This window comes from Bufo bufo, chromosome 8 (genome assembly GCF_905171765.1).
Source record: "Bufo bufo chromosome 8, aBufBuf1.1, whole genome shotgun sequence".
In the NCBI taxonomy this organism is placed as follows: Eukaryota; Metazoa; Chordata; class Amphibia; order Anura; family Bufonidae; genus Bufo; species Bufo bufo.
Genome location: NC_053396.1, coordinates 189,674,017 through 189,818,195, shown reverse-complemented (window position 1 = coordinate 189,818,195; position 144,179 = coordinate 189,674,017). Strand labels below are relative to the sequence as shown.

The 144,179-nt window shown below is 47.3% G+C and overlaps 2 protein-coding genes across 6 annotated transcripts; one reads left to right on the top strand and one right to left on the bottom strand.

Moving 5' to 3' along the window:
- Positions 1-29,222: 29,222 nt before the first annotated feature.
- Positions 29,223-93,415, top strand: BICRA (BRD4 interacting chromatin remodeling complex associated protein). Of its 5 annotated transcripts, none has more exons than XM_040405007.1 (16): positions 29,265-29,399; positions 34,304-34,520; positions 64,497-64,542; positions 66,825-66,867; positions 68,195-68,260; positions 69,702-71,585; positions 72,185-72,493; positions 76,365-77,039; positions 77,488-77,788; positions 79,755-79,864; positions 80,888-81,013; positions 83,676-83,737; positions 86,159-86,307; positions 86,400-86,494; positions 89,914-90,016; positions 90,723-93,415. In XM_040405007.1, exons 2-16 carry the CDS (start codon positions 34,496-34,498, stop codon positions 91,922-91,924), a joined length of 5,196 nt encoding a protein of 1,731 aa, XP_040260941.1. In that variant the 5' UTR covers positions 29,265-29,399; positions 34,304-34,495; the 3' UTR covers positions 91,925-93,415. The 5 variants fall into 5 exon arrangements, with proteins under 5 accessions (XP_040260944.1, XP_040260943.1, XP_040260941.1 ...); XM_040405006.1 differs by having other exon boundaries at positions 77,485-77,788; XM_040405010.1 differs by lacking the exon at positions 34,304-34,520 and having other exon boundaries at positions 29,223-29,399.
- Positions 93,416-93,424: 9 nt separating this feature from the next.
- Positions 93,425-124,327, bottom strand: LOC120977198 (calpain-2 catalytic subunit-like). The gene is made up of 20 exons (XM_040405011.1): positions 124,100-124,327; positions 120,458-120,527; positions 119,863-119,981; positions 119,167-119,300; positions 118,374-118,542; positions 117,104-117,187; positions 116,931-117,016; positions 112,773-112,847; positions 112,064-112,224; positions 105,806-105,960; positions 105,263-105,274; positions 104,660-104,868; positions 104,531-104,573; positions 104,286-104,406; positions 101,697-101,761; positions 101,011-101,079; positions 98,967-99,045; positions 97,168-97,284; positions 95,593-95,651; positions 93,425-93,694 (listed from the first exon to the last, which is right to left on the bottom strand). The coding sequence occupies exons 1-20, from the start codon at positions 124,325-124,327 to the stop codon at positions 93,668-93,670; spliced, it is 2,082 nt and encodes a 693-aa protein (XP_040260945.1). The 3' UTR covers positions 93,425-93,667.
- Between the last annotated feature and the right edge of the window lie 19,852 nt (positions 124,328-144,179).

The window sequence follows — 144,179 nt, the reverse complement described above, 5'->3', positions numbered from 1 at the left end:
AGAAGAAGGACAAGTGGATAACTATCCGGATCAAAAAGATCCAAAGAGACAATCGCTGGGGAATAATCAGCCCCCAGAGGGTGTCTCAAACTACTTGGGGAAAGTGCGGGCCTACTGCAGGCCCTGGCAGACAGCAGAAAACAGAGGTGATAATAGCCATGCCTACTGCCAAGGGGGCGCTAAATCAAAAACAGCAACAAGGAATCTCAGTAGTGGTGGAGCATGAGTCTCAAGCGGAACCACAGGTCCGGTCTCAGGAACCTAAGTTCGTAGCAACTTGGGATCTGCCAGCACGAATTGAAGAGCGGCGTCTTCTCCGTCCAGTGGGGGTCGGTAAAGCTGTCGTCGGCGATCTGGCGGAAGCTGACAGGAACAGGCGAGTCGGACCTTGCTGGGTCGGTGTAGGTTGTAGCACAGAGGGCCAGGGACCCAGCTCGACCATTGGGAGATCCAGGAGGCGGAGGAACTCAGAAAGGTCCGCGGGTTTGCGGAGCGTCGCGGCTTGGCCTTTGGGACCCGCATAGAGAGCAAAGGGATAGCCCCACCGGTAGGGGATGCCTCCTTCCCTGAGAAGATCCAGGAGGGGTCGCAGGGCAGCTCTCTGGGCCAGGGTGTGGCGGGAGAGATCTTGAAGGAGCTGGAGGGGAGCACCATCAAATGATAAAGGCGAGGACTGCCTGGCCCTGTTCAGAATCTGTTCTTTGACCACATAAAAGTGGATTCTGCAGATGACATCCCTTGGGTTGGAGCCATCCGGGCCAGGGGGTCTAAGGGCCCTATGCGCCCAATCGATCTCGATGTGGGAGCCCGGCGGTCGACCAAGGAGTCTATTAAACAGTCCAGTGATGGTACTTAAAAGGTCAGACGCCTTTACAGATTCCGACAGGCCGCGTATTCGTATGTTGTACGGCGGTTACGGTTTTCAATGTCGTCCAAGTGCTGATGTAGAGTATATAGCTGGGTCTCATGGGACTGGATCGTGTCCCGAAGGGCTGAGACCGTAGTCACCAGAGATGTGTGGTCTTGGGCGACAGAGTCAATTCTGGAGTCCAGGACAGCCATTTCAGAGCGGACTTGTGAGAATTCGCGCTTGCATTCCTGCAATATGTTAGTGGCAAAACTGGACAAGTCTGCTTTGGTAGAAAGGGAGCACATGAGAGTGCGCAAATCGGCCATCGTTGGCGGCCTGGTGCCGTCAATAAACAGGTCGGCTGAAGCAGATGGGGCCCCTGAACAGGGAGAAGGATGTGCAAGGCCCGGGTTTTTGGGAGAAACCCCTGACAAGGGCTGATGGTGTCCATCCCAGGAAGATCCAGTGGACCAGTGCGGGGAGGCAGCCATGGAGGGCCCAGGGGAGCGTGATAGGGGCCGGAAGGGGTCCTGAGCAGAATGAGGGTCTTCAATGAGGTGGGGCTCCGCAGGAGGGGGCTGCGCACCAACAGAAGAGGTCAAGGGGTCCCCTAGGGGATTAGGGGCGACCCCACCGCTAGATGGCCAGAAGGGGGAGGCAAGGGGTCTCAGCGGGCATATCTGCCGGGTGGGTGAGTCCCCAGTGTCAAATCCCCCGTTGTGGAAGTCCTGTGGGGGGCCCCCGTGACTGACCTGCTGGATGGGTGTCATCAGTGCCACGTCCGCGGCAGGAGCTGGTGTGCACTTATCAGAGGTGCGCTCCAGAGGGCCCGATGGCGGCGGGGAGCACGGCGGCATGGATGCCGGGCAGGCCCGATCTCGAGCATGCTGGTCGGCCACGTCAGGTGAGGAGGAGAGCTGAGGGGGCACCGAGGAGGAGCAGTGCCGAAAGAGCTGTGCAGCTTGGATCTCCTGGGAGGCCGGGCGGTGAGTGGGTGAGCGCGCGGCCTGAGCACCGGCGCCATGTTGCGATCCGGCATGTGGGCCGGGTAGGTCGGAGCCCGGGAAAGAGACGTGCCGGGCGAAAAGCTGGGGCAGGTCTCCTTGAGAGGCAGCAAGGGGAGCCGATGGACGGGCTCTACCCTTCTTAAGCTTTTTCCCCATCTTGGAAGGCTTGATGTTGGCGGATTCTGCCAGGGATGCAGAGGAGCTCACAGAGAGCGCGTCCTCACTCGGTCATGGCTTGCCACGCCCCTTGACACTTCATACCTGATGTTTTAAAGCACGTTATTCCAAACAATTTAGGAATGTTAGGTGATTTATGCCCTTTATGGATTAAAACCCGACTTTGCGTCAACTACGTAATTTTCCATGGGAGTTTTGTCATGGATCCCCCTCCGGCATGCCACAGTCCAGGTGTTAGTCCCCTTGAAACAACTTTTCCATCACTATTGTGGCCAAAAAGAGTCCCTGTGGGTTTTAAAATTCGCCTGCCTATTGAAGTCTATTCGCCTGCCTATTGAAGCCCATTCGTGAACATTTGCGGAAATTCGCGTTCGCGAACGGAAAATCTTATGTTCGCGACATCTCTAGTGAGAATATGAATGGATGTCAAAAAAACTACGGTCACCGTCCGAAACCACAGCAAACTCAGAAACTGCTACCAGTCTTCCATAACCCTTCCGGCTGGTAAGAAGCTATGGCTACACCAGAGCCTGCCACAAAGCAGAATAGACTTGGCTGCTGGGGACCCAGGTTACGTCTGCAGAGTAAGGTAGCAGAAAACTGGTAGGCGCTTGATAGAAGCAGACCTACCAGAATGGTCGGAGTGAAAGAGTAGTAGACAAGCAGGATCAGAGCCAGGAGAGATGAATAGGCCCATACAGCAGACGAGGGATTAATCCAGAAACAAGCCACAGTCAAAATACCTGAAAATCAGTAAATGACAAATCAGCTAATGAGTTGTCAATTCAGAAAACAAGCCACAGTCAGAATACCTGGAGTTTAGCTGCAGTACTGAGTTGCAGACCTAAATCCCTCGGATTGGATGCTGAGCCAGGAACCTGACTGTCTCGGCTTCCAGCCTGATAGGTCAACCAGCTGGTCAGCATAGCAACCCTCCCAGCAAAGCCATGCACGGTATCTTGGCTGGGTAAACTCCTGACAATGAAATTTTACTCTGCCAAATTCTGCTCTCTTAAGTGTCCAGGGGGCGGAGCTTCTCTGTATTGAGCTGCTTCACAGCCCCTCCCCTCTGCTCTGATTGCCAACTATAGTGGTCTCCTACTTGGATCCTGTGCTGACACTCAGGAGAGGTGAAGCAGCTCAATGAAGAGAGCACTTCCCAGTGCAGCGCCACCTCCCTGGCATTTAAGAGAGTAGAATTTAGCAGAGTAAAACCTCATATTCTCACTACTTGAGAAAAGCTCCACAAAAGCTATATGTGTCCTGCTCTCCCCAGACACTACCTAGTGCTGTCATCAGTTTAGCATGGTCATAACTGCAAATTCCCGTTAAAGGGATATTCTCATCTCAACAAGGTGGCCTGGACTATGCAGTTTTCCAACAACTGCAGGACGCTGCATCCAGACGGGACAGAGTCAATAGGACCGGCTGTAGAGGTAGGTGCCAGAGGTGGAAATCACATGTATCAGCTATACAAGCCATAAATGTGTGTAATGAGAATACTCCTTTAAAGGGGTTGTGCCCCAAATAACTGATGGCTGTGGATCCGACTGCTGGGACCCCCCTAGTGATCATGAGAATGAGAGGTCTGCAACTGCTGCTGAACTGCTCCATGAGAACGCAGCTGTGCTACATCCAGCGCTTCATTCACTTCTATGGGACTTGCGAGTACAGCGCTCCTAGAAGTCCCATAGAAGTCAATGGAGTGGAGTGCGTTCTCATGGGTCAGTTCGGTGGAACTTGCGGACCCTTGTTCTTGTGATCTGGGGGGTCCCAGAATTTGGGACTTTTATTATTATTTATTTATTTTTACTTTTCCTAGTGAAATAGGTGCCGGAAGTTCAGGCACCTATCGCACTTCGCAGTCCGTACTCCTGCACACCTTTGTGGCCGCACTGAGCGCAGTACAGGCCGGGGCATCGCTGCTCTACCTGCACCAGCACTGCTCTTCTCAAGCCTGGCGTGTGTCTGGCCGGCTCCCTGGTGAAATCTATAGCATTTGAGGCTGTAGAAGAGCGGGCACAGGCAGAGTAGCGATGTGCTATGTTAGTGCCTGCCTTGCGCCAGCGAAGCTAGTGCGGCTCACACATCGGTCTATGGGAGTACGGACTGCAAAGTGCGATAAAAGTCTAAGTTTCAGGAAAAATTAAAAAAAATTATAATACAGTTGCAAGAAAAAGTATGTTATCCCTTTGAAATGATATGGATTTCTGAACAAATTAGTCATAAAATGTGATCTGATCTTCATCTAAGTCACAACAATAGACAATCACAGTCTGCTTAAACTAATAACACACAAAGAATTACATGTTACCATGTTTTTATTGAACACACCATGTAAACATTCACAGTGCAGGTGGAAAAAGTATGTGAACCCCTAGACTAATGACATCTCCAAGAGCTAATTGGAGTGAGGTGTCAGCCAACTGGAGTCCAATCAATGAGATGAGATTGGAGGTGTTGGTTACAGCTGCCCTGCCCTATAAAAAACACACACCGGTTCTAGGTTTGCTTTTCACAAGAAGCATTGCCTGATGTGAATGATGCCTCGCACAAAAGAGCTCTCAGAAGACCTACGATTAAGAATTGTTGACTTGCATAAAGCTGGAAAGGGTTATAAAAGTATCTCCAAAAGCCTTGCTGTTCATCAGTCTACGGTAAGACAAATTGTGTATAAATGGAGAAAGTTCAGCACTGCTGCTACTCTCCCTAGGAGTGGCCGTCCTGTAAAGATGGCTGCAAGAGCACAGAGCAGACTGCTCAATTAGGTGAAGAAGAATCCTAGAGTGTCAGCTAAAGACTTACAAAAGTCTCTGGCATATGCTAACATCCCTGTTAGCGAATCTACGATACGTAAAACACTAAACAAGAATGGATTTCATGGGAGGATACCACAGAGGAAGCCACTGCTGTCCCAAAAAAAACATTGCTGCACGTTTACAGTTTGCACAAGAGCACCTGGATGTTCCACAGCAGTACTGGCAAAATATTCTGTGGACAGATGAAACCAAAGTTGAGTTGTTTGGAAGAAACGCACAACACTATGTGTGGAGAAAAAGAGGCACAGCACACCAACATCAAAACCTCATCCCAACTGTGAAGTATGGTGGTGGGGGCATCATGGTTTGGGGCTGCTTTGCTGCGTCAGGGCCTGGACTGATTGCTATTATCGAAGGAAAAATGAATTCCCAAGTTTATCAAGACATTTTGCAGGAGAACTTAAGGCCATCTGTCCAACAGCTGAAGCTCAACAGAAGATGGGTGTTGCAACAGGACAACGACCCAAAGCATAGAAGTAAATCAACAACAGAATGGCTTAAACAGAAGAAAATACACCTTCTGGAGTGGCCCAGTCAGAGTCCTGACCTCAACCCGATTGAGATGCTGTGGCATGACCTCAAGAAAGCGATTCACACCAGACATCCCAAGAATATTGCTGAACTGAAACAGTTCTGTAAAGAGGAATGGTCAAGAATTACTCCTGACCGTTGTGCATGTCTAATCTGCAACTACAGGAAACGTTTGGTTGAAGTTATTGCTGCCAAAGGAGGTTCAACCAGTTATTAATTCCAAGGGTTCACATACTTTTTCCACCCGCACTGTGAATGTTTACATGGTGTGTTCAATAAAAACATGGTAACATTTAATTATTTGTGTGTTATTAGTTTAATCAGACTGTGATTGTCTATTGTTGTCACTTAGATGAAGATCCGATCACATTTTCTTAAAAATTTGTGCAGAAATCCATATCATTCCAAAGGGTTCACATACTTTTTCTTGCAACTGTATAAGCATATTACAAAAATCATTTCTCTCACATTTAGAATAGATTTTAATAAAGTGCATTTGAAGATTTAGGTACACTTTAAATAATAAAATTTAAATCTGGCTGCCTACAACCACCAGAAGGGGGCACACACCAAAAGCGGGGACTTACTGCATACACCAGAATAGGGCACCCACTGCACACACCAGAAGGGAGCACTCACTGCATACACATGAAGGGGGCACTCACTGCATACACGAGAATAGGGCACCCACTGCACACACCAGAATAGGGCACCCACTGCATACACCAGAAGAAGGGCACTCACTGCATACACCAGAATAGGGCACCCACTGCACACACCAGAAGGGAGCACTCACTGCACACACCAGGAGGGGGCACTCACTGCACACACCAGAAGGGGGCACTCACTGCACACACCAGAAGGGGGCACTCACTGCATACACCAGAATAGGGCAGCCACTGCACACACCAGAAGGGAGCACCCACTGCACACACCAGAAGGGAGCACTCACTGCATACACCAGAAGGGGGCACTCACTGCATACACCAGAATAGGGCACCCACTGCACATGCCAGAAGGGAGCACTCACTGCACACACCAGAATAGGGGAACTCGCTGCATACACCAGAAGAGAGAACCCACTGCACACACCAGAATAGGGCACCTACTGCACACACCAGAAGGGGGCACTCACCGCATACACAAGAAGAAGGGCACTCACTGCATACACCAGAATAGGGCACCCACTGCACACACCAGAAGGGAGCACTCACTGCACACACCAGAAGGGGGCACTCACTGCATACACCAGAATAGGGCACCCACTGCACACACCAGAAGGGAGCACTCACTGCACACACCAGAAGGGGGCACTCACTGCATACACCAGAATAGGGTACCCACTGCACACACCAGAAGGGGGCACTCACTGCATACACCAGAAGGGGGCACTCACTGCATACACGAGAATAGGGCACCCACTGCACACACCAGAAGGGGGCACTCACTGCATACACCAGAAGAAGGACACTCACTGCATACACCAGAATAGGGCACCCACTGCACACACCAGAAGGGAGCACTCACTGCACACACCAGGAGGGGGCACTCACTGCACACACCAGAAGGGACACTCACTGCACACACCAGAAGGGGGCACTCACTGCATACACCAGAATAGGGCACCCATTGCACACACCAGAAGGGAGCACCCACTGCACACACCAGAAGGGGGCACTCGCTGCATGCACCAGAATAGGGCACCCACTGCACATGCCAGAAGGGAGCACTCACTGCACACACCAGAATGGGGGAACTCGCTGCATACACCAGAAGAGGGCACCCACTGCACACACCAGAAGGGAGCACACACCAGAAGGGGGCACTCACTGCACACACCAGAAGGGGGCACTCACTGCATACACCAGAATAGGGCACCCACTGCACTTGCCAGAAGGGAGCACTCACTGAGACACCAGAATGGGGGAACTCGCTGCATACACCAGAAGAGGGCACCCTCTGCACACACCAGAATAGGGCACCTACTGCACACACCAGAAGGGAGCACTCACTGCATACACCAGAAGAAGGGCACTCACTGCATACACCAGAATAGGGCACCCACTGCACACACCAGAAGGGAGCACTCACTGCACACACCAGGAGGGGACACTCACTGCACACACCAGAAGGGGGCACTCACTGCATACATCAGAAGAGGGCACCCACTGCACACACCAGAAGGGAGCACCCACTGCACACACCAGAAGGGAGCACCCACTGCACACACCAGAAGGGAGCACTCACTGCACACATCAGAAGGGGGCACTCACTGCACACACCAGAAGGGGGCACTCACTGCATACACCAGAATAGGGCACCCACTGCACACACCAGAAGGGAGCACCCACTGCACACACCAGAAGGGAGCACCCACTGCACACACCAGAAGGGAGCACTCACTGCACACATCAGAAGAGGGCACTCACTGCACACACCAGAAGGGGGCACTCACTGCATACACCAGAATAGGGCACCCACTGCACACACCAGAAGGGAGCACTCACTGCACACACCAGAAGGGGGCACTCACTGCATACACATGAAGGGGGCACTCACTGCATACACCAGAATAGGGTACCCACTGCACACACCAGAAGGGGACACTCACTGCACACACCAGAAGGGGGCACTCACTGCATACACGAGAATAGGGCACCCACTGCACACACCAGAATAGGGCACCCACTGCACACACCAGAAGGGGGCACTCACTGCATACACCAGAAGAAGGGCACTCACTGCATACACCAGAATAGGGCACCCACTGCACACACCAGAATAGGGCACCCACTGCACACACCAGAAGGGGGCACTCACTGCATACACCAGAAGAAGGGCACTCACTGCATACACCAGAATAGGGCACCCACTGCACACACCAGAAGGGAGCACTCACTGCACACACCAGGAGGGGGCACTCACTGCACACACCAGAAGGGACACTCACTGCACACACCAGAAGGGGGCACTCACTGCATACACCAGAAGAGGGCACCCACTACACACACCAGAAGGGGGCACTCAGTGCATACACCAGAATAGGGCACCCATTGCACACACACCAGAAGGGAGCACCCACTGCACACACCAGAAGGGGGCACTCACTGCATACACCAGAATAGGGCACCCACTGCACATGCCAGAAGGGAGCACTCACTGCACACACCAGAATGGGGGAACTCGCTGCATACACCAGAAGAGGGCACCCTCTGCACACACCAGAATAGGGCACCTACTGCACACACCAGAAGGGGGCACTCATTGCATACACCAGAAGAAGGGCACTCACTGCATACACCAGAAGAAGGGCACCCACTGCACACACCAGAAGGGAGCACTCACTGCACACACCAGAAGGGAGCACTCACTGCACACACCAGAAAGGAGCACTCACTGCACACACCAGAAGGGAGCACTCACTGCACACACCAGAAGGGAGCACCCACTGCACACACCAGAAGGGGGCACTCACTGCATACACCAGAATAGGGCACCCACTGCACACACCAGAAGGGAGCACTCACTGCACACACCAGAAGGGGGCACTCACTGCATACACATGAAGGGGGCACTCACTGCATACACCAGAATAGGGTACCAACTGCACACACCAGAAGGGAGCACACACCAGAAGGGGGCACTCACTACATACACCAGAAGGGGGCACTCACTGCATACACGAGAATAGGGCACCCACTGCACACACCAGAATAGGGCACCCACTGCACACACCAGAAGGGGGCACTCACTGCATACACCAGAAGAAGGGCACTCACTGCATACACCAGAATAGGGCACCCACTGCACACACCAGAAGGGAGCACTCACTGCACACACCAGAAGGGAGCACTCACTGCACACACCAGAAGGGAGCACTCACTGCACACACCAGGAGGGGGCACTCACTGCACACACCAGAAGGGACACTCACTGCACACACCAGAAGGGGGCACTCACTGGATACACCAGAAGAGGGCACACACCAGAAGGGGGCACTCACTGCATACACCAGAATAGGGCACCCATTGCACACACCAGAAGGGAGCACCCACTGCACACACCAGAAGGGGGCACTCACTGCATACACCAGAATAGGGCACCCACAGCACACACCAGAAGGGGGCACTCACTGCATACACCAGAATAGGGCACCTACTGCACACACCAGAAGGGAGCACACACCAGAAGGGGGCACTCACTGCATACACAAGAAGAAGGGCACTCACTGCATACACCAGAATAGGGCCCCCACTGCACACACCAGAAGGGAGCTCTCACTACACACACCAGAAGGGGGCACTCACTGCATACACCAGAAGAGGGCACCCACTGCACACACCAGAAGGGGGCACTCACTGCATACACCAGAATAGGGCACCCACTGCACACACCAGAAGGGAGCACCCACTGCACACACCAGAAGGGAGCACTCACTGCACACACCAGAAGGGGGCACTCACTGCATACACCAGGAGGGGGCACTCACTGCACATACCAGAAGGGGGCACACACTGCATACACCAGAAGAGGGCGCCCACTGCACACACCAGAAGGGGGCACTCACTGCATACACCAGAATAGAGCACCCACTGCACACACCAGAATAGGGCACTCACTGCATACACCAGAAAGGGGCACTCACTGCATACACCAGAAGGGGGCACTCACTGCATACACCAGAATAGGGCACCTACTGCACACACCAGAAGGGAGCACACACCAGAAGGGGGCACTCACTGCATACACAAGAAGAAGGGCACTCACTGCATACACCAGAATAGGGCCCCCACTGCACACACCAGAAGGGAGCTCTCACTACACACACCAGAAGGGGGCACTCACTGCATACACCAGAAGAGGGCACCCACTGCACACACCAGAAGGGGGCACTCACTGCATACACCAGAATAGGGCACCCACTGCACACACCAGAAGGGAGCACCCACTGCACACACCAGAAGGGAGCACTCACTGCACACACCAGAAGGGGGCACTCACTGCATACACCAGGAGGGGGCACTCACTGCACATACCAGAAGGGGGCACACACTGCATACACCAGAAGAGGGCGCCCACTGCACACACCAGAAGGGGGCACTCACTGCATACACCAGAATAGAGCACCCACTGCACACACCAGAATAGGGCACTCACTGCATACACCAGAAGGGGGCACTCACTGCATACACCAGAAGGGGGCACTCACTGCATACACCAGAATAGGGCACCCACTGTACACACCAGAATAGGGCACCCACTGCACACACCAGAAGGGAGCATACACCAGAAAAAGGGCACTCACTGCATACACCAGAATAGGGCACCCACTGCACACACCAGAAGGGGGCACTCACTGCATACACCAGAAGAGGGCACCCACTACACACACCAGAAGGGGGCACTCAGTGCATACACCAGAATAGGGCACCCATTGCACACACACCAGAAGGGAGCACCCACTGCACACACCAGAAGGGGGCACTCACTGCATACACCAGAATAGGGCACCCACTGCACATGCCAGAAGGGAGCACTCACTGCACACACCAGAATGGGGGAACTCGCTGCATACACCAGAAGAGGGCACCCTCTGCACACACCAGAATAGGGCACCTACTGCACACACCAGAAGGGGGCACTCATTGCATACACCAGAAGAAGGGCACTCACTGCATACACCAGAAGAAGGGCACCCACTGCACACACCAGAAGGGAGCACTCACTGCACACACCAGAAGGGAGCACTCACTGCACACACCAGAAGGGAGCACTCACTGCACACACCAGAAGGGAGCACTCACTGCACACACCAGAAGGGAGCACCCACTGCACACACCAGAAGGGGGCACTCACTGCATACACCAGAATAGGGCACCCACTGCACACACCAGAAGGGAGCACTCACTGCACACACCAGAAGGGGGCACTCACTGCATACACATGAAGGGGGCACTCACTGCATACACCAGAATAGGGTACCAACTGCACACACCAGAAGGGAGCACACACCAGAAGGGGGCACTCACTACATACACCAGAAGGGGGCACTCACTGCATACACGAGAATAGGGCACCCACTGCACACACCAGAATAGGGCACCCACTGCACACACCAGAAGGGGGCACTCACTGCATACACCAGAAGAAGGGCACTCACTGCATACACCAGAATAGGGCACCCACTGCACACACACCAGAAGGGAGCACTCACTGCACACACCAGAAGGGAGCAATCACTGCACACACCAGAAGGGAGCACTCACTGCACACACCAGGAGGGGGCACTCACTGCACACACCAGAAGGGACACTCACTGCACACACCAGAAGGGGGCACTCACTGGATACACCAGAAGAGGGCACACACCAGAAGGGGGCACTCACTGCATACACCAGAATAGGGCACCCATTGCACACACCAGAAGGGAGCACCCACTGCACACACCAGAAGGGGGCACTCACTGCATACACAAGAAGAAGGGCACTCACTGCATACACCAGAATAGGGCCCCCACTGCACACACCAGAAGGGAGCTCTCACTACACACACCAGAAGGGGGCACTCACTGCATACACCAGAAGAGGGCACCCACTGCACACACCAGAAGGGGGCACTCACTGCATACACCAGAATAGGGCACCCACTGCACACACCAGAAGGGAGCACCCACTGCACACACCAGAAGGGAGCACTCACTGCACACACCAGAAGGGGGCACTCACTGCATACACCAGGAGGGGGCACTCACTGCACATACCAGAAGGGGGCACACACTGCATACACCAGAAGAGGGCGCCCACTGCACACACCAGAAGGGGGCACTCACTGCATACACCAGAATAGAGCACCCACTGCACACACCAGAATAGGGCACTCACTGCATACACCAGAAGGGGGCACTCACTGCATACACCAGAAGGGGGCACTCACTGCATACACCAGAATAGGGCACCTACTGCACACACCAGAAGGGAGCACACACCAGAAGGGGGCACTCACTGCATACACAAGAAGAAGGGCACTCACTGCATACACCAGAATAGGGCCCCCACTGCACACCCCAGAAGGGAGCTCTCACTACACACACCAGAAGGGGGCACTCACTGCATACACCAGAAGAGGGCACCCACTGCACACATCAGAAGGGGGCACTCACTGCATACACCAGAATAGGGCACCCACTGCACACACCAGAAGGGAGCACCCACTGCACACACCAGAAGGGAGCACTCACTGCACACACCAGAAGGGGGCACTCACTGCATACACCAGGAGGGGGCACTCACTGCACATACCAGAAGGGGGCACACACTGCATACACCAGAAGAGGGCGCCCACTGCACACACCAGAAAGGGGCACTCACTGCATACACCAGAATAGAGCACCCACTGCACACACCAGAATAGGGCACTCACTGCATACACCAGAAGGGGGCACTCACTGCATACACCAGAAGGGGGCACTCACTGCATACACCAGAAGGGGGCACTCACTGCATACACCAGAATAGGGCACCCACTGTACACACCAGAATAGGGCACCCACTGCACACACCAGAAGGGAGCATACACCAGAAAAAGGGCACTCACTGCATACACCAGAATAGGGCCCCCACTGCACACACCAGAAGGGAGCTCTCACTACACACACCAGAAGGGGGCACTCACTGCATACACCAGAAGAGGGCACCCACTGCACACACCAGAAGGGGGCACTCACTGCATACACCAGAATAGGGCACCCACTGCACACACCAGAAGGGAGCACCCACTGCACACACCAGAAGGGAGCACTCACTGCACACACCAGAAGGGGGCACTCACTGCATACACCAGGAGGGGGCACTCACTGCACATACCAGAAGGGGGCACACACTGCATACACCAGAAGAGGGCGCCCACTGCACACACCAGAAGGGGGCACTCACTGCATACACCAGAATAGAGCACCCACTGCACACACCAGAATAGGGCACTCACTGCATACACCAGAAGGGGGCACTCACTGCATACACCAGAAGGGGGCACTCACTGCATACACCAGAATAGGGCACCTACTGCACACACCAGAAGGGAGCACACACCAGAAGGGGGCACTCACTGCATACACAAGAAGAAGGGCACTCACTGCATACACCAGAATAGGGCCCCCACTGCACACACCAGAAGGGAGCTCTCACTACACACACCAGAAGGGGGCACTCACTGCATACACCAGAAGAGGGCACCCACTGCACACATCAGAAGGGGGCACTCACTGCATACACCAGAATAGGGCACCCACTGCACACACCAGAAGGGAGCACCCACTGCACACACCAGAAGGGAGCACTCACTGCATACACCAGGAGGGGGCACTCACTGCACATACCAGAAGGGGGCACACACTGCATACACCAGAAGAGGGCGCCCACTGCACACACCAGAAGGGGGCACTCACTGCATACACCAGAATAGAGCACCCACTGCACACACCAGAATAGGGCACTCACTGCATACACCAGAAGGGGGCACTCACTGCATACACCAGAAGGGGGCACTCACTGCATACACCAGAAGGGGGCACTCAGTGCATACACCAGAATAGGGCACCCACTGTACACACCAGAATAGGGCACCCACTGCACACACCAGAAGGGAGCATACACCAGAAAAAGGGCACTCACTGCATACACCAGAATAGGGCACCCACTGAACACACCAGAAGGGAGCACTCACTGCATACACCAGAAGAAGGGCACTCACTGCATACACCAGAATAGGGCACCCACCAGAAGGGAGCACTCACTGCACACACCAGAAGGGGGCACTCACTGCATACACCAGAAAAGGGCACCCACTGCACACACCAGAAGGGGGCACTCACTGCATACACCAGAATAGGGCACCCACTGCACACACCAGAAGGGAGCACTCACTGCACACACCAGAAGGGGTCACTCACTGCACACACCAGAAGGGGGCACTCACTGCATACACCAGAATAGGGAACCCACTGCACATGCCAGAAGGGAGCACTCACTGCACACACCAGAAGGGGGCACTCACTGCACACACCAGAAGGGGGCACTCACTGCACACACCAGAAGGGAGCACTCACTGCACACACCAGAAGGGGGCACTCACTGCATACACCAGAAAAGGGCACCCACTGCACACACCAGAAGGGGGCACTCACTGCATACACCAGAATAGGGCACCCACTGCACACACCAGAAGGGAGCACTCACTGCACACACCAGAAGGGGTCACTCACTGCACACACCAGAAGGGGGCACTCACTGCATACACCAGAATAGGGAACCCACTGCACACGCCAGAACGGAGCACTCACTGCACATATCAGAAGGGAGCACTCACTGCATACACCAGAAGAGGGCACCCACCAGAAGGGGGCACTCACTGCATACACTATATGTACTGTATATCATATTGCCAGTTGCTGCTTTTCTGCTTGTAGCTCACACTTAGGGCTCATGCACACGGACGTATGTATTTTGTGGTCTGCAAAAAACAGATCCGCAAAAAATATGGATGATGTCCGTGTGCATTCTGTATTTTGCGGAATGGAACAGCTTTGTCATAATAGAACAGTACTATCCTTGTCCGTAATGCGGATAATAATAGGACATGTTCTATTATTTTGCGGAACGGACATACGGAATTGGAATGAACACAGAGTAACTTCCGTTTTTTTTGCAGCCCATTGAAATTAATGGTTCCGCATAATGTCCGCTAAGAAAAATGGAACAGACACGGAAAGAAAATACGTTTGTGTGCATGAGCCCATAGATTTTGATACTTCTGAATTAGGGCTCATGCACACGAACGTATTTTCTTTCTGTGTCCGTTCCGTTTTTTATGCGGAACCATTCATTTCAATGGGTCCGCAAAAAAAAGGAAGTTACATCGTGTGCATTCCGTTTCTGTATGTCCGTATTTCCGTCCCGCAAAAAAATTAGAACATGTCCTATTATAGTCAGCATTACGGACAAGGATAGGACTGTTCTATTAGGGGCAAGCTGTTCCGTTCCACAAAATACGGAATGCCTGCGGACGTCATCCGTATTTTTTGCGGATCCGGTTTTTGCGGACCGCAGAATACATATGGTCGTGTGCATGAGCCCTTATGCTAAAGTGGTTTTCCCAAAAACCAGCATCCATCACCTATCCATAGGATTAGCGTAAGATAAGTAGGGCTCCCAGCAATGGATACACAGGTCGGCTACTAACCTGCCCTAGGAGATAAGCGGTGTCAGAGATACCAGCCAACCACTTATCCTTACTGAAATAAAAAAAATAAAAAAACTCTCCCTCAGTGAATCCAAACGTAAGGACTGGAAGTCTCCGGCCAACAGTCATCTCCAGTCTGAGGAGCGTAAAGTGGATAAAAGGGTCTCTCGAGGCTTTTAAGGCATAAAACTTAAGTAAAGTATGAACAGTCAGTCACTGGCGCGCGTCTCCACATCTAAGAGCCACTTATTTCTCTGCTTTCTTTCTAGTTAATCTCCCGTCAGATTCAATAGTCCTGGACTGCACACAGACCTGAGGACGCCCTCTCTGCTCATTGTAATATTGTCGACGGTGAAACACGGGCGTATGACGGCTGTTCTTTTAATGGCCGTTTTCAGAACCATTGGAGTCTATGGGGTTTTTCACGTATTCATGTGACCGTTTTTTTTTATTGACCAGTGAATAACAACATGTCCTATTTTTGGCCGTTTTGGGCGTCAGACAGACCCATTGGAGTTTCACATTTGCATGTGCCGATCTGGCAGGCTTTTCCGGCCGGGACCAGCCTGCCAGATCCCGCATTGCCGGATGCAACCAGAATGCCATCCAGCCCTATTAACTATAATGGGGTCCGGTGGTGATCCGGTCGCGATCCAGCAAATATACCAGCGTTTTTTGTCCAGCCGATTCCCAGCATTCGATGTCAGAAAAGGCTGCCGGCAGTGTTAAACAAGCATCAGTTCCTATGGAGCCCTGCCACACAAACACACCGACTCCCTCGATCCTCACCGGAGGGAGCCGGACCATGACAGGGAGAGCGTGCTCCCGTTTTTTTATCCTCAAATGTGACCACGGCATCTGAAGGGTTAAAAGTCGCCAGTCACTCGTCGCAAACATTATCCCCGGGTACCTGTTTCAGTTTTTTTCTGTTTTCAGAGTTGTTTAATTTTTTATTTTTTTGCCCCATTGAAGGGAATGGTTCTGCATATGAGCCGCAAAAAAAAAAAAGGAGTGGACACAGAAAACAAATATGTTCGTGTGCAGAGCCCTATCACTGTCTTCAGGACGGTGAGAAAGTTCAATACTATGTTGAGGGAGGCAGTAATTTGTGTTGCATTATGGTATTTGGTTCTGCTGGGGCAGTATATTGTGCTGCACTGTGGTATTTGGTTCTGCTGGGGCAGTATATTGTGCTGCACTGTGGTATTTGGTTCTGCTGGGGCGGTATATTGTGCTGTACTGTGGTATTTGGTTCTGCTGGGGCAGTATATTGTTCTACACTGTGGTATTTGGTTCTGCTGGGGCAGTATATTGTGCTGCACTGTGGCATTTGGTTCTGCTGGGGCAGTATATTGTGCTGCACTGTGGTATTTGGTTCTGCTGGGGCAGTATATTGTGCTGCACTGTGGTATCTGGTTCTGCTGGGGCAGTATATTGTGCTGCTCTGTGGTATTTGGTTCTGCTGGGGCAGTATATTGTGCAGCACTTTGGTATTTGGCTCTGCTGGGGCAGTATATTGTCTTACACTGTGGTATTTGGCTCTGCTGGGGCGGTATATTATGCTGCACTGTGGTATTTGGTTCTCCTGGGGCAGTATATTGTGCTGCACTGTGGTATTTGGCTCTGCTGGGGCGGTATATTGTGCTGCACTGTGGTATTTGATTCTGCTGGGGCAGTATATTGTGCTGCACTGTGGTATTTGGTTCTGCTGGGGCGGTATATTGTGCTGCACTGTGGTATTTGGTTCTGCTGGGGCGGTATATTGTGCTGCACTGTGGTATTTGGCTCTGCTGGGGCGGTATATTGTGCTGCACTGTGGTATTTGGTTCTGCTGGGGCAGTATATTGTGCTGCACTGTGGTATAAGATTCTGCTGGGGCAGTATATTGTGCTGCACTGTGGTATTTGGCTCTGCTGGGCGGTATATTGTGCTGCACTGTGGTATTTGGTTCTGCTGGGGCGGTATATTGTGCTGCACTGTGGTATTTGATTCTGCTGGGGCAGTATATTGTGCTGTACTGTGGTATTTGGTTCTGCTGGGGCAGTATATTGTGCTGCTCTGTGGTATCTGGTTCTGCTGGGGCGGTATATTATGCTGCACTGTGGTATTTAGTTCTGCTGGGACAGTATTTTGAGCTGCACTGTGGTATTTGATTCTGCTGGGGCAGTATATTGTGCTGCACTGTGGTATTTGGTTCTGCTGGGGCAGTATATTGTGCTGCACTGTGGTATTTGATTCTGCTGGGGCAGTATATTGTGCTGTACTGTGGTATTTGGTTCTGCTGGGGCGGTATATTGTGCTTTACTGTGGTATTTGGTTCTGCTGAGGCAGTATTTTGAGCTGCACTGTGGTATTTGATTCTGCTGGGGCAGTATATTGTGCTGCACTGTGGTATTTGGTTCTGCTGGGGCAGTATATTGTGCTGCACCGTGGTATTTGGTTCTGCAGCGGTGGTATATTGTCTTATACTGTGGTATTTGGTTCTGCTGGGGCGGTATATTGTGCTGTACTGTGGTATTTGGTTCTGCTGGGGCGGTATATTGTGCTGCTCTGTGGTATTTGGCTCTGCTGGGGCAGTATTTTGAGCTGCACTGTGGTATTTGATTCTGCTGGGGCAGTATTTTGTGCTGTGCTGTGGTATTTGGCTCTGCTGGGGCAGTATATTGTCTTACATTGTGGTATTTGGTTCTGCTGGGGCGGTATATTGTGCTGTGCTGTGCTGTGGTATTTGGCTCTGCTGGGGCGGTATATTGTCTTATACTGTGGTATTTGGTTCTGCTGGGGCGGTATATTGTGCTGCTCTGTGGTATTTGGTTCTGCTGGGGCAGTATATTGTCTTACACTGTGGTATTTGGCTCTGCTGGGGCAGTAGTTTGAGCTGCACTGTGGTATTTGATTCTGCTGGGGCAGTATTTTGTGCTGTGCTGTGGTATTTGGTTCTGCTGGGGCAGTATTTTGTGTTGCACTGTGGTATTTGGTTCTGCAGCGGTGGTATATTGTGCTGCACTGTGGTATTTGGTTCTGCTGGGGCAGTATTTTGTGCTGCACTGTGGTATTTGGTTCTGCTGGGGCAGTATTTTGTGCTGCACTGTGGTATAAGATTCTGCTGGGGCAGTATTTTGTGCTGCACTGTGGTATTTGGTTCTGCTGGGGCAGTATATTGTGCTGCACTGTGGTATTTGGTTCTGCTGGGGCAGTATTTTGTGCTGTACTGTGGTATTTGGTTCTGCTGGGGCAGTATATTGTGCTGCACTGTGGTATTTGGTTCGGCTGGGGCAGTATATTGTGCTGCACTGTGGTATTTGGTTCGGCTGGGGCAGTATATTGTGCTGCACTGTGGTATTTGGTTCGGCTGGGGCAGTATATTGTGCTGTACTGTGGTATTTGGTTCGGCTGGGGCAGTATATTGTGCTGTACTGTGGTATTTGGTTCGGCTGGGGCAGTATATTGTGCTGTACTGTGGTATTTGGTTCTGCTGGGGCAGTATTTTGTGCTGTACTGTGGTATTTGGTTCTGCTGGGGCAGTATATTGTGCTGCACTGTGGTATTTGGTTCTGCTGGGGCAGTATATTGTGCTGCACTGTGGTATTTGGTTCTGCTGGGGCAGTATATTGTGCTGCACTGTGGTATTTGGTTCGGCTGGGGCAGTATATTGTGCTGTACTGTGGTATTTGGTTCGGCTGGGGCAGTATATTGTGCTGCACTGTGGTATTTGGTTCTGCTGGGGCAGTATTTTGTGCTGTACTGTGGTATTTGGTTCTGCTGGGGCAGTATATTGTGCTGCACTGTGGTATTTGGTTCTGCTGGGGCAGTATATTGTGCTGCACTGTGGTATTTGGTTCGGCTGGGGCAGTATATTGTGCTGCACTGTGGTATTTGGTTCGGCTGGGGCAGTATATTGTGCTGTACTGTGGTATTTGGTTCGGCTGGGGCAGTATATTGTGCTGTACTGTGGTATTTGGTTCGGCTGGGGCAGTATATTGTGCTGTACTGTGGTATTTGGTTCTGCTGGGGCGGTATATTGTGCTGCACTGTGGTATTTGGTTCTGCTGGGGCAGTATATTGTCTTACACTGTGGTATTTGGTTCTGCTGGGGCAGTATATTGTCTTACACTGTGGTATTTGGTTCTGCTGGGCCAGTATATTGTGCTGCACTGTGGTATTTGGTTCTGCTGGGGCAGTATATTGTCTTACACTGTGGTATTTGATTCTGCTGGGGCAGTATTTTGTGCTGTGCTGTGGTATTTGGCTCTGCTGGGGCAGTATATTGTCTTACATTGTGGTATTTGGTTCTGCTGGGGCGGTATATTGTGCTGTGCTGTGGTATTTGGCTCTGCTGGGGCGGTATATTGTCTTATACTGTGGTATTTGGTTCTGCTGGGGCGGTATATTGTGCTGCTCTGTGGTATTTGGTTCTGCTGGGGCAGTATATTGTCTTACACTGTGGTATTTGGCTCTGCTGGGGCAGTAGTTTGAGCTGCACTGTGGTATTTGATTCTGCTGGGGCAGTATTTTGTGCTGTGCTGTGGTATTTGGTTCTGCTGGGGCAGTATTTTGTGTTGCACTGTGGTATTTGGTTCTGCAGCGGTGGTATATTGTGCTGCACTGTGGTATTTGGTTCTGCTGGGGCAGTATATTGTGCTGCACTGTGGTATTTGGTTCTGCTGGGGCAGTATATTGTGCTGCACTGTGGTATTTGGTTCTGCTGGGGCAGTATTTTGTGCTGTACTGTGGTATTTGGTTCTGCTGGGGCAGTATATTGTGCTGCACTGTGGTATTTGGTTCGGCTGGGGCAGTATATTGTGCTGCACTGTGGTATTTGGTTCGGCTGGGGCAGTATATTGTGCTGCACTGTGGTATTTGGTTCGGCTGGGGCAGTATATTGTGCTGTACTGTGGTATTTGGTTCGGCTGGGGCAGTATATTGTGCTGTACTGTGGTATTTGGTTCGGCTGGGGCAGTATATTGTGCTGTACTGTGGTATTTGGTTCTGCTGGGGCAGTATTTTGTGCTGTACTGTGGTATTTGGTTCTGCTGGGGCAGTATATTGTGCTGCACTGTGGTATTTGGTTCTGCTGGGGCAGTATATTGTGCTGCACTGTGGTATTTGGTTCTGCTGGGGCATTATATTGTGCTGCACTGTGGTATTTGGTTCGGCTGGGGCAGTATATTGTGCTGTACTGTGGTATTTGGTTCTGCTGGGGCAGTATATTGTGCTGCACTGTGGTATTTGGTTCTGCTGGGGCAGTATTTTGTGCTGTACTGTGGTATTTGGTTCTGCTGGGGCAGTATATTGTGCTGCACTGTGGTATTTGGTTCGGCTGGGGCGGTATATTGTGCTGCACTGTGGTATTTGGTTCGGCTGGGGCAGTATATTGTGCTGTACTGTGGTATTTGGTTCTGCTGGGGCAGTATATTGTGCTGCACTGTGGTATTTGGTTCGGCTGGGGCAGTATATTGTGCTGTACTGTGGTATTTGGTTCTGCTGGGGCAGTATATTGTGCTGCACTGTGGTATTTGGTTCTGCTGGGGCAGTATATTGTGCTGCACTGTGGTATTTGGTTCGGCTGGGGCAGTATTTTGTGCTGTACTGTGGTATTTGGTTCTGCTGGGGCAGTATATTGTGCTGCACTGTGGTATTTGGTTCTGCTGGGGCAGTATATTGTGCTGCACTGTGGTATTTGGTTCGGCTGGGGCAGTATATTGTGCTGTACTGTGGTATTTGGTTCGGCTGGGGCAGTATATTGTGCTGTACTGTGGTATTTGGTTCTGCTGGGGCGGTATATTGTCTTACACTGTGGTATTTGGTTCTGCTGGGGTGGTACAGTCCTGATCAAAAGTTTAAGACCACTTGAAAAATGGCAAAAAATCATATTTAGCATGGTTGGATCTTAACAAGGTTCCAAGTAGAGCTTCAACATGCAACAAGAAGAAATGGGAGTGAGATAAAACAGTATTTGAGCATTTAATTAATTGAAAATAACGATTAAACTGAAACAGGCTGTTTTTTAGCTGATCCAAAGTTTAGGACCACATGCCTTTAAAAGGCCAAATCTGTGCAAAGATGTGGCTTCATTGTCATTTTCTGTCAGGTAGTCACACGTTGTGATGGCAAAGGCAAAAAAACTCTCCCTTTTTTGAACGTGGTCGGGTTGTTGAACTGCATAAGCAGGGTCTCTCACAGCGCGCCATCGCTCCTGGGGTAGGACGCAGTAAGACAGTCATTTGGAATTTCTTAAATGATCCTGAGGGTTATGGAACAAAAAAGTCAAGTGGAAGACCCAAAAAAATTTCCTCAGCACTGAGCCGGAGGATCCAATTGGCTGTCCGTCAAGACACTGGACGATCCTCGACCCAAATTAAGGCCCTTACTGGTGCTGACTGCAGCCCCATAACCATCAGACGGCATCTGAGACTGAAGGGCTTCAAAAACAAAAAACGTCTTCAAAGACCTCGACTCCTTGAACGCCACAGAACTGCTCGTTTGGACTTTGCAAGAGAGCACCAAACATGGGACATTCAGGTGGAAGAAAGTTTTATTCTCTGATGAGAAAAAATTTACCCTTGATGGTCCTGATGGTTTCCAACGTTATTGGCATGACAAGCAGATCCCACCTGAGATGTTTTCTACGCGCCACAGTGGAGGTGGCGCCATAATGGTCTGGGGTGCTTTTTCCTTCAGTGGAACAATGGAGCTTCAGGAAGTGCAGGGGCGTCAAACGGCCGCTGGCTATGTCCAGATGTTGCAGAGAGCATTCCTCATGACTGAGGGCCCTCGTCTGTGTGGTAATGACTGGGTTTTTCAACAGGACAACCCTACAGTACACAATGCCCGCAGGACAAGGGACTTCTTCCAGGAGAATACCATCACTCTTTTGGCCCATCCTGCATGTTCCCCTGATCTAAATCCAATTGAGAACCTTTGGGGATGGATGGCAAGGGAAGTTTACAAAAATGGACAACAGTTCCAGACAGTAGATGGCCTTCGTGCGGCCGTCTTCACCACTTGGAGAAATGTTCCCACTCACCTCATGGAAATGCTTGCATCAAGCATGCTGAAACAATAACGGCGGAGCTACTCATTACTGAGTTCATGTTTGGGAGTTGGATTTCTGTTTTGGGGGGGTTTAGTTTTTTTTTGGAGGTGTGGTCCTAAACTTTTGATCAGCTGAAAAACAGCCTGTTTCAGTTTATTCGTTATTTTCTTTAAATTGAATGCTCAAAAAATGTTTTGTCTCACTCCCATTTCTTCTTGTTGCATGTTGAAGCTCTACTTGGAACCTTGTTAAGATCCAGCCATGCTAAATAGGATTTTTTGCCATTTTTCAAGTGGTCTTAAACTTTTGATCAGGACTGTACATTGTGCTGCACTGTGGTATTTGGTTCTGCTGGGGCAGTATATTGTCTTACACTGTGGTATTTGGTTCTGCTGGGGCGGTATTTTGTGCTGCACTGTGGTATTTGGTTCTGCAGGGGCGGTATATTGTGCTGCCCTGTGGTATTTGGTTCTGCTGGGGCAGTATATTGTGCTGCACTGGGACATCTGGTTCTGCAGGGGCGGTATATTGTGCTGCACTGTGGTATTTGGTTCTGCTGGGGCAGTATATTGTGCTGCACTGTATTTGGTTCTGCAGGGGCAGTATATTGTGCTGCACTGTGGTATTTGGTTCTGCTGGGGCAGTATATTGTGCTGCACTGTGGTATTTGGTTCTGCAGGGGCAGTATATTGTGCTGCACTGTGGTATTTGGTTCTGCTGGGGCAGTATATTGTGCTGCACTGTGGTATTTGGTTCTGCTGGGGCGGTATTTTGTTCTGCACTGTGGTGGCTGGCGCCGCCTAGTTCTGTGGTCCCTGCCTACTTGTTTTATCCCGTCTATAACATGGGGCCATTTTTTTTTTTTTTTTCCAGGGAAGCTTTAAGTTCCCCGTCCGCCCCTCGTCTGGATTGCATACGGATTGCAGGTGTTTTTTTCATGCGTCTGAAGAAAAACAGAAGAACTCACATGGGCGAGTTTTCCCTCCGGATGCGATGAGTGTTGTGAACACACAGCCTCCGGACTGAATCCCGACCCGTCACTACATTGGGTCTGTGCACATGATCTTCACATATCATCTTTGCTTTCAGGAAAAATCGCAGCGTCTTCTATATTGTGCGTTTTTCCCGCAGCTCTGGCTCCATAGAAGTGAATGGGGCTTGCGTGAAAAACGGAAGATGTCCGGATGCGATGCATTTTTTACTGACGGCTGCTGGGAGATGTGGATTGTTATTCTTCAGTTCTTCTTCACGCACGTGAAAAATGCAATCCGGACAGAAAAAAAACGGAAACACTGAACACAATTACAGAAAAATGGATTGAACGTGCGCGGGAAGACATCGGATCCTGACACAATCCGTATCGTTCCTGTGACAGACGCCACGTGGATTGTGCCACAATTCCACAGCGGAATTTCCGAGGCGAAATCCGCAGCGTGGGTCGATTCTCGCTTCTGATTTCCTGTCTGGATGAGATTTGTTCTGGTCGGGGTCTCCACTCTCAATCAAATAACAAGTTTCCCCGGAATCACTGAAGCCGTAAATCACACGACGGATTTTCTACACGGTTTTGGCACGTTTTATTTTTTTTCAGCTTCCCAATCATTTCAATGGTAGGATCGGCGCAGATTCCGCTCCAGGGTGGACAATGCTGCTTCTTTTTTTCACGCTATTTTTTCAGTCTTTTTGAGGCATTTTTGGCGCGGATTCCGCACAGATAACACGTGAAAGACAGCACCAAAAAACATTGTGTGAATGGGCCCCTACAGTATCCTTGTGGACCTCGTTATAGTCAATGGGACTGGCGCTTCCGTTTTTCTGTTCCTGTACCGGAAGCGACTGTGGTCTCTTCAAACAGCTGATCGGCGGGGGCCCCGGGTGTCAGAGACCCCCACCGATCAGTCACTTGCCCTGATAGGTCATCAATAGGACATTATAACTGATGACCTAACCTCTGGTCTGATCGGTGGGGGTCCAACACTGGGTCGGCACCTCTCACAGCTTTTCCTAGGCCAGTGGCGTCACGTTCATCGGTCACATGACCTTGGATCGGCTCAGCCGCACAGAAGCGAATAAGGCGAAGCGCGATACCAAGCACGGCCACTGTACGATGGATGGCGCTGCGCTTGGCGAGCACGGAGAAGGCTGTGGCGCCCACAGAAGAGACAATGCCTTCTCAAACAGCTGATCGGCGGGGGTCTTGGGTGTCCGACCCCCACAGTTCAGGTACCGAGGACAGATCATCAGTTAGAAAGTCTTGGAAAAGGGCGGCAGACACCTTTGGGGACTACGTTTGACACCTAAAGCAATGCCGTCTCTCTGGGATCTGCCGTCACTTTCTTCGTTGGGGGTCTGAACGCAGGGACCCCCAGAAGTGATGGCATAGACTGAGTATTTGGGCTCCTCAGCAGATGACCCCCTATAATATGAGGGCAGACTATGTGAAGACCTGCACATGATGCAGGCTTATCCTAAAATGACCCTCACAGTGGCCCCGTCAGCTGAGAGCTCGCACCCACAGCCGCACAGAGCGACTTTTATAGAGCTGCGCCCGTCCCCTCTCTGTCACCGAGAGGACGCCGTGCCGTTCAAATCTGACCAATGGCCGCTTACAAACAAACCCTCCGCCCCTCCCCCTTGATTAATTATTACGCACGGCGGTCAATCACTTTCAACACGCCCAATCGGTCAGCGGGACGGCCCGCTAAAGCCCGCCCATTTCTCCAGCGCCTCAGCCAATCACAGAAGGTTGTTGACTCTCTGGCAGAACCAGTTTATAATGGCTTCAGCTAGGACCCCGGCTGTAGGTGGCTCGGTCACTGCCTGCGCAGAAAGCTGGGAGGCTGAAGACCGCGGTGTGGTGTACTACGAGGAAGCCGAGGCACTGGAGGCTGGCGGGGTGTCTTGTGTATGCACGCTGTGTCTAGTGTATGGCGACACACAGAGTAGTAGTAGTAGTAGTAGTGAGGTTATGTGCCTTAAAAAAAAATTGCAAATAAAGTTTTGTTTTTTCTCATTACAATGACTGCTTGAATAGCAATTCCCTAACTGTAACATTATGGCTGGCGTTGCGGATAAAGCTATATTCCAAAGTTCAGGGGTCAGCAACCTCCAGCCATTGTGAAACTACAACTCCCAGCGTGCTCAATTCATTTCTGTGGGAGTTCCAAGAACAGCCGAGCCACTGTGCTTGCTGGGAGTTGTAGTTTGTACCGCAATAAGCAACACCACAAAAAGGGACAGGGGCATTGATAGAAGGGGCACCTGGGCCTGGTTTTTGGGACACCCCCTTCCCTATCCATGCCATTAACCCCCGCTGTCCTGTACCAGTGTGGATGAATAACGTGCTTCCCAAATAGTCACTAATCCTATAGCCATCTTCGTGTTTGTGGCGAATCTAGGGTGCACGTCATATATGCCTAGAAAATCTCGCCACGTACACGTCGCCGTGCTCCTGGACTCTATAAGGGCCTGTTCACAGCGGATTTTGGCGTTGTCTCGTCTGCCGCGGTAGAAATCGCCACAGTTTCTGCTGTGGTTGTTCACTTTGGACTCCGCGGATCTGCTTGCGTCTTAGCGCCACTGAAAAGAGCCAAACTGCAATCAGACACTTGCGACTCCAAACAAGTCTGCATACCGCGCCACGTGGTCGCGGCTTTACACTGCCTACCCGCGAACTACAGCGTGGCCTTCCGTTGAAAACAGCGGGAGGCGGACAAAATTTAGCCGTGTGAAGGGTATTTCAGCCAAAAAGGCCACCTGTCCATCAGATAGACGATACATGTTAGGAAAGCTGTACTCATTCAGCTGACACCGTGCTGTCCACATGCATCCTGGCTCAGCCGAGCATGCATGTGTTTTCGATGGGGAGAAGAAATCAGTTGTTACCAGACACCACTGGAGGCTTTGAGAACAAAAGATCGGGCATGTTGAAACTGAATGCTAATGTGGTATTCAGTGGACCCAGGGGCGGGCCTAGCCCCTCGGAGCACCGCTGCTCCTCCCCCTCCCCTTGCGTGACAGGGCCAAGCATCCTCACTCACTGCCTGCCTGTCCCTCCAATCCTGCTTATGCGCTGGCAAATCTTAAGTCGGCGCATGCGCAGTTAGGATTCCAGCATCAGGGAAAGCAGGGCGGTATGTACTTTGCTTGAAGTCTTAGGCTGGGTTCACACGGGCGTTGCGGGAAAATGTGCGGGTGCGTTGCGGGAACACCCGGGATTTTTCCGCGCGAGTGCAAAACATTGTAATGCGTTTTGCACTCGCGTGAGAAAAATCGCGCATGTTTGGTACCCAAACCCGAACTTGGGATCGGTGTTCTGTAGATTGTATTATTTCCCCTTATAACATGGTTATAAGGGAAAATAATAGCATTCTGATTACAGAATGCATAGTAAACTAGCGCTGGAGGGGTTAAAAAAAAAATACAAAAATTTAACTCACCTTAGTCCACTTGATCGCGGCCCGGCATCTCCTTCTGTCTCCTTTGCTGAACAGGACCTGTGGTGAGCATTAATTACAGGTAAAGGACCTTTGGTGACGTCACTCCGGTCATCACATGATCCATCACCATGGATCATGTGATGGATCCTGTGATGACCGGAGTGACGTCACCAAAGGTCCTTTACCTGTAATGAATGCTCACCACAGGTCCTGTTCAGCAAAGGAGACAGAAGGAGATGCCGGGCCGCGATCAAGTGGACTAAGGTGAGTTAAATTATTATTATTTTTTTAACCCCTCCAGCGCTAGTTTACTATGCATTCTGTATTCAGAATGCTATTATTTTCCTTTATAACCATGTTATAGGGGTAAATAATAATGATCGGGTCTCCATCCCGATCGTCTCCTAGCAACCGTGCGTGAAAATCGCACCGCATCCGCACTTGCTTGCGATTTTCACGCAACCCCATTCACTTCTATGGGGCCTGCGTTGCGTGAAAAACGCAGAATATAGAGCATGCTGCGATTTTCACGCAACGCACAAGTGATGCGTGAAAATCACCGCTCATGTGAACAGCCCCATAGAAATGAATGGGTCGGTATTCAGTGCGGGTGCAATACGTTCACCTACCGCATTGCACCCGCGCGGAAATCTCGCCCGTGTGAACGCAGCCTTACCTGGTCATGTGTGGGATTACAGGGCCAGGCTGGAAATCAGTGAGGATGCCTGGTCGTGTCACTCAAGGGGAGGGGGGAAGAGGGGGTTTATATTTTCAGATGTCCCATAGAAATTAATGGAGAGCACACTGCGCAAGCACCGCCTCCGCTTCATTCAATTCTGTGGGACTGCCGGAGAAAGCCGAACCCAGCGCTCGGCTATTTTCAGAACACCCATAGAAATGAATGGAAGGCGTCCACGCATGCGCGATCGCTCATTTTGGGGGGGGGGGGGGTTCCCTTTCTGGAGATAGGAACGGGATTCAGCAGAGGCTGCGAGTGTCGGAGCCCCACCGATATGATATTTGACGGCCTATCCTGAGGATAAGGGCTCATGCACACGTCCGTAGGTGTTTTGCGGTATGCAAATCGCTGATCCGGGCTGAGTGCATGCCGCCATTTTTTTTTTTAACGTTTCTTAAAATTGCCTATCCTTGTCTAGAACGTGGATGGGAATAGGACATGTTCTATCTTCTATGCAGGGTCCTGGATCGGACATACCGCGTGCTTGAGGCCTAAGCCATATCAAAATACCAGAGGACTACTTTAAAGGGGGTCTTTCAACTTTTTTGTACTGATGACCTATCCTCGGGATAAGTCCTCGGTATCAGATCAACAACCCAGGACCCCCCCCCCCCCCTCCCCGGACGATCAGCTGTTTGAGGACAAGGCAGCGCTCCGGTGAGGGCCACAGCCTCCTTACAAAGCACAGCGCCATCCTTTGGATAATGGCCGTGTTTGGTATCGCAGCTCAGGCCCACCCCTGTGACGTCACTGGACGCAGCGCTCAGTGGAGTTCCGTGGTCTCCTCAAACAGCGACCCCCTCCGCCGATCAGATATTGATGACCTCTCCTGAGGATACATCATCAACGTCAGAATCTTGGAGAACTGTCAGGGATCAGCCACTTCAGCTGTTGTGAAACTACAACTCGTCTAGGAAGTGAACGGAGCATGCTAGGAGTTGTAGTTTTCACAATGGCTGGAGCGCCAGAGGTCACTGACCCTGAAACATGGGGACGTTCAGTTGGCCTGCTGAGGATACCCATCAGTGCTCCAAAAACTTAGCAGAGAGTGCAGGGTGGAGCAGACTTTACTGTAGGAGGCCAGACTCTCCACCTCTCTATGGAGGGAAGAAACCCATATGTAAGCTATTTGCTGCCGGCCTGATTTGCATGCAGATGTAAGCAGCCAGTGCCCAGTGTGAGGGCTGAGTTCCTCCCAGACCCTCCTATTTGGGTGGGTTCCATTGTTTTGGAGGAGGGGAGAGGAGGGAGGAGACTCCTAAGTGGGAAGTGGAGGGAGGGAAAAAAATAAAAAATAACCCTCTACGACCAAAAAAAAAATTTTTTTTATTCCCTTGAAAAAATGGCGAGCAGTTAATTTTGGCCCCCCTTTTTTTTGGCCCCACTGTGGCCTGTGGCGCGAGGGCCGTGGCGGCCCGGGGGACCGAGTTGTGGCCGCCGCCGCTGCGCCTTCCAGTCAGGCTTCTCTCTAGCCCTCTATGTGTCTAGGCCACTTGGGTCCTGCATTGAGAGCCCGTGCTGGGATGACTTGGAGACCCCGGGCCGACTGCTGCTCAAACACCGCGGTGAGTTTGTTACAATTGTAGCAATTTCTCTTTAAATCTCTATAACTCTGCCCTCACCTGCACCCTGAGCGGGAGCAGCCGGGGATGGGGAAAGAGGGGGAGCACCCAGCCCCCCTCAACACCCAGCACCACCACCACCCCCTCCCTGCATCTCACCCCCCTCTCTCGCTCTCCCTCTCTCCTCTTCTCCCTGTCACGTCTGCAGGATGGAATAGGGGGCTTCTCATGCAACCCAGTGGGTGCTGCCGGGAGGGTGGCGGGGATGGCTCACCCGCCCTGCTGATCTCCTGCACCCTTGGCTGTGGCCTGGTGATCTGGGAGCCGGGGGGTGAAGGCAGGGCACCCACATCAGCCCCGACTATAGGAGGAGGAGGAGGGGGGTCTGCACTGTCAGTGCTGGTCTGTGGCACTGCACCCCTAGATAGAGGGTATTGGGAAGGGACACCCCTCCATATATACATGCAAGGCCTCCCATACCGACTGCATTCATATAGAGGGAATTGGGGACCCCCCCATATACATGAGCCAGGTGCCGCTAAGTAGGAACTCATTTCTCAAGGTTGGAAGAGAGGAGCCCCCTTTAATTTGCACAATGTCGCAAAATGCCATTATCATGGAGATGGTTGCATGTAATGTTTTTGCATTGTGTCTATAAGAAGATGCGGCGGTTGGGAGTCTCCCTAAAACTCCAATCTCCTAGAATATACCAGTCTGCAGTGCGTATAGATTTTGGAGGGAATTGGGGAACCCCCCGTATTTATGGGCAAGGCTTGGCCTACTGAGAGCTGGCGCTAAGCTTAGGAATTCATTTGTTAGATTGGAAGAGGGGAGCCCCTTTAATTTTCACAGCGTCGCAGTCAATTGCAGCAGGCCATTTTATAATGGAGATGCCGGTTGCATTTAATGTTTTGCATTGGGGGTTGGGAGTCCCCCTTAAATTCAGATCTCCTACAGTAGCGACTTTAGAGGCCCTTCTGGTATGTGCAGTTCTCCAGTCCATACAGGAATCCCATGTACCGGAGTTTGTAGAAGTGCTCTACGCGTTGTCAGTGCTTTTTGTATTAAAGTCGGGGCCCTTCCAACAGAAAAGGAGAATGTGTGTGTATAGATGGATATAGAGAGCGAATTGTGTATATGATGGATGCTCTCTGCTCCCTTATCCATGAGGCGCCGCCTATGTAAATTCCTCTGGTGTACCCACATGTAGGTGCATCCGAAACCAAAATAAAAGCAGAATACAGCTATGCCTTGATATATAGTTGTAGCTGAAGGGTTTCCCTTTAAACTGTTATTAGAATACCAGCACCCATGAGCTTTGTCATAAAAAGGGTCACTGCCTGCCTATGACATGTATGTGATATTAAAGGTTTGGAGCGTCCCTTTGAAACACCCTCACATGCCAATGACTTTGTGTGGGTCAGTGTATGGCGGAGTCGCATAGTACAGCATCTGATGTCTCCTAGGTTTGGGGTTCCTCTTTAGCTTGTCGTCGTGTTGTACAAAGGTCTACCGCTATAACCTGTACCGGTCGCGGGGATGACGTCAACCAGTTGTGTGATTTATTAGGGTTCCTCCCGGCACCTGAGAAGAGAATGTCGGGGTGGAAGGGTTGCATTGAATAACATGTGCAGTGATTTGGGGAGGGGGGGGGTTCCCTTTAATGTGTTATACTGAGGCTGCATTCTGCCAGTTGTCCTTTTGCCTTTCACACAGATGCAGGAGAATTTATTGCACACGCTTCAAGGATTTTATTTTTATATTCGGTATGGTGAATATCAGGATGCGGTTGTGTATAGTGATTTTCAATATATTTTATATAGTGCCCCCATATTCTACAGAGATTGTCACCGTTCACATGAGACCCCGTCCCCATCAAGAGCTCACATTCTACCCATGAGTGGCATCTGAAATCCCCAGGGGAACCCATCCAAAGATTATAAGCCTTTATCATAATCTTTTATTTTTACTGGCCAGGAGTAGACATGCTCAAAAAAGTCAGGTGCCCATAGCAGGTCTCTCTAAGCCCGTTCGCTTCCCGGCCCCGGAATTTGTCCGCCCCACTTGTAAGATTGTATTATGAACACCTTTGGACGTACACATTAGATCACTATTTGCAGAATCCACTGACTTCATTGGGACCGGGACCAGCTGACCATTTAAAGGGGTTGTCCTGTGTCAGGCAGCACATGTGATCCTCCTGCAGTAAAGAATGGATCGTTACAGATCCCTCGCAGTTACTTCTGTTCTCCCGGCAGGGCTCTGTTTATGACTATATGTGACCACTGCAGCCATTCACTTTCCTCTTCAGTGCACTACTGAGGCCAGTAATTGGCTGCAGCGGTCCCATGTTGTCGCCATGATGTCATTCCTGCTGTCGGGTAAACAGAGCCCTGCCGGGAGCTGTCGGGTGAATCGCGCGTTGTCAGGTTTCCTCCTGAACCCGGACGAGACTCTTCCCCCAATGGCAGATTTCAAGGCAGAGAAGAATCGGGCAGTTGGATTTCAAGATGTCCTCTCCTTTAATTCTTAGGGAGATAAGCCGATGCCTGAGTTGCCTAGTCTCCATCTTGTGAACATATGCATGCTCAGCCAAGCAGAGGGCGTATAAGCAGAATAGGATCCAGGAGAGAGAAAGTGTGGCCCCTTTAAGATATTGGACACATTTTTCGAGAAAACCGGACATCGGGATAAGCAGATCCTATGCTGCCGCTTCAGTTCTCATGGCAGGGTTCTATTTACTTGGCTGCAGCAGTGAGTGGTGACGTCACATTGACAACACATGATTACTGGCCTCAGCAGTACATCAGAGGCCAGTGATTGCCTGCAGCAGACATGTGTTGTCAACCTGACATCACTGCTGCAGTCAGCTTGGAGAATCTGAGCAGCAGCGTGTTGTTTGCCGGGTAAGTAATCAGACAACCCGAAATGCCATGCTGAAAATGCCATGTACCACAGGCCAAGCTAGTAGGTAAGGAGTCAAACATGGCCCTGGCACGTAACTTTTTGGGCTGTTTTGCATTGTTTTCTTTATAACTTAGACTTGGCCAAACGTGAAAATAGTTTGTTAGGCTCCTGGATTGGTTAGCATTGGGGTTGCGTTGTCCATCCTCTGATGGGATAGTTTCCAGCCAAAAACTTTAAAAACTGTGGACGCTCGTTCCCAATAATCTGGCCATCTAAATGTGCCGCCCATTACCTGATGAACGAGCAAAACGCTCGTTTATCAGGTGATCCTGTCGTTGGTTCAGGCACCACCAATCATTGTTTCTGGGCAGCAGATCGTGCGGTCTAAACAGCGATCTGCTGCCCAGAAACAATGATTCTGTATGAGGACAAGGGATCACAATAGCGATCCTTCGTCCTCATACTGTGGAGGAGATTGCTGCACGTAAATGCAACAATCTCCTCCACTGAACGAGCAGCCGACTGTCGGGAAGGAACGCTTCCTTCCCAACAGTCGGTCACTCCATCAGCCTGTCTAAACCCGCCTTTAGTGTCTGGGCTGCTATACACGCAATCTTGGTGCAGTGAGTAAATGCCTGTGTGTCTGTACAACACTCTGTGCCAAGAATGCTCCACCTGCAACGGCCAGCTGTTGTAAAACTACAACTCCCACCATGCCCTGCTGTAGGCTGTCCAGTCATGCTGGGAGTTGTAGTTTTGCAACAGCTGGAGGGCCGCAGGTTGGGCATCCCTGATACCAATCCACACTGGCACCTTAGTACAATGTTCAGGGCCCTTTACACATGCCTCGAATCCGCCAGATAATCGCTGATAAGTGTTCTTAGGAATGCTCGTTAGCGATGATCTGGCGGTGTAAAGGGGCCGCCAATTACCCGATGAACGAGCGAAACGCTTATTCGTCAGTTAATATGCTCGGCACTTAAGTTGTCGTTTGCCGGCAGAAGATCATGGCGTCTAAACGGCATCTGCTGCCGGCAAACAGAGTCTAAATGGGGACAAGCAAATGGCATTAGTGATCACTTCTCCCCATACTGTGGAGGAGATTGCTGCATGTAATAGCAGCGGTCTCCTCCGCTAACGAGCAGACGCTTGCCTCCTGCTGCTGAATTGTCCCGTCTAAAGGGACCTTTAGTAAATGACCTTATTTACGCAGTCAGTGATTTCCATCCGTGATTGTGAGCAAAAACCAGGTGCAGGTCAGAAAGACGGAGCAGGTGCGGAACTTTCCCTTATATCTATCTCTGTGGAGGCTCTTCTCCTGGTTTTGGTTCACAATCACTGATGGAAATCACTGATCAAACACGTGCCGAGCAGCAGCAGATTGTCAGGAAGGAAGCGTTACTTCCCAACAGTGGAGGTGAAGCGCTGCATTTACTTGCAGCGATCACCTCCACAGTATGAGGACTCGCAGTGGCCATTTCGGTAGCTCGTCCTCATACAGCTGCATTGTCTTAACGGCGATCTGCTGCCCAGAAGCGATAATTGACATGCCTGCAGGAACGACCGAATCGGCGGCATCTTTAAACGGGCAGATTGTTCGTTCACTTGAAGCATAAGAATCGGCAGCATCCCCCGTGTGGGCTGCGAAAATGCCGCAGTTTTACCGTATTTTTCATTCAGTGCAAGGAGAGAAACCAGAGGCTCAATCTGTACCAGAATCCGCAATAATTTCATTATGGATTTTGGTGAAGATTTTCATGTGAATTTACTCCGCGTGAGCTCTTCATATTTTGGTCTAGAGGTGGCCTGTGGCCGCCCCGCATGTAGTTTTGAGTGCATTGTGGATACTACTGCGTTGATTCAGTAAAAATCTGTTATTAGGGGGCACTTCAATTGAAAGGGTTTGTCCAGTTTTGTAAAAAGAAAAAAAAAATACTTTGTATCTAATTCCAGACATCGGGGGGCCTTTGGAGTAATCCATACTCACCTCTTCCCCACAGTTGTGCTCCGGCTTCCTGTTCACCGAACATCCGCTGCCCTCATCTTTGGACTTTCTGCTCGGACGGGGACAAGTGCATCTCTGCAGCCAGTGATTGACCTCAGCGGCGACATGTCCCCAAGTGGCACATCACTGGCACGTTGGCTGCGGCGCATGTGACAAACGGGGTCACGTAAAAGACAGCCCGGGACCCATGGAGCCTGAACGGAGAGGATCGTGTAAGTATGGATTTCTCCACAGGTCCCCCGACAGCCCCTTTAAGGTAATGAAAAAGTCCCGGCAGTATTAAAAGAGCAACCACAGCCACCAAAAGAAAACCAGCAAGTCTTGAGTACCTTTGCGGTGGCACTACAGAGCCTACATCGGGTATACGTTTCATAGTAACCATCCTATGTCTTTCCTGTGGCGGTCGTTATGGCGACTTTCTGTACTCGGTGATCTTCGGTAAAATGGAATTATTCATATTGCTTAATGCAGGCAAAAAGTAAAGAAATATCTCGCAACGTTTCCAACTGTATTGGCGAATCTTTGCATATCTTCAGCATGGTATTTGCTACCATTCACACATAGCGGATTTTGGTGGATTTTCGTATCGGCAGCATGTCAGGCATGGGTTTCTCCCTGTTCAATGTATCAGGTGAAAGTCGCGGTGGAAATGCTCCTAATGGCAGCAAAATATTAGAAAATTCACACCGATTTTTTTAATTTTTTTTAACCTATGAACTAATGAAGGAACAAGGGTGACATGTAGGGATGGCGTGCCCGTTCTATGAAGTCAGCTGAGCTCTGCTTAGTCGGCAAAGGAAAAGGGGTTGCTTGCGGGTCGCTGTGCTCTCTCGGTTCTCTGGCTTTTAGAAAATGTATTGTGCTGGTACGGGCGCTCAGGAAAATCTTAAAATCAAGGCGAACGTTTCTGTTCACGATCACTGCTCTGCCACGGAATAGTAATACCATGAAATTAGGACTATACCAGCCCCTCTTCATCAGATTGGTACCTATCAAGGCATCTATGGTTTTTCATGAGATCGATGGGTGTCGCCATCAAAATGGGCGTACCGCCTTGTGGTTGTGTACATTGTGTATTGTGCGGTAGATGCTGCGGTCACACGTACCTGACGCAAACCCTGCACAGTTGTCAAATTCCATTTCCCCTCTCTTGTTTATTTTAAACTGAAGTCTTAGGTTAAGGCCACATTCACACGAACGTATTTTGTTTCCGTGTCCGTTCAGTTTTTGTTTTGTTTTTAGGGTAGAATGCAGACCCATTTATTTTAATGGGTCTGCATCCGTATGTCCGTTCTGGTGCCCCGCAGAAAAATGTTTTGCTGACAAGGATACGGTCTTGTGAATGTAGCCTAAGGCGGGTTATTTTTATTTTTTTATGTTTTTTGGTGTATTTTTTGGCTTCCAATTTTTGCAGTATTTTTTGTTTTTATTTTTGTAGGCAAAAAAACTAAAACCCCGCCAGCTCCAGATATTACAATGAGATCTATGGGAAAAATTAAAGGGGTTGTTCAGCTCTGGCAGCCTTTTGGTTATCCAACCCCCACCCCCTGTCGGTCATTCAGATGGAAGCATACTTACCTGCCCCTAGCCAACGTGTTCCACCGCTGCCGTCTCAGGGTTCTGGTCCCCGCTTATCAATTTCTGGAGTGACCCAGTGACTATGCCGCTTGGGGCACATGTCACCGATGCAGCCACTCATTGGCTGCAGCGGCCACGTGACGCCCGTCAAACAGGAAGTTAATCAGTGGGGACCAGAGCCTGGTGGCGGGGTAAAGGAGCCAGAACTCAGTGATGGGGAGCAGGTAAAAAATGCTTCCCCCCCCCCCCCCCAGGAGAGTCTGGCCAAAAGGCCTCCCAAGGTGGACCACTCCTTTAAGCTTGTCATACAGGCTATGTGCGGTCTCGCCGACCCCCTCAAAAACATGTGTTCTTGCATCAGCCAGACGTACTGCCACTGGAAAAGGGGGGCGATAGGGGTTTGTCCTGCACATTGACACCATCCAATCAGTGCTGCCAGCGTCACTGTGCAGGGACATGTCCCCAACTGGGAGGCAGTGCTGCAGTTTGCGGTTTAAGCGGCTACTGTACAAAGAGGGGACGTGTCTCAGATGGACACCACCTGAAGCCGCTGCGGCTGTCCGCTTGGAGTTTAGCTCCGTTTGGTTGAGCTAAGCTGTGAGCGGATCCGTGGCATTCAGAGTAAACTGCGTCTGAATCCACCATGTGAACATACCCTTAGGCTCCATTCACACGTCCGTGGTGTGTTGCGGATCCTCAACACACCCGCCCGGCACCCCTATAGAAATGCCTATTCTTGTCCGCAAGCTGCGGACAAGAATAGGACATGTTCTATCTTTTGTGGACCTGAAGATCGGGTCCGCGCTCCGCAAATGCGGATGCTGACAGCACACTGTGTGCTATCCGCATCCATTCCTTCCCCATAGAAAAAAAAAATGGGTCCGCACCCGTTCCACCAAATTGCGGAACGGATGCAGACCTATTTGTCGGACGTGTGAATGGAGCCTTAAGCGTGTACACAAAGAAAGCTGCTGATGTACATGGTAAATGTATCCATAGGGTTACAGTAGCCAGACCAGTTTGATGTATATGTCCCAGCATATACTATGTTACACACCATTGGCAGATCCTTACTGTGTGAACACCGAGCCTGTGCCTCCTTTATATGTAATATGTCGGAATTATAGACTCCATATCATCGTGTTCATGTGTGTTGTAAAGTTTTGGGTAATAGAGCAGTTGCCCGCGGTAACCAATCAGATGACAGCTTTCATCTTTGCTGAGCAGATTTAAAGATGAAAGGAGTTCTCTGATTGGTTGCCTCTGTTTGTGTCTGTCCTGTGTTGTAGGCCCAGAGCGTCGCTGAGTGAATCGTAACGACCGCTCAGATTTCTGCCTTTACTAGTTCCATGTCATATGGATTCAGAAATGGCATATTCCCCTGGTTACTGATACACCACCACATAACAGCGCAATCACATGTACCGTTTTTGTTGCGGACGTTGGCGCACAGATGCTAGTAGGTCTTAATAACCCCATCACAGAGAGCGTGATTTCCGTGCAGGTTTACGTGACCTTTGTTTTGTATAAACCACAACAAACTCCATCCCTGTGGTTTTTATTTTTCTGCTTTTGTTGTGGTATATTTTTTTTTTCCTCCATGACTTTAATTAGAGAAAACCGTGGCGTAAGAAAACAGCGCGTAGCATCATGAGATCTCGGTTTATACATAGAATTTAGCTATACAAACATTATCTAGCACCGTTTTTTAACCACTTCAAGACCGGGCCATTTAAATCCTTTACTGAGCAGCCGCATTTTTTAAAATGTATTTTCCCTTCTCCTGTTATGTAAAGAATTGTGCCTTTTTTTTTTTTTTCTGGTGACACCTGGGGCTTAATTTTTGTGATTTTAGTATTTTTTATGTTTTTATTTTATTTTGGTTCCATTTTTCTTCCTAAAAGCATAACTTGCAACTAAAATAAATAAATTTTAAATTTAGGGTCTGGCTACACTGCCAAATGTTGCATGCAATTTTGTGTAATGATAAGACAATGCTGCGACTGCGGCAAAAAAGCTATCCAAGTCGGATTTTTATTTTTGCAGCGTCGCATTGCAAAACCATTGACGCTCATTACAAGAAAAAGGTTGCATGACTTTTCTGCGACATGCAGCTGTAGCCTTTGGGACTGTACAGCTTCACTGGAGAGCTGGTCTGGGTCTGCTAAGACTTATTAGCTCATGCAGATACTCTGTATGCAGAGCCTTGCTGTCACTGATGGCGGGCTCCAGCGGCTGCATGCTAACTCTGCATGGACGTTCATAAAGGTCCTTGCAGAGACGAGTGCCGATTACCTGGACGCATATAGTCAAGCCTGTGCTAAAACTGTGTGGAACCATATTTTCCCCTCTGAGGTAAAAGTCAGTCAGGAAATGGTTCCTGGCGGCTCTGCGATGGTGGCTGTGTTGGTTTCACTCAGCTTTCTATAGCTGCCCATACACCTACTATAGCTGTCGGCCGAACGAGACCCCTCCAATACACATCTTACCGAAATTAGCGGAGTTGGACAACATGCATCTTGTGTGTATGGCCAACTTAAGTAATGGCTGAATAAAAATTTTCGCAAAAATAACCAGTTACTGTTTTTTTCTTTATTTTTTTTTTGTTGAGTCATCAGCTTATTCTCGGACTGCAATGTGATATACTCAAAGAAAGCAACATCTGTGTAGCATTTGGTGAACCGTGGTCCTCCTAGTGAGGGCTTCACAGCTTCCAAGGACTAGTCGGTGAATGTGCCAAGGAGTTTGCCACCATGCCAATATTTTTTTTTTTTTTTTTGTGTTCTGCTAAAGTTCACTCTGTTGAATAAAGTCAAAGTGGCTGCTGGATCGGTGTAACTGGCTTCTTAGGTCTATGGTATTTTTCAGCTCTGGCGTTGTGATTGAAACCTGTGGTTCAACTTTAAAGGGGGTGTCTATGATGTTTAAATTCCAAGAATAGGAAATTTTGCAATGGAGCGCGCGCACAGACTGCATCTATATAAAACGGATCCGGCCGTGTGAATGTAGCCTTAAAGTTCTTGAACCTATAACATTTGTTCCTTGTGGTTCTGTGTTATTCCAGGACATAGGTGACCTGTATTGACTTGTTTTAGTCCCGATCTATATGTAGTGTCTGCACCGGCAAAGTCTGCGCTAGTGGAACGTGAATTGCGGTACGCACTCCTGCTCAGAATGGTGCGCAGGTCGGTATATTTCAGGATTATAGGGACGGACGATGTAGGCCGGTGGTCGCTGTGTGTGTTTTCTGCATGTTCTTAGTACGTGCGTCTCCAGGAAACGCTCGCTGAGAGTAGCACCTTCAGGATCGACCGAGAGATAATCAAATCCACTTGTAATTTTATCGCTGCTGTTACACATGGATGGATCTATTACTAGAGATGGGCAGAGCGATTTGCTGGTTGTCAGATACGAAGCCGCCACACTGACTGCGGGAAATCAGTTTGTCCATGAATAATAGCTGCAAAAGGTTGGAAATCGGTTTCCTCACCCCTAGGCTACATATAAGGGTAATGGTAGAACCAGCATGCCTATGGTTTCCACTTGGTGACTTTAGCTACCAACCAGCGTCTTGTTTCTGGTGATTGTGCTTGCCTTCCCCTTTGATCTGCGTGGCTTGCCCCCTCCTCGCCATTCTGAACATGCCAGTCAGTGTCTACATACTTGTCCGTCGCATGGCAAAGCTGCCAGTGTTACTGTTTCCAGTAATGAACGCCCCCCATGGTCTCCACAGTATAGAGCTGTATAAAGCGTACGTGGTGCTCCAATACAGCCATATAGACTTGTATTGTCCAGTTTGGAGGGCGCCTTCTCGTGCGTTTCGGGCCAGGGTTGTCACGAGTGAGTAGACCCTAATAGGATTTATGAAAGGGGGTTGTCTATTGCAGACAGCCGATCCTCAATGGAGGTTCTCAAACCTGTGTCTATCTGAAGAGAGCTGCACGGACGAATTCATTCTGTATAGGTGCACCGTGCACGCGGCCATTATCACTGAGAATCGCATAAGGGCTCATGCCCATGAACGTAAGGGCTCCGTGCCTGTGCTGCGGACCGCAAAGTGTGGTCTGCAATGCACGGGCACCCGCATGCGGATCGCGGACCCATTCACTTAAATGGGATCCGCATCCGACGGTCCGCACCGCAAAAAAGTAATGCATGCACTACTTTTTTTGCAGTACGGAGGCACGACCAGAAACACCACGGAAGCACTCTGTAGTGCTTCCGTGGGGGTCCAATCCGTGCTTCCGCACCGCATCTCCGGGTTTGCGGACCCATTCAAGTGAATGGGTCCACATCTGTGATGCGGAATGCACACGGCTTATGACCCATGTATTGCGGAACCGCCGTATACGGTCCGCTGCATGGGCACGGAGCCCTTGCGTTCGTGGACATCAGCCCTAAGACTGAAACAGTCCCATTAGTGGCTTCAAGCACCTGTTCCCAGCTTTTCTAACCCAGTTTTTCTATAATCAGGCATTCCCCTTTTTAAAGGGCATTTGTCAACAGGATCCACCTTATTAAACCAGGCATACGGACTGGTCGGGTTTATCCTGCTGATCAAAAGGATACCTATCTTGTGAAAATCAGTTGGGGCGTTCTGTCAATAAACTACCTTTAATTCTTTATGCAAGTGAGGCCTTCTGCTCACCCAGGGGTGGGGCCTAGACTCTCAGCTCTCCAGTGCTGGCCACACCCCTCAGAGACATGTCTTATTTGCATAAAGAATTAAAGTCTGTTTATTTCTGGAACGCTACTACTGATACTCACAAGACAGGTATCATTTTTATCAGCAGGATCAATCCTTCCTGGTTTAATAGACTTGATCCTGATGAGTTGTTTTGTTTTTTAGAAATTAGTTCTGTAAATGTTTTTGGATGGCAAAGGTTGAAGTTTGTCAATATATCCTCCATGGCTTGGTAGAATTGTCAACCCCATGCGTTTCATAGTAGTAGGCTGCTACATAGTTACTGCGTTGTATCTGCTTGCCAGGGTGGCAGGCAACTGCCTTTTTTTTTTTTTTTTTTTTTTCTCCTTGCAGGAAAATGCCAGCCTAGTTCATTCCTACCCTTCCTGCATATTTCCATCAGTCTGTTTCTCAAGGGACTAAGAGCCATATGTGAGACTGAAACTCATTAGGATCGTCAGCCCGTTGCCCAGCGCTGGTGTCGGCGGCGGAAAATCTCCTTGTTATATTATATTATATTGTAGGCGTCTGTGTTCTTGGCTATGCGGTCCAGTCACTGCCATCCATAACTATCCATCCACAGCGGAGGAGGATTGGTCATGGCTGGGCGTTGGGTGACATCTTGCCGGTGATTGGTCAGGAGGCTTGTGGGTAGCGCACTGTAGAAGGTAGCCTGTATGCCGGTTACCCAGCCCTCTGGTTGTGGCGGGTAGATTGTACCGCCTGCTGCACTACCTTCCTGCCTAGAAATATTACACTGTGGACGTTCAGCACAAGCATTTCCTGTCTGATGGTTGTCCGTCCCAGCCAGGAAAATAGGACCGAGCTGAGACGGCCGTCTTTACAGAATAGAAAACCCTGTAACGGGAGCAAATATATGTGCAATTTTTTTATAAACTTTTTTTATTTTAATTTTATTGTCATTATACACTACGCTACCAGGAAACCACCAACAAGCAGGGTAGCTGCTGCTGACAGATCCTATTATGGCTTTGGTTCAACTCTGACCAGTGTGAATACACACACAGCAATTAAAGTATTAGTACCTAAAGCGTTAATTGGATAGAAACGGATCCAAAGGGTCGGCCAATAGCAGCCTGTTGACTGTTTCCAATGACCTACTGGATATTTTCTGAGCGTCGCTGAGAAAAATAACTGAGAAATGAGTAGGACAAAAAGGCAATGATCTATTGAAAAGATGCTAGATTTATCAGAGTAATTAAGGGGTTGTCTGATGTGGACAGCCCCTTTTCACATTGACTCTTCTGATGCTGCAGTTTTTGTCCGGCTGCCTCTCGGCATGTTTGCCGTGCTGCGGTCGGACCACCGGCCCGACCCCATTATAGTGAATGGGGCCGAAGCGGACTCCCAGCGGCATACATGGGCTAGCGTTAGTACAGATACGACAGGCTGCTCCCCTGCCGGACCCCGCTAGCTCAAGTGTGAAAGTAGCCTAAAACGCCGGACTTAATAAATGTGCCCCTTTGGGGGGGGGGGGTTTCTTTTGTGTGCAGATTTCACACTTTTCAATAAAAAGGGTGAGATCTGCATCAAACGTGCACCAAAAATGCAAGAAATTGTGTAGATTTATTGGATTTATGTGCTTTTTTTCATTTTTTTTTGTGCAAATTTCTTGCACACATCTGCACCGTTTGCAGCCAACCCTGGCTATACACATGTGGCAGATTTGCTACAAAAATTTCTGCAACTGACAAATCTGTTCCGTTTATCTGAAAGGGGTCATTTTTTCGGCACGTGGGGACTTATTTTTCAGCACTGAGTTTGGTGTGTATTCCGTGCCCAAATCTGTGTGAAAGGGGGCTAATCCGTGTACTGATCCGCAGCAGAAATCAAAGACCTTTTTTTATTTTTTATTTATATATTTTTTGTATAAAAATCAGCTTAGATTTGTCCTCAATGCCGGATTGAATTAGAATACGGTCATTGAGGACGGCGAAAAATCGTTCAGGGCATCATATGATTGAGACGAAAAGGCCCTCCATGCACAATAAAATGCAGCTGCCCCTTCAACTGCTTGATGAAACGGCGCTACTCTCAACTAGGACTGTGTAGGAACTGCTCCCCCGTGGCTTTCCCCCCCCCATTCACTTGAATAGGGCTTTGTCACCATTCACACCACCAGGCCTGGTGAAGAGTGTGACTGAAGAGTGGCTATGCCCCTTTTATTCTTGGGTTTGTCCGAGCTGCCAGAGGTGAAACCACCCAATCACAGACTTGTGTATGCTTATTCGTTGTTTCCTTTGACAAGCAGCAGAATTGTGATTGCAGCTCTGGGCTGTGACAGGTGATGAGAAATGTATTTACGCAGTACTCAACATTTCACGCAGGTAATATGTATGTAGAATAAAAATGGTGTTCAAAGGTGAACATGGGAGGTGGAGGCGTTAGGCCCCGTACTGTTGTCAGAGTGCAGCAGTATGGCTGCGTACAGTGCAGCGTACACTGGAGGAGAGGGTAATGTGCTGAGCTCACCACAATATAACCAGGAAGTGGACCGCAGCGTCTGTCAGTAAGCCGCGTTCTTGGGCCGTCCTGATGAAGGTCGGCTTCCTGTACTCTTAATAGTCTAAGGCGGCAGCACTGTGTAAGCAGGGGTATACTACCAGATGCCAGGGCGCCTATTATTATTATTATATTTTTTTTTTTGGTAATGTGAATAGTCATTTTATTCACTAGGAAATGGCGATGACATCGGAGGCGCTTTTGTGCCTCATCCCTCAGAAGCTGCTATTCAGTCTGGGGGCTTGTGGTGTTGTGCGATCGCTTCTGTAGGGATCCCTCCCGTAAAACTGATCCCCGTGGGTTTGACACTCGGCGTGCACAGCTTAGGTTTTCCCCGCAGCGTTACGCGGTGGTCCATTGTCCTCGATGGTGTCCGTACCTCCTCCCATTGTGTCTATTTTCGGTCCTGCAGGGATGACAGCTGCTCTGGACGCAGCTGACCGCTTTACTAAATGACAAAGGGCGTTCCTAGGAAAGGTTACAGCAAGGCGATCGCCGCTCGTTTGTGGACCATTAACGCAAGCTGATGATTGCCTGAGCGAAAGTTCGCCGCTGAAATCGTTCATGCAGCCGTTTGCGTTATTGTCAGCAGCACATCCTCTTGTTTTATGTCCTATAAAAGCGAGCATTTTTTGACCACATTAAAAATCCAATAGGCCGACAAACGAGGGGATCGGGGGATGTTCACGCATAGCAGTGATGGGGCAACTGAATGTTACTTCAGGATCATCAGCCCATGTAGAGCTGCATATACACGTGTCCATGCTTAAATCCGTGAAAAGGTGGTCAGTGATGCCTTCATAAAGATGTCCGTGTGTCCGTTTTTGGCTGTCCGTGTGTCATCCGTGTTTCACTGACACTGCACAGCTGAAAAATAATTTTCAAAGCATCTCTTCCTAATGATCCGTGAAACAGATGGCATCCGTGGTTTTCATGGACCCATAGACTATAATGGGGGTGATGGATCCGTGAACACGGACAAAGTAAAGCAAACTTCTGTGCTAAAAAAACAAAAACAGACCCACGGACCATGCTAAAACACGGATGTCTGAATACACACATTTGAAATGAATAGGGACGTGTGCTGTCTGTGGAACACTGACGTGTGAATGAGGCTTAAAGCTGCATTCGCGTGGCCATATGCGGTTTTTGTGACTGCCACATTTTCCGCACCGACCACGGCTTATGTGAGCCTGCCTCTCTGCATCATATTTATGGTGCTGTGAGTTCCAGCCCAACCGCAGGTCTACTGGCCCGTACTCGCAGCATCATGCAGACCCACAGTCAGGCTGTTGGTCACAGATCAATATGAGCGCAGCTCCTGAGCCGCGGTCCAGTTTTTCCATGAGGAAAAGCCGCAGCGTAATCCAGTGCCAGCAAAGTGAAGAAATGTAATAAATCTCATATACGCTTTGCTTTTTTTTTGGGTGCGGATATTGACCTGCTGTACTGATTTTCAAAATCGGCAGCGTGTCAATTGTGTGATTCCGCACCCTCTGTACAGTGGTTTTCCCCATAGACTACAGAAAATCCGCGACACACCAAAACTGCAATTAAAAGTATGCATTTGTGTGCGTTTTTTAATTTTTTTTATGTGGCATTGGTGCTGATTTTCTGCATATAAATCTGCATCGTGCACAGTTATCCTATAAGGGTAGGTTTTTTTTTGGAGGAGGTTTTGAGATATTTTCCTGCAGGTTTTTACTTCTCCTTTCTGCTGGATTCACTTCTGGTTTTGGCAAAAAAAAACCTGCAGAAAAATCTCATGAACTGAACCTTTTTTGCAAATAGGAAATTGTAAAACACCCTGCAAACACTGCGTTTTTTTGGGGGGTTTTTTGTAGCAATGTTTTAAGACATTCTTTGCATTTTTGCCCATTTTTTGCATAGAAAAATTCTGAAAAATTATGGGTTTCCAACAATGTGAATTCCACCCCCTCCCCCCGTGGGTAGGATTATTGGAGTAGTACCTGCAGTGTAAATCATGGTGGTTGACACTAATCATGGGTACGTTGTACACCCAGCAGTTGGTGCCTGCTTTGGTTACTACTTAGCAGTGAGTTATTTGTTGTTAATGGCCGCCTCCAGTGTATATCAGTTCTAACTTCTCTGTAATTGGCACTCGTGTCCCAGGTTGCCGGTTTGTCAGGGTGTGGTGAGGCTGCTACTTTCTAGCTTGTTGGCACACATCTCGTTAAGGCCGACCACGCGTCTGGTGATTGTATCAGGCGCACTCTGCGGCCTTTACCGTATCGCTTCCATTTTCTGTAATAACCCACAATTCTGTCTGAGATCCAGTCGGGTGTAATCTGGGCAGTGCAGTCCCATCGGATGCTTTCGTCTCATAGCGTTGGATACTTGTGCCTCCAGTACCCACAGCATACTCTGTGATAATGCTATATCTCCTGTACTGTCATGTACTCTTTACTGGCTGTGCTATGTGTGCAGTGTACTCTGTGCTCGTCATCCTATGCTGCCAGTCACTGTAATTTACTATGTGAGATGGATGCAGGGCCAGGGACTGCGGCGTGCCCTGCGCTGTGGAAGCAGGGACTGCGGCGTGCCCTGCGCTGTGGAAGCAGGGACTGCGGCGTGCCCTGCGCTGTGGAAGCAGGGACTGCGGCGTGCCCTGCGCTGTGGAAGCAGGGACTGCGGCGTGCCCTGCGCTGTGGAAGCAGGGACTGCGGCGTGCCCTGCGCTGTGGAAGCAGGGACTGCGGCGTGCCCTGCGCTGTGGAAGCAGGGACTGCGGCCACTGATCTTTTGAAAGGTTCCCTCCGATCCCTCCTGTATAGTGTTGAGCGAACTTCTGTTTTAAGTTCGGCGTCTAAAGTTCGGCTTCCGGTTAGCGGAGAATCCCAATATGGATTCCGAATTCCGTTGTGGTCCGTGGTAGCGGAATCAATAATGGCCAATTATTGATTCCGCTACCACGGACCACAACGGAATTCGGAATCCATATCGGGATTCTCCGCTAACCGGAAGCCGAACTTTAGACGCCGAACTTAAAACAGAAGTTCGCTCTACACTACTCCTGTATACAGAGGAGACATCTGGTCACTCTGGTGTCGTCTTACTGTGTGCACTCTGTTCAGTGACAGCTGCAGTCTGTGCTCTCTGCTACATGTAGTTTTGTCCTTTTTAAATGCAAAAGCCACAAGCAGCAGCCCCTCTACCATGAGTGAAGCACCGATAAACCCGGCATAGTTAGAAGAGCCGCCTGCTCGCCCTGGAGGTCTCCCCTTTATTACGTAGTCTCCCGGACATCCCAGGAGAGCGGAACTTATGTCCTAAATCTGTTTTTCACATCAGATCAGTCACGCTGACAACCGCAGAGTGTCTGACGCTGACCACAGTCTACCGCTAGCGACCGGTTATTACTTCCCTACCGAATGGCGATTAACGAGTTGAACGCGGCTAATCTGTTATCTCCCATGTCATCTCTGATTGCACCCTTTAATAACAGACTAACCTGCTTTATCAACCTCAGCCGACGTAGCACAGCTGAGTTTGTCACTTGGCACAGCTCTCCATGTGTTTCCTGCCATCATGGTTAAGTGCACCTACTGTATTATCTTAAGGGTGGTCCAGACATGTTCTATGTTTTTGCAGAGCAGATATATGGATGCAGAAAGCGCACAGATTGTTCTGTATGTGTGCCGTCTGCGTTTTATTTTTTTGACCCATTGTCTTCAATAGGTCCATGGTCTGTATTTTTTGCGGACATAGTCTATCTTTGTGCAGAACGGACATATGGGTGTGGATACCACATGGATCATTTGTAGGCTTTCAGCATCCGTATGTCCATTCAGCAAAAAGGGAGACTGTCTGCAAACACGCACACTGCACACAGACCACATCCGAATTTTGCAGATCCGAGGACTGCAAAACCGATGCAGTCGTGTGCATGAGGCCTACAAGAAAAAAAATCCTCACTGGTAACAGTATTTCTTCTGTCACTGAATGGAAGCCAACAACTGACACAAGTCTAATCCTTCTCACAGCTGAGTGTTTGGTGCCGTTGTGTCCAGCCTTGGCCACGTTTTCATTATGCGGTAACACAAGGTTATAAAGCCCCTTACCGTAGTGTGACCTCCGGACGGTAATGTAGTAGGCCGCCACTTTCTTGCGTTTATGGTGCTGTAACCCTAGTTCCTGTCATCTGTTGCCAGCAGAGAGCGAGTTATGTCAGAGGACTGCGGTGGTAGGTCCTGGAGACCCTCCCTAACAGATGAAGGGCGGTTAGTGCCTACAGGTCCCACAGTGTTAGGTCAGATATGTGGGCTTTTGTTTTTCCCGGTTTAGACTCTCACTGAGATGGTGATGAAGGCAGGAGATCCCTTCCTTTTAGGAACTGCAAGCACTTGGCCATAGACGAACCTTAGAGAATCTCCCGAATTGAAACTGTGACCAGTGAAGGGCCACGAGCTCACTCGTTCAGTGCTTAAGGGGCATCTGTCAGCAGATTTGTACCTAGGACACTGGCCGACCTGTTAGGCTACTTTTGACATCAGCGCTTTCCCTTTCCGCTATTGAGATCAGTCATAGGATCTCAATAGTGGGGGGGGGGGGGGGGCGCTTCCGTTTTGTCGATGGGGTCAAAACTGAACTGAATGCATGGTGCCATATGAGCATAGATTGCATCTAAAACTTAACCTAAATTAATGAGAACTAACCGGAATATGGGGCAAAATGGCCGCGGTCCTTTATTAAAGGTTAATTTTCCAAACTTCCACCATAAATAATCAATTTAATAAATTAATAAAGAACCGTTAAACCATCAGTGAAACCACAATTGTCCCCCCCATCAAAGCTTGGTGACTAAACCCCTCCTTTAACGTCTTCTTCCTCGTCAAAGGTTAAGTGACGGACCGGCTCCGGACCCGCTGACCGCCTCTATAAATAGTTCACATTCTCGCCACTGGGACACAACTGGCCAGTCAGGGGAGGGGCAGAATACAGGTGCCCCAGTGACAGGTAGGCAACCAACCACCAATCAGGATCCTTCAATGTTTTACCTCAGATTAGCTGTAAAATAAAATGACAGAAAGAAAAGCACAGAAAGAGGAAAACTGTGACAGAACAATCACACCCATCATGCTCAATGTCACCATGGTGCCACCATATGCCTTTGTGCCCACTAACATTCTGTTCCGTTTTGGTTGCGTCCCCATCGCGGACAGAATAACGCCGCAAGTAGCTCCGCAAGACAGGTGTAAATCAGTGGGGATGGAACCGTTTTCTCTGACACAATAGAAAACGGATCCGTCCCCCTATGACTCAGTGGTGTTCATGACGGATCCGTCATGGCTAGTTTAACGATAATACAACCGGATCCGTTCATAAAGGTTGCAGACGGTTGTATTATCATGACGGAAGCGTTTTTGCTGATCCTTGACGTATCCAGCAAAAACGCGGGGGTGAAAGTATCCTGGCCTGTTACGTGTGCGTTCGGCAGCTGAAGGCATCTGTGTTGGTCCCATGTTCATATGTGCCGCATTGCTGAGAAAAAAGGGCTGCTGCTGTTACTCCTAGCGGCTCTGATCTCTCTGCAACTTTTTAAATTTATTTTATGCACTTATATAGCGCTACTATATTCCGCAGCTCTTTACAGACATTAGCATCAAGCTGTCCCTAATGGGGCTCACAGTCTAAGTGACTTGTCCGTTTTCTGGAACTTCTTGGAATGAGGTCTAACAGAACGCGCAGAAGACAGATCTGCTCTGTGAAGTTCAGTTCCCAGGGCTCCCACTGTATGTGAGCGGAGTGCGGCCTCACAAACTATGTACCAGGCCAGACGGCATTCCTGTCCTGAACCTCACACCCCCTCCCAGCCTCCGGCACGCTGCAGCCTCCCTCGTTAACCCCTTCCATGCTGGGTTCTGGCGTATATCACTGGCTGGCAACCCTGTGCCTCCTCAGCTGTTGTGAAACTACTACTCCCAGCATGCCCCGACATTCTGCGCCCCCTCCCGGGGGGTCGCACGTTGCCAGTCGCACAGTCCCTGTTGGTTTAGAAGTCCAACCAAACATTTAGTGAGTCACAGCCTGTGCTCCGAGGAGCTGATGCCTCATCGTCACTGTGAAGTACAGGTGATAACCGAAGGCCTGGGGCACAAGTTCCAGTTTCCATATCTTAAGTAAATACTCCGGCCGCTTCCGGGGCGCCTGGTACGGGAATGGTTCTCTCCTAGGTGTTGTATATGGAAACCTGCGCAGCGATGCATCACCCCTGGAGCTTCATGTTAAGTGAGGTGCCAATACTTTTTTTGCATCTCCCTCTTAGATCCGGTCTGGTCCTTACTTCGTTTTTCCCAGCATATTGCTAAAAATTAAAGCCGAGCTTGCTTGGTTTTAAAGCTTTTTTTTTTGCTTTTTTTTTAAACCACACTGTCTGAATACGGCCCTGGAGTTGTGATGCCTCCCCCTGAGGGTATGGCCACATGTTTACAAAAGATAGGATACTACTTTCGTTTTCTGAATACACTCCTGGTTTTGTCTCCAGAACGTGTGGCCGTACCCTCAGGGTAAGGGTAGGTTCACAAAGTGTTTTTTGGTGCAGGTTTTGAGGCAGATTTTCTTGCGGGTTTTTCAGCCAAAGCCAGAAGTGGATTAGAAAAGAAAGGGAAATGACAAGGAAGGACTTCTACTTCTCCTTCCTTGAGGATCCAATTTTAGCTTTGGCTGAAAAATCTGCAGGGAAATCTATTTTTCACTGCAGCTGCATCTCCTTCCTCCCCCTCTGTCCACTACTTACTATATTGTGCAAAAGTACGGTCTTTTTAAAAAAAAAATTAAAAAAAATTTTTCAGTTTCTGGACATGGCGGTTTTGCTGCTGTTTTGGCAATTCCTGGTAAAAATAAAAATTGCTGCGTGTGAGTAAACCATTACAGCGAGCAGAAAGTGTTAAAGTTCAAGTAGGTGCCACCTTCCCCTAATAGGATATATTACAAATAACAATTATGGCACCTATTAGAATAGCGCCCACTACAGTCCTATTTGGTGGCCTTTGCTATATGGAAAATGGAGAGGGATCACCTGACAAACTACACTGCTCCTATTAAGGCCCCTTTCACACGGCCACTATGCTCCCGTGGCCGTATTGCAGGCCGCATACGGCGGTTCTGCAATACACGGAGCACCGGCCGTGTGCATTCCGCATCACTGGAGATGTGGTATGGAACGGAGCTCCACGAAAGCACTACGGAGTGCTTCCGTGGGGTTCCAATCCGTGCTTCCGTTCCGCAAAAAAATAGAACTTGTTCTATCTGGATCCGCCCCGGGCTGCCTCACGGACATTGCCAGTGCGTTGGGGACCACAAATTGTGGTCCCCAATGAACGGAACCCCAAAAGCCGTGTGAAAGAGGCCTAAAGCGATTGAGTAGTCTGCTGTGGGCAGGGGTACACCTAGCCTTTTTGCTGCCTGAGGTGAAAACTGAAACTGCGCCCCCTTCCAATGCCAATTTCTTAACCTAACCCCTTTGCCACAATGAAATCACTCATTGCCCATGGCCCTTCCGCTGACCCCCTTTAGGCTAGGTCTACAAACGACAATTTTTATAATGGCAGTCTATGGTGTCGCAGTGCGACATGCGACATGCTGCGACAGTTGCAGAAAATCCATTCGTGATGGATTTTTCTGCGACTGTCGCAGTCGCAGCATGTCGCAGTGCGACACCATAGACTGCCATTTTAAAAATTGTTGCGCGACATTGGTCTGACAAATGTTGCGCGACAAATGTTGCAGTGTAGTTGTGCCTTATTTGTCGTGCGACTTATTGTCGTGCGACAAATGTCGCCGTGTAGACCTAGCCTTAGCCCCTAGCTGGTGCTGCCTGAGGCGATCACAGCCAATCACTGGGCTCAGCTGTGTACAGCTGTGATTGGCTGCAGCGGTATACAGGACATCACTGCTGCAGCCACAACAATGCGTCAGTGGCTCAAGCCCAGGGAAGAGCTAGGAGCAGGAGATGAGTTATTATATTAGTTTACAGGCCTCACAATAGTGTGATAAAATCTCATCTCCGACAACCCTTTAAAGAGTCCCTTTGCTCTATTTTTTTGCCGTCAAAATTAAAAAAAATATTTTTTTTTTGTCTGGCTTCTTACGATCTTTTTAGGGACTTTTATCCAGTTTTCCTAGGGCCCTGAACTGCAGCTCTACCTAGTTATTAAGTGAAATGGAAGCTGATAAAGTAAGATTTGCCGTTTTCCCTCTTGTATATGTTGGCAGGCTGGTGTGATATACTAGTAGACCCGCCACTCGTGGATCCTCTCCCTTTGCAGCTGTTTGTCAGTCTGGTTTTATTAGGTCAGGTTGTGATGGACGCAGCAGGGATCGCTTCCCTGGACTGAGAAAGCGGAGGAGATTAAAACCATGTTGTTTTTTTTTCCTTTCCCTATGTTAAAGCAGATTATAGAACTTCTGTTGCTTATGTAACAACTATAAGATTTCTTCTCCCACCCATGCAATGCTCTGCAGCCTGTCAGGAGTATATGGCCGCCTGCATTGCCCTAATTGCTTTGTATGTTCACATTGATGTTTAGGTTTCTGCTGCTCAATAGCGTAGCAGCCATTACGGACATATGCCGCAAAGTGGACCCCTGGTATCCATGCATTAAAGGCGCCCATTGAATGACTTCTAATTTCAGACTCCTGTATTGCACCAGTGCGTCTAAATTTGCACCTAGCCTTTAATAATAAAAAAAATAAAAGTCTGCCAGTTGGCATCTGCAGTTCCTAAACAGCCTTCTGTGTCTCCTTGGTTACAGACTACATAAAAACATGTGTTTAGTTTGATCCTCCTTTTATGTGTTTGGTCCCATGCACACGACCATATTTTTGGTCTATATCCGATCCTCATTTTTTTGCGGATCTCACTCAGACCCAATCACTTCCATGGATCCAAAAAGTAACGGACAGAACATGGATGTCATCCGTGTGCTGCCCGCCACCGTTTGGCCTGGCCACAAGTTTCAGAACCTGTCCTATTCTTGTCGATTTTGTGGACAAGAATAGGCTTTTTTTTACAGTGAGTCCTGTGAAAATTGCGGGCTGCATCCGTTTTTTGCAGATCTGCACCTTGGGGACATTAAAACGGTGTGGTCGTGTGCAGGAGGCCTCAGTCTGTTCCATCTTCACCCGTTTTTGCTGTTTGTAGAATTTTCAGGAGAGTAGCAGGATCAGACTACACACTGGATTTGTTTGTAGTCTGTAACCATGGAAACACGGGCCTCCACAGGAGTTGCATATGTCAGAAGTGTATTTCTTATTTAGTTATAACTAAATTATTTTAGACCAAAAAAATTGCTTGCAAATTTTTACATATCCTTTTAACCCCTGAACAAAGGATGTTGCTATGCTTATCACATACTTATGAAGGGGTATTCCGGCTGGTTAAAGTTATGCCCTATCCACATGAGGATATTATTGGATTGGTTATGGCCCTACAGCTGAGACCCACACTGACCACAAGAATGGGGTACCTCCTGCAGCCCCCCTGAAAAGAACAGAGCGGACAGGCGAACATGCGGGCAGCCATTCCATTAATTTCTATGGGAGTTCCAGAGATAGGTGAGCGGCGAGCACTGTACTTCGCTATCTCCGGAAATTCCATAGAAATAGAGCGCCTGTGCACATGTTCAACCGGCCGCTCCAGTCATTTCAGGGGAGCTGCAGGTGGTACGAGGCCCCCGTTCTCGTGATCGGTGTGGGTCCCCACGGTAGGATCTAATAGTTATCACCTATCATGTGGATAGGAAATAACTTTAACCATCTAGAATACCCCTTTAAGTCTTGTGAACCGTTTCCCTTTGACTTTCTTATTCTAGAAATAAAACAGAAAGCGAGTTCTGGTTATATATGATTAGGCCTATCAAGAAAACAGAGCTGTCATACTGTTGTCACAATTCTACACCTACTATTATACTAGCAGATACCATCTTCCCCTCACAGCAGCAAACCGACAGATTACCTATCTGTGTAAGGAGGTCTTATCATTTGTGTTGACTGCTACTGATGGACAATATTATGTATGTAAATTATAATGGCATGTCACTGCGGAAATGTAGTAGACTAGTCTAAAATCATTATTATTATATTTTTTTTAATGTTGAGTTTCAGAAAGCCAGTTGCTGGTGAAAGTGTTCATTTTAATGTTGGAAAGTATATCTACAGGCTTCACTCAGACATGTGAGCAGGTTAGGCCTCGTTCACAATCCTCTACTTCACCTCCAGATCTCCCTTGACTGCAGTGGGGTCCGGCGGTGATCCGGCCGATATCTGCCATACATTCCGGGTTGTGGCCGGACAAAAACCATTGTGTGCAATGGGGTTTTTGTCCGACTGACAGCCAGCATTTGTGGATCACAGAAACGAAGATGTAAACTAGGCCTTAGGCCTGTGATGGCTAACCTCTGGGACTCCAGCTGTGGTGAAGCTACGTCTCCCAGGATGTACGCTTGCTTGGCTGTACTCAGAACTCCATAGAAATGAATGGAGAATACTGGGAGTTGTAGTTTCACCACAGCTGCAGTGCCAGAGGTTAGCCATCACAGCTCCGCGGATCCGCAAAAAACGGAAGCCGCCTGTGTGCCTTCCGCAATTTGCGGAACGGGCGACCTATTGTAGACATGCCTATTCTTGTCTTGAAAACGGACAAGAATTTTTTTTTTTGCAGGGCCACGGAACAGAGCAGCGGATGCGGACAGCACACTGAGTGCTGTCCGCTTCTTTTGCGGCCCCATTAAAGTGAATGTGTCCGCATCCAAACTGCGGCTCGGATGCGGACCCGAGCAACGGTCGTGTGCATGAGGCCTTAGGCTATGTTTTTATTTATTTTTATTATTGAATGGAGCTAGACCATGGTCCGCCTTGGCTTCCAGCAGAATTATGTGCAGACACCATCCCAAGAAAGGACATGTCCCTTTAAACTGCCAAAATTCCAGAGGCAAAAGACACTGGGGCACATTATTTCCAAAGACTGCATTTTCATGCCGGTCTTTGCTTCCACTTGCGCTGCCGGAATAGAGGCCTAGTTCATGATGAGGCATAGGTTCTGCCAACAGGCGTACATGTCCGTAAGTTTGTCAGTGCCTGGTTTTCAGCGCGGCCCCTAGACACGTGCCTGCTCTCTGTCCCCCCCCCCCCCCCCAAACTGTCAAACTTTTCAACAAACTTTTCTAAAAGGAGACTTATAACTATTTTTACAACTAATATAGTTGAAAGTGCACACATTTAGACAAGGTTTTTTTTTTTTTTTTTTCTTATAATTTGAGCTTCCATCACAAATATGAATATTTGAAGAAAAAAAAGGGGGGGGCAGATTAACTACTCAGGGGCTTGGGGCAATGTCTCAATTTGATGACGTCTCTGACGGGAATTCATATTCCTGGTTCTAGTCAGTAGTGCGTGGGAGAGATGTGGCTGGATATAGATAAGCATCCCATTCATTTCTGCCAGCTCTTAATTACCCCCCCCCCCCCCCCCTTTCCCAATCCAGTGCCACCAGTTCTGTAATCTCGCCACCATGGGAGAGAATGGGAATCCTCTGCATCGCTCTCCAGCCTTGGACTTTGCCTAGGGCAGTGATATCTACAGGAGCGGCCATGGCTCCTGCATATAACGTGCAGGGAAGTGTTCTCCTCTCCCAAAAGTTATGGGACTACTCCCCCCCCCTCCTTTATAGTTTGCAGCTTGCATGATGGCCGCTGTGAGGGGAAGGAATCTGTGTCTGGGCTCTTCAAAGAGGAGGAGGGGAATGTGTTTTCTGTTTGTTTCTGAGAGTTGGCTCTGACTGTTTAACTCTTTCGGTGCCATGGGGCCGGAGGCTGTCAGCTGTGTGCACCGCGGGATACCGCTGCTGGGGATCTGTATTGTGTAATGGAGGTAGTGTGAGGTCTCCGCCGTGCACTCTATAGGTGTCTACTTCCGTGAGCTTTTTCCTATACACAGTTTTCTCTTCCAGTAATACAGATGTAGCAGCGGTGAGTTTCTCATCTACGTGTTGTCGTTGGGTTCATATAGAACCGTAGGTCAGCGTACTGCATTATCGTAACTCAAAGGACGTTTTCATGCAGAGTGTTTCGTGACGTTCTTGTGGGCTGTTTTTTTTTTTTTTTTTGCACCCATCAGTGCACCAGACCAAAAAAAAAAATACCTAGTACCCATTGGCTCCTGAACTGAAAAATTTAGGAGCCAAATTAAATTTTGTCGCCAAATCAAATCAAAATTTTGGTATCGTGACAACGCTACGCCGATCAGATCGGCGTAGGGTTGTTTTGATACCAAAATTTGGATTCGCTTTCGTCACCATAAAAAAGTATTGCGATACTCAATAGCACGCGAAAAAACAAACAAAAAAAACACACCAAAAAAAGCCGTGTGCAACTTTCGTCCCATAATAGAACAGTCCTATCCTATTTTTTGGGGTGACAAGATGACAAAAAAATGGCGAATCGCATGGTTTTTATTTATTTCTGTTACGGCGCTCACCGCATAGAACATATTTTTTAATAATTTATTAGTTTGTACTTTTCGGACGCAGCGCTATGTAATATGTTTATTTATGGTTTATATATTTTATATGTAAAATTGGGAAAGGGGGGATTTAAACTTAATATTTTAGGGTACTTTCACACTAGCGTTATTCTTTTCCAGCATAGAGTTCCGTCCTAGGGGCTCAATACCGGAAAATAACTTATCAGGCATATCCCCATGCATTCTGAATGGAGAGTAATCCATTCAGGATGCATCAGTTCAGTCGTTTTGACTGATCAGGCAAAAGAGAAAACCGCAGCATGCTACGGTTTTATCTCCGGCGAAAAAAACCTGAAGACTTGCCTGAATGCCGGATCTGGCATTTTTCCCCATAGGAATGTACACTGCTCAAAAAAATAAAGGGAACACAAAAATAACACATCCTAGATCTGAGTTAATTAAATATTCTTCTAAAATACTTTGTTCTTTACATAGTTGAATGTGCTGACAAGAAAATCACACAAAAATTAAAAAATGGAAATCTAATTTTTCAACCCATGGAGGTCTGGATTTGGAGTCACACTCAAAATTAAAGTGGAAAAACACACTACAGGCTGATCCAACTTTGATGTAATGTCCTTAAAACAAGTCAAAATGAGGCTCAGTAGTGTGTGTGGCCTCCACGTGCCTGTATGACCTCTTTACAACGCCTGTGCATGCTCCTGATGAGGTGGCGGACGGTCTCCTGAGGGATCTCCTCCCAGACCTGGACTAAAGCATCTGCCAACTCCTGGACAGTCTGTGGTGCAACGTGACGTTGGTGGATAGAGCGAGACATGATGTCCCAGATGTGCTCAATTGGATTCAGGTCTGGGGAACGGGCGGGCCAGTCCATAGCATCAATGCCTTCGTCTTGCAGGAACTGCTGACACACTCCAGCCACATGAGGTCTAGCATTGTATTGCATTAGGAGGAACCCAGGGCCAACCGCACCAGCATATGGTCTCACAAGGGGTCTGAGGATCTCATCTCGGTACCTAATGACAGTCAGGCTTCCTCTGGCGAGCACATGGAAGGCTGTGCGGCCCTCCAAAGAAATGCCACCCCACACCATTACTGACCCAATGCCAAACCGGTCATGCTTGAGGATGTTGCAGGCAGCAGAACGTTCTCCACGGCGTCTCCAGACTCTGTCACATGTGCTCAGTGTGAACCTGCTTTCATCTGTGAAGAGCACAGGGCGCCAGTGGCAAATTTTGCTTATCTTGGTGTTCTCTGGCAAATGCCAAACGTCCTGCACGGTGTTGGGCTGTAAGCACAACCCCCACCTGTGGACGTCGGGCCCTCATGGAGTCTGTTTCTGACCGTTTGAGCAGACATATGCACATTTGTGGCCTGCTGGAGGTCATTTTGCAGGGCTCTGGCAGTGCTCCTCCTGTTCCTCCTTGCACAAAGGCGGAGGTAGCGGTCCTGCTGCTGGGTTGTTGCCCTCCTACGGCCTCCTCCACGTCTCCTGATGTACTGGCCTGTCTCCTGGTAGCGCCTCCATGCTCTGGACACTACGTTGACAGACACAGCAAACCTTCTTGCCACAGCTTGCATTGATGTGCCATCCTGGATAAGCTGCACTACCTGAGCCACTTGTGTGGGTTGTAGACTCCGTCTCATGCTACACTAGAGTGAAAGCACCGTCAGCATTCAAAAGTGACCAAAACATCAGCCAGGAAGCATAGGAACTAAGAAGTGGTCTGTGGTAACCACCTGCAGAACCACTCCTTTATTGGGGGTGTCTTGCTAATTGCCTATAATTTCCACCTGTTGTCTATCCCATTTGCACAACAGCATGTGAAATTGATTGTCACTCAGTGTTGCTTCCTAAGTGGACAGTTTGATTTCACCGAAGTGTGATTGACTTGGAGTTACATTGTGTTGTTTAAGTGTTCCCTTTATTTTTTTGAGCAGTGTATTAGTGCCGGCACTCAAAATACCGAAATGCCGGATCCGTCCTTCCGGTCTGCGCATGCGCAGACCGGTAAAAATGTGTAATAAGATACAAGACGGATCCGTCTGTCCGCATGACAAGTGGAGACGGATTCATTCTTGCAATGCATTTGTGAGATGGATCCGAATCAGGATTGCTTTCAGTCACATCCAGATCAGCGGATATGGCGGGCAGTTCTGTCGTCGGACCTGCCCGCCGAATCACACTGCCTCAAGTGTGAAAGTAGCCTTAGTGTTTTTTGTATTTTTTTGTTTTTACTTACTATTAGCCCCCTTAGGGGCTGGAACCTTTGTCCTATTCACCCTTAGGCCCTTTTCACACGGGCGAGATGTGAACGCATTGCACCCGCACTGAATCTGGACCCATTCATTTATATGGGGCTGTGCACATAAGCGGTGATTTTCACGCATCACTTGTGTGTTGCGTGAAAATCGCAGCAAGCTCTATATTGTGCGTTTTTCACGCAACGCAGGCCCCATAGAAGTGAATGGGGCTGCGTGAAAATCTCAAGTATCTGCAAGCAAGTGCGGATGCGGTGCGATTTTCACGCATGGTTGCTAGGATGGAAGTCTATTCACTGTGTTCTTTTCCCTTATAACATGGTTATAAGGGAAAATAATAGTATTCTTTTTAATACAGAATGCTTAGTAGAAGGTCAATTGAGGGTAAAAAAATAAAATAAAATTAACTCGCCTCCTCCAATTGATCCCGTAGCTGCCGACTCCTGTTCTTTCTTCAGGACCTGTCAAAGGACCTGTGGTGACATCACTGTACTCATCACATGGTACATCACATGATCCATCACCATGGTAATGGACCATGTGATGAGCTCAGTGACATCACCACAGGTCCTGAAGAAAGAACAGGAGACCGACAGCTACGCGATCAATTGGAGGAGGTGAGTTCATTATTTTTTTATTTTTTTTAACCCTCATTGGCACTGCGCCACCAATGTTTATTATACTGGGGTGTTGTGGGCGGGGGGTGCGCACAGCGCCACCAATGAAGATAGCTGACCTGTTAATACAAATACAGGAGTCGGGTGCTGGAATCAAATAGCCGGCACCCGACCTCTATGACAGGGAGCTGCGATCCACTGCAGTTAACCCCTCAGGTACCGCAGCTCCCTGTCATAGGGGTCGGGTGCCGGCTATTTGATTCCAGCACCCGCCTCCTGTATTTGTATTAACAGGTCAGTTATCTTCATTGGTGGCGTAGTACGCCCCCCCCCCCCCCCGCCCCTCCTCCTCCTGTCTCTCTCCTTATTGGCGGCGGCAGCACAGGGGGGAGGGAGAGACTCCTCCTCCTCTGCGCTGCTGAGAAGAACATCGGCGGTGGGGCAGAGAACTATCATCTCCTGTGCCTCGCCGCTGTATTCAACTGCAGAGCTGCGGCGGTGGGTCTAGTCGCAAATGGCGACAAGACTAAAAAGTCTTGTCGCCATTTGTAAATTCTAAGTAGCATTGGCGACCATTTTGGTCGCCATCTGGAGCCCTGCCTATGGTAACATGGGCGCTTTTTTTTGTGTGTTTTTAGTTTTTTAAATGTACACGGGCATCTCAAGGCTACCTGCACACGGTGTGGATTTGTATGCAGAAAATCCAGATGAAAGGAGCATCAAAAATATGTTAAAAACCAGACCTAAATCTGCACAATTTATCATGTTTTTTGTGCATTTTCTGTGCATTTTTTTGTGTACATTTTCTGTTTCTTTTAACAAACCCATTGAAGTTTGTGGGTAAAAATCTCTCTACATAAAGTACGGAATCGCACAAATCCACACAGCAGGTCAGTCTCTGTGCATACAAAATATACGACGTGTACAAGAGATTTGGCGAATCTCATTCACTTAGCTGGTACGGTATTACGCTGCTGTTTTTCTGCACGAAAACCGCATGTTAATCCACAAGGTGTGCGGTTACCATTAGGGCCCTTTCATATGAGCCAGTTTTCCATCTGCATGCAAGGTGTGCAGTGAACGCATAGCATCCAGACTGAATCCTGACCCATTAATTTCAAATTTTCAAAGTTTTTCTCGCATCATCTCTGCGTTCATGAGAAATCGCAGCTTCTTCTAGATTGTGTGAAAAATGGAAGACGTCTGGGGTTGCAGGAAATGTAGATTGTTCTTTTCTTCACTCGCGTGGATTTTAATTTTTCTTTAATGTTTTTATCCCAGAAACGGGGTCGATAACTTATTCAAAATTCAAACAATCATCACTTGTACAAATGTGTCGATAAGCATTAAACGTACCTTGCATAGTTGGGCAGTGCTGTGGCTCAGTGGTTAGCATTTGAGACCTGAGTTTATAATCAGGACTGGGCCTTTAATTGTTGTTTTTTTTTTTTTTTAGCACATGTGGCTTCGAAAACCGTTTCGTGTTTAAATTATTTTTTTCATCTTTTTTTGGTGATACAGGGGACTTTATGCCATTTTTTTTACTATAGTATTTATAGTTATTTTGCTAGACACGAGAAAATGTAAAAGAAAAAAAGGGCAAATAGGTGGTTTTTAATTTTTTTTTTTTTTGTTTTTATAGCACAAAGTGCAACAAAAATGGTACATTTTTAAAATGGGTTCCCTTTTTCATTCTGTTACCTTTGATATAGGGCACAGTTTACAGTGGACGGAGGCAGGGCTACAGATTTTGTTGTGGGCTAGTGGATGCGTGATCACGTACGATTTGGGGGACATTTTAATATTTAACACTTTTCGATGTTTATTGGTTTTTCCCTCCGTTACAGGGGGATATGCACTCCTGACATGTACTGCGGAACTGATGATATAGGTCTGCTAAGACCCAGCAGCTCGTGCACATACCCAGCACCCAGCGATCATAAGATTGCTGGGACAGGAGGAGAAAGCAACATTGGCTTTGCCCTCTCTATACACAGTGCCCTTTGAGTACCATGTACATAGGCAAAAAAAAAGTTTCCTGCTTTTTTATAGGGAGCCTGTTGTTACTTACACCGGACTCCCCACCTTGCATGCAAATAATGTCTTGGACGAGATGAACGAAGGATGTATAAAGTGTAGGGTAATTCAGCGATGGGTTAAAGGTACCTTTATGATGGCGCAAGGAGAAGAAACAGATGATGGCGCAAGGCGGGAGGGCTGATGGCACTGGTTGGAGAGTGGACCTGATGGTAGCAGGGCCGGATTAAGAGCATCATGGGCCCGGTGCAGAAGATTTTAATGGGCCTTTTTATAGAAAATGAAAACGCAACGCAGAGCATCTTTTTATAGCACAAATAAAGTGTGACTTTACGCAAAATTACACATGTGAAAATACGCATGCATAAAGTTTGAAGTGTGAACGGGTCTGCGTAATCCCATTCAAGTCTATTGGACTAAAGTTCATGTGTAATTTTGAAGCAGATTTACGCACTGGTTTGCGTGTGAAAAATCTGCTGTGTGAACTTAGCCTAAGTGTACATCTCTGGCCACAGTTTAAATATACAGCCATCTATATAGATGGCTGCATTATGTATAGCCACCCCCCAAGGAGTTAACTAGTGCTGCTGGATATGTCATTCAGGAGCATGAAAAAGCTATTCACGTCTAGCTTTTCACATGCTCCTGAATGGCATATGTGTTTATAAAAGCTAATCTATTATAAGCAGATCTGCCATTGAGGAGCTTGGAAAAGATAGGTAGGCAAGAAATAGTCACCTAGCTTTTCCATGCTCCTGAATGGCATATCTGCTTATATGCATACATGTTTATAATAGCCAAGCCATTATATGCAGATCTGCCATTCAGGAGCATGGAAAAGCTAGGTGAGAAACAGTCACCTAGCTTTTCCATGCTCCTGAATGGCAGATCTGCCTTTAGGCATATCTGTTTATAATAGCTGATCTATTACAGTATAAGCAGATATGCCATTCAGGAGCATGGAAAACTTAGGTGAGTCCTATAGGCTTGATCTATTATAAGCAGATATACCACTCAGGAGCATTGAAGAGCTAGGTGACTATTTCTCACTTAGCTTTTCCATGCTCCTGAATGGCATATCTGTTTATAATAGATCAGGCTCAGCTATTATAAAGATATATATGCCTATAAGCAGATATGCAATTCAGGAGCATGGAAAAGCTAGGTGAAAAAAATCATCACCCAGCTTTTCCATGCTCCTGAATGACATGTCTAAATTATACAGTAGGTGAGGTGAGCCAATGCTGATTTACTTACCACCTATGAGTTGTTTTCTGGGCAGTATACTGAAGGCTGCTGAACGCGACGCACCGCTGGCAGCACCCCTGACTCCACGCAGGAAGAATTTTGAACTTCCCGCGCGCAGCAGCCGTCACGGTCTTTCACTTTACGGCATGGCCTAGGCCCCAGGGGAGGAGTCTGACGTGACGACGCAGCGTGGCGTGCACAGCTGACCTGTCACCTGACCTGATTTGTCAGCTGTCACTGTCCTGGTGAGTTCTGTAAAGGGCCGGACTGGGAGATTTCTCCTTGCGCGCCGGCCCTGTCATCGTCTGACAGTCGGCACGGTTCGGTCCTACTAAAGGGTTGCGGGGCGGCCGCCAGGCAACCTCAGCGAGGCGGCCTATGCGGGCCTAGCTCCGGTTGGCCTATGCAGGCTGCTGGGCCTATTTTCATGCAGGGGCCTGGAGCTGCAGCTCCATCCGCCCCTACGTTAATCCGGCCCTGGATGGTAGTGGGGAGAGCTGATGGCAGTGGGGGATAGTGGAGCTGATGCCACTGGGGGGGGGGAGGGACTGATGCACTTGGGCTGATCACACAGTGGGGAACGAAGGGTGTTGGGGACTAATGGCAGGGGGTCTTATGAGTTTTTATAAAGGAAAACTGTCTAGTAATTAATTTTTTTCTTATTAGATTACTCGATTAATCATAAAAAATAATCGATGGAATACTCGATTACTAAAATAATCGGTTACTGCAGCCCTAGGTGTAATACAGCCCTATGAATGCTCAATTGAATGTGCTGCCGATCACCCCAAAAATGAGCTATAACGCACTGTAGTGGAAATCGGTTCTCCTACTGAGCTTGTAATGTGTTTATACTCTGGAGCCAATCAGAAGAGGTAGAGCTCCAGTGGGAGGGAGCAGCTGCCCCAATCATGAGGCGGGGGTGTGTCTTAGACTACCTCAGACTCCCTGTAGACACTGTATTCACAGATCACAGCTCTGCTTTAATGGAGCCGAGCTAAAAAGCAGTCAAGAAGCAAGGTCTGAGTAAAATAAGTGACAGGAAATCATCCCATATAGGTAGCAGCTTAGATTTTATCTTTCAGGTTCTGACTGGACAGTTGCTTGAAATTTGACAAGGTTTAAATCTGCATGAAGTCTTCATGTTGTCTTTGAGTCTTCTGGTTTAATCCCTCAGCCTTGATCGTGCGGCCTCCTTCTAGCGTGCAGCGCTCTGTGTACGCTGTGTATAATGCAGGCCATTGTCCCGGCTGACAGGCAGCAGTCTGGCTCCTGCGGGGTCTCTCCTTTGTTCGCCATGCTGGAGTACAGCTGTAGTGCACATTGCACAGCACAAAACTCTCTCTTCCGGGCCTGTAACCGAAACCTCCTTGGCCACTGTCCAGCCATGGCCGCCGGCCAAATCTCTCATCTTCCAGTACAAAGTCACCCCTCACCTTGCAGCTCCCGGACATTAATTGGCCTGCGCCTTCTGATGTCACCACCGGCTGTCCGCGGGAATGCTTGGCAAGAAGTGAAAATCGTTCTGTGATAACGCAGGCCTTAAGCGAGGAGTGTCTGCTGCGTGGTGACGGCTGGCAGCGCTGGCACTTTGACGTTTGTCTTGTCATTCATTTGGCGATGTGTGCCTCCATTGCTGTGCCCGTCATTCACAGAGATGCCGATTATGAGATGGGTATTTCCATGCAACAATTTAAACTTAATTTTTTATTTTTACGGGATTTCCTAGAGTTTACACGCTGCTATAGTGGGACACATTAAAAAGGGAGTCTGTCATCACATCCCCCTCAATCAAACCATCAGATGCTGTTGGTCCCATCACAATTGGTGGCCACAATGTGGAGAAATGGGCATATTTAGAATTTGAAAATTAGACCCTTGGTGCAACAAGGGGAGTGTCGTTGCACCCAGAGGCTCTGCTCACTCGCTTCTACCACTTTGACAGGCAGGGAAGACGTTCTCATGCCTGGCCCCAAAGTCTCTCGCCTGCATGTTTGACTATGCGATCAGTACAGTACAGAAGAACACTGGTCCATGGGTTCTATACTGCGCATGCGCCTTCAATCTTCTCTACTGTACTGTCCCTGTGCTGATTGCATCGTCAAGCACGCAGGCATAAGACTTCAGGTCCATGCGTGATTACATCTGCACAGCTTGGCCCTGTCAGTCAAAGTGGTGGAGGCATGGACTTAGAAGCAAGTGAGTGGAGCCTCTGGTGCAACAAGGGTGATGCCGTTGCACCCAAAGGGCTAATTTGCTTATTATAAAAAAGCTGATTTCTCCATGTTGCGGCAGTGAATGAAAAAGATATGCTAGTTTATGTTGGCACGAAGTGTCGACCAACAAGAGGGTGAACACGCAGGATCCATTAATTTGTAGCTCCCTAAATATGTATATTCTAACTTAATAGAGGGAGAGGGTTACAAGGAGGATCTCTTCCTCGGAGGACTTGTCCTGTCCTACATTAGACAGTTAACCCATTTATTTTAATGGGTACTGTGTCATGCTTCATTTCTCCTGTGGTGGCGCTGCAGAGAAATTGAACACTTGCTGCCTGGTTTGCCCACTCATCGCAGGGGATCTCGGCAGGAGGACACTTTGTGATCCGCTTATGGTCAAGTAGGAATGGAGAACCCCCCCTTAAAGGAGTGACCTATTTAACACTATGACCTCCTAGATGTTTGCCTGACTCTGAATGTTGGTTGCGTTTACTTACGGGTCTTTATCTGTTTTTTGCAGTTGACATGGACGATGAAGATGGCCGATGTTTGCTAGATGTAATTTGGTGAGTAGTTCTCAATGGCCTGCGGGTCTCATCAAGGACATTAAAAAAATCTTGAATATCGTCCTTCTAACTTCAGTGAAAAATTGAAATGTTATATTTTTTATTTATTTTTGGGAGGTTGGCCCATCTCATACGTTGGAGGCATATCGCTATGATATGCCCCCAATGTCTTATAGATGCGGGTCCCTAGAACGGAGCCCGCAAAGTGAAGGATTGCAGACTGCTGCGCATGAGCGGCCGCCCTCCATTTATTCTTATGGAGCGCCGAAAATAACAGAGCAGCGTGCTTGGCTATTTTCGGGAGTCCCATAGAAATGAGTAGGAATCGTACAGTGCGAGCGGGGCCCGCCACTCCGTCCACTTCTGTGGGGCCCGCCACTCCGTCCACTTCTGTGGGGCTGACTGAAATAGCCGAGCAGTTTCCTAGAAGTAAATGGAGGGCGGCCGCGCTTGTGCAGTCTGCTCTCCTTCACTTTGCAGGCTCCGTTCCAGAGATAGCTGTTGGTCCCAGAGGTGGGACCCCCACTTATCATACGTTGGGGGGGCAAAGGCTAGTGATATGCCCCCCAATGTATGAGATGGACCAAGTACTGGCTCTATAGATGTGGTTGACGTCTCCAACAATCTATGGCACTAAAGAGCACAGGTGTCTCAAGCAGCACTAGTTGCATGATGGGTAGTTTAGCTCGCTCGCCTTGTGGCCTTACGTAGATAGTTGGATCGTTGCTTTATTATTCCGCCTGCTAATGCCGCGCTGTGTCGCCTGATCTGCTCCTCTGTATGAGATGGGCGACTTGGATTCCATCCCTTCCACGAGCGGAAAGTTTATTTTCATTAAATTTTTTAAAGGAATATTCCCATTGTAAACTTTTATGCTTTAAATAACTATATGGAGGGAAACGTCCCATGCGAAGCGGTATGTTATACAGACCTGCTAAAAGCCCCGCTCCCGCTGTCTGTAGTGCTTAGAAATGGTTCCCTGATTCTCTTGAAGGATCACACACAAGGACTATGAAAGTGCCACCATTTTTTCAGGTCTAATTATGTTTTTTTTCCTTTTTTCAAAATATCTGCTTGGTGTCAGTGAATAGAAATTCGTGCTTTGCATCCAGCAGCTGAAACCTGTTATGATCATGTCCAAATGACAAAGATCAGCAACCGGGGCTTTGAAATGTTTAACACATCCTTATGGACCTAATCGGGAGAGGTTTTTGCCCTGTAATGGCAGTACAGATGGTTTCTGTCTGCTGACGGCAAGCAGAGATGTTGAAATTGGTAACGAATTGCGTCTATTATTTAATCATTTATGTCAGTCTCCTGCCCAGTGTATGACCCGCATACAGCGAGGAAGAGGGCTGCTGGCAGATGACTCTTTAAAGAGTTTGTGTCACCCCTCCTGACATGTCTGTTTTAGTCACAACTTGCATCCCTTCCCATGTAATAACAATCTATTCTCATGACTATGTTGTGCTGTTCCTTTATTATTCCTTCTAGAAGTTATGAGCAAATTGCTAGCAGTTTGCCATGAAGATCCAGTTGGGGGTGTCCCGACACAGTTTGAAACTATCCAATCAGTGCTTCCATTGTCAAACTGTGCAGGGTCATGCCCCCAACTGGTAACGCCCTTCTGGACCTTCATTGCAAACTGCTAGGAATCTATTCATAACTTCTAGCAGGAATAATAAAGTAATGGGACAACATAGCGTCATAAGAATAGATGCTCCACAGTTGGTATTACACCGGGAATGCAAGTAGTTACTAAAATAGACATGTGAGGAGAGGGGACGGGTCCTCTTTAAAGAGCAGTGTCCCATTGAATATCCCAATAATACTGCCCTCTGTGCACCACGAGGTATGTCCAAGGCTGTGCTCACATCACTGTTTAGCTTTCCATTCTTTGATCCATCAGAAGAACGGGGGGGAAAGAACCGGATCCGTCTTCTCTATGATCATCCGTTATAAGTTTTCATTAGTTTGTCACTTTCACCAGAGATCAGTCATTTTTGATGGGAGAAAGTCCTTTGGGCAAGACTAAACGCTGATGTGAACTGAGCCGAAGGGCTCATTCACACGACCGTAATTCTGGGTCCGTATTCGTTCCACAAGCTTGCGGAACGGGTGCGGACCCATTCATATCAATGGGGCCGCAAAAGATGCGGACAGCACAGTGTGCTGTCTGCATCCGTAGTTCCATTCCGCGGCCCCTGCAAAAAATAGAGCATGTCCTATTCTTGCCACGTCTTGGCTCTTATTGCTATTAATCTGCGTTTTCTGCTTTTCAGTGACCCCCAAGCTCTGAATGACTTTTTACATGGATCAGATAAGGTGAGTGCACACAGGCGAATATCGTGATAGAAACAAATGGGATCCTACTGCAGTTCTGTAAATCTCTCCATACACGTTTAGATGTTTTTTGTCTAAACCTCTTCAAAATTGAGGGGGACCAGGTGACCATCTAAGGGTTCTTGCACACGACCGTATTCCCTCTGAGACCTACGGTCCGTGAGCGGGCCTTATGTCCCGGAGCGGCATTGATTGTGCGCATGGGAGCACATAGCATCATAGATTACAATGATGCTGTGCACGTCAGGGCCACCCGCGGGACAATAGCTCTGTGGGTGGCCCAACATGCACAGCATTATTTGTAATCTATGATGCTGTGCACGATCAATGCTGCTCCGGGACATAAGGCCCGCTCACGGACCGTAGATCTCGGAGGGCATACGGTCGTGTGCGAGGGCCCTAATAGGTTTAGGGGCTCCAACGACAGGTAAAAGGATTCAGTAATTAAAGGGGTTGTCGGGGCTTTTACTATTGATGACCTATCCTCAGGACTGGTCATCAATATTAGATCTGCGGGGGTCCGACCCCCCCTCCCCCTTTGCCAATCAGCTGTATGAGGAGACGGCACAGTGTGCACATGCTGTCTCCCGTCTCTCTTCCTGTCCGCTGCTGTATGTCTATAGCAAAGCAGCAGCGGACAGGCAGACGGCACGCGCTCACTGCGGTCTCCTCATACAGCTGATCGGCGGGGGTGCCGGGTATCGGACCCCTGCAGATCTGATATTGATGGCCAGTCCTGAGGATAGGTCATCAATAGTAAAAGCCTGGACAACCCCTTTAAATTTCAATTGCTCGATTCTTAGTTCTTGAGGAGATAAGACTCCTGGCAGAGGTTTCCTCTATTCTTCCTACTGAGAACACATGGATTCTTGGCTGAGTTGAGCATGCTTGTATATGGGTGGATTGGGAGTGATGGCTACCCACTCTAGGAGCATTCGACTGACAGCTGTCTTAATTGTATGGCTGGCCTAATATGCATGGAACAATAAGGGAGAACTTGGTAATGCTTAATATTCCCCTATGGAGGCACTACAGGGAAATCTGCTAGTAGGTTCTCCCCAAAAAAATTACACGTGATCCCTACCATAGGACACCCTGTGATCGCCTTATCTTGGGGCCTTTCTAGCAAAATCGGTTTGATCAACACTACAAAATACAATGCATCGCACTCTCCGTTGTATTGGTGGTGCATGCTGGGATATGTAGTGCCACAGAAGATAGTCAGCCATAGCTTTGTACGTTAATGCTGAGATAATACCTGTGATTTGTCAGCAGTTTTCAGGATTTCTTTTCTTACTGTTTTCTCTAGATTGATGGAGACGATTTGCTGGATAACACTGGAGATGCAGCAAATGCCTTCTTCGTGGGCACTGGGGTAATGGCGCTCACTTACCTCTCTTAGCTAGTCATTGTCATCACTCTTCCAAGAGACCCATTCTGCAATTTTACTAAAAATCTATGCGGCTGGGGCTATACGGCGACCTGTCGCAGAAAAGTCACGCAACATTTTTTGTAATGATAGTCAATGGTGTTGCACTGCGACATGTGACATACTGCGGTGCGACCGTGGCACACACAAATCCAGTATGTCACAGTGCGACACCGTTGACCATCATTACAAAAAATGTCATGCCAATTTTCTGTGACACATGTTGCCGTTTAGCCCTATCCTTAAGCTGCTTTCACCTGGGTTTTTTTCTTTTGGTGGCAATTTTTGCATCTTTATTTTCCGGTAAAAACCACACCTCGAGATGGTAGCTGAAGGTCTATGGGAAATATAAAGCACATGAGACAACAAGCGTTTTTTTGCCACTGCCGTTTTTGTTCATTAAGTGGCATTTTCAAAAACGCAAAATGGCAGTTTTTGAAAACCCCTTCTCTAGAGGGGAAAAGCAGCGAATAAGACGCATGGTGGGATTTCCTATGCCAGTCTTGATCACCTGTGCACTGAAGGATCAAAGGATAGGTAGTCCGTGTAAGTCTCAGAAAACCCTTTTTAATAAATCTGGTGCATATCTGGCTCTGTGCTAGAAACTTGCATCTATTTATAGTAAATCCAGGAGGCAACAGTAAACCCTCCCGCCGTGCCCCACTCCCTTTTTTCGCAACTTTTTGCAGAAGTGGAGAGAAGCGCAAAAATGAGTTTTTAATGTTGCCTAAAAGGTTAAGTCAATCTCCCCCTCTGTGTGCAAGAAAATTGTGCAAGGACCCTTTTTTTTTTTATATTTTTTTTTTTTTGGGTGCTTGATACTGATGGCCTGTCCCCAGGATAGGTCATCAGTATCTGATCGGTGGGGGTCCGACTCCCGGCACACCTACCAATCGTCTGTTTGTAGAGGCTGCAGCGCTCCAGCGAGGGCTCCAGTCTCTTCTTAGGCCAGCATCAGTCATATGGTCACCACTATGGCTGCTGCGACCTACATGCAGCTTAATCAGTGGGGGTGCTCAGTATTAGACCCCACTGAGTAGATTCTGATGACCTATCAAACTGCTAGATAATCTCTACAAAAAGGAAAAAAAAAACTTTTTGCGGTGTTTTCAGGCTATTTATTTTTTTGGGGTCAGTTTTTTTTTTTATTTTTTTTTTTATATATCTTTTTTTCCAATCTTAGCATTTCCTATAGGACCCCGTAAAACTCAAGCGTGTTAAAAGTGTACTGAATAGAAAAACACTTGTAAACGAGGTCACGTTTTTTTCACGAGTGCGTGTAAAGGGCTTAGGCTGGATTCACACAGCATTTTGCATCATTTTCAGCAGCTTTTTGTAATCTTTACAGGCCGCACTTCTAATGTGTTTTTTTTTTTTATCATTTCAGCTTCATGTTCAGGAAACTCCAGGGAACCATTTAACTACAGAACCAAACCCCCCAGCTGGTGGTGTAGATTTGGACTTTTTGCCCGATGACATCCTTGGGTCTCCATCAGGGGCGAGCGCCGGCCTCTCAAACTCTGACCAGCCATGCGACATCCTCCAGCAGAGCTTGCAGGAGGCCAACATTACAGAACAGACTCTTGAAGCCGAGGCAGAACTGGACTTGGGCTCTTTCCAGCTCCCTAATCTGCAACCAGTGGTGCCGGCTGCCCCGGATGGGACCCCTCAAATATTTTCTGGCGGTGCAGACCTTATTGGACTTCAGCAGCCGGCAGTGCTGACGCACCAAGCATTAGTGCAGCAGTCAGTGGGGCAGGATGTGGTCAACAAGGCAATCAGCGTACAACCGTTTATCCAACAAGTTGGACTCAGTAATGTTACATTACAGCCCATCTCCAACCTCCCAGGGTTGCCCAATGGCAGTCCTGGGGGGGCATTGGGGATTGGGCAAATACAAGTGGTGGGACAACAAGTGATGGCCATCAACCAGCCTGCACAACAGATCATTGCCAAGCCAGTGCAGTCAACACAGGTGGCCAATCTGCCGGTAGGTAGCTACCTAGCTGGCAGCACCCAAGAGCAGCAGCAGGTCGCGTTAGCGTCAAGTGGGGTGTCTCCACAGAACGCCGGATTGGTCCTACAGAACAAAATTCCCACTGTGGCCACCACACTGAATGGCAGCTCCATGTTTGCCAGTGTGTCGGCGGCTCAGTGCACTCAGTCGCTCACAGTGACTTCCAGTCTGAACAGCCCAGTTATTATACAACGGACTCCAACTCCAATACAACCCAAACCGGCTGGTGTACTCCAGCAAAAACTGTTCCAGATCTCGCCCAAACCGTTCGCTCCCAACAATACCACACTCACCATTCAGGGGGACGCATCACTGCAGCAACAGCCGAAAGCTCAGCAAAACCTGACATTCATGGCCGGGAAACCTGGTCAAAATGTCGTCCTTTCCAGCTTTCCCCAGGGCCTTTCTGCCAATGTCTTTAAACAGCCTCCTCCACAGCAGCAGGCACTCGGCAAACACATGAGTGTCCAGCTGCTAAACCAAGGCAGCAGTATTGTCATCCCGGCTCAGCATGCCCAGGCCATGCTGCAGGGACAGAACCAGTTCCTCTTGCCAGGAGCTTCAGCCGTCCAGCAGCTTTCTGCACTGCAGGCCAACATGAGTGGCCAGATCTTAGCTGCTTCCCACCCCAGTGGACAAGCCCACATCATCGCCAGCCAAGGTCCAGGAGGCCAAATTCTCAATCAGGCCCTTGCCAGCCAGCTGAACTTGGGGCAGGTCCTCACGTCTCAGAACGCGCATGGCACTGCTCACATACTGTCTGGCCCCATACAGCTGCAGGCGGGGCAAGTTGGCCAACCTACCTTGTTCCAGATGCCAGTCTCCCTGGCCAATAGCCTGAGCACCCAGAGTCAACCTGCAGTGACGACGTCCCTTAACCAAGCCGGGCAAACGGTTATCCAAGGAGTGACTTTGCCCAATCAGGTGGCCATGTTTAACACGCCTGAGGGCCTCAGTCAAGCAGTGAGCATCCAGCAGGCCTCGACGAGAAGCAGCCAGAGCCCGGGCATTGTGCAACAAGGAGCCAGCCTTCTGTCCAGCACGGAGCAGACCTCCATATTGACCGTCCAAACGACACAACAGCCATCACAAGGACAGGCCCAGCTCCAACTGAATGTACAGCAGCAGCCGCAGCCCCCTCAGCAGGCAATGCCAAGCCCCAGTCTTGAACCCAACCCCGACAAAATAATCCTTAGCCAAGCAACGCCAGGAAATATTATCAGTGCAGATTCCATGCAGATGTTCCTCCAGCAGGTAAGCCATATTCGTCTCTGTAAATCCCGCTAGCAAATAATACTGAGGCGCCTAGGTTACATTTCTGACCCGAGGGGGGAGGTATCGAGTCCTATACTGAAAGATGAGTCTTGCAGCATCTCTCAAAGCTCATTGTTGGGCCGTGCATGCTCTAATGCCGCTTTTACTATTAATACGTTGTTTCTTCTCTCTTTATTTATGTGCTTTTTAGCCTTTGTTGTCATCTAGGTTTTTATTTTTTTGGTTTATTTTTTATTTTATTTTTTTTTCAGAATTTTCATGACTCTTGGATATGACTCACCAAGGCTCAATAGACACCTGTGCAGGGCTGATCTGTGTCATATCCGAGGGCTATAGTGGAAAGACGCTTGTGTCTCCAGGGAACAGAATTTTAGGGCTAAATTCTGATTTGCACTCGTTGCCCTCTAGTGGCCAAATCGCAGAATGGTCCATACAGCTTGTAAAGGATTGTGTATGTTGTAACTGAGCGCAATGGGGAGGGGGGAGGGGGGTTACTGCCTCCTCGTAGAACATGATTAAAATGCCGTTTTTGTGTGAGCGAGTGTTTAACGGACGGTTGCCAATGTTGGCCATTGCAGAAGGAGCAGCAACAGCAGCAATATTATGAAGTGACGTTGAAACCACAGCAGGAGAGCAGCCTGGTGCAAACCTCTGCAGCCCCACAGATCTTTATGCCAATCTACAGCATAGCCGCCTCTGGCAGCACTTTCAGCATCAGTACCTCCAGCAGCAGTAGCGTACCCGCCTCCGTCATAGTGAGCAGCAGTTCCGGCTCCACAGCCCAACCCAACCGTGATTTGGCCCAGAACCATGCCACAACACCGGAATCCAAAGGACACTTACCTCATTTCCCTACCAGCCAGTCTCAGCAGGCTATGTCCTGCCAGGTAGCCACTATCCCCAATTCAGCCCTGCTTTCACCTTAATCCTTTATTTTCTGGCTCCCCCCTTCTAATTTTCTTTCCCGTAACCTGTGGTGGCAAATTTTCCTTTTTTACTTCACTTTACTGTGCGACTCCATGCAGTACCGCAGACTATTGCACCAGTAATAACCCTGTCCGGACCGATCATAATGGGTATCATGGAGATTGCAAATTGCATGATGATTGCTGATTGCCCTGGTGAGACAGTTTGCCCCTCTAATTTGATCAGCATTATTAAACACTTTATTATTGGCATGGCGGTCATTAAAGGGGCGTGCACTACGATATCTGCAGTGATGGGAATGTCTTTATAAGCATCTCCACATATGCATTTACAGCAGGTCCTACTTAGGGTACTTTCACACTAGCGTTATTCTTTTCCGGTATTGAGTTCCGTCCTCGGGGCTCAATACCGGAAAAGAACTGATCAGTTTTATCCTAATGCATTCTGAATGGAGAGAAATCCGTTCAGGATGTCTTCAGTTCAGTCACTCTTACGGTATTTGGCCGGAGAAAATACCGCAGCATGCTGCGGTATTTTCTTTGTCCAAAATTCCGGAACACTTGCATTATTTTCCATTGAAATGCATTAATGCCGCATCCGGCATCAAGTGTTCCGCATGCACAGACCTTTAAAAATGCAAAAATTAAATAAATACCGGATCCATTTTTCCGGAGAGACGGATCAGTCTATAAATGCTATCCGTTCGCACACGGATTTCCGGATCCGGCAGGCAGTTCCGGAGACTGAACTGCCTGCCGCATCTTCACAACGAACGTGTGAAAGTACCCTTACGAGGCCTCTGGTTTGGCTGATATCCCTCGTTATTTTTCCAGGCTCTTTAATGGGTCGGTCATTGACTTAGAGTAGCTAACTGTAGGTGGCACCAGAGAGGCGGTTTTCTTTCTGGAGGAAAGCTGATTTGCATGTAAAACTCTCCTCAAGCAGAATCAGTACCTTCCAAGAGGAACGTAACGGTAGTAGTTAATGGCTAGTTCTTTCATTAACCGTTCCTGTTACTCCTATGGCCACTTAAAGGGGTTGTGCAAGAATGGGGGTGTTCTTTGCACTTCCCCCTCATTCATCCAGACCTGTAAAACGGGACTTTCCTGCCTCCCACTCCGTCTCCTTCAGGCCTGCAGTGCTCTGCTGGGCTTTCTCCATGGCTGCAGCGATGTAAAACTGGATGTTGACATCAAAGAAACCCAGTGGAGCATAGCAGGCCGGGAACAGAAGGAGCGATGAGCCGCTGCAGGAAACCCTATTCTTGCACAACCCCTTTAAAGGGAATCTGTCCCCAGCGTGGTCTCCCTATCCCACTATTTGCATTGACACGTAGGTGGTGTTCACATGATTAAAACGTTTTTTCTTTAGTTGATCCATCCGAGGCTCCGTTCACTTTTTCTTAATATGCATATTCGACCCTCTGCACACGAACATGTGCTTCCCGTTGCCGTAGTGTGGACAGCATTTGCGGATCCGCAATACACGGGTGCCGTTCCGTGGGCATTCCGCATTCACTTGAATGGGTCTGCAAATCCAGAGATCCGGAACGGAAGCACTACGGAGTGCTTCCATGGGGTTCCATTCCGCAAAAAGATAGAACATGTCCTATCTTTTTGCGGAACTGCTGGATCGCGGACCCATTAAAGTGAATGAGTTCGCGATCTGCTGCGGCTGCCCCACGGACTGTGTTCGTGCATTGCGGGCCGCAGCACGACTACGGGGTGCACACGTTCGTGTGCAGGGGACCTTAGGCTTTTGGTGCAATGAAGACGTCACCGTTGCTCTTGTTTCAACCAAGCCCCACTCTTTTCTGTGGTCAGCCCTTCCCCAGCTGCTTCGCCACTGCCTGGCCTTGTCAACCAAAGCAGCCACGGAGTGGCTGGCCACAGAAAGGAGTGGAGCTTGGGTGCAACAAGAGCAATATTGACTCGCTCATTGCACCAATGGTCTAATTTGCATATTAAGAAAAAGTGACTTAACTCGGGACCGGAGCCGCCGGTCAGCAAAAAAACCAGAAATGTTTTAATCAGGTGACCCACAGCTTGTGTGTCTATGCAAACGGCTGGAGAGGGAGGTCGCCGGTGACAGTCATTTCTAAAGGCATATGTTTTATGTCCTATTAGGGCAAATGGGTGTCAGAGAGTCATTAAATTTCCATTACATTGTCTGGAATGCCTAGCCAGATGCCGCCCCCTGGCTATAAGGACTGACCACTGAGATTTGTGGATGGTAAGGGGTAAGTGGTTTGTCATCTTTATTACCGTCCAACTTTCCCATTTAAGAAAGTAATGACGCTCCTTTAAAAACCGGCCACTGTTCCTGCCCGTGGAAAGTCAGCAATCATTGCAGTGAGAGGCGTATGACGTGTAGGGTGGCACTGCACACTGGGGTGACTCTTCTCTTCTGGTGGCTCCTGCTTGCACTTGATTTCTGTACCGTTACTAATTTCTTCCCCCTAAATGCTGCTGCTGTTCTCTGGTTAATTTTACCCTCTTCTCCTCCTTCCTGCACACTCTGCCTTACTGTCAGTCGCGGACTCTTCCTGTGCCTTGTGTGTCTTCATTTGCTTGGGATATAAGCGGGTACAATGTTCTATGGCAGGGATGCCCAACCCACGGCCCTCCAGCTTTTGCAAGACTAACTCCCAGCATGCACGGACAGCCTACGGCTATCAGAGCATGCTGGAAGTTGTCGTTTTGCAACAGGTGGAGGGTCGCAGGTCGAAAATCCCTGTTCTGTGGGAAGATGTGGAGTGTTTTCAAAATGTATGTTTCACCCGTCTCTATATCAGGCACCAGCAACCTCCGCCTGTCCAGCTGCTGTGAAGCGACAACTCCCAGCATGGACACGTACTCTGTTTCTTATATACTCATAGAAGTGAAGAGGATTCTGGGAGCTGTAGTTTCAGAACAGCTGGAGTGCCGGAGGTTGCTATAGATGTTTTAGTACAGGCATGCTCAACCTGCGGCCCACCAGCTGTTGCAACTCCCACAATGTCCTGCTGTAGGCTGTTCGGGCATGCTGGGAGATGTAGTTTTGCAACAGCTGGAGGGCCGCAGGTTGAGCATGCCTGTTTTAGTAGATATGAGTATACCGTAAATGTAGGAAGGGCAGTTGGCATAATGCAGGTTTCCATACCAAGGCCAACTGCTTTCCTTACCTACATTTACTTTGCAGTTTAAAGGCTAGGTCCACCTTTTTATAAACCTTTTAATTTACCCAATAAATCTAAAATGAAGCAAATTTGCTAACGATATTACCAGTAATTAAAAATCTTTCCATTTCCTTTTCACAGCTTTGCAAACTACTCATCTCCATGGTAACAGACTACAAGCAAACTCTTTGTAGTCTGATCTTTCAGTCCTCTACTCCTGGCTAACCTCCCAAATATAAGTGGAAGGGACAGATGAAAAATGGAGTCTGGTTTATCAGACTACACGAAATTTGCTTGTAGTCTGTCACCATGGCGATGCATAGGAGCTGTGGAAACAAAACGACAGGAAAATAGCAAATTAAGCAAGGTTTTGCAAAGTTGCTTCATTTTAGATGGATAAGGTTGGGTTTTCCCTATTATCAGCTTTGTGAGGCTCGGGGAAAGTTCAGCTGTACTGTTCTTCGATGAGGCTAATGGCAAGAAGTCCAGAAAACCCCCGGCCCCCCATGATTACTACTACCCAGAGACATTTCTATACATAGATGTGACTGATATTAGCGGCTCTTACGCTACTATTCGCTCCATATACATTTAGGCTTTTTGTATGATGCAGATATTCTGGTTTTGTCCATGCCCGTCTCTCATTATGTAACATTCTCCTTTTTCTTCTATAGATTCCAGCTGGACAACAGAAGCTTCCCGGAGCCTCGCCTTCCCATACACTACCTCACCCCCCCAGCCCTCAGCTGCAGGCCTCTGCTACCCACCATTCACAAATGCAGTCCCCTCACCAGTCGCGCCCTCCTTCCCGGCCACCGTCACGCCCTCACTCTCGGCCTCCGTCTCAGCCTCAAAGCATCCCTCGTCCTGCTTCTGAGCCCCTTTCCCGCTCGTGTACTCCTCAGATGCAAAACCTTTATGTCATCCAGAACCAAATCTCCTCTTCTCCTCATGGTTCTTCCCAGCATCCCCTGCGTCCTCCTTCTCAGCCTCAGGTACAGACGCCTTTTCCACCTCATCAGACGATGGCCACCGACATCCCGCAAACCCTCTCGTCCCCTCAGCAGCATGTCCAGCTCCAAGTGCAGCTGGGCACCACCCAGCCTGACATTCGGGCAGGGCTCCCTGTGTCCTTGCAGGCCACCCCACCCACATCAGAATCCCAAACGCATACGTTCCCAGTGCAGTTCCAGGCGCAGACCCCTATTAAAGCCCAGACGCCGGGGCAGCCCATCCACTTGCCCCCCGAACAGCAGCGTACCTTTCAGATGACCCCCAGCCAGTTCCATGCTTTGGCGTTGTCCGGTGCCCTGCCCCAGCAGAAGCAGCTTTTGGAGAGATTTCAACAGGTGAGGGAAGAGTAGCATCCGACTTGTATTCCCCTTAAAATAGCAATACTGGGGCCTCTTTTATTGCTGTTCCTCTCTTATTCTTCCTGGAAGTGTATGGATAAATTGACGACTGGGCATAAGGCCTTGTCCATAGTGTATATCTGTATGCAATGAAGGTAGCGACACTAACCAGACGGTGTCAAGATTATAGGAGGAGTTATGTGGAATAGTAGTGCCCAGTTATCATTGTTTGTACATTTCCAGGAGGGATAAAAGAGGCACGATTCAAAATTTATTCTTTGCTAGATAAATCCTGTATAGGTTTATCTGTACATTTTAGGGTGGCACCTTCTGCATCACCACTGTTCCCTTTGGAGACATGACGGTTTCATGTCTGTTCACCGTGTTGAACTCCTTTTCTTATGTATATTCTTTAATCATGCCCCTGACCTTTCTTCTCTTGCAGATGCAGCAGCAGGGCTTGATGTTGTCAGCCCAGCAGCAGCAGCAAGGTGGGGTACAGACCTCGCCGGCGATTAGCTCGCAGTTCACCGGTCAGACGTCTTCGTTGCTGATCAGTAGTCAGGGGCAGCCGGTTTCAGCTCAAGCTCCCCTGCACGGCCACTCCCCGGGTCAGGTACTTGTCCAGTCCACCCAGGTGGTGCACAGTGATGTGACGAAGATGCAAGGCGCAGGCGTCCCCCAGGCTGCTCAGCTTTCAACACTAATTCAACAGCAGCAGGCGTCTGTTTTAGTGAAGCCTTCAGGTGAGCACTGCAAGTGGCGCTGCGCCGATTTATAGTGTGCGTTAATAGGATGTCGGGAGGAGGGGGGGGGGCCTTCGGCAAATCATTACCTCCGCTGCAGCTGCCGGGATCTCTGGCACTCCCGTAGAAAAGCACGGAGCGGCGGCACACATTTCCGACCAGCCACTCCGTCCATATCGGGGAAGCTCCACCGGTTATGATGCCCCCATTCTTGTGATCTTGGGGGTACTAGCTTCTCTATCCCTTGGATCGGGGATAACTTTCTCTAACCGGAATCCCCCTTTTAACTTCTTAAGTACAATAATTACCAGTTCTGGCTAGCAAAAGCTTGTTAGGGCGTACTAGTCCTAAACTATGCAAATAGGAAGAGACCTGTCAATCACAGTGGGTTATTCCACAAATTTCTAGTATACGTTTAAGGGGTCTACCAGATTTTAATATTGATGATCTCTCCTCAGGATAGGCCATTAATATCTGATCGGTAGGGGTGCGCCACCAAGCAGCTCCGATGATCAGTTGTTCTAAGAGTAGCTCCGATGCTAGAACTACACAGCTCCCTCCACTCTGCGGTGGACAAAGCTGGTTCCATTCACTTCATAGGGAGCAGCATTAAATTTACAAGCACCATTCACTGCACCGTGTGCCGGAGCTACTCTGAATGATCTGATCGGCAGCGGTACGAGGTGTCTGATCCCCATTGATCCGATATTGATGGTTTATTCTGAGGGAGGGGTAATCCATATTAAGATACTGGAATACCCCTTTAAGTTTCAGGCTTATATTCTCTCAAAGGGAACCTGTCATCAACTTTTTGCTGACCTCACTGATGGCAGCATACATTAGTGACAGAAATGCTGATGTCAGCGGTGTGTCACTTATGAGCTAATAGTAAGTGGTCGCCGAGAACCAGCATCATAATCATTGCAGCCCAGGCCTTGAAAAGAGTCAAGTCTACCTGAGAAGAGTCCTGGTTATTATAATCTCCTGCTCTCCGCCATCTGCTGATGATTGGCAGTTCTCTCCTAGAGAGGAAGGGAGAAAACTAGGTAGAAGACGGTCAGTCATCAGCAGGAGAGCAGGAATTCATGAATAACCAGGACTCTTCTCCAGGCCCAGTCTGCAATGATTGTGATGTTGGTTCTCGGCAACCACTTACTTTTAAATGACAGAACCGCTGAAATCAACTCACCTGTCTCTTCTTTATGCTGCCGTTAGTATGGGCAGCACAAAGTTGATGACAGGTTCCCTTTAAGATCTCCACTTACTGTCGGTAAATGGAAAATTATTTTGTACTCGGAGCCTACAAACCTGTCTGACCTGGTCCTGTTTATACAGTTGCTGATCTTGCCACAGTTTCAGTGTAGGTAAAGGACGGTTTACACGGCCTGATGGAGCAGGCCATTGTCTGGAAGGAAGCATTCCTTCCAGACAACTGCCAGCTCATCAGTGGAGGTGAAGAGCTGCGTTTACATGCACTGATCACCTCCACTGTATGGGGTGTATGATGGCTGCTTCCATTGCTCGTCCTCATGCAGAGTCCTGTTTAGACAGCACAATCTGCTGCCCACAAGCAATGCTCGGCTGCAACTTTGTAGGGGCAGATTATCGGGAATGAGCGTTCATATGAACATTCGTCCCCGGTAATCTGCCGTAGAAAGCCTCCGATCCTTCTGTTCCTCAGAAGATAAGTCACCGTGAGACGTGTCCGGCAGCAGCGTTCTTCTCCCACCCCCTTGAAAAGACATACATTCACAGCAAAGAGCGTACAGTGAGAGACGGCTGACAGCTCTGGAAGCCCCTTTATCTGGCAGGATAGAAGAGAGAGCTCACAGGGCATGGTGTACACGGGTAGAAGCCAGAATGGAAACCCAGTGCATTTATTGTATATAGTTTTTTTTGTTTGTTTTTTGCATTGTGCACAGCACCATTTCTACAACCAATATCTCATGGTCTCCACTCTTTACAGGCACTGCCACTGCTCCTGGGACCCAAGACTCCAGTGCTTACCCCGGCACAGCCTTGAAAACCCCTGGGGGGCAGGGGAAATCCATCGGTGCAGTTTCTGTGCAGACACCGGTAAGATGTCCAAGTGATGTCCTAATTTGTCATAGCAAGCAAAGTTACCTATACTTAGTGGCTGCGGATAAGCTGAGGCTTCACACGCGGAGAACGAGAGGATTGCAGCTGCTTAGGCACACTGCTGCCACCTAGTGGCCAGATAAGAGTAGAGCTATTTTGTTCCCAACCATTGTGTGTGCACGCTTGAGATTTCAGAAGATGAGTTTGAGGAGCACTGTCATCAAAACCTTATTTGTTATACTAAGGCAAGGAGAAGAGAACCCCCTGTGTCATGGGTCATGCCCCTTCACTTGGGGGACCCGCTATATAATATATAGAATTTATTTATTTATTTTCTCCTGGAGTGTTCCTTTTAAGGCAAAATGCAAGCAACACTATCCATTTTGCGGTCCGCAAACTGTGTATACGCAAAATATGGATACTTTCCATGTGCCAACCATATATTCCTCAGTCCACGTTATAGTAATGGGGGTCTCTAGTGGGGATGGGGTATATGGACAGGGGTCTATCTTATCGTATACGGTATAGTGAGATATCACTGTACACAGTCCGTATACGGTATAGTGAGATATATCCGCCCACTGTACACAGTCCATATACAGTATGAGATATATATCCGCAGGCTTTACGCAATCCATATCCAGTATAGTGAGATATATATCCGCAGGCTGTACAGAGCGTGTATACAGGATAGTGGGATATATATCCGCCGGCTGTACGCAATCCGTATACAGGATAGTGGGATATATATCCACCGGCTGTACGCAATCCGTATACAGAATAGTGGGATATATATCCGCCGGCTGTACGCAATCTGTATACAGGATAGTGGGGTTTAGTCGCACACTATACACAGATTAATACGGGGTAAAATCTGCAGTGGAAATTCCACCCATTGTGGCCATACCCTTACTGTGTCTATTCAGTTTTGTGTCTTCTGATTTAATTATGTAGTTTTATAGCCTGTTACATCTAATTGGAGACTTTCGGCGTTTCTATAATTTTGATTGTTTTCTCCAGGGTAAAACTGGTGTCATCAGCTCCGTGCCCAGCATCAGCCTAGGGAAGAGTTCACTGCAGATCCAAGTGGTTGGAAAGGGAATCCAGCAGATTGTGCCCACTGGCCAAGTCCAGACTCAGCCACAGGTAACTGTGACTATCATTAACCTCTTGCTTACTGCCACATGACCATATACACAGTGGCGGTAAGCTCTTATCTCTAACCCGATGTATATAAGTGTTGGGCTACATTATGATCTGCGAGCACAGTAAGTACCCCAGAGACCAGCCAAAGTGGGCTTCCTGCATGGTATCTCTGTAACAGGGCGTTACAGCAATCTGTCACAATGTAAGAGCCCCCTGCTGGCTGTAAAACAGTGAGACTGCAGTCTGAATTAGGGCTCATGCACACGACCGCATGAGCTCTGAAACATACGGTCCGTGAGCGGGCCATATGTCCCGGAGCTGCATACATCGTGCGCACAGCATCATAGGTTACTATGATGCTGTGCGCATCGGGCCGCCCGCGGGGCTATTGTCCCACACTCATAATATCATATAAGTGCGGGACAGTAGCCCCGTGGGCGGCCCAATGCGCACAGCATCATAGTAACCTATGATGCTGTGCGCTCCCGTGCACACGAAGTATGCCGCTTCGGGACATACGGCCCGCTCACGGACCGTATGTTTCAGAGTGCATATGGTCGTGTGCATGAGCCCTTAACTGTTTTCTTCCCTGGCTGTGGCAGGAAGGTGTTAGTTCACTTTTTTTCATAATACATTTTTTAAAAGAAATTAAAAAAAAAAAAATTATGAAAAGTTATAACTACAGTTACTGTTTTTAGCAATAGTATAGCATACTACGTACGTACACACTCGCACACAAATTTTTCCCCTTTTTCATTTATACAAATATGATTTTTTTTATTACAAGTTTTAGCAATAGTATAGCAGACTGTGTGTAAAATATACAATGTACAATATACACATTCTATTTCCTTTTTTGCTTTCAGAAAAAAAAAGTAAAATATAGGTTTACATTTTAGCTATTTAGTATAGCAGGGTTTTTTGTTTGTTGTAACGTACAAACGTGCACATAGTTTTTTTCTATTTATAAAGAATTATTTTTTTTAAATGGCAAATTTTCCCCAATATGATAGAGAGATATAGATCTATATATATATATATATATATAGATCTATATATCTCTATATATATCTCTATATATCTCTATATATATCTCTATATATCTCTATATCTATCACATCACTTTGAAGGCGCTTCTAATGTTTTGGCGCTGTACAACATCAGTGTAATAGATCCAGCAATAGAAAAACGGGCCGCCAAAATGTGCTCCAGTCCTTTGAAATCTTGTGTTGGGCCCAGCCAGTAAAAGGCGTCCATTTTCACAGTACAAACATGGTAATGGTTTAGAAGTGTTTTATCTTAAAGGGCTTCTGTCACCCCACTAAACAGTTTTTTTTTTTTTTTGGTTACTTATACTGCGATTTATGCATACATACTGTAATTAATCATTTTCGTTCAGCAGATTCTGTTAAAAACGTACTTTTAAAATATGCAAATTCCATCCTCAATGCGCCTGCGCCGATGACGTCACATCTACACCCGGCGCAGGCGCATTGAGGAAGGAGCGACCGAGCGAGCGTCCTCCTCTCAGTGCGCCTGCGCCGACTGAAGACAGGTATGGCGCAGGCGCCAGATTTTGAATGCAAACAGGGCCAGCAGACAAAGATCCCGTCCGCTGGCCCTGTCAATCAGCATGCGGAGGGGGCGTCTTTAGGATCGGAGGATGCAGCTGCTACCAGCAAGTAGCCGCCCTACTTGCAGGTAGACAGGTAATTTGCATATTTTAAAAGTACGTTTTTAACAGAATCTGCTGAACGAAAATGATTAATTTACAGTATGTATGCATAAAGTAACCAAAAAAAAAAACTGTTTAGTGGGGTGACAGAAGCCCTTTAAAATCTTTTAGTAACAGTTTCAAAATTCATAAGGAAAAATATTCTTTTTTTTTTTTCCCATAATTTTCAGTTTTTTCCTAAATACTCATATTTAAGTATATCTGTCATCTAATGGAACAAAGGAAAAGTCGAAGGTGTCCCTTGAAATATCAAATACAGTATCTGTAGGTTCGCTCAGAACTTATTTGCGGTTAGATAGACTAATTTTCCAGTTTTAGCAAAGAGCCTATCAAGGAAGGGGGGGGTGTAAACTCAGGTAATGAAGAGGTTAAAGAGAATCTCCACCTAATAACCTCATGTCATTGTTAGATGCACAATTCTGTGCTAAATAATTTCTTAAAATAAGGAGATACCTGCAGCTGCCACTAGAAGGCGCTTACGGCATACTGCTCTTCATTGAGTTCAATGTGTAACTATTGCTCCCTCTAGTGGTGGCTGCTTGTTATGTTTTAAACCTGTGTCTAGGTAGTCAATTATTGCCTTTGTATCAGGAAAACAAAGCTTTAAGCACTATATAAAGCTAGATTAAGGCTGGGTATCACATTGTGTTTTAGCCCAGGCCTTCAGATGTATGTCCGTGATGGAAAGCCCTCCAGAGTGCTGAAGCACAATGTGACCCTAGCCTAAGGAATTAATCGGCACAGAAAATCACTTTAAGCTGGACAGTTGAACTATATTTAAGACCGTCGTTAAGCCTATCGATGAGCGGAACTGCAAGCCAAGCATGTATGTTAATGGGGCACCCGTAGTTGGCTTGGCCTGTGGTGGACTGATATATGGACGTTTGTTGTTTTTTCCCTTTGTTAATGTGTAGTTTTCTCTTTTAGTTTGAGAATAAATTTGGAGCCCTGAAGAAACTTCAAACACTACAGCCAAGCAAGGAAGCCTGGTTAGTTATGGAGAACTTGCTCCAGACATTAGAAGTTACTCGAACGTATTTTCTTTCCATGTCCGTTCCTTTTATTTGCGGGCCACCAAGCACAGTGTCTTACATTGTATAGCGGCTATGCTTCGTATTGCAGCTCAGCCCTACTGGGCTGTGCTTCAATAAGGCCATGTGACCAATGTACGGTGACATCACATGGCCTAGGAAGAGTCTGCGGTGACCACAGAGCGCTGGCCTCTTCTGACCGCTGATTGGCAGTGTTCCCAGGTGTCGGACCCCCACTGATCAGATACTGTTGACCTATCCTGAGGCTAGGTTATCAGTAGGAAAAAAAAAAAGTCAGAAAGCCCCTTTAGTTTTCAGCCTGGCAGACCAGGAATATGGATGGGCAAAAAAATGGGGAGACAATGCAAAAACGGATCCTTTACGGATGAATCACTGACCATCTTGTCACAGATGTCATCACAGACGTGGGAAAGAGGCCTTAGGAGTGTAGAAGACCAGTTTTGTCTGTAATATATGTAGCCTTGCAAGGTGTTTTACACAATAATAGAAATCGAGCGCGGTCAGATGACGGGACTACAGGTAGAACTGTGATGGAATAATGGCTGGAGGTCCACAGAACTGAGTTGTCCATCAGTATTTGGAGGACAACTCCAGGGTTCTCCTGTCCCTCACCTTTTCCCATTCACGTGAATGAAAATCAGTCTCCATATCGGTGTCCTAATCCTGCTGTGTGCGATTTGGAAGGTTATATCCATATGAATAAGGCCAGAAGCAGATCTAGGACTGCTGGCATACATTGGTTAATCAATTCCTCTGCATCTGTTTAAGGCATTTTTCATGGCTTTTTTTTTGTTTTCTTTGGCTTTTTTATTTTCTTAATTCCTATAAATATGCAAAGAGGTATCTCCCAAGAAAGAGAACCCTCTTGCCAGCGCCACATGTTGGAAGTGGCTCCCTAGGAGTCAGTCTCTGACTTTCCAACAAGCCTTGGAATTTGATGAGGTCTCTTGAAGGAGATTCAGCACCCTGCCTAAGGCGCTTCCAAGCCATTGCACTGAACCAGCCAGAATCCTACTCCATACTGATGAGGGACGAGCTGTCTACAGATGGGTCTCTGGCTTGGCTATATTCCTTTGTCAAATCTCATGGCTTGTTGAAAAGTCAGATCTTAGCTCACAGGGAGCCACTTCCAATAGGTGGCGCTGGCGAGACGGTTCTCTTTCTTGGGAGATATCTCTTTGCATGTGTTTCCCATGGAGCACTTTCAGTAAGTCTCCATACAGGGCTGACCTCTTTAGCCCTTATGCGCACGACCGTATCTGTTTTGCGGTCCGCAGATCTTGGGTCTGCAAAACACGGATCCTTTTCCGCAAAACAAATCTCTTTATTGCAGGGCCGAGGAATAGACATACGGATGCAGACTGCACACTGTGTGCTGTTCACATCTTTTGCAGCCCCATTGAAATGGAAGGGTCCGCATCCGAAAATACGGTTGTGTGTGCATGAGTCCTTAAGGAGATTTAGCACCCTGCCCAATGCCATGAGCGTGCTGCATTGCTTTTTATTTTTATTTAAAAAAAAAAATTTAAGCCTGTATATCTAAGCATTTCATTAATTTTCTGAAGGCTTTAAAGAGTAACTAAACTTTTTTCAAAATTTTTTTAAATGTCCCAAATGCCCTAAAAATAGTTTTTCTAATATACTTCATTAATTGATTTTGACTTTTTACTAAAGAAATTTGCACCTAAAGTCCATCGCACATAGTTTACTAGTCAGCTCCAACCTGTGCCCACTGAGGTTGGCTAAATGCTGGCATAGCACATGGGTACCCTGTAACAATGTGCTATGCCAGGATTAGCTGAGTGGGCTCCTGCCAGTGCCTGCTTCACTGCATGTAAGGTTTTAGCATAGTAAAGCGGGCACAGGCAGGTGTCCTCTCTACTCAGCTAATCCTGGCATAGCACATGGTTACAGGGTACTGATGTGCTATGCCTCGGGGGGCACAGGTAGGAGCATCAGTTTGTGCTCCTGCCCGTACACCGTTTTCTGCCGCCCCATTGATACAGTGCAAGGAATCGCTTCAAAGTCAATGATGTGTGAGTATAGTGAACTTAAAGCGCGGTTGAAATCAGGACTTTAGGTGCAAATTTCTTTAGTAAAAAGTAAAAATCAATTAATAAAGTAGATTAGAGAAATGTTTAGTTACTCTCCAAACATACAGCTGCAGCCTTTTTGACCTAAACTACAGTTTATGAAAGGTTCACTTTAAGAACTGATAACTGATGTTACTGTACAGTCTAGGACGAGCTGTCTTAGTCCTTATGGGGATGATTAATTCGTGGGGTGGGTGAGAGACTTGCGCTTTCTTTGTGGATGGCATTGCTCATGAAGAAGAATAATTGTACTTTTTTTGCCCAGCTTCCTGGAGCAGTTGCACAAGCACCAGGGCTCCGTTCTTCACCCGGATTACAAGTCCTCCTTTCACTCGTTTGAGGACACCCTGCACAGGCTTCTTCCTTACCACGTGTACCAGGGTCTGCTGCCCAGCGAACCCGATTTAAAGAAGGGTAAGCATGTCTCCTACAGCTCGGTCCGTCCTCTATGGCGTAGCACAGGGGCCACAGCCACAACTGATGTGTTTCTCGTTCTTTACCCACAGTGGACGATGAGTTTGAAACCGTATCCACTCAGCTTCTGAAGCGCACACAGGCCATGCTGAACAAGTATCGCTTGCTCCTTTTAGATGAGTCCAGGGTGAGGCTTCCTACTCCCATGTTTTTCATCTAACCCAGTGTTAACCCTTCCCCCCCCCCCCCCCCCCCCCCTTTTTGCATTCAGGACCTTCGTGACCAAGAAATTATTTTATTTTTTCTTCATCTCATTCCAAGTTATAACTTTTTTTTTTTTTTTTTTTTTTCTTTCCATTTTTTAGTTGATGTCACCGTACGAGGGCTTGTTTTTTGTGGGACAAGTTGTAGTTTTTAATGGCGCCATTTTGGGGTACACGTAACTCATAGATTAACTTTTATTAACGCTTTCTGGGGGGGATGGGGAAAAAAAACTGTAGTTGAGTTTTTACATTGTACATTTTGTGACATTCACTTTCCAACATAACTAAAATGATTTCTGTATTAACTTTAACCCCTCTTTTTACCACTTTTTAGTCTCACAAGGAACCTTTGACTTGTGATCCTCTGGTCGCTCACAGGACACTGTACTGTCGGTAGTCGCACACTGCAGACAGACCTGGGGGCCTTCATTAGGTCCCCAGCTGCAGTGTATCAACATCGGCACCCCGTGAGCTCATTCGCAGGGTGCCAATGCTTGAAAGAGGGATTCCCCCTCCCTCTAAACCACTTAGATTCTAAAGGGGTTAAACATCCTAGATAGCTGCTTCTGCCAATCCAGACCGTTAAAACAGGAGCCCAGCCTAATAATGCCCACCGAAGCAACGCATATCGGAGGTCATTAAAGGGTAAATCACTGATTGGCTTTTCTCTTAGGCCTCTTGCACACGACCAGACCGTATGGCTTTTTCTGTATTTTGCGGTCCGTTTTTCACAGACCCGTTCACTTTTTTGTTTCCGTTCCGCAAAAAATCTCCGTATGGTTTCAATGGGGCCAGAACGGATGCAGACAGCACATAGTGCATTTCCGGATCCGCAATTCCGTTCCCGAAAAAAATAGAACATGTCCTATTCTTGTCCGCAACTGTGGACCGCAAAACACCTACGGACGTCTGAATGGACCCTTAATGTAATGTACAGTAATGTGTTTTAACAGTATACACATGGGCAAAGTGGGCATGGATCTGCAAAAAACTGAAGACATACGGATGCATTCTGTATTTTTTGCGGACCCATTGACTTGAATGGAGCCACGGATCGTTATTTGCGGGCAATAATAGGACATGTTCTATCTTTCAGTGAAACAGAATGCATGCGGAGTACATTCCGTTGTTTTTTTTTTTTGCGGAACCATTGAAATGGTACCACAAACGGAATCCGCATGAACGGAAACGGGGGGAAAAAAAAACGTTTGTGTGCAAGAGCCCTTAGTGTTCTGGGAAATATATTCCATGTTATAAGTTAGAGGGTAACGTTTCCATAGGCTCTTAGTCACACAGATCGATATCATGTGGTCTAGATTTATGTCTCTGCAGGTTTGCAATTTCGGCTGACTCTACATATCAGCGAGACATGTTGTGCGGCCAAAGAACACAGCATCCCAATGCTTCTTCACTGTGCATCACAGCATAGTGGATGTGAATTTGGTCGCTTTGCAACTTGAAAATTACCGCGACCCGACAGTTGCAAGAAATCCAAATCTGTTAGATTTCCTGTGACTGTCGGGTCAGGGTACTTTGAAGGTTGCAGTGTGAGCCCGTTACCTTTCACTAATTTCAGCACTACACCAGCTTTATGGATCTCAAAAATGGGCTCTCCATAACCGGCTTTTATGAGCAGTCTTTGTTTCGCCGTGCCCACACTAGGTCCTCCAGCTCATCCGCTCTATTTACACAGCTTATATGCGGCTCTTCCATAAAGTGAGCTGCGCGCAAACCGATCAATGAGTAAAACCCTTTAGGCATCTTTCACACGGGCGTCATGTTTTTGGCCAGGATAACATGCGGGTGCATTGCGGGAAAATGCGCGATTTTTCCACGCGAGTGCAAAACATTGTAATGCGTTTTCTACGCGCGTGAGAAAAATCGGCATGTTTGGTGCCCAGACCCGAACCCAGACTTTTTCACTGAAGTTCGGGTTAGGTGGTGTTTAGATTTTATTATTTTCCCTTATAACATGGTTATAAGGGAAAATAATAGCATTCTTAATACAGAATGCATAGTACAATAGGGCTGGAGGGGTTAAAAAAATAAATAAAATAATTTAACTCGCCTAAGGGCTCTTTCACACTTGCGTTGTCCGGATCCGTCATGCACTCCATTTGCCGGAAGTGCCCGCCAGATCTGTAACAACGCAAGTGAACTGAAAGCATTTGAAGACGGAACTCTATGCCGGAACCCAACAACGCAAGTGTGAAAGAGCCCTTAATCCACTTGCTCGCGCAGCCGGCATCTCTTCTGTCTTCTTCTTTGAGGAATAGGACCTTTGATGACGTCACTGCGCTCATCACATTACAAGTGCGGATGCGGTGCGATTTTTCACGCACGGTTGCTAGGAGACAATCGGGATGGAGACCCGATCATTATTATTTTCCCTTATAACATGGTTATAAGAGAAAATAATAGCATTCTTAATACAGAATGCATAGTATAGTAGGGCTGGAGGGGTTAAAAAAATTTTTTCATTATTGAACTCACCTTAATTTACTTGTTCGCACAGCCCGGCTTCTCTTCTGTCTTCTTTGCTGTGCACAGGAAAAGGACCTGTGGTGATGTCACTGCACTCATCACATGGTCCATTACATGATCTTTTACCATGGTGATGGATCATGTGACGGACCATGTGGTGATCGCAGTGACGTCACCACAGGTCCTTTTCCTGTGCACAGCAAAGGAGACAGAAGAGAAGCCGGGCTGCGCGAACAAGTAAATTAAGGTGAGTTCAATAATTTAAAAAAAAAATTAACCCCTCCAGCCCTATTGTACTAAGCATTCTGTATTAAGAATGCTATTATTTTCTCTTATAACCATGTTATAAGGGAAAATAATAATGATCGGGTCTCCATCCCGATTGTCTCCTAGCAACCGTGCGTGAAAATCGCACCGCATCCGCACTTGCTCGTGGATGCTTGTGATTTTCACGCAGCCCTATTCACTTCTATGGGGCCTGCGTTACGTGGAAAACGCACAAAGAGGAGCATGCTGCGATTTCTACGCAACGCACAAGTAATGTGTGAAAATCACCGCTCATGTGCACTGCCCCATAGAAATTAATGTGTCCGGATTCAGTGCGGGTGCAATGCGTTCACCTCATGCATTGCACCCGTGCGGAAATCTCACCCGTGTGAAAGGGGCCTTATAGCGGCTACTAATCAGATTTTCTGACTTGATTAGTGTGCCCTGCCTTACACTGGCCTACCCTGAACTTGGAGACCTTCCGTATGTGATATATCCTCACCGTGTCCTTCAGCAAGGCAGTTGTAATGGGCTGTAATCTGTGTCGCCTTTTGCTGTTGGTTTGCCTTGACATGTGTTCTCTTTTCTGCAGAGAGTGAGTCCTTCCGCAGAAATGGTAATGATTGACAGAATGTTTATCCAAGAGGAGAAAGTGGCGTTGTCCACAGACCGGCAGTTTGCAAAGGAAAGACCAGGTATCTGCTATTCGAGTTATTTAGCATTGTTGTCATATGCCTCTTTACCACTAGATGGCAGCATAGAATGAGTCAAAGGAGTTTTTTGTGAATACAATATAAATGATATAGGTTATCTAGATCAGATCGGGGGGGGTTTTGGGTGTCCCCACTCCATCCCAGCGCCAATCAGCTGTTTGAAAGAGCAAGTGTTGCGGCCTCCTGACCACATACCAAGCACAATGTTGTACATTGGATAGCGGCTGTGCTTGGTATTGCAGCTTAGCCCTATTCACTTGAATGGGACAGAGGTGCACATAGTCCATGTGAACGATGAACGTGATGTCACTGGCCTAGAAAGAGGACACAATGCTCAGTGGAGCGCCATGTCCTCTTCAAACAGCGGCTCAGTGTAGCTGCTGGGAATCGGACCCCCTTTGATCAGATACTGATGACTTATCCTGGAGATAGGTCGTCAATATTTTCATCCTGGAAGACCCCTTTAAAGATTTACTGTCTGTTAAAGGATTAGAAAAACATTTGCTGCTTCCATAAACTGCGCCACACCTGTCACAGGTAGTATCTGGTATTGCATCTCTGTTCCATTGGGCTTCCATACCACATACAATCTGTTGTGTGGTGCTGTTTTTGGAAAAAAAAGGCCAGGTTTTTCTAATTCTGGACAACTCATTTTAACATAATTTTTTGTCAATCTTCTCTTTTACAGATGAATATGTATCCTCTTCCTCCTCGTCACGGTCTCAAAATGTAGTCCCCTCTGTGTCCTCAATCTCTTCTCCCCCTTGTCCTGCCCCAGCTCTGGAGATCCTGAAACCGGCGGCAGTGCAAACCTCCACACCAATACACCCTACCAAATTAGTGATCAAGCACAGTGGTGGGGGATCCCCCTCCGTGACTTGGGCCAAAGCCTCCCCCTCTCTCGATACAGATGATGATGCACTCCCTTCCCGCAGCAGACCTCCAATCAAGACTTACGAGGCTCGTAGTCGCATTGGGCTAAAACTGAAGATCAAGCAAGAGGCTGGGTTAAGCAAAGTTATCCACAATACAGCTTTGGATCCTGTTCACCAAAATCCTCCCCCGCCTCCACAGCCGCCAGCCCCTCCGACAACTCCTGCCAGCACTGTCATCAAGACTACGGTTAACCCAACGCCAGCCACTACCACCACACCCACAGGACAGATGAATGGCACCCTAGACCACTCGTCGCCTGCTGAAAAGAAACCTCTGGCAACGTACTGTCGGCTGCCTCTCCGCAAAACGTATCGAGAGAACGTCGATGCCTTTGTGATGGGTAAGCCTGCAGATACCAGGTCAAAGGCAGAAACTCCGGTGCCCGTTGCAGCCCAGCCTGTGAAGCAGGAGGATGGCTCTCGGAGCGTAATTACGTCCCACAAGACGCAAGGGGTCTCTGAGATCGAGAAGGGGAAGAAAGAGGACAGCTCTAGGATGGTGTTCTTCAGCAGGGGGGACAACAAGGCCATTAAGACCGAGGAGATGACCATGAGCTCAACGAGAGAAGTCAAAGATGAAGATCCTGGCTTCTACAGGCGGGTAATCAAGACTGAGCCAATGGAAAACGAGAGCGACTTGAGCTGGGAGATTCCACTCCCTTCTGCCAAAAGGCTGAAGTCAGAGCAATTTGATGTGGATAACGCCAGCTTTTCCAGTGACAGCCCCCAGGATGACACTCTGAACGAGCACCTTCAGAGCGCCATCGACAGCATCCTCAATCTTCAGCAGCCCCAGAGCAGTGGAGGCTCCAACACCCTCCTGCGCTCCTCAGTCCAGTCCTCCTACCATCACTCCTCTTCCTCCTCTCCCTTTTCCTCTCCAGTCCACCGCACAGACTCATACCTCACCCCTAACCACAATGGAGGCCTGGGGGCCAGGACGTTAAACAGATAACAACAGGTGGAAGGAACTTAATGAGCGAGCCGTCAGAAGTAAATTCATTCGTTGCCTGGGGAAACAGATGTTCATGACACGGACATGACACAAGATGCTGCAGTACCTGGGGACAGGGGGAGGGGGTGGTGCACATTTTCGGAGTAAGCCTCAATTCTTTTCCCATTCGTCCGCACCGTGTGGCGAATGGATCTGTGGAGAGATTGTGCCTCATCCCTGTTGGAAAGCATTGTATTGTAGAAACGTCTCGGAGCGAGGCGACTTTTTCTCCGCAGCCGCTGCCGACAGAACCCTTAAAGGACGCATACAGCCGGTGATCTGTTGCCTTCAAAACTTTTTTTATTTTTTTTCCCAGTTACTTCCCATCTCCTTTTTTTTTTTTTCTCATCTCAACTTGAACTATCAATAAAAAAATAAAAATAAATAAAAAAATATGAAGTTAAACTTACGACCTTAATGAGGAGACCGAAGGGACTAGAGACGGGACTGGCTTCAAAGCGTATTAAAATTATTGTAATGATATTTCTTTAAGTTATTCAAGCATCAAGTCAGGGGATTTTTTTTTATGTTCTGTGTTTGTATTTTTTTTTTTATTATTATTTTCCTATCTGGGAAAATAGCAAATGAATGCACAGTGCACATGGACGACTAAATCTGAAATATACACTTTTTGTTTTTTTGTTTTTGTTTCGGGGTGCACCAACCTTGGAGAGGGGGGTGGTAAATGTCTTGATCGGGTAACCGCTCCTTTCAGTCAGTCAGGCTTGTGCGCCTGCTCTGGATTGGGATACAAGAGTCCCTTTTGTGTATTGGTAAGGGAGGATCAAGTGTCAAGAGGCCGCTCAGGTTTAGCGTATGTAGTGATGAATGAAATTCACCTAGGAGTCTAATAGAGATGGGATTCGTACCCAGATGTCACTGGCGCTGTCAGTTGGCATGGATTATGTTGTACTTTCTACAGTGTTATCAGAATCTGCCCTAAAAATTAGTTCCAGCACCGAAATTGAGCACCGGGGATCCCTTTTCAGATGCTGGGAATAGAATTTCTGTAGCTGAATCAGCACTTTGTACCAAAAATTACAAGAATGATAAATGATGGACCAATAGCAGGAGAATAAAATGTCAGCGACGGCAACAGGCGTCCATTAAAGCGGCGGGGGCTAGCGAAGGGGGCGGAGTCATTTGCAGTAATGTTAAGTAAGAGCTCCGTCATCCAAGCAGAGGCACTCTTGACACCTGCTCCCTATATATCTTAGTTTGGTATTTATTTTTTATTTTTTTTGGCAAAGTTTCCAAACTCATTAACAACCATCCCCCCCCCCCCTCCCCCCCATTCATTCTTCACCCTCCCGATCCCCAACCAACATTACGGTCGAAATATAGTACTATAAAAAAGAATTTCTACTGTATTTATAATGTAGAATGATTTTTTTAAAAGAATGATGTACATTTAGTACTTCTGTGTAAATTAAATTTGCTCCTCTTTTTAAAAACCTGTATATGATTTTTATTTTTTTTTGGGGAAAAAAACGTTTAAAAATACAGAGTTTCAAAAGCTGCCAGAAGGCGTCCGTGCCAGTGTTTGTCATTAACATAGCGGTACATTGGTCGAGTTTGTTTTATTGACAGCTTGTGCGGAGACGCATCCCAATCATTGTGCCGTATGCCGTCGTCTTCTCGGGTCCAAATCCTGTTTGAAAAATTGTCCGGTCTGAGGTGAGATGGTTTTCAAGGGCGGCGACCTCACGGAAGACTCGCCATCTGCATCCACTGCAAATAACAAGGTCATGTGTGTTAGTGCAACATGTAGATGGTGTCATGGCCGCTGGGCAGGGTCAGTAGAAGGCTATAAGATCCTGACATGTGTGGTTCCACCTTACGGAAAATATTAGGCAACTGCAATTACTTCTGATTAATCCAGAAGAACCTATTACCTGCCCTGGGGATAGGTGATAAGTACCTGATTGATGGGAGGCCTATCACTACTATGGTGTCCTGGAGTGAATGGAGCAACAGTCATGCATGGCCACAGGGGTTGTCTCTCACTTCAGCAAATGGCATTTATCATGTAGACAATGTTAATACAAGGCACTTACTAATGTATTGTGATTGTCTATTTTGTTTCCTTTGCTGGCTGGATTCATTTTTCAATCACATTATACACTGCTCGTATCGAGGGGTTACGACCACCCTGTAATTCATCAGCGGTGGTCGTGCTTGCACACTATAGGAAAAAGCGCCAACCCCTCTGGTGGCCGGGACAGTGGGGAGCGCACATGGGCAGCATCTCCCACCCTGGCCACCTCGTATCTGCACTGCATAACCCCTGGAAACGGGCAGTGTATAATGTGACGGAAAAATGATTCCAGCCAGCAAAGGAGGCGATATGGACAATCGCAATACATTAGTAAGTGCCTTGTATTCACTTTCTCTACATGATTAATGCCGTTTGCTGAAGTGAGACCGCCCCTTTAATTCTCTATAGATGACAGGGTTCGGCCATCTCCAGCAGTCCCATAGAAAGTAAATTGAGCGTGACTATTGCTTCATTCACTCCAGGAGCCCATTCTAGTGATTGATTGGCGGTTCGAGCCCATCGGGTCCCCACTAATCCGATACGGTACTTGTTACCTATCCACATTATAGGTAATGCGTTCTCCTCATAGGACATCCCTATTTGATTAGTATCTAGTATGAGTGTTGCCCCTTTTTCAGAGGGTGACGCCACAGGCTTTTTTACAGCCCGTGTCGGCCTTGCCAATGACACTGTTAGCTGGCAGCACTGGCATCCCGCATTCAGCTGACAGTCTCAAGGGGCAGCTGCAGGGGACTTGGTTTTGGTCTATGAGAAAAGCGTTTTGTAAGTATTGCTTTACCGGGAGCTGTCCCCTCTCCTGACTTTTCTCTTTTAGTAACTACTTGCATCCCCATTGTCAACAATTCTGGAGCATCTATCCTTATGGCTCTGTGGTGTGCCGTTCCTTTATTACTCCTGCTAGAAGTTATGACTGAATCTAGCAGTTTGCAGTAAAGGTCCAGATGGATGTTACCAGTTGGGGATGTGTCCCTGCACAGACTGACAGCAGCACAACTGATTGGATAGTGTCAGATTGGGCAGGGACACCCCCCTGCCCCCCCCAAATGGGTAACACCCAGCTGAACCTTCTTTCCAAACCTCTAGTAATGTATTCATAACTTCTAGTCGGAATACTAGAGAAATGGCACAATGTAGTCATATGAATAGATGCTCCACAATAGTTATTACATTGGGAATGCAAGTAATCGGACATGTCGGGGTTGGTGAAGAAACATCTACCAGAGGGATCAGTCCTCTCACACTTAGGGCTCATGCACATGACAGCATGTATTTTTTGCAGGCCTCAAAAAACGGATTTGCAAAAAATACAGATGATGTCACTTAAATAAGGGTAGAGGACAGTCATTTGGGGTCAGGGTCTCAACCTATATTCAGTTCCTCCAGAATTGTGGGACATTTTAGGCGTCACCCCTGCTTAGCCCAGGACCACTCCTAAAACGGCCCACAAATGCCCGACTAGAGTCACAAACTCTCAGAATAGCTTTGCCAAATCTGGGACTGTTAGGAGGTACCGTATGTAATAGAGGGAACCGGGGGATGGGAATCTGATGCATTTCGTGTCCGACTGTACCTGCTGTTCCTGAAGAGTGATGACGCCATCTTTGTCCTGGTCCATCTTCCGGCATACATCTGTAATAGAGTCACACGTCACTTAGGCAAGGTCTACACGACTACATGTGTCATGCGACAGACAGGGCACAACTACACTGCAACATTTGTCGCGCGACAATTTTTATAATGATGGTCTATGGTGTCGCAAGGCGACATGCTGCGACAGTTGCAGAAAAATCCATCTCTAATGGATTTTTTCCGAATGTCAGTCGCAGTGCAACACCATAGACTATCATTATAAAAATTGTTGTGCGACAAATGTCGTTGTGTAGTCCTGGCTTTACTCTCCGCTCAGCTGATGTGAAATGCATCTGTTATATAGCGGCTGTCAAAAAAATGACATGTCCCCGGACGGACCCTACTGAAATCAATGGGCCAGTTTTTAACGGCCATTTAGATGGGAGTTGCACCGATCTGATGGCCATCTTAAAAAAACAGGTGCACTGTACAAAAAGCCTTTCAAGGGTTAAAAAAATAATAAATACCTGGTCCACTTAAACGCAAGGGAACACTGGAGACGGCAGGCCCTGTGCAAAGAGTGTTCCCTTGCATTCTGGTGGGCAAGGTAGTACAACTTATAACTACTAGGGACATAAAGGGGGGCATTATTTATACCGAGGGCATTATGGGAGATTATATCATAATATATAAAAAATAATCGCACACACTGCAGGGGTTGGGGTTTTAACTTAAAGGGTTTCTATCACTTCGTTTCACCTATTTAGCTTTCAGACACTAGCGATCCGCTAGTGTCTGCTTTATCTAACCATCCTAATATAAGAGCTTATTGTCCTGCCGTTTAGCTAAAAAAATAACTTATATAGATATGCAAATGAGCCTCTAGGTGCTATGGGGGCGTGATTAGCACCTAGAGGCTCCGTCTACCTTAACAAACTGCCGCCGCCCAGCGCGTCCCTCCAGCCCGCCCATCTCCTCCGGAATGCGATGCTCCTCGTATTCGGCGCATGCGCAGTGAATGTCTGATCGCTTCCCTGCTCAGACATCTCCACTGCGCCTGTTCCTCGGAGCACTATGACGTCATCGGCGCAGGCGCAGTGGAGATGTCTGAGCAGGGAAGCGATCAGACATTCACTGCGCATGCGCAGAACAGAGACGCGCACGGAGAGGATCGCTTCAGCTGGAGATGGGCGGGCTGGAGGGACGCGCTGGGCGGCGGCAGTTTGTTAAGGTAGACGGAGCCTCTAGGTGCTAATCACGCCCCCATAGCACCTAGAGGCTCATTTGCATATCTATATAAGTTATTTTTTTAGCTAAACGGCAGGACAATAAGCTCTTATATTAGGATGGTTAGATAAAGCAGACACTAGCGGATCGCTAGTGTCTGAAAGCTAAATAGGTGAAACGAAGTGATAGAAACCCTTTAAAACTCCTACGAAATGTATCCATTTTTTTTTTTGTCCACTTATGACCAGGGGTTAGATGAGCCTGATCCGGGGCCAGGTTCTATGTAATGGGTGGGTGCCTTCATGAGAAAACCAGTTGAAATTGGGAATATTCATATCGGCTTGTTTACCAAAGACGCCAACGAGATGTGCTAGACAGGATAGGAAGCTGTCAAAATCCACTCGTCTCAGATCGTCTCCGTATGTCATACACAGCAGCGCCACAAGTTTGTTGTTTAGCTGAAATCCTGGAGGAAGAGGTAATAAATGGTTAATCCTCTGGCAAATTTCCCTGAGCGCCTTTGTCATCTTGACCGTTTCTCTGACCTTATTTCACGCCTGCAGCGTTTTGCTGTCCGCCTGATGAAGCGAAGCCAAGCGGATCCGTCCTGGCACACAATGTAAGTCAATGGGGATGGATGCGTTTTCTCTGGCACAATAGAAAACGGATCCGTCCCCCATTGACTTTCAACGGTGTTCATGACGGATCCGTCATGGCTATAGAAGACATAATACAACCGGATCCGTTCATGACGGATGCATGCAGTTGTATTATTGTAACGGAAGCGTTTTTGCAGATCCATGACGGATCTGCAAAAAACTCTAGTGTGACGGTAGCCTTACCGTATGGACACTGTGAGGACCATATCCCTTTTAGAACGACGAGTGGCAGATATGTATGTACACTGATGGGGATTTAGGACAGACTTTAAAGGGGTTCTCCAGGAGTAATGACTTTTAGGCCTCTTTCCCATGGGCGTGTGCGCCCCGCAAAATATGGGCTGTAATGCACGAGCACAGTCCGTGGGGTAGCCGCAGCGGATCGCAAAAAGAGAGGACATGTTCTATCTTTTTGCGGAACCGAAGTACGGGACGAAACCCCACGGAAGCACTCTGTAGTGCTTCCGTTCCGCATCTGTGGATTTGCGTACCCATTGAAGTGAATGGGTCCGCATCCGTGATGCATAATGCCCACGGAACGGCGCCCGTGTATTGCACATCCGCAATGCGGCGCACATGCCCGTGTGAAAGAGGCCTTAATCAAATGCCTGCAGCCTGCCTCAGTACTCCTTGTGCTTACCTACTCTTCGCTGCTGCAGATCTCCGCGCTGGATACAGCATATCCATGTTCCGATTCATGGACATGGTCACATGCTTCACTGCAGCCAATAACTGGCTTTAACGGTCTTGTGCCCATGGGACCATGCCCATGCAGCGCCAGATGTAAACAGACCGGGGACATGAATGTAGATATCCAAAGGATAGGTCATCAATATCTGGATGGTGGTGGTCCGACTCCCGGCACCCCCGCTGATCAGCTGTTTGAAGCGGCGACCTCTTCACTGCTTTGTCTCATACCTGACCTATCATTTTTGCAGGCGGTGTATAGGGTTTTTATTTTGTTGCAACCTCTTTTTATTGCTTCCTGCGCTCTTGTGTACACCGCCCCTGTGCAGATCGGTGCCTGTCATTCACACAGTTGCATTAGTCTTGTTTTGTATGGCGCTGTAGCAAGGCTCCCCTAGAAGTGCATGGGACCTCTAGTGTACCGCCATATGCCTCGGACTACTTCATCAGTTGCACTTTTCTCCCACAGAACTCCATCCAGCATCTGTGATGTGTGCAGGAGACTGTGCGCATTTGGTAGGTTAGGAAGAAGTAGAGGACAAATGGAAGAGAGTATGATTGTGGCTTAGAATTATTTGTAGCCTGTAACTATGGCAACACGTAGGCGTACATAGGAGCGGAAAACATAAAATGATAGGAAATTTATTTTCCATACATTGCAGCGCTAAAATATGGTTACAAAGGTGTACATAGCCTTTAAGCTTGGTCCGCTGCACAGATCCCAGTGTCTGTATATATTCCACATTATATATATATATATATATATATATATGGAAATACAAAAAAAAAAAAAAACGCTTACCAGCAGCTTCCAGCGCCAGGCGCAGTTCCTGTACGTCCATTGTCCCGGATCTGTCACAGTCGTACTTTGTAAATATATGCTGCAATAGAAAATGGTAGAAAAGGGTTTAGTGCTATTGGAGATACATCCGGTACAGATCGAGACTGAAATGGTGCCCCCCCCATATGCCAATTTCTTAACCTAACCCCTTTGCCACAATGAACGCTCATGCCCATGGCCCTTCTGCTGCCCCCCTCTTGCCTCTTCCTGGTGCTGCCTGAGGCGATCGCCTCCCCTGGCCTCATTGGTGGTGCATCCTGTGTGTGTGTGTGTGTGTGCGCGCACACACACACACACACACACACACACACACACACACACACACACACACACACACACACACACACACACACACACACACACACACACACACACACACACACACACACACACACACACACACACACACACACACACACACACTATACCCTCTATAGCTGAAGACTGTTCTTCCCTCCCTGTCCTTTACCTACACACAGGTAGATAGCTGTATACTGCTCTTTTTTGGGCAGCGATAGGCCCGCAAATCATGGATCCACAAAACACAGATGCTGTCCGTGTTGCATCCGCATTTTTTGAGGACCCAATGACTTCAAAGGACACAAGTATCGGCCATGTTCTGTCTCTTTGTGGGACGGACGTACGGATGCACAAAATGCTGACCTGCACCCATTGAAAACAACAGGTCTGCAAATTACGGATGCGTTCATTGTGCCGTCTGCATTTTATTTGCAGCCCCAGTTTTCAATGGGTCCATGGTTCGCATTTTGCGGATGATCCATGTGTCTCAGTTCCGCAAAAGCATTGAATAAAACCGATACGGTCATGGGCAGGAGGCTATAGTGATCCAAAACTAGGTGCAGGTCAAACACACAGAAGTGGAGCAAATCTTTCCATTAGGCCTCATGCACACGACCGTTGTTTGCGTCCGCGTCCGTTCCGCCGATTTTAGCGTTTCAGGTGCGGACCCATTAATTTCTATGGAGCCGTTGAAAATGCGGATAGTGCACCGTTTGCCATCCGCGTCCATGATCCGTGGTTCCTGTCCGTCAAAAAAATATAACCTATTATTTTCGCGGAAAACGGTTCGCGGACCCATTCAAGTCAATGGGACCGCTAAAAAACACGGAGGCACACAAGATTGTCATCCGTGTCCGTTTTATTCCTATCATTTGCATAGCAACCTGTCTTAGACTTTTTTTTTTTTTTACATTCCTTTATGTCTGGTGGTCCTCCAAAAATAAAGGAAGACACACGGAAATGGATTACGGAACAACGGAACCCCATTTTGCGGAATGGAACACAACAACGGTCGTGTGCATGAGGCCTTATACTGTATTCCTGTATAGGCGCCGGTTCCAGTTTTGGCTTACAATCGCTGACCAAACGCTGACTGTGTGAAAGCAGCCTTAGGTTACATACACACGACCGTGGTGTTTTGCGGATCCGCAAAACACTGATACCGGCCCATGTGTGTTTCACAATTTGCAGACTGCAAATGCCACCACTGTCATAGAAAAGGCCTATTCTTGTCTGCAATGGCAGGGGCCGCGGAACAGAAGTACGGATGCACACTGTGTGCTGTCCGCATCTTTTGCGGCCCCATTGAAATGAATGGGGGCGCACCCATTCTGCAAAATTGCAGAACCGATGCGGACCCATAAATATGGTTGTGTGAATGTAGCCTTAGGGCTCATGCACACAAACGTATTTTTTTTTCCACGTCCGTTCCTGTTTTTTTTGCGGACCGTATGCGGAACCATTAATTTCAATGGGTCGGCAAAAATAACGGAAGTTACTCCATGTGCATTCCATTTCCGTTCCGCAGAAAAATCTTCTATTATTGTCTGCATTACGGACAAGGACAGGACTGTTCTATTAGGGGCCAGCTGTCCCGTTCTGCAAAATACGGAATGCACATGGACATCATCCGTATTTTTGCAGACCGCAAAATACATACGGTCGTGTGCGTGAGCCCTTATGTTGAGAATGATCAGACATTTACCTCCCATTCTTTGATTTTGCTCCAGAGATACCAAAATTCCTCTAATTGCAGTTTTCCGTTCCTATTGCTCTGCGGTTCTTGTTAAGGACTTATGGCGGCGGGACTTATGCTCTGATCATTGCACTGCACCTTGGTTGTTAAAGAGGACCTCTAACCTCTCCTGACATGTCTGTTTTAGTAACTACTTGCATCCAATTCTGAAGCATCTATTCTTATGACTCTGTGTTGTACTATTCCTTTATTATTCCTGCTAGACATTACAAATGAATTACTAGCAGTTTGAAATGGAGGTCCAGATGGGTGTTACCAGTTGGGGGGTATTTCCCTGTACAGTCTGACACTGGCAGCACTGATTGGTGCCAGACTGCAGTGACCCCCCCCCCCCCAACTGGTAACTCCCAGCTGGACCTTGATTGCAAAATCCGATGAATTTATTCCTAACTTCTAGCAGGAATAATAGAGGGATGGCACAACATAGTCATAAGAATAGATGCTCCAGCAATTGTTATTACAAAGGGGTCTACAGGAGAGGGGGACAGATCCTCGTTAAACTGCATACTGCTTCATAAGCTGCTAAGGATGTTGTGAACTACAAGTCACAGCATGGATTATAGAACTAGCATGAGGGACCACGGACAACACTGCTCATTGCAGCACTACATCTAATAATCCCAAGGGAAGGATACATCTGCCATTCTCAGCAGTTGGATGCAAGTGTCCATGGAAAATCCATCTGTCTTCAGGTGCGACTCTAGAAATAGAGATGCAAAGAGGAACACAACATATGAGACATGCTAAAAAGCAGAACTATGAATGCAGCTCTGGAACTCAGCATCAGTACAAGGTGTAATGTACAGGCATTTACAAAGTTATTGCTGCTCAAAGCCCCCGGCACCAATTCTGATATAAAATTTACTAAACACTCCCCATGAATTAGAAATGCCAGACCACCCTTTCTTGAAAACCCTGCGTTGTTCCTCTTGGCAATGTAAGAATAAGGCCTCATGCACACGACAGTGCAGTTTTTTGCGGTCCGCAACTTACGGAAGCCGTCCGTGTGCCTTCCGCAATTTACGGAACGGGCGGCCCATTGTAGACATACCTATTCTTAACCGCAAAACGGACAATGATAGGACATGCTATTTTTTTTTTTTTGCGGGGCCACGGAACGGAGCAACGGATGCGGACAGCACACAGAGTGCTGTCCGCATCTTTTGCGGCCCCATTGAAGTCAATAGGTCCGCACCCGAGCCGCAAAAACCGCGGCTCGGATGCGGACCCGAAAAACTGTTGTGTGCATGAGGCCTAAACCAGACAGTTTTCTAGTTTCTTGTTGGCAATAGGGTGTATGCCAGCATAGGGGTGCCCTCACACGCAGCAGATTTTCTAGCAGAAATTTCGGAACTGTTCCATTCATCTGAAGGCGGCTTGCAGAAATCTAGGTGCTTGCTGCCAAAACAACCCCATTCATATGAAGGGAACTGATTTTTTTTTATTCACTGAAATCTCTGCAATAGAATTTGCTGACTGTGAAGGTGCCCTTGGGCTACGTTCATATGGCTCCGTGTGAGCTAAACCAGTAGCAGATCAGTAGGCCGAGAACAGCCGTTTCTGGGAGTGAAAGTGTGTCAGATATCACTGGCTGAGGATACGTCATCAGTATTAAAAACCCAGAAAATCCCTTTAAGAGGCACCAACGATGTGATTTTATGGGGAATACAAGTATTTACTACAACAGCCATTTCAGGAGAACAGGTCCAATTAGGCTGTCGTATCCAAGGTGTAGGACAGGACTACTAGCTGTCCTCTGTAAGGCCCCTTTCACACGGGCGAGAATTCCATGCGGGTGCAATGCGTGAGGTGAACGCATTTGCACCCGCACTGAATCTGGACCCATTCACTTCAATAGGGCTGTGCAGATGAGCGGTGATTTTCACCCATCACTTGTGCGTAGCGTGAAAATCGCAGCATGCTCTATATTCTGCATTTTTCACGCAGCGCAGGCCCCATAGAAATGAATGGGGATGGGTGAAAATCGCAAGCAAGTGCAGATGCGGTGCGATTTTCACACATGGTTGCTAGGAGATTATAGGGATGAAAGCAACCCCGGACCCCATTAAAGTGTATTCACTGTATTATTTTCCCTTATAACATGGTTATAAGGGAAAATAATAGCATTCTTAATACAAAATGCTTAGTAAAATGTGGATTGAGGGGTTAAAAAACTAACAAAAAACAACTCACTTCATCCAATTGATCACGCAGCCGGCATCGTCTTCTTTCTTTTTCGTCTTCTTTCAGGACCTGCAAAAGGACCTTTGATGACGTAATTGCTTACCACATGGTGAGCTCGGTGACGTCAGCGCAGGTCGTGCTGAATGAAGTGATTATGTCATCAAAGGTCCTTTTGCAGGTCCTCAAAGAAGAAGAAAGAAGACGCTGCGGGGTCTGGGTACCACATTCAGTTTTTTCTCAAGCGTGTGCAAAACGGACTGCAATTGCGTGCCTACTCGCGCGGTTTTCCCGCAATGCACACACACGACGCATCCGGAGCAAATCCGGGACGCCCGTGTAAAAGAGGCCTAAGAGTTACAGTCCTTTTGTAGAATATCGGAGTCCGCAGTCTGCACCAGCTCCGGAAGAGAACAGCTTTTTACCATTCGTGCACGCAACAGTTTTTGTCTGGCTGAGGCCTGTTTCACTTTTGCGCTGTGGCTTTCCGGTTTTGAGATCCGGCAGAGGATCTCAGAACTGGGCCAAAACGGATCAATTTTGTCCCCACAGGATGTATTCCATTCCATTTTGTTGCATTCTTTGACCGGACACAAAACCGCTGCAAGCTGCGTTTTTGTGCCCGGTCTGCAAAATGGAGCAGCCAGATCTTTTTTGGTTTTTTTTTTTTAGCGAAAAAACCCGATCCAGCGCCCACTGACTTACAGTGAGTTACATACCGGATTTGGTTTGTTCAGTTTAGATTTATTACAACCGGATTCGGCCGAAACAGATACATTAAATGGCATGGATCTGTTTAATTCCCGTTTTGAGATCCTTTGCCAGATCTCAAAGCCGGAAAGACACAACATAAGGGTGAAACAGGCCTGAGACCAGGAAAGCGTCCGGATCTCATTATAACCATTTACGGTGTCTGGCGGTGGCGGCAGTTTTCGGCAACGTTGGATCTGGTGAACTCTGGCAGGCTGTTCTCTGCCAGAGATGTGAACGTAGCCTTAAACAAATGAACTAAATCCCCCCCGTATTGTTTCCCCTCCTCTTACGTTTGGAGGTGGTTTGCAGCAAGATTTTCTGCAGTTCCTCAGGGCTGATTTCCTGGTCTTGTCCAGACAGTCGTGTAAAATGTTTCCTGAAGTCTTCCATGCTCATCCGAAGAGTGCCCTCCTGCCGGAAAGAGCACAAAGGCATATGTAGTAATATCAGACCATGACTGCATATATGCGTGTAATAAGCACCGTGTGCAGGTACCTAATGGACCCCCCTGTCCAAAGGTCCTGGGACAACCTACCTGAAACACTTTGGCTTCTGCTTTGACCATGCAGTCCATCTCCCTGAGGAGGAAGACACTAATATTACCAAAGAGACATGAACTGATGAAGAAAAGAGACCTTCACATTGGAAGTGAGAACTTTCTTACTTGAATGTGTGTTGTGTCTCGGTGAAGACCCTCAGGTTGAAGGAAGACTCCTCTTGGGGCATGTAGGTTGTAGGGATGATCAGGTATTGTCCGGGGGTCAGCTCATAGCGGCCGGTGATATCACGCTTGGCCATGTATTGTGTGAGGACCATAGGGACCAGGCTGGAGATGGCCGCGGCTCTCTGGGACACCAGGCTCATATCACTGAACTAAGCGAAATGCCGTAATCGGTGTCAGATCATACAGCACCACGGCGGATGAGGGATCATCCCACACACCGACAGATAAGACATAGCATGATAATAAGGCAAGTCATGGGGAATCAAATCATAGGGGGTCATTATACCATGCAAAATAATAGATAAAACAGTGCAATAAGATGTTCCAGGCCCCAACCATCAAGGTCCTGCCATCTACTGGGGTAGGGATTCATCCCAGCAGCATTGGGCATAATAATAGGGAGCAAGCAAGTACCGGACACACTGCACTGTAAAGGGGGTAAATAAATGGGAGGAGGGGGGGGATCAGACAGTAAAGGGGTACACGCCCTGGTACAGGAGAGGTGAAGAGTTGGACATCATAGGAAAGGACTTTATTATTCACCTGTTCTGGCACCTGCAAAATAACGAAGTGAAATTAGATATGTATAATAGGTAACTGAAGAGATTAAAGGGAACCTGTCATCAGATGACAGGTTCCCTTTAAGGTGGATACTGCTCAATACAGGGTTAGCATACGAGAAGAATATCGCTGATGCTCCAGGCTTACAAAATCCCTAAGGAGAGATCATCAATATCTGATCAGTGGGGGTCTGACTCCCAGCATCCCCGCTGATCAGCTGTTTGAAGAGGCCACGGCACTTGGTGAGCGATGCGACCTCCTCGCACTACACCGAGCACAGCGGCTACGCTTGGTATTGAATGGGACTGTGCTGCACATAGGCCATGTGACTGATGGACATGACGTCACTGGTTTAAGTCTATAGGAGATAGAGAAGTAGCCACCCAACTCTCCATTCTCTGTCTAGATGTGTCCGTCAATGGAAGGCCAATTTCCCTGCCCTCACCGGTGACACCATGGTGACATGTTCATTTGGTAAAAGACCATTCTTGAAGAAATGTGCTATCTCTACCAGTCCTACTGCACCTTATAGATCTCGTAACCGATGACCAGGAAATCTCTCCCAGCAGCCCGCGCCTTCCGTCTGTCCTTCTGAAGAAGAGAGGCCAGCATGGTGCATGCATTTCTCTTATCATCTCCTTCCACCGTCACCAGGAACTGAGGATTGCTCCAGAAGGTGCCTGTTATTTTGTAGAGGAACATAAAGGGTGTAGAAGCTAGAGCTTAGGTCGTGCAGTATCTCCAATGGATTTTCATTTGGAGCTCCACGGTCTGTGCCGACTTACAGAGGAGGTCGTGCAGTTTTAAAGTGTCTTCACAAGTGGGGATGTATGAGATTAGAAAAACATGGCTGATTTCTTCCAGAAACACCACCATCCTTGACCATTCATGTGGCATTGCAGACCTTTCCCATTCACTTGAACAATGGTCAAAGAAGCAGCCATGTGAGGGCTTGTTCATCTTTGGGGGCATTTCGGAGAGACACCCTTATTTCATGTGGCACCACCAGCACATGGCCAGACTGGCTGAGGGATACATACTTACCTGCTCCCCGCCGCTGGGTTCCACCTCTTATAGTCCCCTACCACCACTGTCTCGTTGCAGTGTCCATGTGTCAACATATGGTTTGATGCAAGTCACGTGGCCACAGTGGTGTCGTGTCCTCCATGTGTCATGTCACTGGGGCCAGTCATTGGCTTCATAAGCTACATGACCTACTTTAAACTGGATGGTGACATGTGGAGACCGGAGCAAGGCCGCAGGAGACCTAAGGAGTCAGTATCCAGTGTAGGGGAGCAGGTAAGTAGGCTTCCCTCTGCGGGTCCGGTGACATAAGGTGGGAGTGGTCTGGCAGAAAGGCCCCTGAAGGTGAAGAAACCCTTTAAATCCCATTTAAATTTGTATTTTTGATGCATTGTTTGCAGGCAATTAGTTATATTTGGAGCACAAAGCAGTGAATACTAAAGGAAGAAGAGGCCATAGCATTAAAGTGGTATTCCAGCTACATTACGTCATCCCCTATCCTCAGGATAGGGAATAACTATTAGATCTGTGGGCGTTCTACCGCTGGGACCCCCACCGATCATGAGATCTGATAATTATCCCCTTATCCTGTGGATAGGGGATAACTTAATATGTAACTGGAATGAATACCCCTTTAAATCCTAAATTCATTTCCACAGTACAAATCAGTGGCATCTGCTCTGGGTGTGCAGGTCTGCACAAGAAATTGACCGATTGTAGTTCATCAGAGAGGTTACCCCACAAATGTGAAACTTTTTTTCACTCATCTGGAAGACTTTCTTCCCTTTCTGTGGGTGAGCAGTAGCTCACATGAGACAGTCAACACCTACATAACCAAGGAAGTAATGTAATTCGGTCTTATTAACCCCTTCCACCCCTGCATAGAAAATAGTCCTTCAAATATAGCCCCAAAGATATACAGTGCTGCCCATAATTATTCATACCCCTGGCAAATTTTGACTTAAAGTTACTTTTATTCAACCAGCAAGTAATTTTTTGACGGGAACTGACATAGGTGTCTCCCAAAAGATAATAAGACAATGTACAAGAGGCATTATTGTGGGGAAAAATAAAAAATTTCTCAGCTTTTGTTTACATTTGAGCAAACAGTGCCCAGTCCAAAATTATTCATACCCTTCACAAACTGTCACAGTCTGTGAGGAAATCAAAAGTTCATACCAAATAGTCCAAGCTGTTCTAAAGCAGCCTAATTACCCTGATTCATTGGGAACAGCTGTTTTCATCAACTCAACAGGTGAAAACCAGCAGCTCTCTGCAGTTGGTTTGTGGACAGTCATGGCTAAGACAAAGGAGCTCTAGACTGGACCTGCGGCTGCTCATTGTGGCTGCTCAGTCAGGAAAGGGCTACAAGGAACATTTCTAAATGTTTTCAAGTTCCAGTGGCTACAGTGCAAAGTATTATTAAAAAATACAAGAGGTTCCACCCTGTGGAAAATCTCAGAGGACGTGGTCGGAAGCCAAAAGTGACACCTGTGCTGGCCAGGAGGATAGTTAGAGAGGTGAAAAAGAATCCAAGGATCACCACCAAGGCCATCCTGGTGAATCTGGGCTCTGCTGGTGGCAATGTCTCAAGGCAGACAATCCAACGGACACTGCACAATGCAGACCAAGGAGGACGCCACTTCTCCAGATAAGGCACACAAAAGCTCGCTTGGCCTTTGCAAAAGCTCATCTGGACAAAGAAGAATAGTTGTGGTCTTCTGTGTTATGGTCAGATGAAACAAAAATTGAATTGTTTGGTCACAATGATGTTTCCTTCATTTGGCGTAAAAAAGGAGAAGCCTTCAACCCAAAGAACACCATCCCCACTGTCAAACATGGTGGTGGGAACCTAATGCTTTGGGGGTGTTTTTCAGCCAATGGACCAGGGAACCTAATCACAGTAAACGGCACCAGGAAAAAAGAGCAATACATGAGGATTCTCAACGACAACATCAGGCAGTCTGCAGAGAAACTTGGCCTTGGGCACCAGTGGACATTTCAGCATGACAATGACCCAAAACACACAGCAAAAGTGGTGAAGAAATGGTTAGCAGACAACAACATTAACGTTTTGGAGTGGCCCAGCCAGAGTCCAGACTTGAATCCAATTGAGAATCTGTGGAGGGAGCTAAAGATCAGGGTGATGGTAAGAAGACCCTCCAACCTGAAAGATTTGGAGCTCATTGCTAAAGATGAATGGGCAAAAATACCTGTGGAGACCTGCAAAAAGCTGGTCTGCAATTTACGGTATAGGAAGAGTTTGATTGCTGTAGTAGCCAATAAAGGCTTTTCTATTGATTATTGAGAAGGGTATGAATAATTTTGGACTGGACACTTTTTGCTCAAAGGTAAATAAAAGCTAAGAAATGTTTTTTTTCCACAATAATGCCTCTTGTACATCGTCTTTTTATCTTTTGGGAGACACCTATGTCATTTCCTGTCAAAAAATGACTTGCTGGTTGAATAAAAGTAAGTTTAAGTCAAAATTTGCCAGGGGTATGAATAATTATGGGCATCACTGTATATGGTATGTAATGCCCCCACAATTCCACTCTCTACTGTCTAGAGAAAGATATAGATATATATTTTTATGAATTTATAAGTAGGGAGGAATGAATAATAGGTGTCTATGAGATCACTACGCTGGCACTGAGAAGAGGAAGAGACCAGGGAAGCTACTAAGCATGGCAGTCCACCACTGAGTGAAGGAGAAGGTGGACCAGAAAGCTAAACAGCAGGGGGCGCTACCAGAGAAGAAAATGTAATGATTGTAAAAAAAATAATTTTTTAATACAAAACTTTTCTTGCATGTGCATTGCAATAATACTTCATTGAAATGCTCTATTTGTTACATAATAATACTTTTTGAGGGAAAAGGTAACCATTTAGCTTTTCTGCACAGAATTCACGGAAATAAATAGCATGCTACTTAATGCTGTGGCTGACTTTATTTTGGAGTGCAGACAAAAATCTGCATGGAAATTTTTCTTAGCATGTGAGCAGGATTGTGGAAACTCCATGGACCCTTATTATTATTATTATTATTATTATTATTATTATTATAATAATAATAATAATAATAATAATAATAATATTCTGTATTTATATAGCGCCAATACATTCCGTATCGCTTTACAACCCTTATGATTCGCTCTTCTGGATTCTTCCACAATTTTTCTTAAAAGACAAAAAAAAATGAACTGGACTTGTATACTTCAAATATAATGGTGCTCTGTGGACATAACTCCCAGTTTTTGATAATGAAGACAGGATTCCAAACAAAGACATTCCTCCCATTAGGTAAATATGCTATGTGTATTTGCCAAAGGATTGTCTAAAAATGGAAATCTTTATATAGAGAATATAGCAGATCTGTAGGAATGTAGCAGGAGTCAGTGCTCTCCAACCCTTGGGTCTTCAGCTGTTGCAAAAATACAACACCCAGCATGACTTCACAGTCTCGGTGTCATGTGTCAGCAAGTGACGTGGATGTGACTCCAAGGGGTTAATCTATTTCCACTCAATCTTGCACCTACCTAGAAGTCAGGCTACGGACTGAGCATAAAACACACCCCAAATAGACATCAAAACGGCTGGCGAGATACCAAACCGCTAACACAGTACTTACAGCCACACACTGCTTTTAGGCAACGAAGAGGTAAAACGCCATCTGAAAGGCTATGGATTCTTAGAGAATACATGGGCTAAACAAGTTTTAACTCTGCTACCAAAAGGTGCAGTGATTACAAATTACAAAAGGAGACAAAATAAAATGACATGCAAAACAAATAAACAGGAAATAGGAGACCTAATAAGAAGTCTTTCTGCTCCCTTGAGGGTAGAAGGAACTAGGATTTACGCCCCCATTTTGCCTGTCCTTCAAAATGTGAAGCCTGATTAATTGCTCCACAGTGTTTTATACCTTCAGCCTTTGGCTCGGATTTCAGAGTCACCCTTATGGTTCCTTATTCAAATCCCTTGGGTGTGACTAAACAATAAATTAATAAGGGGGCAAGTACAATGAATATAGAATTGTATATTCTCCCTTGGTTTACCTCACTGTATCAGATGGGTGGGGTGTGCAGTAGGGATGGACAGGTGTCCATATGCCCATACTTTGAAGTCTACACAAACTAGGTCCAAGTTCTCAAAAGTCTCATTCTCTTTTAAGAGAGCTCTGGTTCCTGCTTTCCCATCCTCCAGTATGTTACATCGGTGGCCTGTGCCCGCCACCGCTCTGCTAGTCTGGTCATGGACGGCGCTCCACTCAACCAGCTTCTGTCATTGGTCTGGCAGTCCAGACTCACTGTCCAGATCTGGCCGCCAAAGTCCTATGTGTTTTCTCATCACAGGCTTCAGCCTGCTCCCTGCTGGAGATGTCTTATCCTCACTGTTCCTCTAATTCTTCCGCAGATTATGGCTGATCACTTCTGGTGTATCTAGCTTGCTAGTTCGTGCGAAGGTATGCTGTCCCATTTATCTGCCTGTGTATTGACCTCTGCCTGATTCCTGATTCTCTGCTGCCTGACCTGACTTGTGCCTAATTTCCGTTTTACCCTTTGCTGCCTTCTCTGACTGTGACGGACAGAACCGTCACTGGGGCTGCTGGAGAGGCTGGAGGGCTAGCCTCCTTCCTATGGACCCAGAACTATGGAGACCACTTCCCCCCCGGCTTATTATTCTACAAAGGGAAAAATTGGTAATTTCTACCTGTGAATGATTACGTTATCCCATTGTGTTTGTTAATTGAATCACAGGTGGGTGTTGTCTGCCTCTGAGTGATTACGTTATCCCATTGTGTTGATTAATTGTATCACATTTGTGTGTTTTCTGCCTGTAACTGTATGTGATTGATTTATGTAAAAACTGTCTCAGTCTTCCACAAGGTCCCCATGGGGAGTGTCCCTTGCTGGAAGACCTGCATAAAAGGCTGGCATGTAGCCTCATTAAATGTCCTGTTCTACCCTTCATGAAGTCTGGGCTCATGTTTGGGGGATTGGAGAACTACACTCTGGGGATTGCTATAATCATTATACTTTCCAGAGTATAATCCCTAGCTCTTGTAAGAGCTGTTCCTGTTCCTGTATCACTCTCTGAAGGAAGAGAGGTTCACCCATTGGAACCTGGAAGCCTTGTCATAGGTCCAGGGTGGGTAGAAGACGGCGAGATCCCAACCAAGCTGTGGCTGTTCGTGGGGTCGGCAGTGCTTACTGTGTCAAGTGGAGTGCTTGGAGTCCTCGGGAAGCACTAGGAGCATCCATCAACGGAGGTACCCAGTTGGGGTGCCAGGAGATCCGTTACACTGACCTCAGACCTATTTCACGGAATCACACATATTCTACCTCCCCTGACCTCTGCCTGTCTCTGACTACGGTTTTGCCTGTTCCCTTTGGTCCTACGTGCCAGTGTCCCTGACCCCTGTGTGTCACCTGTCAACCACACTGGGACTACTGCTCCCCTGCATTGATGTCCAGATTCCTGTATACAGTTTAAAGAGTGGAAACCAGGGGAACACCAGGACAATGCCCTCAGGATTAGCCCAAATTCAAACCTATTGGTTGATGCAGTGGTTCTAAACCCACTGCTCGTAACACAGTAAAATATCCTGTACAGTTCTTTTTGAAAAATTAACTCCGTAGTTGGACGAATATGTACAGCCATGTTCATTAAATCCATGTGTCATTACATTACACTGTAGAATTCACACCAAGAAACAATTAAAATATCTAACAATGAGCCTGAAACACGATTCCTCACCTTTGTAATTGCGGCATCCTCCAGCATTGTGTCCTTTCACCCATTTGCCTTCAAAAGAGTTGGCATTCCATGTATGGATACTACCACTACAAGCTAAGTCCGATGTGAGACTGCAAAAATCCAGCGTATCGAAATAGCGCATAAAGTCATCCATCTGCATCCTGAATGAAAATATGTGGGTCTGAGCGTCAGGGGACAACAGCACCAGTAAATAGCTTAAAGGCTATGTACACCTTAGAAGGCTTTTTTTTTTTTATTGCATTCTACTCATTTTGAGCAAAAAAAAAATTATTTTTCAATTGGCCTTTATTAAAAATTCTGAGCCAATGTTTCTGTACAGCCTTGAGATTCTCTAGTAGCAGGATCTGTATTTTTACTGTGTTCTGTCAAGCAGCTCAGTTGACGGCCCCTTATCTCTGACAAACATGAATAAACATTCATTATAAGTCAATTCTTATCTTATTGATAAGAATGTGTCTTAAATAAGTGTTTAGTACTTTAGAGATAAGGTTTATTAGATGACTGACACAAAGTGAAAGTGAAAGTACAGATTCACACAGCTAGACAATTAACCATTTGTGACCGAACAGCTCAATATTTGTAATAAAGATCAATTGAATTTTTATTTTATTTTAGCCCAAAATGCAGTCCTAAAAAAATTTGACCCAAAAGGTGTACATAGTCTTTAAGGTTAACTGTGGGAACTCACCAGAATTCACCATCGTCCGCTCTTAATTGAAGCTTCAGTGCAGTTGCATTGTCCAATAGTGACCAGGTGGAGGAGCTAGAAGAAAAAAAAATATCACAAGACAGCTTTAGATGGTCAATATGTGTGTACTATATCCAATGCAGGACCTGAGGGGGCGATGCATGACATGCTGCTTCCTTTTAGACCCTTCACCAGGCATCAGGCATACCACAGAGTATAAGTTTTGATGGATTACGGTTGGTGAGGTTCTCCACCCACCTAACCCATATCAGAGCCACATATAGTAGATCTGTCAGTGCATGCATGTGTCCTTCTTAACTGAAGTCTGTGGAATTTATGGAGACAGACGAGCCAGTGGTCACCTTTCCACCAATTAGATTCCTGGCTTAGTGTCCAATCCCACAGCTGGGTGGAGGATTTAAGACTGCCACTCAGTGAGCTTGTCTACTACTCTTTGCACACTGGTCAATCTGGTAGGTCTGCTATTAGCAACCTTGCACCAGTTTTCTGCAACCTTACTTAGCAGACGTAATCTGGGTCTCTAGCAGCCAAGTCCATTTAGCCTTGCAGAAGGCTCTGAGGAGGAATCTAGGGGTAGCCTTAGCTTTCTCTGACCACAGTGGTTAAGGAAGACTGGTAGCAGTTTTGACTTTGCTGGCTGTGGTTGTGGATGGCGACTAGTATTTACTTCCATTTCATTTTTGCCTTGCCTACTGCATGAAATGAGATGGGCAAAATGTGGGTGAAAATTATGCAAGAATTCAGGCGCAGCCACAATAATAAATGTGGGCCAATGTGCAATGTACCGTACTGCTAACCTTCTATTTGCAGGTAATATATACTGGTGATATTGCAGGACATTTTTACATAATTAAAGGGGTTGTCTCACTTCAGCACAGGGGCGGACTGGGCCGGGGGGCAGGGGGGCAATTGCCCCCCGGGCCTCTCTGTTGCCTCACTGTCCCGGCCGGACGGGCCCGGAATCAGACTGTCACTAAGGGCACTGCCTCCGCCACCGCTGTTACTAATACTACTTACCTGCGGCTGCGGACTGCGGAGGGAGACGGGGAGGCGTGCTGCCGGCAGCCTGTCAGAGAGGCCGCCGGACCGGCGCAGGCAGCGCGATGACGTCATCACACTGCCTGACTGAGCCGCTGCGCTGCCGTAAAGACATCAGCAGTGCTGGAGGCGGGACGGGAGTGATTCAGTGAAGGTGCTCGAGGAGGTAAGTATAAGTCTGACTGACTAAATTTTTTTATTTATTTTTTGTCATTCCTGTCACTGATAGGGGGCCCTATCTGGCTACTGGCACATTATAGGGGGGGCCCTATCTGGCTACTGGCACATTATAGGGGGGGCCCTATCTGGCTACTGGCACATTATAGGGGGGCCCTCTCTGGCTACTGGCACATTATAGTGGGGGGCCTATGGCTACTGGCACATTATAGGGGGGCCCTATCTGGCTACTGGCATATTATAGGGGGGCCCTATCTGGCTACTGGCACATTATAGGGGGGCCCTATCTGGCTACTGGCACATTATAGTGGGGGGCCTATGGCTACTGGCACATTATAGGGGGGCCCTATCTGGCTACTGGCACATTATAGTGGGGCGGCCTATGGCTACTGGCACATTATATGGGGGGCTATGGCTACTGGCACATTATAGGGGGGCCTATGGCTACTGGCACATTATAGGGGGGCCTATGGCTACTGGCACATTATAGGGGGGCCTATGGCTACTGGCACATAATAGGGGGGCCTATTGGCTACTGGCACATTATAGGGGGGCCTATGGCTACTGGCACATTATAGGGGGGCCTATTGGCTACTGGCACATAATAGGGGGGCCTATTGGCTACTGGCACATTATAGGGGGGCCTACTGGCTACTGGCACATTATAGGGGGGGCCTATTGGCTACTGGCACATTATAGGGGGGCCCTATTGGCTACTGGCACATTATAGGGGGGCCCTATCTGGCTACTGGTACATTATAGGGGGGCCCTATCTGGCTACTGGTACATTATAGGGGGGCCCTCTCTGGCTACTGGCACATTATAGTGGGGGGGCCTATCTGGCTACTGGCACATTATAGGGGGGCCCTATCTGGCTACTGGCACATTATAGCTGGGGGCCTATGGCTACTGGCACATTATAAGGGGGCCCTATCTGGCTACTGGCACATTATAGTGGGGAGCCTATGGCTACTGGCACATTATATGGGGGGGCTATGGCTACTGGCACATTATAGTGGGGGCCTATGGCTACTGGTACATTATAGGGGGGCCTATGGCTGCTGGCAGATTATAGTGATGGCCTATGGCTACTGGCACATTATAGGGGGGCCTATTGGCTACTGGCACATTATAGGGGGGCCTATTGGCTACTGGCACATTATAGGGGGCACTATGGGGACATTAGCTCAACTGGGGACATTAGCTCAATTGGGGACATTACAAGGGGGTACTTTTTGCACTGTCTATTGTAAGGAGAATTATTACTACTGGGGAGGGGGCATTATGGTGGGCTTTATTACTCCCCCATGGTATGACCCCCTAGTAGCAGCACCAGCCTCTCCCTGCTCTGCTATCCCTCTGCCTCTTCTCCAAATCCTTATTATGAAATCTTTCTAATTAGGATAAAACACATCAGCTCATCCGAGCCCCCCGCCAAAGTGTGGAAGTGGTGTCCGAGATCCCCAAGGGCCAAGCCAAGTAATTGTACGTTTTCATATGAAATATGTTTATGTTATACACATATAGCATATACCGTGCCCCACAATATACAGTTTCTTCTGAAAAAGTCATCAAGTGTCATGGGTGGGGGCGACGACACAGAGCAGCGCCCAGCGGGGAGGAGAAAATACACGGATGCAACGCTGTATCAGCCAGAAATTGACACTTTCGGCATTATACCAAAAATGCCATTTTCGGCTGATATGTTTCGGCGGCCGATATATCGGAGCAGCCCTATTTTATTTTGTTTTCCTGTGTTGTAATTTACATGGCTGACGAAAGTGGCAAGGGGGGGGGGGGGGGGGCAGGGGGAGGCAGGGGAAATGGGAAAGCAGGAGGGGGGCTCAGTGGGCCTCTGGGTGTTACTTGCCCCCTGGGCCAAAGTTGCCAGTCAGCCCCTGCTTCAGCAGATGGCATTTATCATGTAGAGAAAAATAATACAAGGCACTTACTAATGTATTGTGATTGTCCATATTGTCTCCTTTGCTGGCCTGATTAATTTTTCTATCAAATTATACACTGCTCGTTTCCACGATTACGACCACCCTGTAATCCATCAGCGGTGGCCGTGCTTGCACACTATAGGAAAAAGCACTGGCCTATGAGCTCTCCCGCAGTCCTGGCCACCAGAGAGGCCAGGGCTTTTTCCCATAGTAAGCAAGCACGACCACCGCTGCTGGATTGCAAGGTGGTCGTAACCATGGAAACGAGCAGTAGATAATGTGATGGAAAAATTAATCCAGCCAGCAAAGGAAGCAATATGGACAATCACAGTACATTAGTAAGTGCCTTGTATTCACTTCCTCTACATGATAAATGCCACTTGCTGAAGTGAGACGACCGCTTTCTATACCCTGTCATCAGAATATGACATTTTATACTCTTTCAGCTCATGTATCCTGGATCACTTTCACAGGTAAAGAGACCAATTCCCCTAAAACCATTAGACATTTCTCTCATAGGATCATTACAGTGGAACCTCTTCAGTTCTCCATTTTCAAGATCCCTGCTTGTTCTCAGTGAATAAAAAATCATTTACATCCAGAGACTGAAAACAGACCTATTCCTCCTCACCGCTGAGAGGTGGATACAGCTGTATCCTGTGTAGTTAAGTCTCTAGCTAATGAACCATTGCAACAAACCATCAGCGTAGGACAGGCTTCTGTTGCTGATACTGTATATTTACTTCACAGTGGCTACAATTGTTTCTGTCTCTAAACTCTAAGAAGGAGCAGATCTGGACGGTTTCCATTCACTAACTGTAAACAGAGATCTTGAAATTAGTTTATTACATTACAAAATGATCGTTTTAAATGACCAAACTTTATATCTGTGAACGTTCCACCGTCGAATCCCTTTAGTATTGGCAATCACAGAAAAAATAAATCTGCCACCAGGATTGGAACGGTCATGTTCACTCACTTGTCACTCCAGCGCCCATTCCACTCCACTGTTCCCCACGGATTCCGCACTCTGATTAAGGAGATTCTGCGCCCCTGATAGTCTACCTGGAAAATGGTACGACACATGCTTCATTTTATGTAGACTATGTAGTAAGGAACTAAAGGAGTACGATGAAAATAATATATCTTTACCTCTGAGACACCTATAATGGAGTAGGCATGGCCTTTCACCAGTCCTTCTGGGGTTCTCACTTCACTTTCAGACTGGTCCAGTATCTATAAAAAGATAATCTTCTATCAAAATACTTTCATAAGTTCTGAAGGTCTTATCCATAAATGGTCCATTAGCAACCCTCAGAATGGTCTCCACTCAAAGCTCCACCAATTTGGTAATGTCCAAACCAGTCCATTGGTTTATAAGGGTTTAGGTCTTTCTGGAGGGTTTTTCATCCCTTATATTATGTAACTTTTTCTGCAGGTTTTGCCGCCCTATTTTCAATTTTTTTGTACTTTTATACGCATTTTACTTTTATATGAAAGATTAAAACTTTAATAAGTTTGGTTATTGGAGGCGCCAGAGAATCCACAGCCTTTGGAGTGTGGTAAAGGCGCATGAACAGTAAGGCTGGGTTCCGTTCCGTTCCATTATAGGAGCACACCAGTGAAATTAGTGGAAGCACTGGAGTCGTCAATTGATGGTAACAAGCGGCACCTGAAGGACCGCATTGGCTAAAATGGGATCCATCAGGTTTCAATTTGCCGCAGTATTTTGTCCGGTTTGTTTTTGTTTTTTCTACAGAACCTGCAACTGAGGCAGCTACCAGAGCCTCCAAGGCAAATGTCAACGCAGTCTATGAGGCTCTTGCACACCAAAGTGAGAATACTGAACATGTGCTGTTTGTCCCCAGCCGATAACAGTGACATCACCAAACACTGGACCCATCAAGGCCAGGGAGGAATTGAGACCTGAAGAACTTGCTGGAAAGAGGACCACCCTTGGGGCATTTGCAACCTCATTTGCTAATGCGCAGTTTGTTTTGCTTTGAAGTGCTAATTCTGTATTTAGTCTCAATGGAAGGTTTGAATATCCTGCCCAGCCCTGTTATGGTCTTAGATGTCATAAAGGGCCTAACAGAGTTCCTTTAACCCTTTGACTTTGGCATTCTATTTGTTGGGTATCTATCAAGTGAGAATTTGGTAGGTAGTGGCAGAAAGTTATGAACCTAATTGGAGCCTGAGTACACCCAACCAGGCTGGGAAGGTGTCTATATGTCCCTTGCCCTACCCTATGGTAGCTAGTACACCACTGAACATGACATCATGATTAATTTGTGTCCCATTTTTCAAGATCAATGGTGGGCAGCTAACCATGTAGGTTTCCTATATGCCTGTCTCCCTTCAGCCCCTCTAGTGCCCCCATGATAACACTCCCAGTATAAGACTCCCACCAAGTGTTCCTCACATTGATTGAGGCTCCCATCAGGGACTTCTTCTCTACAGCTTTCTGGATCATCTGGAACAGGTCTGGAGGAGCGGCCTTGAGGTCCACACTCTCGCCTACACCTCCAGTGAAGTCCACAAAGGCTTCGCTAATCCAACCTCCATTCAGAGCTTCATAGGAGCCATTCAACCTAGGAAAGAAACGTGGCCGGGTTAAATATTACCAGTGTTATCTGGATAATGTTTGGTTGTATTATTTGGGTACTATATATCACATCAAACAGAGGCAGCGTCGGTAGAAGATGCTGCAGAGGGTACCGACCAACCAACTTTAAGGGTCCTCAACATCCAGGCAGCCTCAAATTTCCAAGATGGTCAACTTTAATAAAAGTTTATAGTCAAACATGCAAAGCTATAAATGAAAGCAGTGGCGTACATAGAGAAGTAAGGGCCTCATAGCAAGGATCAAACCAAGCCCCCCGCACAGGACAGAAGGGTTTCCACCTAAACCCCTTTCAATGACCCTTGGGCCATGGTTTCCACTGCCTCGTTGGCTAAAAGTTGTTCCTTTAGGGTAAAGTCTTGACCAAGTTTTCACCCCAGTAGAAGAGGGGATGATACCAACTGGGCCCCCTCCTGCCCTGGGCCCCATAGTAGTCGCATGGTCTGCCACTATGGTAGTTACGCCCCTGAATGAAAGTGGAGCTGCCCTTTAAGTGTATATGGCCTAGCTCCTGTTCACTGTTATCTGTATTTACTTGAAGATCATTCAGCAAATAATGCTTAAACATCGATCATGTGCTTTTGTGACTCACTTGGCGTAAGCCTTTTCCAGCAAGGCCGGCCAGAACTCGCTCTTCTGGGCAGAACTGACAAACACCAGCTCCCCGTTCTTCGTTGGCAAACGATCATCGACCACAACGTCAATCCACTGGCCGTACTGCCAGAACTGGAGGGCACAATGGACGAGATTAACTTAAACAGGTTATCCCATGATGAATGTAAAAAAAGAAAATCAGACATCATATAGGCCATGACAGTCTCTTTCTAACAAACTTAGAACCAGCCCTGTACCTCACATGGGTCCAGAGATCTCCCCGTTCATTGGGCCAATTGCGCTGCTAGGTTTAGTTAGAGCAGGCAGCTCAGGGATGTGTCCTTTCTGCTGTAGCTCAGCGGGCATGTCCTTTCTGCTATATAAGTGTGTATTTATTTTACACACTTATATAGCGCTGACATATTCCGCAGCGCTTTAAAGACATTTGAATCACGCTGTTCCCAGTGGTACTCACAAATCTAAGTTTCCTATCACTATGTCTTGGGAGTGTGGGAGGAAACTCCTGCAAACACAGGGAGAACATACAAACTTCATGCAGATGTTGTCCGTAATGGGCTACAATACAATTCTAGTAGTCTAGTATAGCTGAAACTATATGATGCAACGGTATTGTGTACAGTAGCTCTGGTATGATCTGGCTCCAACAGTTTTAGACAACTCCCCCCTAAATCACCTGAAAATGGAATATTCCAGCATAATCATTATGAAAATTCTGCTGGGCAGGAACCACACGATCCAATAGAAGGGGGTAAACGGTCAGAGAGGCCGCTGCGGCAAGAAACCAACAGTTACCTGAAAGAAGAGACAGGAGCTATCAGTATGACTGCGTCCAAGGACTGCTCACCTCTGTAATCTGTAGATTCATCATTCACAGAGAGACATTTATAAAACCAAGTGCAAATGTGAACCGTGTTGTTGCCAACCAATCAGATTGCAGCTGTCATCTGGCATTTGCTGTTTTCAGACTGTAAGCAGTGATCTGGTTTGTTGCCACTGTAATTTTAGTTCTAAAGCTTCTCCAAAGCTCCCCCTAGTGTAATCATGACAACATTACAACTATATATACTGGCATATATGCGGTACAGTATGTATGTATGTACTGTTTATTGCTATATTGAGTCATAGAAGAGGGTCCCCCACTTGAGACCACCCTCTATGAGCCACAATGCGGTGCCGTGTAATAACAGTGGTCTCTATCGATGAGTACATATAGCTGGTACACTATTACTGTACTATGTGGTCATCATTCCCAGTATTAGCGCACTCACCCAGCTGTCCTTGGCATATGTCCGTCCATTTCATGCTGTCGCTGATGAATTGAGGGTACCGGACGAGCTCCTGGAACACAGAGAGAGACGATCATAGTGTCAGGAGGGCCAACGACTCCATGTCCTTTAAAGGGGTATTCTGGTTTCATAATATCGATGACTTATACTAGCGTGAAACTGGAATACTCCTTTAAGCGATTCTCCATATATGATATTGTTTTTAGGTCCAAAATTCAAATGTAGGAACCGTTCCTCCAAAACAATGCCTGGCGCTTAGAAGGTGAATTATTGGGTGCAATTGCGCCCCCTAGTTCAGCTTTCATATTACACCCGATAGGGGTTGTGCAGGGTGACATTTGCTTTATTCCAAAACTGCACCATACCTTTCCAAAGGTCGTGTCTGGTACTGCATCTGAGCTCCTTTCACTTCAACGGAGCTAAGCTGCAATACCAAACGCAACCCATGGACAGGTGTGGCACTGTTTCTGGACTAAAGCTGCCATGTTTTTCTAATCCTGTACAACCCCTTTAAAGAGGACCCGTCCCCTCTCCTGGCATGTCAGTTTTAGTACCTACTTGCATTCCCCACATTCCCCATGAAATACCAATTATGGAGTTTCAATTTTTTACTCTATGTTGTACCATTCCTGTATTATTCCTGCTAGAAGTTTGCCAGCAGTCTACAGAAAAGGTTTTGCTGGGTGTTACCAGTAGCGGGTGTGTCTGACTCTGCCCAATCAGCACTGCTCTTGTCAGACAGTGCAGGGACCCCCCCCCCCCCCAGTTGGTAACACCCATCTGTACCTTTACTACAAGCTGCTGACAATTCATTCATACATTTCTAGTAGGAATAACAGTGACATGTTATTACAAGGGGAATACAAGTACGGTAGTTACATGTCAGGAAAGGTTGAGGGTCCTCTTAAAGGGGTTGTACCATCTCAGACATTGGGGGTATATATCCTTAGGATATGCCCCCAATGTCTGATAGGTGCGGGTCCCACCTCCAGAACCCACACATAAACTTAGAACGGAGACCACAAAGTGCCAGAGGGCACACCATTCATTCCTATGGGAGGGCCAAAAATAGCCAAGCAGCGCTCGGCTATTTTTGGAAGCCCCATTGAAATGAATGGGAAGTGAACTGCGCATGCGCAGCCATCAATCCATTCACTTCTATGGGGCTGACGGAAACCCATGTCAGAGAAGGGAATACTCCTTTAAGTGACGTTCTTTTTCTATCACTGTCTACAGATTGTAATGTCATGCCGTAGAGCGTAACCTGTGAGTTCTCTGTCCCTTTGATGGCATTATGCTATTCATGGCAGTTAAGGCATACTCCTATGTGACACGGTCAGCCGCAGTCAAAAAGGACAAAATCATGTGTATTAAGAGAAGAGCAAACACGAGAGATAAAGCTTTTATTCTAGTGGACAGAGAGCTGCTATAGAAAGTGCAGTCGCTCCTGCCAAACTGGTCCAGCTGTAACCGACACCAGTAAATCTATGTCTAAACACCTGGCCAGTAACCCAGCTTTGAGCTCTCAGCCATTGTGAAAACTTCTATCACATGGTATCACATGTCGTGTCGTAAAGAAATTAAAGGGGAACTCCATCTTTGATCGCTGGTGGTCTGATCACTAGGACCCTCACTGGTCTTGAAAAGGGAAGGGGGGTCCCCAAGTTCCCTGTGCACATGCATGACTACTGCTCCATTGGCAGCAGTCCTATAGACATTGGGGTAGATTTATCAAAACTGCTGTAAGGGGGAAAAAAGGCTTAGTTTCCCATAACAACCAATCATATTCCACCTTTCATTTTCCAGAGGAGCTCTGAAAAATGAAAGGTGGAATCTGATTGGTTGCTATGGGCAACTGAGCCAGTTTTCCTTTACACCAGTATTGATAAATCTACCCCAGTGAATAGAGTGGTGATCATGCGGGTGCACTACCGCTCCATTCACACAGAGGACTCGAGGACCCCCATTCTCATGTTCAGCGGGGGTCTCTGCTGTCAGACTGTCAATCGATCATACATTTATCACCTAGCCTGTGGTTCATTTTAAAGTACAACTCTTCATTCAATGGCTCATGCACACGAATAGATAATAATCCTAATATTTTTTGACTACTAATAATTATTATGCAGCGACATATTCTGTAGCAATGTACATAGAAAGCACAGGTGGAGTAATGTCATATGACAAGTGGTGGAGATCTGGCTACCGGAGTTAAGATTAACGGGGTGTGGAGGGGTGAGTCAATGAAGAAGGTGCTGTTTATAGCCTTATGGGGGTCAAAGTGTGCCCCGAGTTTCAGTTTCTACTTGTATGTCTGTATTACAGGTAGTATACAGACATATTCACGCTGCGAAGAACTGATAACATACTGTACATGACTCATACAATAATGGTGGCAGCCATAGAGCGGGCACTGACAGCCCATTATCAGAATAAACAGAGATAAGACGATAGAGACGACACAGGGTAGAACAAACCAGATCCACAAACTTCCCTCCACGCTAATAGCCTGTGATCAACTACCGCCATATTGGGCACAAAGGCTCTGTTGGTTTCAATCCAATGCGTAGACAGCATCCGCTAAAGTCTTAGGCTACTTTCACACTGGCGTTTTGGCTTTCCGTTTGTGAGATCCGTTCAGGGCTCTCGCAAGCGGTCCAAAACGGATCAGTTTTGCCCTAATGCATTCTGAATGGATAAGGATCCGCTCAGAATGCCTCAGTTTGCCTCTGTTCAGTCTCCATTCCGCTTTGGAGGCGGACACCAAAATGCTGCTTGCAGCGTTTAGGTGTCCGTCTGACGAAACTGAGCCAAACGGATCCGTCCTGGCACACAATGTAAGTCAATGGGGACGGATCCGTTTTCTATGACACAATCTGGCACAATAGAAAACGGATCCATCCTCCATTGACTTTCAATGGTGTTCAAGACGGATCCGTCTTGGCTATGTTAAAGATAATACAAACGGATCCGTTCTGAACGGATGCATGCGGTTGTATTATCTGAACGGATCCGTCTGTGCAGATCCATGACGGATCCGCACCAAACGCGAGTGTTAGTTGAATATATTACTGGGTAGCCATTCCGGCTACCATAGGGTCTTCCACCCAGCTTTCCCAGACTCCTATGGGAAGCATAGGACAAGGTATGTTCACATGCAGTGTCTACAATTTTGCAGGCGGAAAATCCACAGTGCATTGCAGTATCTGCAAAGTGGAGGAGATTTTCCCCCGATGCCTATTGCGAAATCCACGGCTAATTCGCATTGAAAACGTGCCGATTGTAGTGCGGATCTCACAGAGAATTACGTTCCGAATTTGCAACAAATGGCGAAACCCATTCTGGATTTTCCGATAAAAGACAAGTAGCTAACCTTATGACAATCATATTTGTGCCACCCAACTTTCCCAGAAACGGATCTGACATTGTAACTGGTGAACACAACAATAGGTACTAATATTTTTTTTAATTTTAATGGAAAATTCTGAATTTTTTTTAGTTACCGACCAGCAGGGACAAATAGATTGAGAAGATTCACTACTAATATTTTTGTGCCTGGGACTTTGTAGGTGTGTATGGCTCCTATATATTATGTGTGCGCTGTGTGTTCTCCTAGATCCATACCTGAGGTCTCTTCCACTGGATCCCCCTGGTCTGAGGAGACCATGGTCCTAGCTGGTTGAACCCCAAAGCTGCAGGACCAGCGGGAAAATGTGGGTCCTCGAAAAGACGGTTCCTCTGCAAACAGTCCTGGAACAGGGTCCTGTAGTCTTGATCCAGGTAGGGAGAAATCGTCCTGAGACAGGGATTTTCATCATCCACCAGGCGCACAGTGATAGCTGTAGCTGCCATAGCGAGCACTGAGGCCACCAGATTACCTGCTGCAGGTGTGTATGTGTCCCCAGAGGGCAGGGAGGGGCCAGGTGACAAGGAACGATAAGCCGCCTACCTGTCATGTACTGTGAACACTTCACTATGGTCAATGGAAGCTTAGCAGCACTGTGAATGGCAGAACAAGGGGGGTCCGGCTCCAAAACACAGTACCCATCATGCATCAGATGCACCAGAACGAGAGCCATTCTTTGCAGCAGCCCCCTGGTGTGGCTTATAGGGGTTTGCAAGATTTGGAATCAGAAAGGATTTGTTTGATCCTTAAAGGGTTATTCCCATCTCAGACACTGGAGGCCTATTGCTAGGATACGTATAGGTGTGGGTCCAATCTCTGAGACCTGTACCTATAGTTAGAATGGAGCCCGCAAAGTCCCCACGGGTGCACCATGCATGCTCGGCCGTCCTGCATTCATTCCTATAAGAGCGCCAAAAATAGCCCAAGGCACTGGCCCATGCACTGGCGCCAGAAACGACAAAGTATATGGAGCTTTCTGCTTCCGCTCCATACATTGTTAGCTTCCCAGAGCAGCGACAGCCCAATCCAGCTCAGTGGTTGGGTGGTGCCGGGTGTCGGACCCCCACCGATCTGCCCTGAGGACAGGTCACCAATATCTGTAGCCTTTAGAACTGCTTTAGCTTCCTTTCTATTTTCATCTTGATCCATAGGCTAAATCATAAATGTCTGGTGTATGCAGGTCCAACCTCTGGGATCCTCTCCCACTTTAATATGCAGGTCAAGGGCCGGGGACCCCAGGTTTGAGACTGGTGTGGGGTCCAAGAGGTGTGACTAAGATGAGAATACAACTTTAATTCGCTTACCTGCTATGTACTGTATTTTTCCTTTGGTGTTGCCTGTGTTTAGTGATGAGGAATCGGAGTTAACGGAGTGGAATTCGATCCGAATTTCAGGGAAAATTCAGTTTGCCACTAGACCGAATTTCTTGGTAACAATTTTTTTTCCTGAAATGGCGGTAAAAAAACTAAACAAAAAACCATACCTCATCCATTTTGATCGTGGAGACGCCGTTGCAGCCATCTTGATTGAAGAAAACACTCCAAATCTCGCGTGCGTGCTGGCCTGGTGTGGTGACGTCATCAGCAAAAAAAATTAAACCCCTGATTAGCCCCTGAAAAGATGCTGCAATCAGCGCTGAGTGGTTCAGTGACCGGGGGCGGCACGATCAACGTCCCCCGCCATAGCGCCCGCTACATACAGTGGAATGCAATTAGTGACAAACTACTTAGTAATAAATCTGAATTTTTGTCGAAGTTTGGCGAAGCAGCCGAATTTTTTAAAACTTTGTAGAGCCAGAAGGATCTGTTCGAGTGACGCTCACAACGCTTCTTGGAGAGGGGATATAATAAAAAAGTAGTACAAAGGGGTTATACTAAAGCAAAAGATCTCTCTAGGATAACCTTTTGGGTTAGGCCAGACAAAAAAGAAACAGGTACTGATTATCACAGATTTGTTACTAATTTTAATGCCCATTGGAGACAACTACAAGCTATCCTACAGAAACATTGGCAGGTGCTCCTGACAGATAAAGATCTGAAGGGAGTGATCTCTGAGAGACCATTAATAACATGGAAGAGAGCAAAAAATCTAAGGGGCATGGTGACAAGAAGCCACTATGTTGCTCCGGTGAGAGGAGGTCTTTTTGGTGATAAGGGTCCACAATGGGGATTTTTCCCGTGTGGTAGCTGAACCGCTTGTCAGTATATGATTAGAACAGACAAATTTGTTGATTCCGGTGGGGGCAGAGAATATAAAATTGTACATCACATTTCCTGTAAAACAGAGGCGGTCATCTATTATGCGGAGTGCCCATGTGGTCTCATCTATATAGGGATGACCACTAGGGCATTTAAAATCAGAGTACTCGAACCCATTTGACACATTAGGGCAGCAGGTGAGATCACTGAACAAGAGAAACTCAAGAAGCTGAAACCGATTGCAAAACACTTTCGGGAGAAGCACAACAGCAACCTTAGAGGGATCTCTTTCAGGGGGATAGATCGGGTAAGATTGGGAATTATAGGAGGAGACATTAAACGATGCCTCCTTCAGAAAGAAACAAAATGGACTTAATGAGGCCTTGAGTTTTAAATCCTTTCTCTAATTTTTTTATGATACGATATTTTATAGATATTTATAGATATTTATATTTTCTTTTCTGTTTCTTTTGTAGCCTAATTTGCCCTCTGAATATTGGAATCATAATATCTCTTATGTGACCATTAGGATGGGTTAAATGGAATGGGAAGCGGGAGAAGACTCCACCATTTGTTTATAGGAGACACCACTATATGAACTATCAAGACATGTTAGCAAAAGTGATATGAATTTGTAATATATTTTTTATTTTTATATTTTTTTTATTTTTCACATGAATTTTGACACTTGTGGTTATTTTATTGTATTTATTATAATTACTGTATTTTTGCACTTTGTCACTTTTCATTATTGAATATTTTATATATAGACAGTATTATCAATATTGTCCATTTTTCTAATTGAATATGGTCCTATTATTATAAAAAAATATTTTTTTTCATATTTGCATTAGGACTATGTACTATGTGTATGTTGTGAGTAGGGTGGGTTTTCACTGTATTTTGCACTTTGTCACTTTTCATTATTGAATATTTTATATATAGACACTATTATCAATATTGTCCATTTTTATATTTATTTTTATATTTGCACTAGGACTACAGTACAGACCAAAAGTTTGGAAACACCTTCTCATTCAGAGTTTTCTTTATTTTCATGACTATGAAGGCATCAAAACTATGAATTAACACATGTGGAATTATATACATAACAAACAAGTGTGAAACAACTGAAAATATGTCATATTCTAGGTTCTTCAAAGTAGCCACCTTTTGCTTTGATTACTGCTTTGCACACTCTTGGCATTCTCGGGATGAGCTTCAAGAGGTAGTCCCCTGAAATGGTCTTCCAACAGTCTTGAAGGAGTTCCCAGAGATGCTTAGCACTTGTTGGCCCTTTTGCCTTCACTCTGCGGTCCAGCTCACCCCAAACCATCTTGATTGGGTTCAGGTCCGGTGACTGTGGAGGCCAGGTCATCTGGCGCAGCACCCCATCACTCTCCTTCATGGTCAAATAGCCCTTACTTTCAAAGTTTGCCCAATTTTTCGGCTGACTGACTGACCTTCATTTCTTAAAGTAATGATGGCCACTCGTTTTTCTTTACTTAGCTGCTTTTTTCTTGCCATAATACAAATTCTAACAGTCTATTCAGTAGGACTATCAGCTGTGTATCCACCTGACTTCTCCTCAACGCAACTGATGGTCCCAACCCCATTTATAAGGCAAGAAATCCCACTTATTAAACCTGACAGGGCACACCTGTGAAGTGAAAACCATTTCAGGGGACTACCTCTTGAAGCTCATCAAGAGAATGCCAAGAGTGTGCAAAGCAGTAATCAAAGCAAAGGTGGCTACTTTGAAGAACCTAGAATATGACATATTTTCAGTTGTTTCATACTTGTTTGTTATGTATATAATTCCACATGTGTTAATTCATAGTTTTGATGCCTTCATAGTCATGAAAATAAAGAAAACTCTTTGAATGAGAAGGTGTGTCCAAACTTTTGGTCTGTACTGTATGTACTATGTGTATGCTGTGAGTAGGGTGGTTTTGCACTGTATTTTGCACTTTGTCACTTTATTGATTCTAGTCCTCACTAATAGGTCGTTATATCATAAAAATTGTTGCGGTATTTTAGCGCATAAGTATGTTCCTTATTACTATGATATAGCTTTATAGTGCAAGTGCATACAATGGATTGGATCAGATTCCGCTTTGACATAGTGGTTCTGACCCTTTCCTTCTTAGTCCTCTTTCTTCTCATATATATTCTTTTATGATCACTGTTTTGCTTTTGATATGGACGCCTAGTGAAGAGTTTACAGGGTTGCCTGGTTACCCTGTCAGCTGTTGCAGTGCATCGCCGTGGTGCGCTGCGCGCCGGGTCACATGGGGACGCCGTCACGCTCCCTTGGGAGGCAGGCTGGAACGCATGGCGTGCGTTCCATCCCTCCTCCTAATGGGAATGGCGTCTCCAAGCTTTGACCACGGCGCGCATCATCAGGTGGGGATGCGCTCGATAGGATACAGCAGCTGTATTAGGTGAGTTCATTATGTATACTTGGCGCCGTTTTAGGATATAAATTTGGACTGAGGGCTACATTTAATTGCCTCCTGACGAAGCTGAGGAGAAACGCGCGTCGAGGTTTTCTGACTGACCTGTGCTGTCTTTTCTACCCCCAATCATGTCTTGCGGTATGTACTGCCTACTTGTGTTAGGCTTTTTGTGATATATTGTATTATAATATTTGAGGCCTCCTTGAGCCCTTGCTGTACCATTGCTTCGGATTAGTAGTATCTATTAGTGTTATTATACACTTTCCAGGTATGTAATCTGCATGAGAATATACCTATATTGTGGGATATACCCAGGGGCATATAAGGTTGGTCACCATGTGCTATTTATGTTTTATAAGTGCACATATTTATATTTGTGACTACGCGGGACATGTGTAACATCTGTTTGAGGGAAGCAGCAGCAGAGGTTAGGTTATTCTGGCACCCTTATACGTCTGTTGTTTCCTCTTCATTCTTATTTTCATATTGTGATATGCTTTGTATATGGATTTTTTATGCAATAAAATGGATTTATATTTTTTGACCATTTTGGGCATGTGTCGTTGTTTTTGAGTGAACAACATTGTAGGTATATTATGGTTATTATATTTATGCCCTGATTAAATGTTGGTTTATTGAGGCCTGTTTTGGTTTTCATCACTAGCTGTGTTTCAGCTCCATAAGGCCGCCTGCACAATTTGTAGATTCTCATGCGGAAAGAGCGCAACGTAGTACAAGTACCAGCAAAGTGTATGAGAGTACAGAAATCTCATGCACACTTTGCAGATTTTTTCCGTGCGGAAATTGACCTGCTGTGTGGATTTCCAAATCCTCAGCATGTCATTTATGTGTGCGGTTTTAGCTTCGGATTTCACCCTTTTCCAATAAAGTGTGAGAACTGTGGCAAAACCGCCTCTAATCTGCACCAAAAACCGCAATTAGAAATTGCGGACAGGGTGCAGAAACGCACATAAATCTGCACGGAAATGAGTGCGCATCTTTTGTGCATTCACCCGCACTAGTGTGCAGGTGGCCTTAGGGCGCTTCATACACTGCAGATTTTGTTGCAGAAAATTTCTGCAACTGAAAATCTGTTCCGTTCATTCCAATGGGGTTGTTTTGGCGGGAAGCACACGGATTTCTGCAAGGCCCCTTCAGGTGACTGGAAGGGATTTTCGGTCGCAGAAATTTTCGTGCTGCGTGTGAGGGCGCCCTAAGAGACCATTCACACGTCCGCAAAATGTGTCCGCATCCTTTCCGCAATTTTGCGGAAAGGGTGCGGACCCATTCATTCTCTATGGGGACGGAATGTGCTGTCCGCATCCACATTTGCGGATCCGCACTTCCGCATCCGTGCTTCCGTTTCCGCAAAAAAATAGAACATGTCCTATTCTTGTCCGCAATTGCGGACAAGAACAGGCATATTCTATTATGTCGGCAATGTGCGGTCCGTAAAATGCGGAACACACATTGCCGCTTTCCGTGTTTTGCGGATCCGTGTCTCCGTGTATCCGCAAAACACATTGCGGACGTGTGAATGGAGCCTTAGGGCATAACTATGGTCGGTGACTACTTGGTAGTCTAAGCTGCAGGAGAAGTATGAAACACAAGCTTCTGTCTCAGGACATGCGTTGGCTTTGTCCAACCCCCGTACTTTACACTGCAACTCTGTGCCTAATAACCTACTAAATTATTAGTCCATCTAATGCTGCCCTATGGAAACTAAAAGCAAACACGCTAAACCTGTCCGAAGGAGTTGCCACAACAGAGCAGCTATAGCTGGGGACTAATGGCTTCTCTAATTAGTCGTGTCGGTCACCAGGATCAGATGACGAAATTCACACTGTCCCTGTCATTCCATTCATACGGACTATTATATGGGGGCTCATGTGATACTTAGGTTCCTGCAGCAATCCTTCACACCGGTCACACAGGTAACATCACCAGGATGGCGCTTCATGAATTATACATGAGGTTGTAATAGTTAATGAAGGAATTCGACCAGGTGGTTGCACGCTCCCCTTTGCTTAAAGTGAATGAATCCCCGGGATCCTTACTGTGCATCATTATGCTAATATATCAGAATATAGAGATACCGACGTCATTGTTCCTTTATAACTATATGTTCTACACGTTACCTTTCTTTTATTCTCTCCGAGCTACCTTCCCTTCTACTCCAAGTGGCGCGCAAGGTATTAACATCGGGCACAACAGAATATTAACCACACTAGATGGCATCTATTAATGTTCGGGGCCTAAATACACCACAGAAAAGATCCCAAATAATAAACATGTTGAAAACAAAACTGAGCTCATATATGTTTCCCTCAAGAGACGCCTTTTAAAGATGGACGTATTCCCAGTCTATAATGAGCCTACTTTCATTCCTGGTATAATAGCCCCTATGTGAAGATGGCACTGGGGGGGTGTGGGGATTGCAATCTCCAAAAATGTACCATTTACACATATACTCACCCAGATAGATCCAGAGGGTCACTATGTGTTTGGAAAAGGGAAAATAGGAGGAGACTTGGCAACATTGGCTAGTCTGTACGGTCCCAACAGAGGACAACAAAAATGGTTAGAGAAGACCCTGAGAGGATTAAACATGTTCGCTGAGGGGATCAGATTAGTAGGTGTGGATCTAAATGTGGATTTGTACCCGGCAATGAAGAAAAGACTCCAGCATATGATGTGTTAAATAGTTTTTTTTTACTATTATAAAGTTACTGCAGCTTTGAGTAACGTTTCGGCCTTCTTCAGACTAGTCGCTGGTGAGAGAATGAGTAAGGTTGAGCGCAGTGTAGAATGCAGATATACCGCCGGTGAGAGAAGGAGTAAGGTTGAGCGCAGTGTAGAATGCGGATATACCGCTGGTGAGAGAAGAAGTAAGGTTGAGCGCAGTATAGAATGCGGATATACCGCTGGTGAGAGAAGGAGTAAGGTTGAGCGCAGTGTAGAATGCGGATATACCGCCGGTGAGAGAAGGAGTAAGGTTGAGCGCAGTGTAGAATGCGGATATACCGCTGGTGAGAGAAGAAGTAAGGTTGAGCGCAGTGTAGAATGCGGATATACCGCTGGTGAGAGAAGGAGTAAGGTTGAGCGCAGTGTAGAATGCGGATATACCGCTGGTGAGAGAAGGAGTAAGGTTGAGCGCAGTGTAGAATGCGGATATACCACTGGTGAGAGAAGAAGTAAGGTTGAGCGCAGTGTAGAATGCGGATATACCGCTGGTGAGAGAAGGAGTAAGGTTGAGCGCAGTGTAGAATACGGATATACCGCTGGTGAGAGAAGGAGTAAGGTTGAGTGCAGTGTAGAATGCGGATATAGCGCTGGTGAGAGAAGGAGTAAGGTTGAGCGCAGTGTAGAATGCGGATATAGCGCTGGTGAGAGAAGGAGTAAGGTTGAGCGCAGTGTAGAATACAGATATACCGCTGGTGAGAGAAGGAGTAAGGTTGAGCGCAGTGTAGAATGCGGATATACCGCTTGTGAGAGAAGGAGTAAGGTTCAGCGCAGTGTAGAATACGGATATACCGCTGGTGAGAGAAGGAGTAAGGTTGAGCACAGTGTAGAATGCGTATATACCGCTGGTGAGAGAAGGAGTAAGGTTGAGCGCAGTGTAGAATGCGGATATACCGCTGGTGAGAGAAGGAGTAAGGTTGAGCGCAGTGTAAAATGCAAATATACCGCTGGTGAGAGAAGGAGTAAGGTTGAGCGCAGTGTAGAATGCGGATATACCGCTGGTGAGAGAAGGAGTAAGGTTGAGCGCAGTGTAGAATGCGGATATACCACTGGTGAGAGAAGAAGTAAGGTTGAGCGCAGTGTAGAATGCGGATATACCGCTGGTGAGAGAAGGAGTAAGGTTGAGCGCAGTGTAGAATACAGATATACCGCTGGTGAGAGAAGGAGTAAGGTTGAGTGCAGTGTAGAATGCGGATATAGCGCTGGTGAGAGAAGGAGTAAGGTTGAGCGCAGTGTAGAATGCGGATATAGCGCTGGTGAGAGAAGGAGTAAGGTTGAGCGCAGTGTAGAATACGGATATACCGCTGGTGAGAGAAGGAGTAAGGTTGAGCGCAGTGTAGAATGCGGATATACCGCTGGTGAGAGAAGGAGTAAGGTTGAGCGCAGTGTAGAATACGGATATACCGCTGGTGAGAGAAGGAGTAAGGTTGAGCGCAGTGTAGAATGCGGATATACCGCTGGTGAGAGAAGGAGTAAGGTTGAGCGCAGTGTAAAATGCAAATATACCGCTGGTGAGAGAAGGAGTAAGGTTGAGCGCAGTGTAGAATGCGGATATACCGCTGGTGAGAGAAGGAGTAAGGTTGAGCGCAGTGTAGAATGCGGATATACCGCCGGCAATGGATACATCAGAAGGTTCCTCTGGGCACTCTCAAGCCTCCTTAGGACGCATCAATAAAATGATCTCCGAGTCAGGCTTGGTTGATACCTGGCGTCTGCTTAACCCAACAGAGCACGACTACACATGGAGGAAAATGACACCAATTAAAACCCCAAGCTTAACTATAAATAAATAAATAAATGAAACTCGCAGACAGCGACTTTATGGAATAAAATGGCCGCAGTGCTTTATTAGTATTAAATCAAATGAATCAATTAAATCATTCAAGCCATTAAACCATATCAAGAAATAGACCAATCATAAACCATCCATATGAACCAAGATCCACTCAGCATTAGCTGAGCGATACAGCCCCACTAATAAAGCAATGCGATGAAAACAAATTAAAATTAGGGGAGGGAGGGCGGGCGCCCATGAAATCTTCTTCAACTGGCCCCGAAGTAGTGGCGAACCTGTCAATATAAAGGGGAGAGGCTTCCCGCCGTGGGAGCACAAACAAATCAGAAATCAAACATTATTTTCAGCCCCACATAATTCCTTTCAACGATTAGATTATATTTTCATTTCAGAAACTCATATAGAACTGCTAAAACAGGCAGGCATAGATCCTATTGTAATGCTACCAAACCACAGGGGGAAACACGTAAGACTCATGGTGGGCCGATGGGTGGGCCGATAGTTCATGTACTCACGGTTAGCAGATGCCTCCCTGGGCTGGCGTACAGTGGATGGGAAGACAGCACGAAATCCTCCGGGGCACTCTCGGTTGCAGGGAACCCCAGCCAGATGTTGGTTGAGGTGCCCTTGATGGTAATTGGTGTTAGGTGCAAATGTTGAGAGTAGTAGTAAGAATGAGGAGTCGGTTGTTGTAAACCAGTTAAACATTTACTGAAGAATCAATAGTCTCTGGACAGTTGGTACAGTTCATTAATGGAAAGCGTTTTGTATAGCACAAATAATAATTTCACTTGTAATCCTATTATTAGGTAGAGGCAGTTGTCAATGGAGGGATTCTTATAATGTTGATACTTTACAGGCAAGGATCCTGGTGGTAATCCTAAATTCACTCTTTACAGCACTCTGGCACTAAAGATGCTATTAATTATTCATTTAGAAGTTATCCTTTAAGGGCATTCCCCTCACTGCAGGCAAACACATCTGCTTCATTCTTTGGCAGGAAACTCTTCTAGAAAGGTTTTTGGTTTTCACTACTACCCGGAAGGTTTGGTTAGTGATAAAGACAATTCTGCGCATCAACTGTCCATTTATGTCCAGGTACTCGGAAAGCTACTCCTGGTCACTTGTGCCGATGAGGTCCATAAGCTAAGTTTAGCTGTTACCCTCACTAGTCTCTCTGCATCTTGGTGTATAGACTCACTGTCTGGTGCTTGGTTTCAGTAGTTATCTTCTCCAGGCTTGATCAGGGCCCAGACGAAAGGAACATAGCTACATGGTGACTTTAGCCTGTCTCTCTCCTCCATGAACTTGCTTCTCCTCCTCTCACCAACTACTAACTAACATTCTCCTCTACTCAGCTCTAAGCTAGACACACCCCACTATATATATTATGTGGTGCCAGCACCACCTAGGGGTGAATGGATTTAAATGAAATTGCCAGCCAGATAATAGAGAATACCATAAAATGCAAATAAACACATGTATATACATTAAGATGTTTGAAGTGTCCCATTTACACACATATGTGGGACGCTGCATACCCCCCTGCTAAAAGGTAAGTCGTCCTCGACGTTTGCAGTGACTGAAGCTGTGGATCTCTACCCCGTCACCTGAAATACACCAAATACACGCCACAAAAATACAAATATGGATATAAATATTGCAATGTACCATAATGACACTTTAATAACCTCCTGTAATAAAGGGTTATGCACAACAACACATTCTAGGCAATTTATCACATATATACGTTTTGCATATTTCACATTAAGGTATTGCATATTATTGCACAAGATAGCAAAAGGAATAATGGGCGTGCTCTGCATCAGGAATGGAACTTACCATTCCCTTCTCTTCCCCCCCCCCCTTTGGTAGAAATGGGTTAGGCCGACTTCTTGCCAAGGGTGGGGGCTGAGCGTGTAAGTTGGTTGAGAGGAGAATGGGGTGGTGAGGGGACGTGTTTTCCCCCTCTCCAGCCAGAAGAGTAGGGAAGCAGCTCGTAGAGCACCAACTCCTCACAATATTCAGCCCTTGCGGACATCGTATTTAAATAGAGGAAACAGGGGCCAAGGACACCCTCATCATCAAGCCATTTGTAGGCCAGTGTCAGCTAAGAACAGAATAAAAAGCACCGGTGCCACTCACAGTTCTGCAGATTCTCTTGGATCCAATAAGATGCAGTCTGGATCCAGGTCCGGTCACTTGCTTGTCTGTCTTTCTCTCTCTGGTCACAACAGATGCAGCTCTCCCCCTCTGGCAGGAAGGATCCGGCGTGTCTCTACACACGGTCCCACTTCTTCTGGAACACACGGTGCAGTCCTCTGTGTGCAGCTCCACAGCTGTCAGGAAAATCTCAGCTAATATAGCCTCCTGCTGCTACAGTCTTTTGCTGTTATCTCTCAGCAGTCCATCTCTCTCTGTTATCTCAGCAACTTCTGGAACAGCCCGGTAAAAACTTCTTAACTCTTCCTTAGCCTCTGGCCAGCACAACTCAGGTTCCTGTTTAGTCACAGTGGCCTCTGGTTGCCGGAGGGAAACATGACAGTCTGCATAGATATAAGTGCTGGAAATGCTGCTGTTTGATTCAGGGCTGCCTCTTACATGCCTCCCCACTTAAAGGTGGCCGTCCTCGGCCTCGCTATATAGTCCATTGAAAAACAAATGGGTTAATGAAACATTTAAACGCCAGTACAACATTGTCCATAATACCTACAGGCAGACCAAATGAACTCGTCAGCAGCGTACCTGTTTGGTGGAACCCCTGCAGTAGACCTACTGGATCTCCAGAGGTCTTGACTATCTGCTAGGACCTGACTTCCTCCACTGGTAGCTGTTAATCTGGGTTCTTCCTGGACAGGAGATGTGGATGTGGTTGCGGGTTCTTCGGACCGGCATGGCCGTGGCATATTCCTATGTAGAGTCCGTGAGGCAAACTCCTCCTTTTCAACCTGCACTTTGTAAGCCTGACCATCGGGATACACTCCCTTGCTCACTTTGTATGGCCGTACCTCCCAACACTCGCTCAAATCGCCTCTGGGACGTTTCTCTCGCGGAATTACCACAGATTGGTGTGCTGGGACTCTCTTTCGGGTCCCACAAAATCGGATCCGCTGTTGAAATGCTGTCTGGGTAGGTTTGTGTGGAGTGGCTTGCTCCCAATAATCCAGAGGTCCTGGGTGTCCAGGCGGCTTACTCCAACACTCTCTGGCAAAATGTCCTATATTTCCACACCGCCAACACTGTGCCCTTCGACGGCCCCCTCTCCGCCTGCATGCGGGAGGTGCCCCTAGCACTTGGTGGGGAGGTTCTGGTGTAGGAACCTGAGGGGTCGCCTGATAGGCTTGTTGTTGGGCCGGACAGGCCGCCTCAGGGAGATAACACGACTCCATCCGTTTTTCCAGGTTGGTCAACTTTTCGTGCATAGCTCTCAGAGCGCTCTGTAAGTCTTGTACCACTCTGACTAGGACCTCTTCGCTCTTTGTAACCCTGTAGGGTGTGACGGTCTGGGTCCGTATCACTCTGGACGCATAAATTTCCTCTTTACTCCGCGCCACTGCCTCTGCCTCTGCCAATATTTGTCGGAAGGTTAGGGCAGGGTCCACCCTGACTCGTTCCCGCAGGGCCTGTCTCAGGGGAGTGCTGTAGAGTCCCAGAATGAATTGTTCCCGCAGTATACGGTCCACGGGCCCCAGGCCGGTTACTCCGTCTGCCTCTTTTTTCTGTATCTCGGCCAATATTCCCTGTAACGCCATCGCATATTGTGAGATCCCTTCCTCTTCTCGCTGAATCCGGTAAAAGAACGTTGCCCGGAGGTGCCCTGCACTAGTCGTCTCACCGTATATTTCTTCTAGAAAATGCACAATCTCTTCCAACGTTCTACGGGTGGCTTCTGGTTGTAGGAAAACAGTCTTCCGGGCCTCACCCTCTAAGGCGGCTAACGCGATTTCCACCAGGAGTTCTGGGCCGACATTGTAAATCCTAGCAGCGCTCCGTAACCTTATCACCCAGTCCGACAGTGACATATTCTGGCCATCAAATTTGGGTAGCAAGTTAAACAACATGCCCATAGGGAGGGCCCTTGCAGGGGTTCCACCATTGCCTGAGGTGCTCACATTAGCATTATGCACATTGCCTTCAGCCGCCTCCATCTCTGTGACTGTACCCTGCTCGCAGCGCAACTTGTAGCGGTCAGAGGAGGGAGAGACCGCAAAGCAGGATTCAAGTACAGTACAGCAGACAAGGTGACTGAAGCAAAAGCCGGCTTTATTAAGGAGCAAAATGAAACTGCCGGAAAACCTGAGTAACAATACAGTACCACCGCACCAGAGGCACAATGGGTCAAAGACAGGAATGGTATTAACAGGTGAACATAAATCAACAATAGTGGTAATGAGATTTTGCATAGACACAGAATAAGCTAAACAGCAAACAGTCAGCTTGCAGGCTACTCTCACTACCAATTACCTATCTAGCCCTGCTACCCAGGGGACGCTTCTACAGCGCACTGACTAAGTCCCTGATTCTATAACCTATCACAGAAAAACACCGGTGCCACTCACAGTTCTGCAGATTCTCTTGGATCCAATAAGATGCAGTCTGAATCCAGGTCCGGTCACTTGCTTGTCTGTCTTTCTCTCTCTGGTCACAACAGATGCAGCTCTCCACCTCTGGCAGGAAGGATCCGGCGTGTCTCTACACACGGTCCTACTTCTTCTGGAACACACGGTGCAGTCCTCTGTGTGCAGCTCCACAGCTGTCAGGAAAATCTCAGCTAATATAGCCTCCTGCTGCTACAGTCTTTTGCTGTTATCTCTCAGCAGTCCATCTCTCTCTGTTATCTCAGCAACTTCTGGAACAGCCCGGGAAAAACTTCTTAACTCTTTCTTAGCCTCTGGCCAGCACAACTCAGGTTCCTGTTTAGTCACAGTGGCCTCTGGTGGTCAGAGGGAAACATGACAGTCTGCATAGATATAAGTGCTGGAAATGCTGCTGTTTGATTCAGGGCTGCCTCTTACACAATCATACTTAAGAGGTCTTCAAGACTCAGATAAATGTTGGAGATGTAGATCAGGGGTAGGCTCACTGAGTCACATATTTTGGTCCTATCCTAAGATAGTATCTTTCTGGTCAGAAATGACAAGCTCAATCAATAGAATTTCACGTTGACTCCACAGGCTGTACTCTTATGGCTGCCCACTCTAGACTGGCAACCCTCTAAAATGAACCTGGTTACCCACCTGATCCAGGCAGCGAGAATTTTAATTCCAATAAAATGGTTAAGTGAAGATCCTCCCACAATGGAGCAATGGAGAGACAAGTTGATCAGATGTATAGATTGGAGGAGTTGGCCAGTTGGGGGGATAGGAAGCATGAAATATTCCTAAAAATTTAGAGCCCCTGGAGAATATATAAGCTAAATAATTCCCCTGGAGGTGAGCATTAGGAAAATGGGTGTCCTTTGAAGTGGGATTTGCTTTGACAGCAAGGCCTGCATGGGTCATCTTAAGTAATTGTTGCAATATGTTGTGCTTCATAATACAAATTATTATCTCAGGAAAAAGCGCAAACACGGCTTAAAGATCCAGAAAACCAGGTGTGCCGATTGGAGGGGGCGGGGAGATTATGGCCCTTTGCCCTTTTTTCGCTCGGCCCCTTTGCCTTAGTCCTTCCCCCCAGCCAATTCCCTCCCCTTTGAACCCTTCCCTATTCTAACCTATTCCAGATTTCTGTTCTTTCACATACTGTTACAAATTGAATTATATTATATGATATGTTGCTTTTGTATATTAATCTACGGAAGCTGAAAAATTCTGATCTTGGCTTCTGATTTATGTATAAGGCCTCATGCACACGACTGTTCTGTTTTTTGCAGTCCGCAAAAAATGGAAGCCGCCCATGTGCCTTCCGCAATTTGCGGAACGGAACGGGCGGCCCATTGTAGAAATGCCTATTCTTGTCCACAAAACGGACAAGAATAGGACATGTTCATTTTTTTGGCGGGGCTACGGAACGGAGCAACGGATGCGGACAGCGCACGGAGTGCTGTCTGCATCTTTTGCGGCACCATTGAAGTGATTGGGTCTTCAAAAAATGCGGCTCGGATGCGGACCAAAACAACGGTCGTGTGCATGAGGCCTAATGAAGATGTTTACGCTGGGCCCAATTCAGTGCTCTGAATGAGTGGCCGTGTTTATAATATGCTTAATAAAAAGACATTTGAAAGAAAGTGAATTAATCACCAAACAGCTGATCGGTGGGGTTGCCACGACCCCTGCCTATCTAATATTGATGACCTACCCTAAAGACAGGTCATCAATATAAAAAAGCGGACAACCCCTTTAACAGCATTTAGTTATATGCTTTACAGCAGCCACCATGGGCCATAGACACAATGGACAGGAGCTGACTCATTGGGGGTCATTCACAAACGCTGATCTTCGTTTCCCCTTTCCGCTGCCGGAGGATGCGCCTCATTTATAAGCAGGTGTGTGCTGTGTCATAAATTAGGCGCAACTCCGGCAGTCCGTGCGCCAGGAGTTAAAACTACTTAAGTCTTTAAGTAGAGTCGTTTTGCACCAATATTTAAGCCTGTTTCCGGTAAATCTGTTGGGGCTGATGTCTCTGCCCCCGCCACTCCCTCACCACTTCCTCGACACTCCCAAACATGGCACAAAAATTATGCCTGTGTGACAAAATATTGTCACACGAGTGTTTAAAAAGTCGCAAGGGACATTTTTTATGCCAAAAACAGGGGAAGCACTTTTCGTAAATGACCCCCATTGTCTTCTATGGGGCAGGTTTTTGGGCATGCTGTGTATGAGCGGTGCAGAGGTCAAGAGGGAGTACACAAGGTATGATATCCCCTTTTGTGACATGGTGGATCCTATGTTAACTATATGACTGTGTGATATCTGTCATTGTGATACTGCCTGTAATGACAATGAAATGACTGCTGAAAAGTGATCTGTACAGACCAAGAATTGGCCCCTATTATTAGGCTTAGTGGCCAGTGGAAAAACTGCAGGATATTATTATATATTTTTTTTTTTAAATAGATGTTGACATGGAAAATAAAAAATAACCACCAAAAATTCACTGCACTGATTTATTGTATTTCACATCATTTGGATGTAATCTTAATGTATGACATGCTATGGCTGGCAGTGCTCTGCATCAGGAATGGAACTTACCATTCCCTTCTCCCCCCTTTGGTAGAAATGGGTTAGGCCGACTTCTTGCCAAGGGTGGGGGCTGAGCGTGTAAGTTGGTTGAGAGGAGAATGGGGTGGTGAGGGGACGTGTTTTCCCCCTCTCCAGCCAGAAGAGTAGGGAAGCAGCTCGTAGAGCACCAACTCCTCACAATATTCAGCCCTTGCGGACATCGTATTTAAATAGAGGAAACAGGGGCCAAGGACACCCTCATCATCAAGCCATTTGTAGGCCAGTGTCAGCTAAGAACAGAAAGCAGCATCAAGTCAGCCTGCCACCATACCTTCCTCCGCTGGTGCCAGAAAGAGAGTTTGCACTAAAGTTGGCTGTAACCATTTGCACCTTCAAGCTCAAGTTTCCTTAGTAAAAGAACTTCACAATGTTTCCAAGTGTGGCCTCATTCGTCTTCATCAACCCTTTCACTGTATCGGATGGCCTGAGATAGGACACCGTGACACAACTACTACACAGAACCACTGCCACTACCATCCTCTACATCGGCTCCTATGGGGGCTCGCTGCATTTCATATAAAAACCTGATTAGGCTAGTTTCACACTGCCTGCTGGAGTGAAAGGAACAAGGAACTGATGCAGAAAATATGTTAGAATAACGTATAACTTTTTGATTATACAAAGTATACCATTAGTTTGCTGATACAGGAATACCCCTTCATACCTATCTACCATGTGGTATATGCAGTGCCAGACTTTACCACTGTGGAAACCAAGCAAATGCTTGGGGCCCCGGAGATCAGGGGGCCCCCTGCTGGCCTCAGGCAGTTGATCATATAATATTACCTTACTCACTTACAAAACAAAATGAGTAAAGCAGCTGCACATGGTCAGGGACACGGGGGCCCTTCTCAGCTGTAGAGCAGCCCAGAGAGAGTCGCTGTTGGGGCGGAGCTTAGTAATATGACAGCGCGGAGCTTTCAGTTGCAACTGGGTGGAGCTTAACTTTGCTTGGGGCCAGGGCCGATCCTACACGGGGTGCAGTGGGTGCCCCGCACCCCAGCGCTGTCACCCGAAAGGCGCCGAGCGAGCCGCCGGGACTTTTTTTTTTTTGACTTTTTTTTTTTTTAAGCCAAGCCGCCGATTCGCCGAGGAATCTGACGACCAGTGTTCCCTCCAATTATTGTGGCCCCGCCCCGCTCACAATTTTATAATGCCCGCTCACTCAGCTGTGCCGGCCCCCAGCTGATTCCCCCGCTGTTTTGCTGGCTGACGCCGCCCGCCGCACGGTCAGTTCATTTACAATACCTGGCTGTGGGCTGCCGGTGGGCGGTGGCTAGTATTCAAATAGGGGGGCGGAGTTTTGGACCCGCCGGAGGCAGAGAGGGAGTGCGTGCTGTGCGGCGCAGGCTGAGGTCACGTCACGTCACGTTACATCTGAGTACCCTGCGCGCCTGGCCGCCTGCTAGCTGGTGAGGTGAGGGCATATAAAAAAAGAAGTATGTACCCCCCCCTGTCCCACAGTGCTACGAATCCTCTGTTGTCCCCTGTATTACCCTGATACCCATCAGTTATATAATATATCTGAGGGGTATCAGGGTAAATTATACAGGGGGTAATATAACTAGGGGTATCAGGGTACATGAGGGGTAATATAACTGAGGAGGAGGGCTAGGCTACTATCAGACATTATACAGGGGTAATATAACTTATATTACCCCTCACCCCTGTATTATGTCCCTGATAGCCCTCCTCACTTATATTACCCCTGTATAATGTACCCTGATAGATACCCCTTAGTTATATTACCCCTGTATAATGTACCCTGATACCCCTCAGTTATATAATATAACTGAGGGGTATCAGGTTAAAATATACAGGGCGGGGTAATATAACTAAGGGGTATCAGGGGACATTATTATACAGGGGTAATATAACTTATATTACCCCTGTATAGTGTACACTGATACCCCTTAGTTATATTACCCCCTGTATAATTTACCTGATACCCCTCAGTTATATTACCCCTGTATAATGTCCCCCATAACAGTGTGTGTTATCCACAGATCCCCCATAACAGTGTGTGTTATCCACAGATCCCCCATAACAATGTGTTATCCACAGGTCCCCCAAATTATTTTAAAAACCTGCTGTTTCTCTAGATGACCTTATGTTTATGGTAGTGGTAATAGAGTCTCAATGGTCTATAAAAGCAGCTACACTATTTTTACAGACCTTTGAGACTCTATTAACACTACTATTAACTATTAACATAAGGTCATCTAGACGAAAAAGCAGGTTTTTAAAATTCTTATTTTTCCCATTTAGGTGTTAGAGCAATCTAATTAAAGTTATGTTTTAACACCTAAAGAGAAAGAAAAAATAAATAAAAACCTACGGTTTCTCTAGATGACCTTATGTTGATAGTAGTGTTAATAGAGTTTCAATGCTTTGTATAGACCCTTGAGACTCTATTACCACTACTATCAGCATAAGGTCATCTAGAGAAACAGCAGCTTTTTTTAATTATTTTTTCCTTTAGGTATTAGAGCAATCAAATGAAAGTTATGTTTTAACATAAGGGTCAGAAACTGGGTTTTGACTAAGTTATTGTCAAAGCAAATTGGTGGGGCTGAAGTTGGGGGCTGAAGTTGTAAAGGGGAGGAGTTAGTAAGATAACCACGCCCATGTGGGGGCGCCAGAAATATTTCTGCACCCAGGCGCCTGTGACCCTAGGATCGGCCCTGCTTGGGGCCCCAGAAATGCCAAATCCACCTATGGGGAATGGGTGTCTATGGATTTTTTTTGATCTACACTCAAGGAGCTTTTTCTGGCACATACAGCAAATGGTCTCCACAGAAAGCAGCCTACAAGAAGGCGGATCTCTGAGAACAACTACAATAAAGGGTTAAAGATCTATTCACTTCTCTTCCCCCACACCCCACAATAGAATGGATTAATCATCAGGTTAATTTTTTACCACGGGGAGAAGATTACAAGAATAACACGCAGTTTGACCTCACCCAGAAACACACTGATAATCAATGAATTTTATGACTGTTATTCTTTCCCAATTAATCTATGACCTGACGGCTCCAGATCGCGGCGTCTGCTGAGCTTCCATTTCCCCAAATCACAGGCTTGGGATCCCCCACCTCGCCAGGAAAGTGGCCGCTGCATTCCCATTTTATGTGTCCTGCGTCAGAGCATAACCCGGCACACATAGACGTCAATGGGCTGTCCGTATAATAGACAGATAAGCTGGGTTCTCTATAGGGGGGTCCCCCTTTAATAACACCCTGGCTGACAGAAGGGAGCAGGGGACCCATATTTATTATATCGATTAGCCATGAGCGAAGCCAGCTTTGGAGGTTACATCCGAAGTCGCTTCATTCAAAACTTCGGGTTAATGCTGCACAACTCCCAACTTTTTGGACGGTCAAAGAGGGACACTTATGGTTCATTGTATGAGAGATCCATTTTTCCTGCATATCGATACGCTTCAATAGTTTTCTCTTACGAAATAGCCCAAAAATAATATGAATATGGACATTTCTAAAATCCCAACCGCATTAAATAATGAAATAATATACAAGAGAAGAAGCAGACAAACACTTTCTGGGTCAATATTGCGAATGTAATAATGCAAATCTATACCGCAGATCAAAGAGAGGGACATATAAGGAGCAAAGAGGCACAGAGGGGCTTGGGTCAAAAAGAGGGACTGTTCCTCGAAGAGAGGGACACTTGGAAGGTCTGATACTGTACGGAGATTCGTCTCCGTACAGTATTAGAATGTATGGGCTCTGATGAGCCGAAGTTAGTTAGTCGCGAAGTTGAGCGTGACTTCATTGAATAACCGAAGCCAAGTTCAGTTTCAAGTTTGAAAGTGGTTTTCCGTCACTAATATCGATATGCCACTAACAGGGTGAAAGTATGTAAAG

What these genes read in the sequence shown, in the direction of transcription:
- LOC120977198 (XM_040405011.1), bottom strand. Translation starts at nt 124,327, where the DNA reads ATGGCAGCTACAGCTATCACTGTGCGCCTGGTGGATGATGAAAATCCC. An exon ending in CTGGAAAAGGCTTACGCCAA is followed by an intron (nt 118,543 to 119,166) that starts GTGAGTCACAAA and finishes TTTCTTTCCTAG; the next exon opens with GTTGAATGGCTCCTATGAAG. An exon ending in GCGGACGATGGTGAATTCTG is followed by an intron (nt 112,225 to 112,772) that starts GTGAGTTCCCAC and finishes ATTTTCATTCAG; the next exon opens with GATGCAGATGGATGACTTTA.
- BICRA (XM_040405006.1), top strand. Translation starts at nt 34,496, where the DNA reads ATGGAGCCTGAACGGAGAGGATCGT. An exon ending in TGTTTGCTAGATGTAATTTG is followed by an intron (nt 64,543 to 66,824) that starts GTGAGTAGTTCT and finishes TCTGCTTTTCAG; the next exon opens with TGACCCCCAAGCTCTGAATG. An exon ending in CAGTTTCTGTGCAGACACCG is followed by an intron (nt 79,865 to 80,887) that starts GTAAGATGTCCA and finishes TGTTTTCTCCAG; the next exon opens with GGTAAAACTGGTGTCATCAG.